Source organism: Eutrigla gurnardus (genome assembly GCF_963514095.1).
Source record: "Eutrigla gurnardus genome assembly, chromosome: 15".
NCBI lineage: Eukaryota > Metazoa > Chordata > Actinopteri > Perciformes > Triglidae > Eutrigla > Eutrigla gurnardus.
In genome coordinates this window covers 5,311,401-5,455,579 of record NC_139938.1, presented here as the reverse complement: position 1 = coordinate 5,455,579, position 144,179 = coordinate 5,311,401, and the positions used below count along the sequence as shown (strand labels likewise).

Here is a 144,179-nt window from a genome sequence, read left to right as displayed (position 1 = left end):
ATTATAAAAATGTCAAGCAACAAAGAAAAGAAACACACAAAGCCTCACTTTGTTGTTTATTATGACAAAGCCATTCGTTATCTCTATTATTAGAGGACTAATAGCATCATCAATATATTTCAGGTTTGATGGTATGGAGACGTAATACATGGCTAACGAAATTAAGCAAATAAATCACACTTGATTATGTTAATAGTCATTAAAATATATAAATTTGAGAAATGCTGGGGGCTACGGGTTTAAGACCATGAAAAAACATCCCCTGATCACGACTGGCCAGGTTTCTCTCTCCCTCCCTCCCTCTTCCCTTCATTTCCTGTCCACTCTCTACTACATGCTATCTAATAAAAGAAGCCCCCCCCCCCTCCCAAAAAAAATACCTTAACAAATTTGGATTGTAAATCCACTTCTTCAACATATAGATTTTTTTCTGCAGGACAGCTACTATATAACAGAGGTAATGATCAATAGTATTAAAAAGGAAAGGTTTCACAACAAAGCCCCGAGTGACTTGCCAATTAGGTAAGGACAGATGTGTAACAAGTGGAGGGAGCTTTGCTGTGGCTTTGCACTGAGGCCACAATTCAGAGAAAATGATGATTGGATGTCAGACCTTAAAATGTCACTGCTCAGTTCTCAGGGTGAAGCACTGTCAGATCTGAAGAGTGTGACATAAGTCTGTCAAATATGACCTACAGCCTACAATACGGGTGATACAATTGTTTACGTACGCATCTGTAGCTGCAAAACTTTACGTCTCTTTCTCTGGATGTGAAACAAAGGTGGCCCGCGGTCTCAAAATGGCCATTTTACGTCCCAGATTTTGCATTGCATTAAATATGCTTCAGAAGAGCAAGAGAAGCCTGTGTTTTAACTCCATACGAGATAAGAATATAGACCGAGAACATAAGCTGCAGGCGAAAGCTTGGTAACGTTAATACAAGAAAAATGTATCAAAGACATTTTTCTTATGGGTGAAAAAACTATTTTACAATCAATAAGACAGTTGCAACATGGACGCAGCGGTGGTTTGAGACGGTGAGCATGGGGTCATCAAGTCAAATCCAATAAATATCTTCATCGAATCATTTCAATTGCACAAGGAATTTAACCGATTCCTGCTGCCACTACCCTCAAAGTAGTGCCTTTGGGCAAGGCATAGGCAAAAGAATGGGGCTGTTAAGGACAACTCCAAGGTGCTCTCTGCCCAACGCCTGCAGTGCCGTTAGTCATACGTATTGGTCCTTTCCTGCCTTGTCCTTGTCTTTTCCTGCCTGGTCCTTGTCTTCTCGATTCACCGATTTAACAACAGAGGGATCGCTGCACATCACCTTCATTCCCATAAGACGTAGGAACACTAAAGCACAACTACAGCAAAACTACAGCACAACTACAGCACAGCTACAGCACAGAGTTTGAGCGAGACACTGACCCTCACTAAGACTTTGAATAACACAACAGGAAGGATCTGATGGGTCGGAGGAAGGGGAAACAAATTACCAAATGCGTGCCCACCATCTGTTTGCCCCATGGTGTATTCTAACATGGTGTTATCAATCATTTTGTAAAGGTATGTAGGTAAATAACTCATTTTTAGAACAGTAGAAATACTAAACCCATAAGTCCGTGTGGAGAAGTAAAGCCTCCATCACTGAGCTGTTCTGAAAACTGGCCAAACGACTCAGAGCTCCCTAAAAAAAAAATTAAAAATGAGCAGCCACATTACTGGGAACTTTGCAGTTGAAAGTACTGGAAGCAGAAATAAAGTAAGGTCCACTGAACAGAAAGCTTTTTTAGCACTGTGCCAATCACACTTGAGCTGGAGGACATTATAAGAATAGACAACAAATCTTAACACGACTCGCCATTTCCCACAAAGATTTTCAGAGTGTCCTTAAGAACAATCCCCTTTTGTCTTTTAAAATCCTGAAAATATTCCTCCGTCTTCAGCCGAGGATGCACACGCGGAATGTTTCCTCAACACGCACTATTCCATTTCCAAAAACTATGCTGGCAGATGTGGATATTACCACCTACCGAGCAGAAATCCCAGACAAATACAATTTCAGCTGAACCCTGTCTAATCCATCGCTACAGACATCTCTCAAAAATGACTAGCATCTTTAATTATTCATACTGACTTCTACTGACAAATTTCAAAAAGGGTAAGAAGAATCCACAATACTTCAAAGTTTTCCATGGGTGGATGTATGTGCATGTCTGCGGATCCATTGGCTTATTTATGCAAATCAATTCATGCGATTCTTTCTAAACTGAACTTACATTTATAATAGTCATAGTTTATATAATTAATTCGTTTTACATTACAGTAATCCACTAGATTGTAAAACACTTTGTTGTTTCAACATTTTTTTATAATTCTTCTTTAGTTTACCCACAAATACAGAACTCCTGTTTTTGACATCAGGGTAATAATTCTTGGGGGAGGGGGTTCAAACTGACTTTGCACACTTACAGTATCAGTGCAATCGGGCGTGAAACAACGCAATATCTGCTGGGTCAAACAGTAGCAGGCAGCGGGCCTGAGACAGCACGCCCTTCTGTGTAACATGAGATATGTGCACACTGCACATGTGGCTGCAGCGAAGAAGGGGGTGTGTCAGCCCCATTCATCCGCAGAAGTGAAAGTGAACACACACAATATAATATCGGTGTTTTATGGCTAATCTTAGCGGTGACGGGACCATCGTACATTTAGCCTTTTATACATGACCTTAATCCGCACAGCCCGTTAACCAAAGAGGTGTACACCCACAAGGCCTTTAGGCAGGAACCAAGTGACACAGTTGTGACATGGGAGGGGGGGAGGGGGGGGGGTCTCCTCTGACAGAACAGCGCAAACATTAAACAGGAAATAAACACTTAATACATGTGGAGATAAAATTAACTCACCGTCTTTGAGTCTAATTCGTGGTGTTGTTGAGCTAAGACTTTATCTACACTGGCAGCATCTGTAAACGTAACAAACCCAAATCCTCTGCAAAACAAAGACCAACAAAAAAAAACAATGTTAAAAATGCACACCGACAAAATTACAATAAATGCATACAATTTCATGCAAAGACAAAGATATGTATATATATTGTGATTTGCCATTCTAAACATAACATTCCTATGACCTTATTATCGATACAGTATTTCTGTGTAAATGGATGTGAAATCCACAGCATGGACGTCCTGGAGCAGATGTGCAACGCGAGCGGAGGACACCGCTGCTCAGCGTTCGCTCCGTTACAATGCGAGACGACAGTACACCAACATTGCGGTGCAGTCACAAAGTCAATGTCAAATTGCATTCGGCTGCAGCTTTACAGCAGCGAGCATTTAAGCTTATCTGGCTCGCTGTGAAACCACACGCAGGCGCGCGCGCGCACACGGGGACACACACACACACGCACACACGAGCGAACACAAGCGCGCGCGGACACAGAAACACACATACACACGCGCCGGATTAATACGGAACACGGACAAAAGTAAGCGATATCGTAACATGCGGGTGGAAAGGAAAAGTAGAAGAGCCGTGGGTTTACCTTGAGCGTTTTGTCGTGGGGTCTCTCATCACCATACATTCTCTTATTTCTCCGAATTTACTAAAATAGTCTCTAAGGCTGTCTGTGGAATAGAAGGAGAATGTGTCGGGTCATTTGACAGAGATATGTAGTCATGCATGTTGTCACTGCATTTTCACACACACAAAAAAAAAAAAAAAAAAAAAAAAAACACCCCGCGATGCGCATAGGGGTCGAATAGAGGACTTCAGATGGACGGAGATCAAAAAATAACATCGTGCGCACACACTAGTGAGATATCCCATACAGTACACTGCTGCACGGTGCACACTCGCACATACACCACCGGCAGCCACAGACGAGCACTCGGCCACAGCGACAAAAACAACAAGAAATACTGGACAACGGCGTAAAAGAGAATAACAGTCTCACCTGGTGAGGTTTGCCAGCTGAGGCCACCGATAAACATTTTACTGTAAGGGGAAAACACAACAGAAGTGAGTCCAGATGTCAGTTCGGCCATTTTGACGACTAACTACTTCTAAAAGCGACCTTAAAGGATAAAGGAAGACTATGAAAACACATTCGCGCTTCGTAATTACAGTCTATCTACATAAAAGGGGGCAGACCAGCTCTCGCTACAAAGCGGAGGTCTGGAAACTGAATGTGGAAACGGACCCGTGCACGGTTTAAGTGCGTACTGTGGAGGGGGGGTGGGGGGGACGGGGACGAATCCAGCACGGCAGTCGAAGTCCTCTCTAAGATGTTGTAACACGAAGAAGAAGAAGAACAAATCGTACCTTAGCGTTGCATTTAGGGAAAAAGATTCTTACCCCGGGTCATGTTGTGAATCGTTTAGGCTTCCGGATGTGGCTTGACTCCCGTCTCCTTCCATATCTATTTCAAACTATAGGCTGGGACTACAGTAACAGTGACAGACACACACAGATACGGCAGGAGATATGCAAAGCCCCGCTATGAGAATATTACTGAGCCGGGAATGAAAGCGTCACACGTGGGATCAGCTCAGCCCCCTGCTCCCTCCTCCCTCTCGCAGCACGCTCTACCTTGGCCCACAGGGGGCGGAGCCTGCCTCTGTCACCTAACCAATCCAATTGACGTCAATTCAGGCAATCTGCAAACCAATCCTCCGATTTGTCATTTAATTAAGCACTAAGCCACTGGAGGTGAAAGTGGCTTATTGCTCAGTGGACACATACCGTTAAAAACAAAAACAAAAAAAATCTTTGTCCGAGAAATGTTCCTCTTAATTAGCAATGTTTTCATATGATTATCCAACGGACAAGTTAGCTTTATAAAGGGCGTGATGCTTTTTTTTTTTATATACCAATTAAAAAGCCTTGTTATTCTTCCGCCAGGTCATATAGTCCCTCTGAGTATATAAACAATAATGGCACGATTCCTTTTTGCATGTTAATATTTAAATGATCCTGATTATTATGGCTCTCAAGTGTTTTATCAAAACACTTTGCAGAGTTTCATTCAGCTAAAAGTTGCATACAATGAACAAAATATTAATACATTAATACTAACATATTATTTTATTAAAATGAATGAATTAATATTTTATCCCTAGAAATACTGTATAGTGGGATTTTTTCAATGGTGGCTCACAATATCATCACAGTGATAGACCTACAGCCTACCTCATACATTTTTCCAATTAAGAGACTATTTTTAGCAACAGTATAAATTCTAGGAGCACATTTAATGAGCATTCCAGCGTTGAACATGACCTGTGCATTCATGCTATAGTACCAACACTGCCATGTTATAATGTAAATATTTGACTAAAACACGTTACACGTATGATATTTACAGATACAGCACAGCATACACAGATGATTTGATTTTTAAATGTACTGAAAGGTGTCCAACTCTAGGCGGTGAGGTTGGCTGATTATCAGAGAACGTCTCCCGAGCCATGCAAGCTGTGTTCAAGCAGGTTCAGATCCTGTGGAAAAGGTCCCTGAACACAATACCGAATCTCTGTAGCTGACCCCAAGTCTGACCTTTAACTGCTATATTCATTATGGAAGCCAACAAAGAATATCCTATGGGGATCAATAAAGGATGGTATCCATACATGCGGTGGAGTAATTATGAATCCTATCATGTAGATGACCTGTAATGGGCTGCTAGCCCTGCCCCCTGCACAGCGTACATGGAGATAAACTGCCTCTGACCGCTCGTGACCCCGAAGAAGGAGGAGAAGAAGCAGGGGAAGAAATGAATGAATAAATGAACATACACAACATTCTAGGTGGGAAAAAAATATGTTTTTGATGCATATTCTTTGCAAGGTATGCTATCAATAGAACGCAACAAAAAGGAAATCTCATGTACGAATTATGCTTTTAAATTATGTATCGCACATTTGTTCATATCCATGCCACATTACTGCTCACAGAAGGCATACAATAAATTCCCTATAAATGCAGTTTTCATTAATCTTGGCATGAGAATAATTACGACAAAACATTCCGGGCATTCTGCTTGAAACGTGACTCGCGATCCTATTTCATTATTCACATTCAGAAGTTCTTTCTTGAATAGGCCCGCCTGTGCTGACTGTTCAGGGCACCACCAGAGGGAATTTCTTATCTAGCCAGGCAGCATGTTTTTGAAACAATGACTTAGATAAAACCCAAATAACAAGACTTTTTGACAGTTAAACAGCTAAAACCCTGTCATTAGTTAGGGGACACTCGCGACTGTCTGTATCTCTGAAAACAAAGGTACAGAGGCTAATGGTGGAAATTCCTTGCATAACAAATGTGTCAAAGAAAATGGAAATATGACACCTTGTGTGAAACGCCATTATTTTATTTTACCTTCTGTGTGCTATTGTTCTGTCCCATGCCATTTGGTGATACGTTAAAGGTTATTTTAGTATCGCATGTTCTGTAAGTTGTCACATTTGTGACATTACCCTACAGCATATGCTTAAAATGGGAATGGGAATGTAGAAAAATAAAAAAAACAATGCATCCACTCATGCACCTGCAGAGAGAAAGAGCAAAGAGGGGGTTATAAATTGATGCAGAATACGAGCTCTGAGGAGCAGCGATCACAAGGTGTGCAAAAATCACAGTGGATTTAACACATGAAGAGCGACTTGTTTTTATAGTCAAATATAAATGCTGGGGTCCCGGGTTTCGCAGTGTGGTTGTGAATTATTCTGCTTTTTCAACATTGTTCGCTGAGAGAGTAACGTGGCAGAAAAGTTACATCAGGTGTGACGTTTCACAATATCTGAAGTGTTGTGAACCAAGGTTTGAACCCGAAATGGCATAAAGCTATTTAAAATCTAAGTCAAGTTAACATATTATATTAAACAAAACAACCCTACATGGGCAACGGCTCACGGTTCGGCTCTGTAGATCTTTTACACTGATTGAAGGAGAAAAAAAGTATAGATTTGTAAATAGAACGTTGTTCTCCTTTAATCTGAGGCACCGCCGCCGCCTGATGAAAGTGCCTAAAATGTTTATCCTTCCTTAAGCAAGTTTAGGCTTTCAGAGCTGAGAGTCGAGTGAGGAGGAAAGAGAAGGAATATATATATTTTCCCACAAAGTATGTGCCAACAAATCCCCTTGAAATTGCTGCTGATCACACAGCAACATCATCACGGCTTGGTAGCATTTATAAAGGTGGCAGCTGTTGCAGACGTGCTGATTAATGAGGAGGATGGAGAATTTCAAGGAATAGACACCTTTCTCTTTTCTTTTCTTTTCTTTTTTTTACATCCTGCCTGCTTTGAACTCGTCTCTGTGTTGAATCATAATTCACCATTCACTTTAGAATCGAGGACAATGCAAAGATTTCTGAAATCATACGGCGCAATTGTGGCTCATATTCAGCGCTGAAAGATGATCGGCTCCTCAATAGACAGGAAACTCAGCATGCAAAGAGAGAGAGAGAGAGAGAGAAGAAAAAAAAAGCTCGTAACTAACCGAGCCTTTGCATGAAGACCGGAGGATTTGGGGATTGAGAGAGAAGTAAAATTGATAGTGTGTGAAAGAGCTGAGGGGGGAAAAGAAAGTGAGAGAAGCAATAGACTCGCTGACAGTGTTATGAGATGCTGTTTTGAGAAGAGGCATCCTGTTTCCTGTTGCAGTAATCATTTTATACCCTCAGAATCCTCACTTGACCTTGGAAAAATGTTCTTGGATCACGAACAACCCTTTTTTCCTCCACACAGATTCTTACATATAAACTTATCTATGAATCACAAATTATTGTTAAACCTTTAAATGTCTGGAGACGTAAATACGGCTTTTAGAAGTTTACAGAGGTTTTCCCACATCATTTGCATGACTCACATAAATGGGGCTTACTATGTGTTTTAAGCAGGTCCTGGATCCCATATGTATATTAATCCACCACTTAAAGGTAGCTCAAGCTAAATAGCATCTATCGCTCACATGAATGTGTGAGGAATATTCCTCAAACGCTCCTGAGATGTTGTTAATTTAATTCTTCGGATTTTGTGAATGATTTCATGTTGATCTCGGCGGATTGAGTGATCTCGGCTTTCCTCTGGAGGGCCTATTACAGTGAACTTCAGAATCCAGAGGAAAAGCTGTTGAGAAGGCAGCAGATGTGAACAAATTGTCTCCCTCTAGTGTCCTCTCCTTCCTGCTTCCTCGTTGCTGAGCTAAAGCACCTCTCAGACTGCAGGGAGGGAGAGAGAGAGAGACAGAGAGAGAGAGAGCCCGACCGAAACATGCATAATTGACAGTCCTATTTCAGGAATTAGCCACCCACCAAACTGCACCCTTCATCTCGCCTCAGAATAGCTTGGCATCTCGGAAGAAAAGTATATTCCAGCTCTATTTAATAGTAATAGTGAAATTTAAAAAATGGCATTCCCGGCCTTGTGGTGGATTTGTGTGCACACACACACACACACACACACACACACACACACACACACACACAGACATGATGATGCGTGAGGATCACTGGGACTGTGTACAATTGTTCCCGGCATAGAGAGGCTGTTTGAAGTCAGATCAGTGGGGAAGATTGTTCTTGCGTTGACTGATTTCTCTCCCCCCATTATGCCCTCTGTTACTAAGCAGATGAGTTAATTAAGCTGCGCCAGAGGCTACGCACTAGCATTCCAGGTAGATGAACTGAAGATATTCAGACATCCGTATTATTACAAAAACTGTTATATCGACTTTAGAATGATCTAAAAATACATAAGGCTCCGGAAAGCCTGCAGACTATCCTCGCAAGCATTGGAAAAATGCAGCGTTCCCTTGTAGCAAGTGCCCAGAAGCACCCCGAGGCACCACATAATAGCCTGTAACACCGCGGAGAATCACAGTTCACCACAGAACACTCTAACTACACCCAGTTTTTTTTGTTGCAACGATACCGGCCGAGCAGGCCTGCATGTTTTTTGACCTCAGTATTAAGAGAACATTTGCATTCGTGGGGCTCTTTAGACCTATCAGGCTCCCAACACAAGTGGATGATGACGACATCATTTACCTGCTCCACTGGGCTGGGAGATAAGCTCGTGCCCCCGCTGCTCCCCGGAATGTTCCGGCTGCTGTTTTGTGCGACTCCGGAGAGAGCTGTGTGTTACGGATGATGACGAGTGGCATTAAAGCGCCGCGAGGAGCCATCCTATCACCTGTACAGTCAGCAGAGCGGAGAAAGATGTGCATGTTGGCCTTTTGGAGAGCTTTGTCAAGACAAGAGGAAGAGGCAGGCCCCTCCCCCACACAGAGACCCCGGTGGTGTAAGTTATAGCGATGTTTGGCTGAATTGTGAATCCAACACTGTTGATTTTGAAGCTCTCTGAATTGAATTTTCCCCCCTTCCCTCCATTTTTTGGTGGAAGTAAATGAGAGCCTGTTTCGTCGAAACCCGTCTCAGGACAGCTGTGCGGTGCGCCACGCTCGCCGGCTCACCATGCAAATTCCCAGCACACAAGATTTCCTCTTCACAACGGCGTTAAGACACACTCATGCATGCGCACAGCTGCATTTGCCGTTGCTATAGGGACAAAGTGACACACAAGGATCCTACAGATTTCTCGCCTGAAGAACTTACACCCAATTTGATTCACTGTGGCTGGGTTGGTTTAATACGAGTGCGTGTGCCGGTTTCTTTTTGAAATCTTCCAGAGGCTCAGAATGGCACAGTAAGCAGGCCTCTCTGGACGCAACCAGCTAAGTGGTGCTTTCTCTCCTCTAGCTCATTCTACATGTTTTTCCACCAGCCTTTTTCTTTCCTTTTGTTTAGTTTTTTTGTTGCTTTATTTACTTTTCCCTAACTGGCTGCCACCATATATTCTCACAGTTGCCAACCACTTCCTATTCTGCAACCACCGACCTTAGCACTGACCTTGTCTGTGCCAGTGAGACGAGAGTGAGAGATACCATACCCCCCCCCCCCCCCTTGCTATGCTGCAGGGTTTGAATTTTTTGCCTGTCTCATCAGTCTTCCGGCTGCTGGAGTACGCCTTGTTATTTCTTCCAAATTCCTACACGTTTCGCCTTTCAGCCAATCAGTGCCCGGACTAGGGGAAACATCGCTCTTGGCTCGAGGAGACGGCAAGCGTAGGCCTATAGACCCGAGCTGTCGATACAGATTAGCTTTATCGGATAAACTTTATCTGCAAACGCTTGAGCGTCCTTTGGTTTGGGTACCGGCCTAATTCTGGTGCACAAGTGATATTGTGATGCGGGCTCTGTGGAGGTTGAAATTGGCAGCCATTGTTTTAGCCGTAAGCGAGCTGCAGTAGCCTTTTCCAACATGGTCTTTGGTTTATCATGACGGTCTACAGTTGTTACAAGTACATGCATTTCCTTCAAATCAGCAACATTAATTGCACGTTTGGTGCGTTTAATTATGAAGCTCCGTCACTGCAGTGAACTCATGTGTTGCTGGGTAGAAAAAAAGGTGTGTTTTTTTTGTCTCTGTCTTTTTGTCACTGTGTCTACAATGTCAGAATGGTCCCTGGCTCTAATGTTTTGGTGTAAACATACATTTCTGTCCCACCACCACAAGAGGGCACTTAGAGCACATGTAATCATAACAGCAGCTGATGTCATTAGTGTGTCTATGAGCTGGCGTGGCCTCGGAGGTGACTCGTCTCTTGTTCCTTTAAGGAGTGGTGAGTCCTCACTGGCACAGCGAGGATCCCCGCCCACAGCAGCCCTGTGGCTTCTCACTCTGAAAGGGGCAAGAAGGTAGGACTTCCACAGGCTGCTGTAAGGGGAACAGCTAAAACAGTGTGCTGGATTCTGGACGTTATTTCTGTATGTCCAGAAAAAAAGGTTCAGTTCAAACAAACTTCAATAGCTAGGTGGTGAGCCATGCGGCTTTCAGCAGAACACACATTTTCACACACTGACACACATTTTTGTTTGTAGAGCTGCTTTTAATGTGTGACTCATGTTTTTGGTCTATTGATTGCCTGTTTGTTTCTATTTTAACTGTATTTTAAAGGCAGACTAGGTCATTTGGAAAAACCACAAAGATTTTGACTTTGAACGCATCGCCGTAAGGAAAAAGCCCCGCCCCCCTTTGTTCAGACCTCATAGCCGCTCTCCCAGAACGCTAAACGAGTCCTCGAGATCAGCTGAGTGTGCACAATCATGAAGTAAACATCGACAGACAGGCGGACCGTCCAATTATTATCAGACAGAGCATTTCATGTCTTCATTGCTATCGGTATGTTAGGAGGATTCCAAGTAATATGACAGAAAGTGTTTCAGAATAGAATCACCTACTCAACCTTTAACTGTAAAGCAACTATGAGTGCTATGATTAGTGTTCTATCAATAAAGATGCATTAATATTATTATTATTATTGCCTGCATGAAGAGTGAATACACTTTAGCCCTTTGTAGATTCCATGGCGTGAATACGGCGCTTCATGAAGCTGATGGAGACGTGGATGTGTGAGAGCACTAGAGGTCAGCGGGGTTGCCGGGTACAAAGAAGCACATCGGGTGTGAGTCTTATCGAGTGTGGCTGAAAGGGAGAAGGCAGCTCACTCAAAACAAGCCCGGGCGGAGAGATGAAGAGGGGAGGCATGGCAGCGGTAAATGATGCTAGCCTTCGACACCTTGTCAGCTATTAGGAAGAGCCAGAAGAGAAATCTGACATTATTTTGTGTTGTCCACAGAGGAAATAATTGGCCAAGCAGGCCTGCTGACTGGCACCTACAGTACTTTGAAGAGATGTTCAAAAGTTCTGCAGTGAAAGGAAGGTGGAAAGTTAAGAAATGTATCATGTATCTGTTCAGGAAGTATGAAAGCTAAAACCAAAGCAAGCAAGCAGTGATTTAGTGGTTGTGCTGTTTGTCCTTAATTAAAAACAATCAAAATAACTTCCTCTTAATTCTCCTTTCTTCTATTGGTGGACAAAATGGGAGAATCTCAGTTGTAGCTCAGTCTCCTCGCGTTCTCGTGTCATGTCCCATAAACTAGGCCCACAGTGGAAAACTGGCTGCTGAATAGTGCTTTACACTGGTGTTATTCATTCGGAGGATACGTTGGTGCGATACTGAGACTTGAGGGGAGAAATGAAAGTGAACTTTTTGCAAGCGTTGCATCATGCTTATAAATACACACCGGCCACAAGTTCCTTTCTGCCCTCGCTTCTGTGTCTCGACTATAAATACACCGAATTTATTCAGCAGGTGTTTGTTTTGTTTTCAGAAGGAAGGATGGCGTGCAGATAAAATGATCAGTTGTTTTGTCGTTCACTCCGTCTGACTTCTATTATGGTGCGTTTAGTCGGTAAATCTTAAAAATTATATCTGTTTATCCAGTCGCAAAGCATATTTTTTGCGTGAGTGTCAGTAAGAAGGGAATGTATTTTCAATTTCTATTCATCCCCTTTTTTTTCAGCGAGATATTCAGTCATGATTCATGGCCCGACTGGCAGAACATCAGATGTTTATCATTCACCGTGTGTGTGTGTGTGTGTGTGTGTGTGTATGTGTGTGTGTGTGTGTGTGTGTGTGTGTGTGTGTGTGTGTGTGTGTGTGTGTGTGTGTGTGTGTGTGTGTGTGAGTGTGTGTGGGGGGTGCTAGTGACTCCATGTTCTTCTAGGCTGAACCACTGGGTCACCGGCTCACCAGGCTCGCCCCGGTTTCTCTCTCACAGCTGTTCCCGTATGTGCGGTTTCTCACTTCTCTCCAGGAAATTAATAAAGATCACATAGGGAGAACGTCTGCTCTCATCTCGCATAAAGTAGCTGAATCTTTTTCACTGGTCTTTTTAAAAAACAAATGATATTTCAGAGGGATTACCCAATGACCTCCAGATAAGACTGTTTGTTCTGTGAAGCAAGGTCTGTCTGGAATATGTGTGCTCAGTTAAAGTTCCCTCAATGAATGCACTCACAGTCACATCGCTGCCTTGCAGTCGGATCTGAGTAGCTGTTTGATGAGTTTGATCATCATGAGCTTATTTGTTTCAGCCCCTCCCCCCTGAGGTTTGTCAAAGACCCATGGGAGATGTAGTTGTTGATTACAAAGAAAACAATGCCGTTTGTCTGCGCTCTCCCATGAGACACTATCCGTGAAAACAGTTTGAAATGATAAATATCAGACTTGCAGTGTCAAATGAAGAAAAGTGTGATATTAAACAATCAGCACAAGGTGTAAATATCTCATCGGTTTTATTGAACTTTACAGAAATGGCACCGTCGTCTTCCTAAGGTCATCAAACGCAGCCCGATGTACTCGATGTGATGCACGTCCTACTGTTTTTCGGCCTCTCCTCGGTAACATATGCAAAGGTATTTCTAAAACGGAAGAACCCGTCGGCCGGCAACGCCGCTTAACGCAAACAAGATTGGAATATCTTATCATTTCATATAAATAAGCTGAAGAACGTCTGTGCTTTAATGCTCTGCAGCAAGATAGCAGTATAGGTTAGCATTCCTGGAACGTTCAGTCACCATGCAGATCATTTTCACGAGCGTCACTGAATCATGAAGGACACTTAAGTTGGAGATGTGATCAAAATACAGAAGCAGTAGGCTACTTGGCACTCGGAGTTTTGTTAAAGACAGTGATGCGACATTGTCCGTTTGTCTTGCGTGTGGCACGACTGGTATCTCACACACAGAACGGACCACTCCTCATATGGCTTCTTACACGAATCAAAGACATCTATTAAAATTGGCAGAAAGAGTCAAAATGAGTCCATCTCGAGTGTCGTATCTTTTTTTGAAATCCGGTGCAATCAAATCAAAATCAAAAGATTTGATCACGGTAAGCAACATCAGCCAATAATTGTAAAAAAAATAAATTAAAATAAAAAATGTAAAGATAAATAATCATTTTTAGGTCATAATGTGTCCTGGAAAGCATGGAAATGGGTAGACTGTAGTTGCAGCAGAGCACCAGGCCACATTCAGTTACATAATAAACTAGTACCTGAATGTATAGTGCCATCATGTGCTTAGCTGTATTCATTACAATGCTATTTTTTCATTTTGAGTGGAGGCTTGTAAAAAGTGTTATAAGAAAAGGTAATCTGGGCTTTTTACGTGGCTATTTCTTATAAAGTCTGTGTAGAATTTCATCAGCATAGAAGGGATTGTTAAAATGTGTATTGTGAATGACCAGAAAGCGGGTAATATAGAAACATGACAGCCTTGTGCGTGCTGTGTTTGTGCTGTAAATTCAGTGTTTTTGTCTTTCAGAGGACGTGTGGTAGAATTAGAGACAGGAGCCCCAGGCTGTGGAGGAAGGAGTGCGAGGAGCAGGTAGTAAGAGTTGGGCCGCCGTTGCCGTTAGGGAGGGGCTGGTTCTTCCTCCTCACGCTCCTGACGCGAAGAGTGGTCGTCCTCTTTGTCTGGATGGTGGGGCTCTCCGTTGTAAAGAATCGGTCCGTGGCCAGCGTCACGTCGGCCCTGAAGCTCGGGTCAAGAAAAGAGGAGCTGCCGGACGTGAGGTGGGACTCGGTGGGGAGCGTGTGCTCTGCGGCAGCTGGGCTGGCAGATGCAGAGAGGTGATTAATACCCAGGTGTGTGCCCGTGCTTCTGGGACGCAGGGTGGAGATGCCGATGGGTGTGGATGTGACGAGGTGTTGCTGTGTGTGGGTCTCCTGGGGGGTACGCGGGGTGCTCTGCGGAGCGGAAACAGACAAGTACCACCACCCGGTGACGCTGGCGTCAGGCGGCGCGGAGCTCAGGTCCTGGGCACTGGCTGCGAGGGGGGGCAGGTTGTAGGAGGCAAAGTGCCACCCTCCGGTCCTGCCAGGGCGCACCCCTCCGCAGACGGGCTGGGTGTGGCAGGGGCAGCCCAGGACGCGGGCCGGGGTGTGCTGAGTCCAGGAGAGCAAGTAGGCGATGTCGGCGTAAAGGTGGCAGGCCCAAGGGTTGTCACCCAGAGTGATGACTCTGATCGATGTCATCCTGTCGAACACTCCAAGCGGCAGCGTGGAGAAGCGGTTAGCGTGCAGGTAGAAGTGAGTCAGTCTGTGGAGCCGGTCCAGAGATCCCGGCAGCACCTTCACCAGCAGGTTGTGGGACATGTCAATATTCTCCACGTGCGCGGGCAGGTTGGTGGGCAGAGTCCAGAAGTGATTGTGGCTCAAGTTGAGCGTGCACAGATTGGTCAGCGTGTTGTTGATGAAGATGGCCCGCTCCAGCTTGTTGTCGGAGAGGTCGAGCACCCGCAGGTTCCACTGGTGGACCGTGTCGTTCTTGTCCAGCAGCCGGAGGCGGTTGGAGGCGGCGGTCAGCTCCCAGAGGGAGCGAGGCAGGCCGGCGGGCAGGTGGACGAGCCGGTTGTGGGACAAGTCGAGGGAGCGCAGGTGGGTGTACCCGGTGAGCTGGCCGTCCAGGTTTTGAAAGCGGTTGTGGGACAAGTTGAGGGAGCGCGTGTTGTGCTGCAGACCACCGGGCAGCTGCCTCAGACCCCTCCACGAGCAGTCCACCTCCCTGTGGCTGCGGTCGCAGGAGCACGTGGCGGGGCACACGGCGAGGATGTGTGGCCCCAGCAGCAACACCAGCAGGAGCTCCAGAAGGGCCTCGTTAGGGGAGAGCTTCGGCAGCACATGCCCGCTGAAAGACAGGGAGACAGGAGGGGAGAATGTTAGGGGTCGTCTAACACGGACATACCCCTTTACCTCCAGGAGGCACACTGGGAAACGATGTCCGCAGAGCTCTTGGACAGAGAACACAGGGAATGTGCTGTGCATTCGCTATCTGTAGGGGAAGCACAGCGACTGCAGAGGGCTGCGCCGAATTCAACTTGTTTCATGGTGTCTGTAAAGCTCCACCCTCCACACAATCTCTCACATAGGCAAACACACATATCTCTAATGTATACTGTACATACGCATGCAGGCTGCTCACTGCATTGCCTTGCAGACACTCACATTCACATTACATGCCATAACGACTCCCCCTAACCACAGGAATGGGATTTCTTTTATAAGGGATGCCGTAGCCGTGTCATTTTGGAGAAACGCTCATATAGATCAGGTTGAAAACGCGTCTCATTTCCTGTAACTGCTAAACATTCGACTTGATCTGCAAGAGGATGTTTCCAGTTCCGTTCGAGAGCGCCGTTCATCACAAAAGGATGAAAAATCCCCGTAGTCATTTTCCCTGGCATCAGTTTGCGTGTTCAGTCATCAGTGGCTGTCAGAGCAGTCAGTCCCTTGCTCCCAGAGGAGGAGAACTAGCTCAATAGATGGGCTGTATTAATGACTCCACAGAGAACTCATGCATCAGCTGGTGCAAAGGCAGGCAAAAGACACAGGCAGGAGCTCCACGCTGCTGAAACGACACTCTACTGTACGTGAGCCAGGGTGTGGCAGATTGTGTGTGTGTGTGTGAAAAGAGTATAAATTTGTCCATAACTCACCTTCTCATCTTATCATTCCAGTCACTTTTCTCTGCTCCTTTTTTTTTTGCCGTCCAGCCCCCTTTTTCCCACTCTCTGCTTTCAAGCTCGGGACCAGCTGCTGCTCTGCCAAATGTGATTTTTTTTTGCCTTCCTAAAGTTTGACCCTTGCTCTCTTGTCCAGTTTTTTTGAGGTCGCCCTCACTGCCTCGCCGTTTGTTCCTTTTGTCCTCTCCGAAGAGCCGGGAGTTTTGATATTGCCTGTATGGATCTTTGAGTTAGTGCGGTCAGGCACTGCAGACTCGGGATTTACTCTGTGCAGTGGAAGTGAGCGGGGAGGGGTGGGGTGCTGGGGAGTATTAGGAGGAGGGGGGGGGGGGGGGGGTAACTTAGGAGAAATGGAGCGCATAACAGAGGGGTCCCTGCATACACGGCTGCTGCTGCAAAGAAAAACTCCTCAAGCCCTTATCTGGCAGCTTTCAGGATTTACTACTGCATTGAAAGAGACAGCCATTGTTGTGGTTAGATTAATTGGCTGATTTCAGTCCAGTTTGTTCTCTAAATAAATTAGACTGCTATCGGTTATCACCTCAATCAATATTACCCCCCCTACTAAAGCACCCCCTTTATAAAGTAACCCTGCGCTGTAATTGGTTGTTATCCCCCTGTGTAAATTTAGACACTGCCACAAAAACCTTCAAGATTTATTGCAGAGGACTCCGAGTCCACTGCAGCTTCCTACCTGTCATCAGCAATACAGGCAACTCTTCATTCTGCACTGCATTGCTGCACTTCCACCAGCCATCATTCCAGACATCAGAGTTTAAAAGGGGAAACATTCAACAAAATAACGTTGCATCATTCCTGGTTCATGTGACCACAACAGCCGAGTCATTGTTCTTGTTTGTATTCCTTTTGTCTTTGCTCAGTCGTCATGTAAACGCCACGTACCTATGTGTATTTCTTTTTACAATGCATTTGTTTCTTCCTCATACTTCTCTCTCTCTGTGCTTTTCCCTCTCGCCTGCCAGTAGCTACCTGCACCGACCGAGTATCCTGTCATTGCCACTTACAGCAAGCCTTCAAAGTCAAACCCTCATTTCCACTGTCAGACGCTACAGAACATGCTCTGCTGCCAATTTGAGCTGTTAGCACACAGCAGCAGTAGGGGGGGGGTCACCCAAATCTCTCAATTCCAAGCTTTACCTTATTCACTTTGAATGCCTGATGTCCAATCAGAGAACATGGCTTCCACTGCATCCCATCACCCAGAGCTACCGCAACCCCTCCCCGCTATGGAGTTGAGATGGAGTTGAAGCAGGGGCAAGCACTGAGAAGGGACAAACTATTCCGAATTTTAATGAAGGCTGCACATCCATCATGACGTCACGAGTAAACAGATGAGCAAATATCTGCACAAGACGACGGAAATAACGACATATTGGGCCTTTGAAAAGGTCTTTTGTCCGGCTTTGTCAGCGCTGGGTTGGGTGGCAGTGCTCGGAGGAGGCACATTCTCTGCTTGCTAATCAAGCAGTCCTCTCTCTCTCTCTCTCTCTCTCTCACACACACACACACACACACACACACACACACACACACACACACAAATACACACACACACACACACACACACACACACACACACAAATACACATCCCCCCCCTTATTTACATAATACACATTTCCTAGCCCCTTACCCTAACCTTTAATATGACAACTAAATACTTAATCCCAATCCTTATCCTAACCCTAACCAAAAATGAGTCTAACTTGAACCTTGAAAACCAAGACTTAGGCTGAAGGAGTGAGGACCAGACAAAAATGTCCTCATTTTTAAAAATGTTCTCAAAAATGTTTTGGTCCTTACTAGTAAGTACAATAACACATTCTCACACACACACACACACACACACACACACACACACACACACACACACACACACACACACACACACACACACACACACACACACACACACACACACACACACATTCAAACAACTAAATTGTGAGTAGCCACAAAGTAATACATATTACAAATTTTTATTCTCATAAATGTCATAAATGCATGTACATCTCAAGTACAGTATCAACACATCCAGTGCCCGATTGAACAGACATGGCAGCACACACAGTTGTTTGACTTATTGTTAAGAAAAAGCTGCTGAAAAAAGTATTTACCGTCGAAGGGTTTGTAAAGCTAAGCGAAAGCAGCTGCATGGGAAACGCTTTTGCAAACACACACGGCTCTACACCACATCCTTTGGGTCTCCTGTGCCCTGACAGGTGGGAGCCGCTTCGTCTTGGGTGGGATGACCATCAGTGGCCTCCTCTTGTGCTTTTTGGACGATGGCTACAGATGACACGTCCTCACTCTTGTCTCCCACCTCCTTCTTGTCCTCCTCTCCCATTTGTCCACCTTCGTTTGCCTTCACCCCTGCTTCCTTGGCGGTACCATTGCTCGCGTCCTCCTGTGTGGGAGTGATGTCAGACATTAACACAGTGGTCTCTTTGGCTTCTGTCGCTGACGTGTTTCTGTCCTTCTTGGCCGTTCCCATCCAGTATTCAGTGGTGCTGATCATGTCAGTGTTGGCGCTCAGAAACTTGATGTGTCTGCTCAAGCGGCACACCTTGCACGTCAGCAACAGAGTAGACATGAGCAGAATGGTACAGGCTATGATCAGTCCGCCGGCCACCATCAACACTTGAAGACATTCCTTCTTGTAAAACATGTTGAAAAGTGTGGCAGCGGGTGTTGTGGTGGGCTGTGGGAGTGATGTACGCAAGCTGCTGTGGCTTTTGGAGGCCTGGGAGGCTGTTGAAGGAAAATGACTGACAGCCACGCTGCTGGCAACATTGGCGTGACCAGCTTCAGTTTGAGAAGCTGGAAAAGTGGAGTTTGTATTGTCCTCTTGTCCAGGTGTGGCAGGATGTTGACTCATGGTTAAAGGGCGTTGGGTGGTTAGAGCGCCACAAAATAGTGTGCCCAGGATTTCTATGCAGAACAGCAGGAAGAGGAGGCCCTTCATGTTGGGATCTAAGAAGATAGATTTTTTCAAATGAGATTCAGAAAACAAATTTAATACATTGGAATTAGGAAAAAGCCCAGACACAGTAGTAACATACTATATTATCTAAGGGGGCTGGGCGGCCACAATAACAGCAAAACTATGTTTTATTGAGTGTTTGAGCAATAAACAATGTAGTAGTTCAAGTATTGTACCTATGTACAATTTTGAAGTACAATTTAGAGTTTTTTTTTAATTATTCCTACTTCACTACATTTTGGAGAATATACATATATACACACATGCAACACTTTACTTTATATTATATATATATATATATATATATATATATATATATATATATATATATATATATATATATATATTTCATAACGAACAAAGCTGTCTTTAAAGCGGCCAAACAAATATATCACTTTTTTCCATCAGGAATTAGGACAGAACCATAAAACAACACTTACTTAAATACTATAAAGACAAATGTTAGCATGCCTTCACTGAAATGAATAGTGTCAAAAATAAAAGTATATATATTAATTTCTGTCACTTACAATGTTGGTGATCTTGATATAGTTCCAAGAAGAATGAGGCTTTGTGTATTCAAATACGCGAAATGCAGCAAATAAAGAGAGATGAGCGATGTGAACAGGAGCGACTGACAATGTCGAATGATGGTGATCTAAGTCAATGACACATTCATCTGGCTGTCTTGTTCTTACTTCTCCATTTGGATTATAATAAGAAAAGGAAGTGGTTTTTGTGCTCTGATCACGCCGACATCTGTGTGGTAGCAGACTCTAAAAAAGTGCTAAATGTTCAGCGAGTAAACCGAATAAAAAAAGTGATTGTTGAAGTATTTGATTCATGAGCCATTTTTGGCTTCACTTCTGTGATAAAAACAAACATTTACTGAATTCAGAACAACAATACAAGCCACAATCTGCATAAAACCAAAAGGTAGAAACTGCATGAGTTTGAAACAAAAGTGGTAATGCTCTTTATTTATGGCAACGTCTTAAAGGCCTGTGAACGGTCTCTCGTCCTCTCTTGCTTAGCTTAGAATAACTTCTCACTTGTGCCCACGGAACATTTTACGTGACTGCATCTCATCTATTTATTGTTGTCCAAGCCACAATTGCTCACAGATGACTTTAATTATGGTCCATGTTAGCACATCGTTTAATGTCACGTACCAATGACACAAGGCCTTTTGACTCCGCAGTCAGTTAATACCTCATGTAGTGGAAAATGTTGCAGCACAACTCTCGAGGCATGAGAGTCAGACGCAGATATGTAAAAGGAGCCCTATTCAACATCGGTTCACTGAGCCAAATACAAAAGGAAATGCAAGTTTAAGCAACATTTGACAGAACTCGCTAATTTCAAAAAGCTTGTTTTTTTTTAACCAAAGTTTAACACTTCTAATGCTTTGGTAACATGCCCAATGTTACATTTAAACTGTTGTGATGACATTTCTTAAACAAATGTATATACATCTGTCTTTTAAAATGGTCACAGAAAAGCCAACGTGACATCTCCATTTAGCTGATTCAATTATTTTGATTTGATATATTTTCTGTTGCTGAATTCGAAGCATTGAAACAAATAGAAAAAGTTAAATGAATTAAATGATTGATAAAATGTATTTTACTAGTCGCAGGAAAAATGGGTCTGTGTTCTCATGGACTAAATTTGCATTGACTGTTGTTTAAAAAAAGAAAAAAAAAGTTCCCCTTCTTGGTTCCTCTGTGATTTCTGGTAATTGCTGCTGTGTGCACCTGCACTTGTAACTTTTACAGTGAAATGCTTGATTTGGCAAGTTGTCATTCCTGCAGTTGACATAAACACCATGCAAGAAAGGAGCGAGCACTTATTTCACTAATTTCATCAACGAACACACTGCATGAAGAGCTGAAGACCCTGAAATGTCAACCTGCTGTACTGCTGTCATCAAATATCAGCCTAGACAATCTCATCAAAAGGCCCTCAGACGGAACTGATAGTTAAACTTATACGGAGGCGAGGTTACAATTGTAGCCTCATGTCATAACAGTGCTACTATGTTACTGTGGTGACCTCTAAATTGCAACAAGTTGATATGTGGGGCCCACATAGATAACTTTGAGTTTAAAGGTGCTATTGAGAACATTGATAACATCCAGCCACTAGATGTCGCACTCACACTCCCTCCTCCCATCGCATTCACGTCACAACAAAGCTGTTGCTCGAAGCGCATGCGCCTTCAATGGGTTGCCAGTGTTCGTGTTAGCTAAAAGATAGCTTTAATGGTCCCCTATTACACAGATTGTCATCAATTCCACACAGCTGTCAGAGGTCCAATAACACTGTATTCGATATGCATTGCCCCAAACCCATCCGTGGTCCTGAATTTCAGCTGTCTAAAAGTTGCTCAAATGAGCTCTGCTGAGAACAGGCTGTTTCTGTGTCTGCACCTTTAAATGCTAATGAGCTCCGTCTGTCATCACCTACTTGGAGAGAGACGGAGATGATGCCGCTTACGCTAGCGGTAGCATGCGCCAATGTTTACGTGGATGTATCGCTATGGCTCGCCTATGTGGCTCAGTTGAAGTTGCTGGGTCCAGATCGGGACAGATCCTTTTACGAGGGTCAGTGTCGAGGCAAAGCCAGCTTTGTACTGACCCTCGTTACTGAAGCAGTCGGATGTGAAGTAGTTAGCACACACATACAAGCTAACATGGACCATAGCCGGCACATTGTCATTAAAAATGAAATGCAACCACGGTCTCTTCTCTTCTTCTGTAGCTAGGACAGAATATAAGCACTTATGTTGATTTGTACAACCAACAACAGAGCAATCTGCGTGTCTCTGAGTGATGACATTGTGAAACACTGCTACCTCACTGCTGTCTCACCGCAGGACACACCAAACTTCACCTTGGTGATGAACGCCCCCTCTTAGATGTCTCCTATCATCAGAGGAGTTCGGCCTGTGCTAATGACTCCCTTCGTTACGTAACAACAGGAGCTGAATCTGAACAGCCTGTAGGAGCACCGTTGTACCAGTGGGGGGGCTGCAGAGACCATGCAGGAGCCGCTTGTTTTCCTCATCCTGGGAGTTGGCAGCCTCAGGGAGGACCAGTTTATAGGTGTAGAGACCAGAGAAAAACAGTTTTTCATAAAATGGGACCTTAAACGATATCTTACCGGTCCAGAAGAAGAGTATTCATCTCGCCGTGGCATTTCAGTCGTTGAAACTCCTTCAGCTGACTCCACCGATCAAACGCTGAATCGGTGTTCACTCTGGTCTCGCTCCTCTTCTTAGCACTTGGGACTGGTACCGAAATGCCGCCCGCATACCGTCAATCTCAGCCATTTTTCCGTTAATTTTTTTCCACACTAACTGGCAACCCCAAAGACTCTTGACCCCTGACTACACAGATACACCACTTGATACCAACGCCGTTATTCTATTGGCTCACAAGCCTTGCTGGAAGTGCAGCCGCACGTCACACATCTAGAGGTAAACAAATCATTAATGACGGACCAACATTTTTTTAAATGATTAATTCACAATCAAAACATTGTTTTCATGAGGAGTGATACTTTTGATTCTGCACCTTTCTAAAAGCTCTGTGGATGTTTTTTTTGCTGTGAGGCGCCAGTGCTGCCCACTACACCACCGGGAAGCCCCCATTTTTGCCTGATGACAACAACAAATAAAGTCCCTACCCCAGCTCTAATAAAGCTTACCATGCTTATTTCATTGATGAATCAGAAATCGGGCTTGTTGAAGAGGAAGTGAGATTAGAACATATGCAGATGACTTCATCTCAAAAGCCCCACACATCTTCCCCCTGAGTAATGGAAAGTCTAGATTTCCGGATTCTGGTTTAGTCACACCGAGGCTGGTGTCAGGGTGCATCATCTTGGGCCTGGCCAATGAGCCATGACCATCTGCCCTGAGAAGGTGCTTGCGACCCCAGAACAGATTGGATTTATCAATATAATTGATCCCCTTCTGAAGGCATGCTGAGCCATGTGTTGAGTCCTGAAGGCTGCTGAACTTGTTGATCTGTTGACGGATTGTTCTGGTCCACCAATACAAGACCGGGTCTCCGGTTTGTCCCGGCGATTAAACAGCTCGACTGGAATCCTGCTTTAACACTTCGGATTGCCTCTCTACAGATGTCACCGGCCCTCACACACAGATTCATATTTATTCATCAGTTGAAGAATTCTCTCTTGAAGTCGGCTGAACTTAATCCATAAATGTTCCCCTCTGTGGGAGTATAGATTTATCCCGAGGTTTAGCGCTCCTATTTTCCCAGCTGGAAATCCTATTCACAGCACGTGACCGATTCAGTAAGATTTCGGTAAGTTACGGTGTCATTTGGAGGGCTGCATTTAAATCTCAAGTTGAATACTGATGAGCTAAATCTCGCCGGCAGAAGACATTGGCAGTGTTGTGGAGTTCAAATAAAAAATAAATAAATTCTCCAGTTTGAATATCCTCATCTCGAGCGCTGCAATCTTCTGCAACAATTCATGACAGTCTGTGCACTTCATCCATTCTGATGAGCAGAGAGGCTCAGTTCAGTCTGTCAGCCACCGTGTTCCTGTTCAGCTCGTTAACATTGTGGGATGCAGAAGGCACTCAAAAGTTGACATAAATGATTTAATTGTTAGAGGAAACTTTCTTAAATGTGTTGCAGTAAGAGATGAAAAAGTATGCAGTGCTTCTGCACACATCCTCACTGGTGAATCATCGGGCCCAGAACGCAGCTCATAACACTAAACAAACAAACGGCTAATTGTTATTTGCTTTGATTTCCACGCAGAAGAAGAAAGGACATTCTTTGTCCGGCCTCCCAATGAAGGGAACCGTCCTCCCCGCCTCACCAAATGCTGGTCATGTGATCCAGTACCAGTTGGAGTCGAAGAGCTTTTGCTAGTGCATCGTGAGCCAGGATACAAGGTCCTTTTTTGTCCCTGGATTGACACCAATACGCGGAAATCAATCCATCACTCTTACTCCTCGCAGCCGGATGCGTCTTCACCGATGGCAGGTTTCAAGGACTGAACGCGAGCAGTATTTATCATTTTACCGACAACTCCCAAGGCTTTGTATTCAAAACTTTTAATAGTCATCAGATAAAAGCTGCGTAAGCACAAATGTGGGCGAAAAAACATGACCTGCATTTTATTTATGAAGCGTATAAAAGCGCTTCCTATGCCAACAGTCCACACTGTTCTGCTAGATTACAAATATGGATGGAAGTGGATCAATGAAATAGATTTGGGCACTGTAGATGCAAGCAGGACTTAACCATACTGGTACGTCAGTTTTGAACCATTTGAACCACACTGCATAACACATAATGCATACAAGCCACACAAATATGTATAACCATAATGTCACATGTGTGGCTGTATTTAAAAATCGTTTACTTTATGTTGGGTCTTTATGCCACCTACAGGCAAACTGGGATTTTGAAGATTAATAAACTTCTACAAGCTTATTTATGTACAGTATAGTCTTTAAACAGAAGAGTTTCCAAGGCATCGTTTGGAAGCAAAACAATTAAAAGTCATCCTATGAACACAGCTGTTAGACTGCATTAACTGCATTGCAACGATAAAATAACTGCATCCACTCTATTGTTACATGACAAGCCTCATTTATTGTCTTTCATGGATGAAAACAGAAACCGCGTGTACAGAATGGTAGTCACATGCAATACAAAAATATGAATTTTTACAATAACATAAAAAAACATGTATTGGCCCATTCTAAAAAAATGTACAGCTTTTATACAGGATTTTTATACATGAAAAAAATATAAATATATATATACACGCACACACATCTGTTATAGTCATAGCAGTACCTATTCAAAAATGTTGTGATGTATTTTTTTTTTACATATAAAATGTTTATACAAATATTAGAAGAATCATGTTCCTTTGCTATACATTAAATAATGTATGTACATTACATACCATTGGATTTGCAACACGACATTTACTGCGGTTTTTCACGAAAACCAACCCTACGTATTCCAACACGGTACGCTCACCTCAGTCGCACGTCGCAAACACACACACACACACACACCACATAAATACAAGCACACCAACTGAAGCCAGCAATCACAAACAGTTTACACAAGCGCGCACAAGAGGTAATGTTTTAGGAAGATATAGGACACTTTTTGCGCCAGGTTCCTGATTTAACACGCACATACACTATATTGCCAAAAGTATTCACTCTCCTGCATTGACTCGCATATGAATTTAAGTGACATCCCATTCTTAATCCATAGGGTTTAATATAACGTTTGTCCACCCTTTGCAGCTATAACAGCTTCAACTCTTCTGGAAGGCTTTCCACAACGTTTAGGAGTGTGTTTATGGGACTTTTTGACCATTCTTCCAGAAGTGTATTTGTGAGGTCACACACTGATGTTGGACGGGAAGGCCTAGCTCTCAGTCTCCACTCTAATTCATCCCAAAGGTGTTCTATCGGGTTGAGGTCAGGACTCTGTGCAGGCCAGTCCAGTTCATCCACACCAAACTCTCTCATCCATGTCTTTATAGACCTTGCTTTGTATAGAAACAGTCTGCATGCCTAGGTGTTTGCTTTTATACACCTGTGGCCATGGAGGTGACTGGAACACCTGATTTCAATTATTTGGATGGGTGAGTGAATACTTTTGGCAATATAGTGTATGAATGTGTGTGTATATATAGAGCATAAATAAAATTTTGCGCAGAGAATGAAAATCACTCGGCTTCTTGACCGAAGGATCTCTCTCTAAATAACTGATATTCTTATAAGGTGCACTTTACACTTCAAAAGGATGGATGAAATAGCCAGCATTATTGAATTCCCATGTGGATTGTGAAAGATGAAGGGAATGTTTCACCGGTGTCTTTCATTTCCAGCTGTCGTTTAGCAAACAGAAGTCTTCACCAGTGCCCCGTTTCCAAATGCGTCAAATAAAAACAGTGAATCGACCAGGTTATACTCCGAAAAGACAACACACAAGTGAGCATAATCACACTGTTCAAGCCTCTGAGACCCTCCTGAAGAAATATTAAAAAAAGAGAAAACACTGCAAATATGACTATTCAAAACCAAACTAAACAACAAAAAGAGTTCATGATGCCCCCCGTTGACAAAGTGCATATTGTGTCTAGACATGGGCTGGTGACCGTTTCAGCACATGCCATCACACAACTATTAAAAAACAGAGAGAGGAACAGAGAGGCAGTTTGTTTGAGTACATCACTCAGCCTGCTAAATGTGTGTAAACCCCCCCGAGGAAAACGGATAAATGAAGTGGTCCATTTGGTAGGACGTTCCATTTTATGTCCAGCAATGTTTCAGAAGAGGAGGAAAAAAGAGCCGTGCGGTGGTCAGGGGGCCCCAGCGAGAACCACCACATCACAGCAGCACAGAGAAGGTGAGTGGGGCCCGGGGACGGGGCCGAGGACGGGGCAGGGCGGCCCTCAGCGGGCACAGACCACAGCACGCCAGTCACTCTCAAGGGTCAGTGATTCACACACCTCGGCGTCGCCCAGAACAAACATCACAGAACAAGAAGCAAAAAAAAGGAAGGCAAAGAGATGTTTGACGAAAGGAGGGAAAGCGTGAAGGACGACAGCTGTGTCCCAACCCCCCTCCTCCCCCCTCCCTCCCTCCCCGCCGTCACACCTCGCTCCACCGATCCTCTCTTCCCGACAACAAAAACGCAACGGTTAGACATGGAAGATCAGACTGTGGATTAGTGGAAGCAGTGTCTGTTTCAGGCAGAGGCAACGCTTTGATCAATCCTGCAAGAGTTAAGGATACAAGAGCATGCAAGGCAGACCCAGGCTTTGTTTTGCATTGCTTATGTTTCAGAGTGACTGCTACAACCTACATTAGAAAAGAGAAAAAGGAAGGGGGGGAAAAAAGAGAGAAAAGAGCAAAAGAAAAAGACAAACGTTAGACGGTTAGTGAAAGTTTCACAGTGAAGAAACTACATTTGAAAAGCAGCAAGATTCTTCATAAGCACAGATTAGTTCAAAGCACATTCAGGACATTAAAACGGCTCAGGCTGTGTGAGTTCAATCAAAAAATCGTTAACATTATTGTCATCATTTGAACTCTTTCAGTGTTTTTGTTTCCTTTTAAAGAAAACAAGCTTACACCCATCGCCAATGTTTCTAATAATGTCTATAGGAATGATAGTGAAGCCCTTCCACTGCTTTTAAGATAAATAAATATAACATAATAATGAAATGGTAGCTTGGAGTCAAACAAGAGTTTGTGAAAAAGCGGATCAAAAAAAAAAAAGCAGCGGGAAGCGAGTGGGACGGCGTGGTAAGGAAGTTGTGCTGCAGCAGGAAGTGAGACGTCTGGCCGGGGTCGAGGCGATATTCTCGTTACCACATACATGTGGCTGCTTCACGGCCAGACACTTACGCTCAACTTAAGATGACATTTATATGATATTTATAGCAGATAGTGAGAACAAAAATTAATTAACCGACACTGCTTCCGTCTGCTGTTTCTCACGTAACTACAGTTGTTTCACGCAGGACAGGAAGGAATACAAATACACATTTTTGTACTTTATATCCTGATGGATCCAAACTTGTCCTGCCAGCCTCTTAAGAACCTGGAAATGATCCGATCAGACATGAAAAGTATTGCCCTGTGATGTTTTTCCTTCAAAAATGTGCCAGTGTTGTGCGACGACGTATAAATTAAAATTCACATGTAGAAAAAGTTCACATTTGATTAGAGAGCACGCAAACAGCAGAGCTGATGGGAGCTTTGATGTTTTAGTCAAAGCTCATCAAACAATATAAAGAAGACTTTGTCGCCCCCAACCTTTCAAGGCATATAGTTTGTAGAGCTCGGTGTCGATGACTGACAGGCCACTGGACCACAAGGAACCAGAAGATGTACAATAAGAACTAAGGGATGGGATCTTCCAGTGTCTTTCACAACGTCCCACATCTCTGGATACCTACTCTGCAGACTTCCAGAAGTGTCCGGGGTGGGAAAGCCTGCGGTTGAGTTTGGGCAGCTTCTCCAGCATGTCGGCCAGCTGCGTGAAGGTGGGCCTCTCCCTCAGGTCGTACGCCCAGCAGGCGGAGAGGATCTCCTGAGACGACAAACCACGTTCATCCGTCTAAATCGCCTCACAAAATCTCTGCGTCGCACCTTTTATACAACACTCATGACTTCTTCTTCTACTCACCGTGACCTCCTTGCCAAGGCTGATCTCCGCCAAGACCTTCTTAATGCCTTCTCCGCTCCCCACCTGCCAGATGGTAGCTTCCACGTGCTGGTTGGTGATTGGCCAGTCCCTAGCTTGAAGCTCATACCAAATGGTGCTTAAAAAAAAGAAAGTGTAATTACCGGTGAACTCTTTTGGTAAAGAAAGCCCCCTTTTTCGTGAGAAACAGGTGTGACAGAGCAGTTAAGATAAGTGTGCATGACTCACCCAAAGGCGTACACATCTGCTGCGGTGGAAAAAGGAAGGCGGTCCTCGTTGTTACCTGGACTCATCCTGCGCACGATCTCCGGTGCCAGATAACAAATCCACCCATGTGGAAGTTTGAGTTTGTTCTCACGCCTGGAATAGAAAAATAAAAACCCATACACGTCAGTAACAAATCAAATGGAGTGGACAATTCAACTAATTGTTTTCCATCACGAAGCCACACAAACACAGACGGGAGGGTGGAATTAGCAACGGGTGTGTTCAAAATATGCTTCACAAAACAAAGGTGGTGCTGGGAAGTACTTGGATTTTACAATCAGGAGACTTCAGGTCTCTTTGCAGAAAATACCGGCCGACAAAAGGAAACGCCTGCAGGACATCGGCCATTATTAGAAATCTCTGGCCCTCTGCAGGTAGTAGCAGTGTGGTGTGAAGAGCACGTTTCTCACCTCCCCTCCTGAACAACTCCAGAGATCCCAAACAGCCCGAAGTCGGTGATTATGACTTTATTGGTATCGTGAAAAACGTTCTTGGACTTCAAGTCTTTGTGAACGATGCCTTTAGCGTGCAGGTAGCCCATTCCCTGTTTGGAGAGACACAGTGGGGTTAGCGGTTACGGCCTATTTGAGTCTTTTTGCTGTCTAGTAGGCTTCTCATGCACATAAAGAACAGCACTGAACTGGCAACATGCTGCCAGAACATTGTTTGATCCCAAAGAGGAACATAAAATGAAAAAAAAAAAAGAAAAGAATACACTTCATCTTTAATATTTGTAATATTCATCATGTCTTTGAATGAAGATATTTATGAAATGAAACGTGGCTTCAACACAACTTCTAAGTGCTTAAATCATTACAAATGAGCGGTTTCAAGATAAATCAAAGAATACCTTTACAATCTCCTGAGCGATTTGTCTCGTCTTATTAATATCCAGCGTGTTTTTAGTGTCCCGAACAACTGAATACAGCGTCCTCCCTTTGCAGAAACTGTGGGGAGAGAAAAGAGAGGTTCAGTTGAAGATGGAACAAAATCAAGCGTGATTGAGTGTTTGGTATTTCTGCTCTCACCTGGTGATGATGGCGAGGTGGGGTGGAGCCATGCAGGCCCCCATGAAGAGGACCACGTTCTCGTGCCTGGTCTGCCTGTAGTTCATCACCTCCTTCTTAAAGAGCTTCAGATGGTCCTGATTGTTCCCGTCGATCTCCAGGAGCCGGATAGCGACCTCGCCGTGCCACCGCCCCTTATGCACTTTGCCCCAGCGGCCCTGTGTGAACGCACAACAACTTCAGCCAAAGTGCCTTTTTCCCCCCAAACACGATAGGCTGTCTACGTGGAGGTCGGGTCCCTCACCTTTCCTATGAGTTCTCCGAGGTCCAGCTGCTCATAAGGGATGTCCCACTCCTGCAGGTAGACGCTGGTCTGACTGGGCTTGCGGGAGATGGGGCCCTTCCACTGGTTCCCCCGCGAGCTGGGCAGATCATCCAGCTCATCGCACTCGCCGTCCGAGCCCACGTTCATCCTCATGTCCTCCTCGTCATCCTCGTCTTCGTCCTCATCCTCTTCTTCCTCATAGTCCTCCGCTTCTTCATCTTCAACCTCAATTTCCTCCTCCCCTTCCTGCAAGAGTAAAGGGATGCCATTATTTTCTATTGCCAATTCTATTTTCTATTCCAAATTACAAAAATATTACTTTAAATTGTATACGGAGCATCTTCATCTCCCTATTGGACGGTTGTATATTTAGTCTTTCGGAGTATTAATCAATATATTCGGTGTATGAGCAGTGACTTTCTCTGCTTCTCCTTCAGCTCCGGCTTTGTGCTGCCATCTCCGTTGTATAATAATGATATTTACATGTCAGCATCTCCTGGTGAAATTAATAACAGCACAGCTCCGGCATCAGCACATTCAAAGAGGTCAAACCTGGTTCCACTAAACAAATGTCAGAGGAGCTATTGGTTTTGATGAATGCATTTATTTACAAGAAAATTGCAATCTGGCAATTTTAATGAAAAAAAAAAAAAAAGTGCCATCACATCACTTCAAATATGACCAGGGAGAACCTGAAGGTAGACGACAGATCCAAGTCCACTACCTCTTTGAGAGAAACGTCTCTCTGCTTTGACAGCCCATTTTCAAAACTCACCTCTTGTGTCATAACAAACATACGTTCAGCCGTTCCTGTCAGGACCATCTGGTTCACCATTTTCAACTTTGTCTAAAAGGTTAACAGACTATCAGAGTCTGTCAACTCGGCTTACTTCTTTCTGCCAATGTTGAAAGATGACAATATCTGTCTCCAGAACAAAACGTAACGGCTCCGGACCACCACGTTACACCGACATTAAAAACATGCAAAATTACCTCTTCGTCTTCATCTTCGACCAGCTCAGCGTGTATGTCATCCGCCGACTGCTCTATCTCGCTGCTGCGACACACAGAAATGCTATCAGTGGGGTCAAATCTGACAATAATTAAACTATCGCATCATCACAAAGTGAACTTTTAATACAGATGTCTTACACGGTGTCTTGGAGGACATCAGGGTGCAAGTGTGCAGGACTGGAGACATCTGTGGAGAAGATACCATGGTTTAGATAGGTCTCTTTTATGGTTCCCCCCTTTTTCCATTAGCCTCATGGCCCACCACACAGAGAACATGCAATTCCCCACTAGCACCAGCAGATGGTGTCAAAACGGCGTCAACATGCGATCCTAGTGCTGGCACAAAAGACACAGTAACTGCCACAACCCTAAAAGCAAACATGCAGAGATGGTGGTTTGGAGAGTGGAATGATGGGAGAATAAACAATGCAGAATGACAATTTGGGACAGTCAACTCACCGGGGAAGATAAACTGCTGTCTATGCTGAAAGTAACAGGCAGCTTTTGAAAGAAAAAGACCAACAAGGACGGCAGGGAGAGAGACTGTTAGTTAGAGAAGCTTTGAATGAACAGATCTGGTTCTTCAGTGTTAATGACAGAGAAGGGAAGAGTTTGTTGCCTCTACTATTAAATACTGTTAAACTAGAAGAGTGATGCAAGGAGAAATCAAGAGCACAACGTTAGCGTGCACATTTCAGTGTGTCTGATTTGATCGTGTTTGGCCTTGGCCATCTCTACGTGTGGATTTGGGAGGCTCACCGGGGAAGTTGAAGCGGTTGTCCCGGTGGCCTTTGGGTGAGGGGTTGGGTGGCGGCGTGGCGCTGGGGGGGTTGCTCTGCTGGAAGGGCGCGGGGGAGGAAGGCGTGGACGAGGTGGTGGAGGACGGATTGCTGCTGGAGTCCAGCTGATTCAGCACCGGAGGATGATCCTGGGTGGGGACACAAACAACACAAAGTCAGAGCTGGTATGTAACAGGACTTCTGCAGCCTCCACACTTTTTCACCATGTTTTACTTAATTTTACGTTTTAGCAGCCGATGTGATCTTTTGTCTGGCTGTCTGGTCCAGCAGAGTGCACTGAGGTCCTGACCGATGCAGACTGCTAACTGGCATGACGCTGGCTCCACCTGCCCGCTGTGTGACCGCTTAACTACTGCTTTTTGGTCTAAGGCAACATGTTGGGATGGATCCATCTCAGCGTGGCTGTGCCTGCTGTCATGGACTACTGCTGTTGATACTATGATAATACTACCACTACTGTTAATGCTAGGGATGCACCGAATATTCGGCCACTGGAAATTTTCTGAATTTTCAGAATGATGCAAACAAAAACCGCGGCCAGCACACGCTTGTCTGGATAAGCGCCAACATGTCTGCGGTGTGGACGTTTGGCTGAGATCTAGTCGGATCCTCTGCACTTCCTCAGGACTGTGCTTGATTCACGTTATAAAGATCATTACTTGGATGTGGGATTAAAGCAGCGCGCACGAGAAATGATCCAGGCGCGATGGATGCAGGGACCCCGCTTGGAGACGGAGAAGCACAGGAGAAGGAGGGCTGAGCGCAGAAAAACTTGTCTCTCTGCGCCAGATTGTTGTCTGATATGTTCCATGAGACATAAAACAGTTTATTTTTATTATATACTCTGTATTGTTGTAATGTCGGTGCTAAATACATATTTTCATACTTTTGTAATTGATTTATTCTTTGAATTGCAAAGCCTTGATTTTTGTGAGGTTAGTACACAATCATAGCCATAAATGCAATGGTACTAATAATTGGAATATGAATTGCTTTCGGTTTTCGGCCTTGGTTTCCTCATTTTCGGTTTCGGCCAAGAATTTTCATTTCGGTGCATCCCTAGTAAATGCTACTCCTTCTATACTACTACCAACACCAAATGCAGTCGGAACCCAAGGGCCTGGGCTGCACAAGATTTCTGCCTAAAGGCCTATTAAGGCAGTTTTGAAAATGTATTAACTCTGAAAATCATGAGCGTATTCTAGTCCTGCTCAGTGTGTTAAGTGTCCTGAGATAACTTCTGTTGTGATATGACCCTATAAATAAAATTGAATTGAATTTTGCTGGATTAAGTTATGGCAGAAATGAGGATTGCCTGATGGCAAAAAAAATAAATGAGGAGAGCTCCACTCATCTTTACAATGTTTGGAAAGGGCAAAAACAAAAAGTATAATGGGATTGGAGCGGTCACTCTGGGATTCTGGCTCAACAGATACATTTTCAGAGACAAAACTCTGGTCTGGCATTCTATATAACGTACACAGTTCATATGAGGGGGTCACGCTCTGTAACGTCACAATGATTCAGGACTGCGATCCGTTGTGCTGTGAGCCATGTTTTACCTTTTTTGTAAGGGCCTTTGGTAGCGTGCCAAACTGCGGTGCCTCTGGCGGCCGGTCAACAGGGTTGTTTATGTCAGACGGAACAGACTCGGTCCTCCGGATTTTGGCGACTAGAAGAGAAATGGGAAATGTCACGAACCACACGCGCAACACGACCGCAGACCGAGGACAGAACAGAGCTTACTGGGTAGAAAGGAGATTCTGCAGGATGGGGCTTCCTTGGTGCATTTGTTGTGGCATTTTAACCTGCACAGATAGAAAGTAGGCAGAACATCAATACATGGCACCTAAAACACTCTTCGAGTCCAACTCCGTACGCTCACGCGGCCGGCGATTGAACCCTTTCGGGCCTTCCTCATCCCGCGCTCTAACACGCCCCCGTTCTACAGTCTCAGTCAGTAAAAGAAAACACTTTAAACAGAAAGCGCTGAACTCACCGACAGTGTTTGCACTTCACCCCGAACATCATGTTCTTCTGGCACACCTGACATGTCTGGGACAGCCAGGACTTGGTTGAAAACCTATATTAACACAAGCTGTCAGGTTTCACTCTTCCTTATTTTATCATTAACATATCTAGCATTAGATTTATTATGACGATATATGGAAGAGGAAACCTACCTGTGTGTGACTGCCAGGCCGATGTCCCTCCTCACTGCTTGTGGGGAGCTGCGATGCACTGCTACGTTATCTACCGGGGGGGCAGAGAGATGGAAGGGCAGGAAACAAACGGAGGATTAGGTTGTGTTGAGGAACTTTTGTGATACCGTAGCGATTCTCAGAAACATTACTCATTTTTAAATCAATAGTTTACATGTAAATATTGTGCACATTGTACATGCACTGTGATGAATGCAAATCCCACTGTACCAATTGCATAAAAAAGTAAATATCACACTACGTGACCTTGATCAGAGTATTGGCATGGATCATATCGCCACATTCTTGCATACAAGGCCATAATAAACATGCATATTCATAAAATCTGCATGACTCACTCTTAATGGTGCCGTGCTCCTCCAGGAGGGTGGGCGTGCCGGGCAGGGTGTAGGACGCTGTGGTGGCGGCCGGGGCGGCTCCAGGGGTGCGTGCAGACATGACGGGGTAACGAGACGGCGAGTCCTCACATCCGTTCCCGTTTACTTGCATATTCAGTAACAACTTCTTGTTCTTCACACACCTGGGCGGAGAGGAAATCCAAACAGAAGGAGAATAGGAGAGTGCGGTGGTAAAAAAGCACACTGGTCTGCAGCGTCGCCTGAACACCAGACTGTGCACGGCGGGTTATGTAAGGGCTAGAGACGAGCACGTTGGAGCACCTAAATAGCATTGGCACGGGATGGATAGGGTGACATCCTTAACACCCAGGCTGAAGTCACAAGGACCGAGGCGGCGAGCACTGCCAGATCTTTGGCTTATACACATGCACAGACGCACGTGGGAAATCCGAGTTGGAAAAACAGTCAATTTGTCTCCGTTTATCTTGCTGTTCAATCGGCCATCAGTCCTGCGGCCTGTAATATACCTAATGTGTACAAAGCCAGGATAAACTAACAGGATTGTCTGTGTGTACATTAGATGCTTTGGATCTATGTCAGCTGTATTTACTTCTGCCTTTTTGTTTTTTGTTCACTAAAGCTTTCCATAAACAGACAGGATATTATGGATAAACATGTGGCTTGTTTGTGTATGTGCATCCAATCACAATAGTGTGTGTGTGTGTGTGTGTGTGTGTGTGTGTGTGTGTGTGTGTGTGTGTGTGTGTGTGTGTGTGTGTGTGTGTGTGTGTGTGACGCCACCTCTGAGCATTAGTCCGAGGAAATGCTTCCTGTTTTGACATGAGTCATAATCTCTGGGAATCTGTGTGGGGATTAGCTCCACTCTTACAGCCGGAGCAAAGGAGCAACAGGCAGGATGTAAAAGGATGTGAGAGAGGGAGAGAGAGAACGTGAGTGTGTCCGAGGGAGAAAGCTCTGCTCGTGTGTCCTGACGTAAACCTGGAGGTGGGAACGAGACGCTGGACAGATGCTTTCAGGAGAACCGGACCGGCTCGCTGAGCAGCTAGGTGATAGGAACCGGAATACTACCACCTTTATATACACACGCATATAATTGTATATTGACCTATGTGCCTTAATAAATGGATAACCTTTGACAGGTTTACAGTTTAGCTGACAAACCACCAAAAAGCTAAACAGAAATGTTGATAAATACGTCTAATCCCTGATTAAAACTGGAATCATGATGTGAGACCAAGCAGCTCCCTGAGCACCTACTTGTTGGTGGGGGGGTCCTCGATGCGGTTGCCCAGCTGGGACTCGTGGCTTTTGCTGCGCGTCAGGGTGATGTTGGGAAGCAGATGCAGCACTTTGCGGGACGGCGGTGGAGGGGTGCACGGGGGCTTTAGTCGGTGGCGCCTCTTTGAGGGCGGGGTTATGGGCGGGGTGGACGTGTGTCCGTGGAGACGAGCCGCGTGGGCCAAGGACATCGGGAACGGGTCTGTGAGGGGGCTGTCACTGTGGCCGTAAGAGGCCAGGGCCTCGGGCGTGGGCACCGCCGACACCGAGCCCGAGCGGGGATGCGGGAAGATGGCGCAGGGGGTGGAGGGCGTGGACTTGGTGGCAGATGGGCGGGCGAGAGGCGAGGGGCTGTGAGAGCGGAGCGGAGTCCCCAGGCCGGTCAGCTGGTCTGCAGTCAGCAGAGAGCCACTGTCCCTCCTCGCGGGCTCAGACAGCCAGGGGCCGCCGTCTTCCCTCAGTTCGCCTCCTGGACGGCAGACGACACCATCAACAGAGAACAAGACCAACACAACGGGATGCATGTTGATCACAGAGGCTCGACACAAACCTGATTCAGTGGCACTCTTCAGACAGGAGAGGGCGGCGCTGAGCCTGGCACATTCTTCTGAACTGGACCCGAGTCTTCGCATTGTATCCCTCACCTGAGCGCCCGACATCTGCAGCAAGGCATCCAGGGACAACTTTGCTTCCACTGCCTGCAGATGAAGCAAAACAGGAAGAGAGACAAAATATGCATTTAGACCTTCTCCTGGATTTAGATAACATTGTCAAAAATGAGAGTTGTTTATAGGCCTCAATAAGAAAGGTATGTGGTGAATCTAAAAACAGCAGTGGATTCAACAGTAGGATGAAAGTCAGCATTAAAGAGGGCTGGATGTTACAGTATTAAATGGGTCACACAACCTCTGAATTGCTCTGTTCCTGGAAATCGGTGGTAATCCTGTACGTTAGAGGCATTCATCATGCGGCTGCTTCCACTTATCTGGCTGTGCACATTATTCTTAACTGTACTACAAACATGGTTTAATGCCCGGATCAGTAGATAGTAGCAAAAAGCTTTAGACAGGACCTGGAGCCAAAATGGTTTGGGTCTAGGCCGAGACCTTTTAAGATCCAACTTGATATACGATTCAATCGGTGGTCCACGTAATACTGGTTATTCTACTCTTTGAGTCATTTTGTTCAATCAGATTCACTCAGGGTTTCCCATCAGGCACATCTATGCAAACGGATGACGTGAAGTGCAGTCTTAGATAGTGTGATCACGATACAGATGTGGAGGAAACAGGATGACAAAAGATGTCAAAAAACAAAACAAAAGATAACACATTGCTCAAGTAGAGGTTTACATACGGACAGAGAAATGAAGAAAATGACAGCAAGACAAAAGGTACATGGCTGAATGCAATGCATTCAATGCAACCTGGTTCAATTTGCAGTCACTTTCCCACGATTTTAGAGGATACAAACGGCTCCAGATTATGTCATTGTCAACATGTCAAATTAGATTTATAATACTCAACTATTTTATCCCACAATGAAGGGACAGCAAAATGCAGCTCTCCTGAGAGAGTGCACTGGATGAGGAAAAAAAATCAACAATGAGATTAGATTAATAAAACAAGCGTTGGCCCTTGCCCCCACCAGTGAAACAACAGATTCATGGTGGGGAAGAACATTTACAACAACTTCAAAGACGCTCAACAGTGTGAATGTGGATCTTTACTAGTAAATTATAGTTTATTTTCAGTCATTTGGATTATGACGTCACAGCTGGCGTGCCACCATATTTAAGATGGATTTAAAAAGGTACTGAACAATTACAAGCTGTAAAGTAAATACTATGGCTGTAAGTCATCAAAGCTGGTGTTCATACTGGCATTTCTTGTCTAATTTATAAATAATATAATGTCAATGCGGATAGTGGTAGTGGGCCGATTAATGGCATTTTGAGATGATGGATATCGGCCAATGCCTGCGCTCACAAGGCCGATAAACAAAAACGCCTGCAGACACGTATGTCATTGTGCTCGACTGGCTAGTTGGCTAGCTAGCGTTAGCGTGCTAATTCCACCATGCTTTAATGCTACACTGGTTACAGCAGCGGTATTGTGGCGTCCCTGCTAGGTGCTAGGGTTTGCACCGATATAGATTGTTTCCAAACTACTGCAGCTGTCATATTTGTTGCATCATACAAGTGGGCGTGGTTTCATCTCTCAGCCTCTTTTTTTCTGGTCGCACTTTTTAAACTTGTGCAGTGAGTGGACTTACACTTAAGATCTTACATGCTCGATCATCATTTAGGTTAAATAGTAGCTTGAACATCAAGCAGGGCCCTTTAATAAAAACGATCCTTCGCTAATATGCTGTACATGTAGTAACAATAATAAAAACTATTATCTCCGTTTCCTCTTATTTCCACCACTTAAAATAGACCACAATCAGACTATAGAATGTGAACAGAATATAAAACAATAGTGAGGACCAGGGGGAGGTTTAAGACAGAGACTAAAGTGGTATGTAAAGGTATTTAATGCTCATTTAAAGTTCAGTTACTGAGACAATAGGCTAAATGAGAGCATAAACTGTTAGTAGATCCCAGGAGGAAATAGGAGATAGTCCAGTGAGTTTAGGATGTTTTTCTGACATGGGAAGGATGCAGTTTGCTTATCAGTCAGGTTGAACCCTTGCTCTGAGAGGGTAAACACTAATCAGAAAACTAGGGCAACCTCCCCACTCATGTGTACACTGTAAGCAAAAAAGGAAGCACAAACACACACACATGCACAAACACACAAGGGTGAGTGATGTGATCTTTAAAAGTGGCTCCCCTCCCACCTACTCACTCATAACAATTACAATCTTAGCACCGGGAACAGCCACGCTTGCATATGTGGCTGCTGTACTGCACCCTCCTCGACACCGCCGTCGGTCAGAACAGCCACCGCGTGTGTCACGGCACTTAACTCGTTTATTGGCGTCTACACTTTAAGTCAAGTGGGTTTTATTTCATATGAGCCTCAAATATAATACTCATGTATTAGACACAGAGCTGAAAATTAACGCACCTCCAAAAAGGTGTTCATCCGTGTTAAATATGGCCATTTTAACCCTTTTAAAACATTTTTAAATGTCTAGTCTCACATCAAAATGCATTGGCAACCCTTTTCTTGTAAATGAATCCAGATACAATAAGGTCGTTTAGCAAAACCACAGACAACATTAATGAGCTCACAGAGATGCACACGGCCATTTAAGAAGCCTGCCAACATGGCATCCACATGCTACATTACGCAATACATCGCTGTCAGTTGCAGCATGGAAGCAACAACAACATACAATCATTGCAATGTTTTTAGACCAGCCCCTCACAGTATAGAGAAAAACCCCTCAAATTCTTTGAAGGGGAGGTGGTGGGGTTAAAACTGAAAAGCAAACAAGAGCACTGAGCAGGGACAGATATGACTAAAGAGTCAATAGAAGACAAATAATCAGATGTGGAATGACGAGGCGGTTCAAACCAAAACAAAAAGTGTGCATGAGCTCTGGATATATTAAAGAATAACGAGCGTGGAATGATTTAAAAATAAGCAGGTTACTGTGAACAAAGTCGAGCAGACAAGAGCAACGCAAACAAACAGCAGAGGGGAGGGTTTAAAAGAGTTCACAGTAACGGGAACCGGTGGAAGGAGAGGAAATTAATGTGGTGGAATGAATATCACACTAAAACTTGCGAAATAGGGAACTGCATTGCATTTGATGTGTTTTTGTCGGGTGTGAATAAGCGGTGGGGTGCTGGTGGAAGGAGAAGTGGTCATCCAGAAGACTAAACAGTCAGTCACGCAAAGGCACCAGCATCTCTTGTGCAATGCAATAATGGCTTTCATAGTGGATCTGGAACCAGCTGTTATCTCATAAATCAGAGCAAGACAAATAAAAAGAGAATGGGAGTTATTGCCACATGATTAGAAGTAAACTCTTATTTAGCAGCAAATAGTGAGGAATGTTCAAATGTAACGTATTGATGAAAGAAATGTGTCTGTCGGGGCCATTGCTCCTCAACAAAGAGGTCAGAGAGGCTGATGGGGAGTCAGTCTCCTGCTCAGGGACCAACACAATCTCAAAGTCACCTCTTACAAGGCCACCAAAGGGCAACTCTGCCACCGTGATGCATTTTAAATGCTGCTTTTCGGTGTTCTTCATCATACAATGTGTTGATTTCGACTGTAAGCTGAGCTGAACTAATACGACGACTCGTGCTCCAAGTAAACGGTACCGGCACATTTCGGCGCCTCATATGCAGGATGAACATAACAATGTGGCGAGCATCTGGACGAGCCAACGGACGGCTCGGCGTGGAGGAGGGGAGGTGAGAATGAGGATGCAGGAATTTATATGTAAACAAATAGAATTAATGAAATATTACATAAAAGGTTTTTGTCATGAATCTGCTCCTTTGGTTTACAGAATATGATTTTTAAAAAAATAATTAAATGTTCAGACCAAGGCTGTATAAATAATACAATCATTTATCAACTATAGCAAGTTTATCTATGAGCTTGATGATGTAACATTTCATAGAGTCAAACCTTTACATTTTCTTGGAGGAGGACCCCAAATCCCAATATCTCAGAGAATAATGTATTCACGGCAGTAATGTATTGTGTGTCCATTTACCTGCTGCATGTTATGAACGAGCATCCAACTGCTCCTAAAACCTGAATGAACAGTTCACATCCTGTCTGGCTGGCAGGATGGAGGCATCCTATTATATATTATAGAGCGATACTATAGCCCACAAATTACACAGGAAGGCACTTTAGTATTAACACTATGCGTAAATATGCAAGCGCACCAATTATTATTATCCTATAATGTTTCAGTTGGAAGATTATTGGAGTATTATAGGCCTACTATAGAAGAGGCAAAGCCAGTAGAGAGACTTCATTATGCAGAAAATATAAGGGGCCATTAAAACAGAGGCTTAGAAAATAAAAGCAAAGTTGCATTTTAATAGATTGAGCCAAACATTTGGAAGGGTTTGTGAATTAAAAGACGCCATTATATTTTCTTCAATGTGCATGCAAATGTCTCTACTTAAACCAAAAATGATTAGGGTAAAGTCCTTTCTTAAAATACATGCAAGACAAATATACAAATATTTATGGACAAATGGAGAAATTCCTCACACACACACAAAAAAGGCACTTGTTTCACTAACAAGACACATATGGAGATATAAACAGTAGGCTGGGAAATTGTTTTTAGCAAGTTCATCTTGTCTAATTGACAAAAAAAACAAGTTCAGATTTGTTACCACTGTTTGCAGCTTGAATATTCCGATCACAAAATTAACAGAGCTCTTTTTTTTAGAAAGACGTTCTGATGGTCAAGTATTCCTCACATGCATGCATGTGATGGAGGAGCGAGTACTCACACTGAAAGCCACATAAATGTGAAACTAACCCACTGTCCACACAGAAAGCCTACCTCAATGAGCTCCGGCCGCAGGTTGATGGTGCGTAGCCAGTCCCGTAAGTGCGGGTAGCTGTCCAGGGCCTCGGGCCTCTCCGTCTCCGGCACTTTCTGCTTGCACTGCAGCTGTTTACAGATGTATTTCATCAGCTTCACCTGCAGGGAGCAATAGAGAACACAGCGCAGACGGGAGGGGCGGGTTAGAGGGGAGACTCGCAGCGTGCTACGAGCTACAGCTAAAGCAGCAGGCCTTCGCCGTCACACCTCTGTGTTGCCAGTGCATTTGTGGGTTTTCTTGGTGAGATGATACAGAAACGATGCGGTATGGGTGCCCTTACTTAGCTGCTTCTACATAAGTGTCATACAGATCACAAATACATCTCACATTCATCGCCTCAGCTGACAAACCACTATAGATTTCCCATCTACAGATGCTTCTTCAACAGAAAACAGCTCAACCTGATGCATTAATTGCTTTTTTCCCCCCCAATGTGAACTAAATGTACCTGCAGCAACGACTCCAGTGCAAAACAATTTCCCAGAAACCCCCCCCGGTGCACAAGAGAGTTAATTAGATATAAACAGCTATTATCATACAGGGGAACAACGAGCCGGTCATCTAATAAGGGCATCTGCGGAGCTGGCAAAGCAAACGAGTGTGTTTGGCACAAGGAAGCTCAGTGACATAATGGTGGAAGAAAGTGCAATATGACCAGTCAGTTTTCCAGTTCCTTTCAGAGGCACGGTGCTCTCTTTTTACATCACCCTTCAGAAAACGCAGGATTGCCACATACACTTTTGTCACATGTATATGCATCTATTCTTTAAAAATGACACAAAAAATGACTATGTGAGCCTTCCTTCCACTCCTCTCTCCTCATCCCCTCCAAAGAGCATCCCCATTGTCTTCACACATCCTGGTGGTGTTGATGAAGAGGAGAGAAGAGGGACGAATGCCTGCGTGTCCCTCAGGTTCGTAGCTCACACACATCACCCCCCCCTTACGATCTTCCTCCCGAGGCTTGCATCTGCTAATCAGCACATTAATGACTAAAGCCCCGGTGAAGACCTTTGCCGGAGTGTCTGATGACGCAACAGCCAACGTTACCAGAAACGGAACAACCAAACTCAGCTGCGCTTGGAAAGCCAGACCCGCAACCGTCTCAATAACACTCATATTCAAACGCCATATGAAAGCAGTGAGACACTACACCGCCGCCTTCTAAGCCAATGTCAAGTGCAGTGGTCCCTGTGAGTAAGTATCACAATGAACACCGCGGTATTGGTTTGCAGCCGGCCGCGTTGTGCAGCTCGCCGCGGCCGTATAGTGTGTCTCCTTATCTGGCGGTCTATCTGCGAGGGTCCATTACAGCAGGCAGCACCTTCGGATGAGCCGCACGACACCAGCCGGCACCTCTCGAGGGCCTGAGCGACAATGAGGGCCGCGCGTCTTTTCTCCGCTCATTCAACCTCCCCCTGTGACACATCAGCTCGTCGAACTCACAGAAACTCATACAGCTGCTCTCAGGAAAGTGTGGCCTTGGGATGTAAAAAAAAAAAAGAAGAAAAAAGGCTGCTTGGTGGCAGCTAACCAAAGCCTCTCCACTGAAGGCCACAGAGATGAAAGAGGATGGAAAGGGAGTAAATGCGATCCCTGTCAACTCCGACTGCAGCTCTTCAGCTCCCCAATTACTCAGCTATATCAGATGCACTTATGAAATAATAAAAATGACATGCATTATTGAATGTCAACTGATTTTAAAAAAAACATGTTTTTAAAGTTTACGGCAAGATCCTCGTCATAAAGCGGAAACACACACACACACACACACGTATGTGTAGATACACATTTATGAGCACACATGCAAACACACTGGCAGACATGCTCATGCATCAACCAGATAAGAGACTGAACAATGTGACTCTGTGTCATATTTTCTATCCATTCCAAACAATCCGAGTTACTGAGCCTCAGATTATTCACACAGAAAAGTGTCTGAATGTGCGTTTCTGGAGACGAGCATGGCCAGCAGTGAGAGGCTTTTACTCGATGTGGCCAATGAGCTAGCTTCCCGTTTTACCCAGCTACACACCAGTGCAGTCCTGTGACGTAAGGTTGCCTAGCAACCCCTCTTCTGAGTCGTCAGCAACATTTCACTGGGATTTTCCCCCATACATGCAAAACACGGCAGACACAGTGCATCTGAACGTACAAATGTCACTGTGACACACACACACACACACACGCACACGCACATGCACACACACGCACATGCACACGATCCCCGTAATGTGTGTTGAACGCTCAGCCAGGCACATCAACAAGCCGAGAGATAATGACAGACCCCTGGAATATATTTTTGGTGCAGAGCGGAGAAGGCAGTGTTTGCCGTGTGGCCTGGAGGTGGGATGGGGGGGGGGGGGGGGGGATGGCGTCAGAGCCTACCTGTCAGCAGAGCTAAACAACACCATGGCAACGGCCTAATGCTGCGAGGAGGTGAGTGACAGCCAGTGTGTGAGCCACCAGAGAGGGGGAGGAGTCCCAGCAGCGGGCCGCCTGACACAGCAGACGATCCCCACTGCTCCGCTCCTCTCCTCAAGGCTCGTGCTGACGCAGCCACTTGCTGCACCTGCCAGGGAGAGTACCTGAGAAGTGAGCCACAGCGCTCCATCCCAGAAAATGATATTTGCACAGGAAGGTCAGCTCATTTCCCTCAGAGTGGAAAAATGCTCACGTTTCTTGTCGAGCAGGCTCGGTGAGGCATTTCTTCGCCTCGTGTCATTTAGCAATCGATTATCAAAAAGGCCAGAGCAGAGTCCAGTCATTCTTTGACAGACATCTGCTTAGCAGTATGATCTCGGAGTTGGAGCAAACCACATCTGTACACAATATTAGCAACTACAATTAGGGACTATTTTTGCTTGCAGCCTGTAGGCTCCTCCGTCTCCGGTCAAAGTCATCATGGAATGAATGAAGCTGGAGCTGCAAATGTCATACTTCAGATGATGCAAGGAAACTGTGGTGAGTTGACTGATGTTTTACAGCCGATGAGCAGATTTCATCCTCACATGAAAAAAGATGAAAATGTCAAAAGACATAAGCGCAATGGAAGCAGGCAGACCTAGTTATGCACAGGCCGGGTCACATGGACTTCTGGGGAGGGGAGGGAGATGGGGGGGGGGGGGGGGGTCGTACATGGTTGACAGTCCCAGACAATGGCCTGCAGCCCCTCCTCCTTCATTGTTACCACCAGTGCAAGTTGACCCCTACGTCAGGCTGGGGGGGAGGTGAGGAGTCGAAGGAGTGGCCTCCGACTCTCTGTACGCTTGTGCAAGGTTAGACTACGCTGTTTACTGTGGCGTTTCTGACAGGACATCATGTGGTCAGTGGAGCCATTTTATTACATCTCGAAAAACCCAACGCGAGGACAAACATGCACGCGTACAGAACATACGTGCGAACTTCCTCATGTGAGCAAATTGCCCGTTTCCCACAAAAGAAGTAGAGCAGACCTCAAAATTACAGGATGTAATGCAACTCATCCTGAGTCGGGTTAAGAATAGCATGAGGCCTGCCTACACTCTTCTACATCCTCATTTCCACAGCTCACGCAGCTCATGCTTATGGACTACACCACACAAAAAAAAGAAAAAAAGGAAACAGAGACAGGGCCGCCGTTGCTACAGTCGCTGGAGTTGTGTTTCCTCTATACCCTCATGTGAGCGACATTCTCCATTGTCTTCTCCTCGGACACACACACACACACACACACACACACACACACACACACACACACACACAAACAACGGTTGTCATGTCACAAGCAGCAGCCCAGCCGATTGGCTTTGATTCTCCCCTCCCCTTTCCTCCCTGCTCTCCCCCTCTTACACGGGCTCTTTGCGCGTCATTTGATTTTCTTATTTAACAACCAACCCTGAAAATGCGTAGGAAGAAAGATGTCTAAATATAGACGCAGCCACAACAGCTCACACCACGAGCACGCAGCAAACTCTCTCCAACACCATGAGGAGACAAAACAGCTTTTTTGCCGTTTGCCGATCCTTACCGAGAGCAGTGATTACAAAAAGATAAAAGACGGCAAAATGTAGAGCAATGAATAAAAATGTCTTGCCCACTTGCTTTAAGGTGAGGGGGGGCACAGTGTCTGGCTCACGTAGACGGATTTGAACCTGCTATGGAGGCAGTGCAAGAGGCTGTGGTGAAGCACAGATTCGGGAAAGCCACGAAGAGCTCCAGTAGAAGTAACACAGAGGCAGCATGGGAGGCTGAGTGGGATTAACATGTGAAAAGTGAAGTACCAGTTAGCACTCTATTTGAGAGGCCAGTATCATTATCCTCTCACTGGCAAGGCAGGAGAGGAAAAAAAAAAAAAAAAAAAAAAAGACACGGTTCAAGTGGAATAATAAAGCTCTCTCAATGAGAGTATAAAGTGAGTTCAAGCCTCTCTTGATGGCCCTCCAGCGGAATATGGGAGCGATGCCCGCTCGCACCTCGAGTGTGACAACCGCTTTGACCCCGCGGCGCTTAAAGCTGCACTCGTAATGACATCGATCACGTCTGGCTGCTACACAATACTTTACATGCGATCACCTGGACGCTGTGGGAGGATCTCAAGGTGGTTGTTCATCGAGGTTCAAGGGTCAGACGCGAGGTGATTTCTCCTGTGATGTCATATTGGTATTTGTAACCGCAGAGTCAGCCTGAATCTATGATTAACTCCAGATTCTGCTGACTATTTGAGGCATGTGGCGAATGAGATCTCGAGGCTGGCTGAAGCAAGAAGTGAAAGTGCACAATTATGGCAAGATGTGGTTTCAAAATAGTGTGCCAGTAAAGACGTAGGAAGTAGGACTGCTGAGAACAGGATGCTTAGCAGTGACGAGGGGGAACATTTGTCAGCTCAAACTCCTCTGGACCAGTTTTAAGCAATATAATGACAAACTGGAGGAAAAGTAAAAAGAGCTTTTTATGTGTTTGAATGTAGGTTACATGCTCGCCCAGTAAACTGGTGCATCGTCTTAATAACTGTTTACTTCATGTGAATAAACTGCAACTATAATGCCGGCTGGCAGACGTGACCACATTTTTCAAACTTGTGTTTCAAATGTCACATGGCTTTGAAAAAAAAAAAAAAAAAAAAAAAAGTTGAGAATGCACATGACAATAGACAGCGACTGTACTGTCCTTAAATTTGCATGACAGTCTTCCCACGTTACTTCCTTCAACATCCAATTCTACCGTTTCAACAGTCGCGACAGTTTATGTGACGGGAAAGTCGTTTCCAAGAATTTGTTTGATGATCAAGAGTCGCAGAATCAATGAAAAGCATTCATCGCCATGTATCTATGGCGTGCGAGACGAGGAAAACAAGAAAAAGAGTGAAACGTGTTAGAATTACAAAATGAATCGCGACGCAACTGAAATAAAACATAAAACAGCTCCAGCTACAACTAAGGGGACGACCCGTGACACATTATTTACTCATTACGACGACAAGAGTGCAACTGGAACCAATAAAAGTCTGTCCGGCAACATCAAAAGAAATATGGTGTTAGACTTCTTCGCATGGAACAAACATTCCCGTTGATGGATATTGAAACCAACAGCAAATGATCAGTTTGGGCAAAGTTTCTAAACGTTTCCATACGTTTTAGTTTTGACCAAAGACAAATGACATAGTTGTCAAAAATGTTTTTAGTTGAGGACAGTCCTCGTCTCAGGAAAGCCGAGGACTTTTAAGTTCACGTTGGAGACTTTGGAACAGTCAAAAAGGTACAAGTTACATATACATACAGGTACTACCGAAATAAAAGGTCTGAATACTGACCACTGAGACAGAAGCACAGCTAAAGATCAGAGAGAACAACATGACATGAAAAACCTACAACTGAACCATATGCAGCTGTGCTGTAACCCAGACAGCACCGTACCTGTTTCCAGCGCAGCAGCTAAAAGCCTGTTTGCAGTCTGAGGCTCTCATCACTCCACTGCAGGAAGCGGTAGATTTCAAATCACGTTCCTATTGCAAGGATGCTAAACCTCAAGCCAGCAGAGCCAACTCCAAGTAACTGAACCGACTATTAGCACTTCTGCCTTTTCAGACACCCCCTCCCCTTCACGACGGCCTCCAACGACAGGAAAGAGGCCTCAGAGCCGTTTAAATAGCCTTTAAGAAACATGTGAAACCGGCGCGGCCTGCCCACCCATTGTCACTTAGAACAATGCCGGGGCAGAATGCATCTGAAGAGACACGGTGTACCTCAGGAAGCACTCTGCTAGATCACGTCCTGTTCTGCGCGGTGACGAAGGTACGCACGGGGGCGGAGGAGAGGAGCTGAAGCATGCAGAGCAGGACAGGCCGTGGAGTTGGCTTCGTTTGGGCACACTACACATGCAGACTGTTTTTTTCTCAAAATTTCAGATGGACAATTGATCTGGTCCGGTTTCTGCTTCAGACTGAATTTTTTGATTTTGTAGACATTGTGAAAATCTAATTTTAATTGATGTCACACAGCAAAGACCACAGTCCCCCTACATTGAACCCATCCTAGTATTAAGACCAGAGGGCTACTATGCAGTGTCCTGGGAGGGAGCAGTTTTTCAGGGTCCTATGCCTTGCCCAAGGTGCACCTCGGCAGTGCCAAGGAGGACAGCTTGCACCTCTCCAGCTTCCACATCACAAGTCGTGGTCTAAAGGCACAGGGTTTGAGCAGGGACTTGAACCCACGACCCTCTGGTTTCCAAGCCAAGTCCTAACGGACTGAGCTTTTGCCATGAAAACGGACCTGCACCTAAAAACCCAGGTTTCTTCCTTTGTTCCTTCGTTATGAGGTCTATCCCGTAGACTTTACTATACCAATCTCAAACACAAATTGATCTCTTCTGTGTTGCTGCCTGGCCTGCTGAGGCAGCTCCAGTCACTCTGTGACTACATCACGTTGCCTTTTGACCACTCTGAAGGTCACTTGAAATACCACTTCAGCCGGGCTAGTGCATCCCTGCGTGGCTGAAACTAAACGCTCGGAGCTTTCTGGAACATTAGTTTTTAGGGGCGACGGCACAATTGTTCACGGGGTGTTCAGTTATACAGAAATAAAACAGACATGGATAATTGATAGCCTGTAGCCAATCAGGAGTGAATATTCCTTTTATCCGAGGTATAAGGCTTGAATAAACCATGAGCCAGAAAACCCATTTGCCATCTATCATGTCTCTAGAATGTCAGTACGTCTGGAGCCTTTACCAAAGACACATTAGACTAACCTCCTCCAAGTACACATTCGTACGCATTAACCTTGTGCTATTCCGCTGTTATTCACAACTCCACGTCTCATCAAAATGAACTGATTCAGCCTTTTTATACCCCCCTCCCTCCTCTTCCCATCATCATCGTCCTCCTCGGCAGAAGCAGGGCACGTTGTCCCCTCACGGCATTGTTACCAACAACATGAAGCCGGACTTTCCATGACATGATTCCTTCAGTCATCTCGCAGCCCGAGAAAGATTACAAAAACAATATGTGACTGCAAACATCCCATGGGTGGAAACATGCAGGCCTGAGATAAAAATTTAAAAAAACTGACCCATCTGCAGCAACATCACTGAAAATTCACAAAAAAGTAGGAATGATAGAAACTATACCTTTTAAAAATGTCCATTTTACATAAAAACAAAGGCTAATGCTTATAGCTACTAAAAAAGCATTTTGCATGTGAATTTTATGGGTGCATTATTTTAATAAATATGCAAGGTAATGCTTGAAAGGCTGGAGAAATGAAAACGAGTGCACCCTGTGCTGATGCCTGCCGGGATATACGCTGAGGCCCGATGAGCCGTGGCTCTAGTTTGCGCAAAGCGGTGTCAAGTCATCCCTCCGCGACCGACCTGGATCTGCATTCCAGATGCGAGGTGGGGGAAACGGATAAAACACATGGAACGCGTCGTGCGTTTTTTTGGATTCGTCTCGGGCCACGCGCGCGCACACGGAACCCGCGTGCAGGGGAGGGGACAGAAACCGATAAACATAAATGCATATCTGGTGATTGAATGTGTGCCATTAGGCCGGGGGTGGATTCGGCTGCACGGCAAGGTGCACGAGCCGAGTGGACGGATATCCCCACGTAGAGAACGAGGTCATGCAAAATACCCGGATCCGGACTCACAGGCGCAGTGAAGGCAACACACACCCGCACCTGAACGCATCGACCCAGCAGTGGGCTGTGACCGCACGCGGCACAATGTGGCTCGGCTCGCCGCGATAGGGCGCCTCGGTCGCAGCTGATATTCCGCCTATATGAGGCGGACATGGTGTTAGGGCTTCATGACTCCGCAATTTAACTAGACCGCTCTCTCCGTTCCTCTGTGTGAGGAAGCGACATGTGTGAACAGCTCGTTACCTCCAGGGTGCGTATTTCTTGCTGTGTGAGGTCGTTGGACGCGGCGCATTTGGTCCGGAGCCCCTGCAAGCTGGAGATGGAGATTTCAATCATATTCTGGATGAGTTCGCATTGATGTAGTGCGGCCATCGCTGCGCCACCGCCGCCGCCGCCGCCGCTATCCCTCTCCGGCTGCTCATCACTCTCGACCATCTTCCCACCTTTAGCAGACACACTATCCATTCCTCAGCATCGGGCACGGCTGGAAGGGCTGGAGTTAAGCTGTTAAGCTCAAATGAAAAAATAAAAAATAAAATAAAAAACAACAACACATGCAGCAGTCCGGCGACGCAGCGACCTATTGTGGAAGTTAGCTGACAGCAAATGTCCCCCCACCAGCTCCCGACGAGGAAAAAAAAGAAAAGTCAGGATGCAAAGCGGAATATGTTGGGTTCAAACCCAGAAGCTCGACGGTAACCCGGCTGTCGAAGCGGTCCCAAGTCCGGCAGAGCTCGACTTGTATCTTCGGTCCGTGTAGGCTACCGACGACAGGCTACTCTCTTGCACCGACAGCTCTGGCAAAGGCTTTCACCGTCTGTCAGCTGTTGGGAACATCATGGGGCGCGGTGCAAGCTGGGAAATGAAGTCACACGGGCTGACAAAAAAAAGTGCAGTCCACGCTATATCAAGTCACCCCCCCCCCCCCCCCCCCCCCGCCCCTCGGGTCGCCGTGGGAATGCAAATGAGAATAAAAGGAACAGTAATTGTTCTCTATTATCTTTATCATCTTTCAAAAGAAAAGGTAATTTAAATTATTACAGGGAGGCGTTTAGAACCAGTATCTCCAATGCAGCAGGGAAGGCACAGGTGTAATTAATAACATTAGCCTAATTAGGGCTGCATTCCGTTTAGGTGCTCTGGTCAGGACGTCGACGTCGCCCTTTCTCACAGGAGTCATTTTGACATGTTATAGCAGGAAAGGAAGGAAGCAGTAAACTAAAAAAACTAAACTGAATAAAAGTCACACATGAAAACAAAGTTGAAAAACCATCTCTGAATTCCTTTTAGCTGCATTTACTTTTAATACCTGGCTGACCATGGGACACTTTTTAACATGCTTTGAGAAAGGAAATCTGCATTCCAATTCTGATTTTGGATGCTTCAATTGAAAAGCCACCAGAATGTATCAGTTCCACCTGTGATTTTCTGGCTGTAATAAGTCAAAGTAGGGCCTTGCTTGTTTTAGTTTGTCCTTTGGTGCCTCTCACGTTTTCAGAAATCTCCAGATTTGCTACAAATGAGTCGAAGTCAAATCAGTCGCATTAACCCTCCCACTCACGCTGTAATCATTTCCTCACCAAAAGCAATGCAGTCGGAGCAAAAGCACGCAGCCAAACATGAAGAAATAACAGCACGTTACAAATCCTGACAGCCATGGAACTTACTGCAACTTCAAGAGCAGCGTTCATGATAGGACGGTGCATATGATGAGCATGGTGGGTGGTAGGAGCGTGCAGGTTTCCACGACCGTGAAGCAACAGTACACATGGCTCATTGCTGCAATGAGGGTGTGATGTTCCTTCCTTTAATATACCCTGATTATACAATGGAACGTGACTCACTTCTCATGGAGCCCTGCGTTCCTCCTCTCCATCTGTCTGTCTCTTCTCGTCCCCTGATCGCAGAGGGAATTGTATTGAATCCCAGACATGAGCCGGTCCACATAGCGGCCTTGCAAGGTGACATAAAGAGACGAGGGTGTAAAACCAAACAAAGGAAGTAGAAACCTAGTAGAGTGTTTTTGGCACACCACAGAGTCGAACTCTGAATTCCCCCGAAATACCACGGAAATCTGCCACTGATTCAACATGAAATTGTAAAATCCACCTCACGTCATTTCAACGATAGAACAGTAAACTACTGAAGTGTGTTGTTGTGGTCGGTCCAGAATTGCTGTATTAACAGCCCAGATTTGATGGGGACACGCCAGCAGAACAGTCTGCCAATTTCAGCTCTTCTTTTCACAAAATGAAGACACCAAGTGGGAAAAAGTGGGATCCGACAAAAGGAAGGTATTTAATATTGGTTGCTTATGTTCACCTTTTTAGATATACTGAGTCAACCAGACAAAAGGTGAGGATCAGTGTTGCATTTTGTTCAATATGATGGCAGCTACTGCTGGAAACGTTGCTAATACAGGAACTAGTCTGTTAATCATAAAACCCTGCAATCAAAGGGAGATTTTCATGTTCAACCTCTCATATCTCATGTCTTTTGCATAGCTGCAATAATATCTGCACTGACCACTCAAAAATTCAGTTGATAGATCACAAAAAGGAAGCACAACCCCTATGAAAACAAGATTTATGTGCCTCACCGTTTCTTCCTCCTCCCCTCTGTTTTCTCTTTTAGCTGTGCTTCTGTCCGAGAGTTGCTTTTTCCCTATACTTGAGGATGACTGACCTTTGTTCAGTAATAATGTGCAACATGCAGGCAGCAAATAATAAAAACACCTGCAATATATATATTAAAAAAAAATCATTTGCATGAGCAATGTTCAGATAGGCACTTGACAGCTTGCTGACATGACTCACCCAGCCGAGGATAACATGATCCTTTCCCAGCCTGACCCTGTCCCTTAAGCCGTTTAAACTGTCGTACTATTGGACAGCCAAGGCACCACATGTAGCGTGGAGCTCACGGCTTCAGATTAAATTAGATTGTGGACTGTCTGATTCCATCTTCTTTGCGGGCCAGGATTTCCACGAGCCAACCCTTTAGCTCTGGAGCATTGGTCCCACAGTCAGCAAAAAAAAAAACACAGACACATTTTCATGTTGTCACTGCATAATTCAGATTAATAAGACCATTAGAAATGTGTGTACCTTGTTCTGCGTGGAGTGCAAATATATGCTTCGGTACAGACTTGTGTTGATTTACAAATCAAATGAGATAGCGCTCAGTTGCCTGCAGTATATTGTGGACATGTGGAGACAAATAAGTTTCGTTAAAATTTAAATTCTAAGCAAATATTTATTTCCATTTATATGGAATTTTTCTTAATATGCAAACTCACAGACAGCTGGGCAAAAAAACATGTTTACAAAACATATAAATGAGAAAACAAAATTATTCCAAGTATGGACATTTTTTAAGGAAATGTTTCACTGATCTGTATCTTGATTAATAGTGTGCTATGAAAGTTACCAAAAAAATCTCCATATCTGGACCTCCATTGTCAGTTTTGCATAGTCCAAACTATTCTTTTTAATTATATACAACCATGCTTTTTATTACTATAACACGTTGGTATATGAAGTCATGATGCAACCCTGACGCATCAGCCCTGAAGCACGCTATTGGCTGATTCGGTTCTTGAGGGAGGGCATTTTGGGTAGACATGATTGTAGTCCTTATTCCCAAACGTCGGCATCCCTGCAGTCCACAATTACATTTCACGCTTCCTAATGCTCAAAGTAGTAACTTTGTGCTTTTTAGATTTAAATTCTAGATTTTTTTGGACTTCACAAGTCCATTTTTAGGAACATTGTTATGATCATTTTCTATGTCCCTTTTTATACCCACTCCCACCAATCAAATGCAGGAAATTCTGTGTCAACTTCCGACTTCACCTTGTATTATCTTGAATAGGTGAACCAGCCATTTGGAAGAGATATACGTTTGATAAATCACAACTTTGTTTTATGCATGCATTACTGAAAACATATTAAATCAAACCAAATAAATACATTCGTTCTTTGGCTCTTTGGCTGACTGGATTGGAGTTATTCAAGGGGAGCTGGGTTTTGCTGACTGTACAGCTGTCTGCAGTGAGTACAAGTTTGTTCTGACAAGACGTGTTTGCTTTCAGCTTTGGTTCTCATGACTAGAGCAGAAACGTCAAGTTGTGTTTTGGTTTGGAGTGAAATTGATGTTGTTATTTAATCACAGAGAGTACCATCATGCTGGTATTACAGCATGGTATCATCATGTGGTATAATCACTGATATTTTTGAGTCTTCTGCACATCTTAAATGTATTTGACTTTATTTTTTATTAGACAGGTGAGGTAATTATTCCTTATTCATCCAACCAAAAAAAAGAACTCCAAATTAATGGTACATAATTGTCTTTGCACATTTATCTTTATCGCAAATTGATCCACCCCAGACGTATAGCTGGTCAACTCATCAAATATCCATTGTGTCTTTGAATGTCTTCCATTCTCTCACCACCGTTCTCTGTGAAATACAATATCCGGTTCAGGAAGAATACAATTCAAACTTTGCCATCAAGTAAGTAAAGTGGCTGCTATCACACAGGATAATGTAAATCAATAGGCCCACTCTGGGGACCAGTTGGAGGAACATGGGGTAGATAAAACTAGAGAGGACTCAAATGGCACCTCACAGTGAAATATGCATAGACACCGCCATCTGCTGGACAATTCTGTACTGCAACAGAAACACAAACAAACAAAAAGTCTCACAGTCATCTTCCAGACCTTCATTAGTGCAAAGATATGTCTCCAAATGTTTCTTTAATCTATGAAATTATTGAGTATAAGAGTTGATTTGAAACAGAGAACACATTCTCTTCTTAAAACATATTCAATAAAGTGGAACATCTTTGCATCACTGTAGCCTTCAGGGGACATTAAAAGGCTTCTATGGTGTGGTACATATTACAGTACAGCTACTGTTTGGTTGTGGACATGCAAGCAGCTTAAGAGCAGTAAGCAAGATGCATGACCCGAGTGACTGAATGTGGTGTGATTGTTTGTGTCGGATGTGGTGGCCCCGACCGTCTCAGAATCAGCTGTCCCTGAGGGATTTCCGTGCACTGGGATGTTTAGAAGTGACCAATGAGAGAAAGAAAGAGCTAACGGCAACGGCAAATAGAGCAGCGTGCAACAGCTGGTCTGGTTTGAATGTGTGGCCTTGGACGCAGTTCGTTTTGAGGCCTGAATGATTATCCCAGTGGCCCTGCAGTGAGCTGTTTCATATTCAACTGAATGATTGTTCTAAAATGTATAAAACCGCTCCGTACCCTTCTGACCGGGCACGTCTTTCTGAAAAAGGCCTGAACAGGTGCTGCACTAGTGTCATGTACCCCCCAATTTCTGAAAAACATGAACAATAGGTCCTGGAAAATGACATAAAAACAAACAAGGAATGATTTTATATAAATTTATGTATATAAATCAGATTTTGTTGTGTTTCTTGTGCTCGTAGAACTGTTTTTTTTTTTTAGAACTGTTTTGGTTAGGGCTTCATATTTTGATATTCATCCATATCAATTAATCATAAATAAAGTTGTCCCATTCACTGGGAGAAAAGGAAGATGGTGAGACGAATTGGGGATCTGGGAGGGTTGGAGGAAGGTGGAAGATAAGACCATGAGTAGACATCACATACCCGAGACCCTTAAAATTATGATTTACTAATATACCAGTTAAGTAAGCAGTGATACGTGCTGTTGGCTGTTTTGCACAAATAAACAAGAAAGGTAAGCACAATAAATGATTCCCTGTGCAGTACTATTTGAATGATATGGTGGAGTTGTGATCTTCACCCATGTACTCTTCTCACATGGAGTAGAAAGCGGCACACGAAGGCGAGACATCTTCTCACATTCCCATTATACCTTTCACTCTAACTGGAGCACGAGCTGTGGAGCACCGGAGAGCAACACTTGGCTCCCACAGGGGGGAAGCAGTGATGATTCTGTCTCGGGCCCATGGTCGTGGAAGGTCTTCATCACTGAAGAGTGGTGTCCATCGTCTTGGTTAATTCTCAGGAGCTACCATTTCTTTCACTCTTTATTTCTCCACCAACACTTCGGTTGGTGTTGCACGGACATAAAAAAGGAGAATGGCTTCCGCTCCAACCCCAGTATGGTGATTAACCACATTGATAATGGGAGTAGAGTGAAGACCCATTTCTTGTTTGTGTCCTACTTTTCCTAGAGTGGACCGGTATGATATACCAATTGCGGGAATGAAGTGGTGCTAACCTCCCGTTCCTCTCCACTCATTCATGCGGCCTCTCCGCGGTGCAACGGAGAGTGTTGCCCTGGAGGCAGCTTCCACTCTCCTTCCACCCTCAAAGACAAGCCTCTCAGCGACAGAGTTCTAACCCACATAGACGATTGGCTGATTCTCACTCCATCATTTCATGGAGCTCATGCAAGCACACAGCTCCAAATTCATTCTACATCATCACGTCTAGGCCTCATCTTCAGTCTCGTGCTCTACCTGGATTCATGCACTATGGTGGTTGTCACACAGCGTCTGTATTGTAGCTGCAACGAGTCGGGTGTTCGGTAGGGTCGCAGCCGAGATAGTCATGGTGGGCGTACAGAAGGGCTCGTTGGGTTTGTGTTACCGGAATTGCACCTGAACCTCGACAAAGGTTGCGACCTCCCCAGTGAAGACCCCTTTTGAAGACCACCTGGTTGTCTACGCAGGGCCATGCATGCTGCTTGTTGGACCGGGGCCAGAAGTCTGTGAGCTCAGCATCGGGGAGGTGGCCAGTCATCATCACATCAGATCAAGTAGTCACTAAAGCAATGCTGAGGTTGGACAACATCACTGAGTCCCCCAGCCTCCGCAGGAAGGCTGAAACTCCATGAGAGCCTGAAACCACATTCCAAGGTCTTCCAATGATGGGACCCTCCCTCTGGACAGTTACATCGATCTGGCAGTGTTTTTGCAGGCAGAAAAATTGTCACCCAACTCCTTCCTCATGGCACTGATACAAAAAGTGGTCTACTCATCCTGGAACAGGAAGGTTGGTTTGGCATCCGAGAGGGAGAAGCGGAGGTGCTCAGGTCTTTGACCTCAACTTCAGTCACCTGTACCTCCAATGAAACACATGAACCTCCTCCACTCCTCAGGAATACGTGACACTGGGTGTTAATGGGTTGGCGCAAGGACAACGGCATTGAACCATGTCCTTACCTCCTGCAGGACCTTGGGCCCACCTCCAGGTCTCGGAGCAGCCAGCGAGCCTTGCTGTATTTTTCACCTAGACAGAATTATTCCCCTTTCCACAGCTAGAGGACGAGGATCTCTGCCTTGTGTTCGCCCTCCACTACTGCCTGCATGTCAATGGGGATGAAGGGTGCAATGAAAATTAAAGACTTTCATTTGACTGCTAGGACGGTTTGCAGAACAGTTTTCCGAAACCTTGAGTTCATTTAAAGACACAAAGTTGGTGAACGAGTTCATGGACAGCTAACGTAGGTTGTTTGGAATAAAAATGATAAAACCGGTTCACTAAGGGTTGATTTTCATATTGCAGTGTAATAAATAGAAACCACAGACTGCAACTCAAACTAAAAACTAGCCACACATTTTGCATAAAGGTGGCATATTTAAAGTTAGCACAATGTGCAAATAACAGGCAAAACCACATATTTAAGACCGATATTCATGCTAGAAAATCTAATATAAGCACTCAAGTTGGTCTTGAGTTGATATCCTACAGATCCATTGCAGGTGTTGAGTGTTTAAGTGTTCAATGGTTAAATTCTTAATACCGAACATTACTCAATACATATAAACACATTTGATAGTTTTCTTTTATTTAGACAACCCAAATAAAAGGCACATAACATTGCGCATGTTTATGTAATAATTTGACAAACATACATTTAAAAAAAATGTAGGAATGTTTGACCTTTCTGCTAATCAGAAAGCCTAGCCTCTCATATATACAAAATTACCATTGTTAATGTTCTAATACAAAAGATTTATAAAAAAAAAAAAGGTTATCTTATCTTTCACATCTATTGTAACTACCATATCCTTGGAACTAAAATAGTTTTGTACAAAGATATACATTCAACTGCTTTCACAGGGGTCCTGGAATTTCCAATTATTTCTTTTCCTAAAAAATAAAGAGATGTTCAATTCCACCAGAAATGTTCAGTTCATCACATTATTATTGTATCAAATTTGGCAAACAGGCTATTCATAGTGTATCTACGTAAATTCATAAGAACAAAGAAAAAGCTACACTAACATTTGTTTAAAACAAAACTTGAGGAAAAATGACAAACATGCATATTGCATTTTTCAGTTTAAACTGAATTAACTCAGAGTTGCAACACTGTCGAGATAACAATCGCATTCATTAAAAAGAGTTCATGTTCAACAGCTACAGTGTTTGGGGTCATGCAACATCAATCTTGTCCCATTGTTTTTATGGACACAAACTTGTATTTGATCGAACGACTTCAGGTCTCGACCACGTGTCGATGCGGCCGAGACACCGAACTCACCTTCAAAAAGGAATTGTAAAAAAAAAAAAAAAAAAAAAAGTACAGCATGTATGCCATTGCACAGTAAATGATTATTTAAATGGACGGCTATGTTTAAAATGAATAGTTCTTGGGATTCCCTGATGGAAATCTTTTAACACAATAATGCCAAATTATATAGAAAAAAAAAAAAAAAAAAGTATAATCAAGATACATGGAAGATATACTTAAAAAAGGAACCAAGTTCACGTGTAATGGGCGTTTATGTGTGTTTCCTGAGTGAAGAGTCCTTAGTATCATTTTGGGGCGATCACAGATAAAATGATTTAAAAACAAAAACAGTGTAGAGAACAGTCAGAAATATAATGGGGCACCATTATGATGACAGTAACAGCCCGAAAAAAAAAAAGAAAAAAAAAACTTCACTACAAGGCCAGGCCTTTCCATGTTCAGCCATGAGATAGCCCTCAAGGTGCAGGCTGGCTTACCAAAACACTTAAGACTCCAATTTGATCTTTGATAATACTGCTGTTCACCTGTATGTAGGATATGCTTTCAGTGCAAGACTCATTCCATTCCGACTTCATGGACAAATGAACACTACAAATAGGCAAATAAGAACAAACTTTTGTGTTTCCATACCAATAGAAAACAAAAGTACAAATATTTCATTGTCAAGAGGACAGCATCGAGACATCCACTCGAATGAAAGCAAAAAATTAAAAAATGCCGACATGAAAATACATTACTATGTCAACTGTACAAGTTAGTCACTGTACCTCAAGAGCATACCTACTATCTGAGAAGAGAAAGAAAAGCTATAGCACTGTGAAAAAATATACTTCCATGCAAATGGAAGCTGCTGTCCCTTTTTCTAGACTCGTATCCTATAACATTAAATAGTGATTAGCAGGCTATAATAAAAAAAAAAAAAAAAAAAAAAAAACAACAACATACAAAGTAACAACCAGAGGCTTTGGGAGAGAACTTGTAAAAACATCCAAAACAGCAATTCATTGTTATTGCTTCAGTCCATTTCTCATCTCCCTTTTACAAAAGCACAGGTGTGTTTTCCTACGGAGTCCTCGGGGTGCTCGAGGATTCCTCTCCTCTCATCTGTCGTCATACAAATCACAGTTTCATCATCCTAACTTGACTACGCTAAGTCTTACGGTTGTCCTGATTTCACGATAAATCCTAGTCCATTTCTACTCAAGTGTTCTGTGTCTCCTGTCAGTTACTTAACATTAGTCGGGAAGCAGCTGTGACTTGGAGCCTCCTACCGGCTGCACAGCTCGTGGAAATGTTTACTTCGGGGTCAGTAAACACGGTTCGGGGGTCGAGAAAGGGCTGGGCTTGAGGTGCAAGTAATGAGGACAGGGGTCTCTTGTTTCACTTCATTTTTCCCTTTCTTTCTGGCCAGTTCAATGCTCCCTCTGCTTTTCTTTTCTTTTTTTACCAGGGTGGGGAAGAAGGCAAGACTTGGGACAGAAAAGGCATGCTATCCATTGACCTCATGGCGATGTTGAGGGGACCCATGTTCATAGGCATGGTGGTGGTGATAGCGACGGGGTGGGCAATATTCATGGACGCCGAGGTGGGGATGTTGACGGAAGCGATGTTGACGGGTCCGGTGATGGTGACTGGGTGCTGGAGGCTGATTGGAGATGTGATGTTCACCGTGTTGGTGCTAATGTTCATTTGTGCGGCGATGGTAATGGGGTTGTTGGAGTGGCCCCGGTTCATCGCCGTGGTGATGGGGGCAGAAATGGTCACAGGTGTAGCTGAGGAAGACAAACACCCGAGATTAGAGCAGGGTGATGGGATTGGACACGTTTATGACACGAATAGTTTGTGATTAAAGAGTTTTCAGGAATTCTCTCTTAACTGGCGAACCCCGTACCGTTGTGATGTTTAGGTGTGTGCGTTTCACACATACCTTTGTTACAGGAGTTGAAGTTGGTCTGTCCGTGAGTCTTCAAATGGCTGGTGATGTAGGCCGCGCTGAGCATCTTCCCACAGATGCTACAGGTGACCTTGCCTTCATGCCTGATCATGTGGGAACGGAGTCGGTCTTTGGTGGCGAAAGCAGAGGTACAGGCCTGTGGGTGCAAAAGCAGACGGGGGTCAAAGGTCAGCGGCGTGCAACAACAACAACAGCGTTCTAAATAATTATCTGGGAGCAGACAGTAATGGCTCTTACCGTGACTTGACATTTAAATGGTCTTTCTGAGGAATGCACATGTTTCACATGGCAGCTCAAGTGGTCGGGCCTAGATTTAATGAAACAGAAAAAGAAAACACGTTTAATCTCTGGACAGTGATGAGTTGTAGACGAGTAACACGATATGCTGTTTTGATTCCATCGTCATTCCTCTCTTAAAAGCACAGAACGTCTCGTCAACAGTGTTTTCATTTCTAGAAAAGCTGAAACGCTACACTCCTTCGCTAATTGCGATTCTTAGATTATATTGATTCATATTTGAATTGCCTTGAACTGTAAACCAAACTACATATTTTTAAAGAACAAAGAACAAAGTGAGCAACCCTCAATTTTAAGAAAATAGTATGTTGCTGCTACAGATGCCTAACTAGTGTGATAATCACAAATCTTAGAGAGACTATATCTAATGTGTTTTCATTGCAACTATTCAATTACTTTAAGAAAAAAATACAGGTGGTTCAAAAGCTTACATTCACATGTATCATACTGACAAGGAGCACCACATGTAAGTGCACAAGCACAATGTGAAAAGCCACAACTTTGAAAAACAATGGCAGTTAATTCTCCGTGATCAATCGTGCATGAATTAGTTTGACCTACTTTCAAAAACGAACCACACAGTTTGTCAATTTGTTCATCTTTCCACTTGTTTACCACCACCGTTTAGCATCACACAACACTGATTCAGAGTATTTTCGTGCAGCCTCAGCTTTAATTACAGAAATATGAAGGGGAAGAGTTTCCAGGAATTTGGTTGCTCGTTTCCTCCAGTCCTAGACTGGGGATTCAGAAGACACCAAGTAGGTCACAAAGTTCATTCAACTTCATTAATGCAATGGTGGGCAGGGGTGTGTTGTATTTCTGACAGCAGTCCACAACTGCGAGAAAGTATATAATGTGTACTCATACACACTAAAATGGATGGCTGAAATATTGCTGTTAAGCGGAAGGTTACAAGAAAAACCCACACAGTTCTGTTCGCTGCATTTCAGCAGTTGCAAGAAAACAGCGCTTTGCCTCTTGACCTTTACAGAGAAACTCCAGCGTTCACAAATTCTTTTTGGCACTGATCCTCCTCCGTCAGCTTGTTAGTTCCAGTGAGGCTATGAGCTGAATCATGTTAGAAGTGCCATAATGGAGTGAGTAAGGGCTACAGCATTGGCAGCTGCTCCCAAACCGGAATGTTTTTATGCTGCCGGATTTTTTTTTTCTTCAAAAGTAATGAATGTGGAATCTTCTCAGCAGCGCCATGAAGCAGACTCAGCCCCCCACCCCCCCTTCTTTCTTTTTTTGTCCCACTGACAAGGAGAGCAGACTCCAGACAGTGCGTGCCTACATATCAGGCTGAGTGGCAGTGACTCAGTGCCCTGTTATTCAGTCCCCATTCTCACTTTCCAGTATGCTGATGAATCCCTAACCCGACGTCACCGCGCTCAGAGGCATGCCTGAAACGGCCCCGCACAGCACAGTGCTAATGTTACAGCTCCACCGGAGTACACGCTTGATGTTGTTTTGTTCCACTTGCGTCGCAACACAGAACTCTCCTGCTGTTATCAATAATCTCTGATTTGCATCAGCTATGCTAAAATATGTTTCTTTTTTTGTTGATGAATATAAAAAGACACAATTAGACCTCGTTAAACTACATATTTATTCACTACGTAGGGAAGTTGTTGACCTGGACATTACCGCATGGTTCAATAAATTCCCAGGGGAAAGAGAGCCTGTGACATGCTGGCGGGAACCACAAAGTGACAAGTGACGCCTCCCCCTCCCCCTGATAATCTACCACTGGTGCGCTCCCATGTGCGACTGTTTAAAACATGTGGATGAGGTGGCGTTGGGGTCAATAGAAGTACAAATCTAAAGTGCTTAGCTGGTACATTTATAAATATGAAAACAGCCACTGGGAAGCTTCGGTGACAGTTCATAGGCCATACAATCATCCCTCTATACGGAATCACGGTGTGACGGAGTAATCCAAACAGAACTGGCTGGATTTCTCGAAAAACAAGTCATGTGTGGCTTCAAGCAATAGCGTGAACAGTGAACTTTTGGAGAAGCAAATATGTAGCACCTGGAAATTGCATTCTTTGACTAAATAAATACTTTCTTTGTAATCACTGCCAAAAACATTCAAAAGGATGGTCATTTTAAGTTAGTTAAAAATTGTATTTTTAAATTCCATGCAGACAAGGCAAGACTTTTAGACACTTGCACTTTAGCAAGTTCCCAAAGAAACAAAATGGCTAATGCAGTGACGAGGACATGATGCCCAGCTGTCCTCCCACTGGAGACCACTTCCTGTTAAGTTTCTGGGAGTCCCAGGCTGCACTGGGCTCGTCTCAAGAAGCAGATTTACTGACTTAGTTGGAAGTCTGCAGTTCAGGCTCAGCATTTGAAAAGAAGTTGTCTATTAAGTAATCTACTTTGCTAAACAGTCCCTGAATAGAAAAAATATTCTCACAGCTATTCATTCATTTAGTGGAAATTTAAGACATTTTACATCCGCTTCAAATGGCTGCCGATGTTCTTTTTACCATTATGCTGCTAGTCTAAGAGGGGACGCAACAACTTATTACACCACCTCAAGAGCTATACGAGGAATGTACAGAGACATTTGAAACGGGTAATGCTATCTCCCCCATGAAATCTGTTGCCAGCACTTAACCGCCATCCATTGCTCAGGGTCTGTCAGTCTGACTCCCTTTGACAAGTCTGTCTGGCAGCATGAAGAAATAATTTCACCCTTTTCTCCAGATTTTCTACTAACAGCTCAAATGTGGAAGGTTCATCATCGGGTAGGACTAGCATTGAAGAACTATTGAATAATTAAATTGTGGAAGAGTACTTTTCTATCATGATTATAAAACACTTTGAACACAATGTAACGCAAAACAAATACCAGTGGTGCTTTCCATTACTACTACCTATACAAAATATTGCAAGTGACCATTGTTCCCATTCAAGAAACGCTATTTCACTTGAGTAACCTTTATAGGATTATAGGAAGTCAAAAAGGCAACATTTTGGACAACCTCTCAAAAAAGGTCCTTACCTGGAAAAGCCTTTCCCACACACGGAACAGACATAGGGCTTGTGGACTCCCCCGTCATGAGAGCGAACATGGTAGGTCATCCGGTCCTTCCGTTTAAAGCGTTGCTGGCAGATGGGGCACTCAAAAGGCTTCTCGTCTGAATGGGACAGCTTGTGGCGATTCAGGTGGTAGACGTCGCGAAAAGCCTTGCCGCACATCTCACACCCGTGGTTTTTCTTGACAGGCTTGGCGGGCTTCTTGGGGACGTTTTGCTGCGGCACATTGCCCATCGCGGACGACGTCATGATACTTGCGCCTGAGGAAACCGAGGTGGTGGCCGTGGAGAGGATGCCTGCCACCGTGGAGATATAGGAAGGGTTGCCGTTGTTGTCGCGCTGCATGCTGGAGATCATTGGGACCATGGTGGGGGCTGTCTGGGCGGTCTTCTTTGGCCTTGACACCATCTTGATGCCGGTGTGGCTGGACTCGTGGCGCCGCAGGTGGTAGCTATCACGGAAGGCCTTGTTGCAGTAGTCGCAGATGAACGGCGTTTTGCCTTTGTGTTCCTTCTTTATCACAGGCACTGGTGGCCGTACGCCTCCTCCACTGGCCACATTGTCTTTGAGGAGATCGGCGGCGCTGGTAGGGGGCTTCTGGTCTATGTGGATGGGCAGGATAGGCTTCTGGTCAATTTGTTCAGCTCCTGCATTAAGGAGTGGCAGCAGGCTGTTCTGGGCCACATGGTGCTGGTGCTGGTGGTGGAGGGCTTCATTGGCCTGCTGATGAAACAAACACACAGAGATAAATATTAGGTCAAGCCTTTAGTATTTCCGGACATTCGTTAGCAAAATTGTATGAGCAGCTAATGGGGAGGGGAGGTTGTTTATTAACAAATTGTAAAGTGAATCCAGAACGTTTAAGTGTCATTTTAAGCGTTTTAAGCACATTTTGATGATTATCAGGAAATTATTGGAAATTTTATGTCAGGATTATCCTGACATAAAATTCAACCATCCCATGTCTAGCTGCAAATGATACTGAGGGAAGAATATTTATTGTAACACAAAATCGTATACTATACTCTTTATGTGTCTATAAAATACACATCCATATTGTGATTGTAGTTTCAAAAAGTTGGATTGCCCCACTGCATCATTGCTTTTCAAAGTCTGCATAAGAATTGGCCTTATTAATAATAATAATAATAATAATAATAATAATAATAATAATAATAATAATAGGGGTTATAGACAGTTATACCACCACTGCAAGTTTGTCAGGAGTCGGCTTTGACAAGTTTATGAAAACAACTGGGTAAGTAAGATGTTACAGAACACAAAATGGGCACTGGATGTGTCGTTAACGAGGCTGACGCAGCATGCCACCAGTGTAAAAGAATCCAAATATACTGGATGAAAAATGATCCCATCATAACTGTGCTGATCACGTGACTGCAAAGCGAGCATACCAAATTAGAGGCAAAGCAGAGTCCGGTGCCCTCGAGAGCAGGCCATTAGCTTAGCGAAGGAGCTCAGTTAGAGGGCATGGGGAAATACACACACACACACCACAGAAAAACACACTCAACTTGACAAAACAACACAGATCACAGCAGCACAACCCAAACCAAATGCACTGGAAATTAACAATCCTTCATCTTTGATGCTAAATTTCTAACTTTAGCATCAAAGACGGCATTTTTCCCCACCACAGTTAACGCCGTTTTGGTAAATGGACACAGTCAAGACAACCGTGTTGTGAAACACCGGCAAGAAAGGGCAAGGTGAAATGCTTGACCTTTCCCTTTGAGGTTCAATCATCCATCGCAGAAAGGCCAGCCAAGAAAAGGAGTTGCAAAAGAGGAGGCAGGGGACAGAAAAGAAAAATGAACCACACAGTGTCCTCCTTATGTCATCCAGCCCATTGTGAGAGACACAAATCTGAGCAGTGATGCCTCAGCAGGGGATCTTTGTGTGCTCATCTTCATTGATTTGGCTCATCTATTCATGAGACGGGGACATTGTTTATCCACACACACACAACTCCACCAAACTCGCCATCGTTCCCTCGTACGCAGTGGGACCTGGGAACTTGTGGAGAATGCCACCCAGCCCACCCATCCATTTGTCCCAAGCACCTGCTCACACTTGCCACCTTCCAGGATTAGTCATCATCATGCCAATGCTAACCCGTCTGCTGGCACACCAGGGGTGGGCCTGGGGGGGAGCTTAATGTCGGGGAGGGGGGATACCAGCCGGGAACCCTCTTTGTGAAGCTTGTGAACGGCAGACATAGCCACTGCAGACGGCCTGCCTCTATACAGAGGTGCAGGGCCTGTAAGCTGCTGTGCCTTCATGCAGCTCTGACCATTTTGACACAAATGCGCTCTGACAACTGGGGCTGCTCCCTCATAAATAACATCAAAATGGAGGGAGTGTCCTGATGGCTCCACGGGCCACTGTAGACTCATGGTCTGAGTCAGATTACGTCTTTCTTCAAGCTTTTGTCACACTCTACAGCTGCTTGCCAAAATCTATTTTTTTTTCTAAATAAACAAAAACTATAACTCATGAATAAAAATGTCATGAAGCGAACCTGTTTTCTCCTCTCTTGGTACACCTAGAGCCTTCAAGTTTATGAGTTTGTTCTCGGTTGTTCTTCACTTGTTTACACCTTCTGAAATCTTTGGCTGCTACCCAGTATTGCCCAGTTGACATGTTCTTACAAAACATCACTTTTGTAATGTTTGTAATCCGCCCTGGATTTTTTTCATAGTTTATGAAACGATAAGAATGCTGCAGGGATTCTGTGCATAGCTTGCTGGTGTTGTTTGCTGCAAGTAGAGGCATTACAAATCTGCAGGGAGTGAGCAGAATGTTTCAGAGGTTTCGATATAATAATTCTTTCTTGGACTGCATCATGTAAGAGGATGATACAGGTCATTTCTAGGCAGCTCACCATGTCAACCTTCTCCCAAAACATTGATAGCAAACCATACTTGCCATGCAGTAAGTCGCTCACATTGTTATCAGCTTTGAATGGTTAGAAGCCTCATTACCACATTTTTGAAAAGTTAATAGAACATTTTCAAAGCAGACATTTTGGCTTATCAAAGCAGTAAAAACACAGGTGTTTCTGCTAACTGATTAAAAACATTCCATTTAGGTGAGCTTGTTCCAGAGTGCTGGTGCTGTACATGTTGGCTCACAGACTGCTTAAACCACGTCAAAATGTCTGCCTCAAAAAGATCGATTGTTAAAAACATGCAAGTACAAGTCAAATGAGTGGAACTATATAAAACTGATGAAGTATGTCTCGCTTGCACTATGAAGCTTCAATTTCACAAAAGGCTGCAGTGTCTTTTTTTTATTTTATTAAGTCTATAAAATACCTCAACACTGCTTTACCACTGAGGCTAAAGCTCAATTCATTAATAGATTTTTGTATTAACAGGTAATAAAAGCACTTTGTGTAACTTCTCAGGGGCTGTTTGTCGTAATGGACTTGTTTCAAGCAAATAAGCTCTAATTTGATTTTTGAGTAGGCAATTATTTGGTATCACGTTAGCCGTAGCAACTTAGAGATTAGCGCATCTGTCAGCTTGGCTTAATGTGTTTCTGCTCCTAATGGAAAACTGATTAATGCAATTTGAAATGAAATTGGAAGCCTTTTCTGACACCAACTTGAACTGTCACTGTACAGAATGTGAATATCATAAATGTAATTTTACACCCAAATAGATTAGCAAGTTGATTCCTGCATTAAGAAAGAGATCTATGACAACAAATCAACAAAATGGCTTCCAAATGCAAAGTGCAACAGCTATTTTTAAACTATGTTTACATGTCTTGCAGTGTCCTCTAATGGAAATATTATTCATTTAAGATGAGTAAACCAGTTTGAATTGTCAGTAAAGTGTCCCACCTGTTGAATGTCATTTGGAAAATTGTCAGGCAGAAAACAATAGATGTCTAGCACTTTTTTAAATTTTACTTTCTGTTATTATAATACAGTTTTTGTTCTTGTTCTTAGTGGCATCACCGTTTCCGCAGAAAGCCAGGATGGAGTTTCAGGCGCAGGCGGAAGGATTGAACTATGACTCTCGCTTTGGGGTGCTCTTTACCATTTTTCTGCTACTTTGCAGCATTACTGTTGTCATTGTGCATCTTAAGCCAAACTGGTCTGAACAACATGCTTCTTTAACTGCAGCCCAACAAATACCGGATTTTCAATATAGGCTATTGCACGGCACATTAATCAAAAAATAGGGGGAGAGGCAGCTGTACTTATAGTATTATTCCAGCTCATTTACACAACAATGCAGATCATTTAAAACGCCTGACAAAATATTTGAACATGAATATGTTAATCATTATCTTTTAACGTACACATCTGAAAAAAAAGCCCTTTCTTTAAAACGGTAAAACGGTGGAGTACTTTAAAACTAAAAACACCGAACAGCGTGTCGACTGGTACCTGAATGAAACATGTCCCCCCCCCCTTACGTCATGCACCCCGAGTGATAACGTGCACGCAGATTTACATGAGATTGACGGCGTAACAGTGTGCAGTGCATAATACATGCAGGGCGTCTGGCGGGATGCCAGACACTACACAACAAGCCACACCGCCCATCTGCCCTTTTCATCAGGAAGAAGTAAGTGCTCAAAAGATGCAAGTAAGTAATCGGTCTCTGAGAGCAGAGCCTAGTGTTACGACTGGTGCCACAAAGACATGACGTATCCAAAAGGCTGTGAAACAAAATCTAAATATGATAGGAACAGGCCACGGTGCACTATTCATACTATTTATTTGCCTAATCTTAGTATTGGTATCGTTAACTTTGGCTTGTGTGGCAGGAAACTTAGCAACATCTTAAAAAAGAAAAAAGAAAGTCCTCTGAGGTAGTGATGATAGTTCAAGTTCCCCTGATGTAATAAGCTCTTTTGATTTGACGTTCATCTATGCCATATTCCATCAGTTAAGCACACATTTATTAACCTGCTTCACCTGGTTAGTTAATTAGAGGATGGCGAGCAGTACACAGTGATCTTGTTTCTATTAAAGTTGAACATTTGTTAAAGAATAAATCCAGACATTTTATTGGCGGGCATCAGCCTCAGGCATATAACTGTGCTACCAACAAGAATCAGGATCTATACCGGATCCTGCTCTCAATTCCACACACAGTGAAGCTGCAGCAAAAATACAGTTTGCAGTCAGCAATTCTGTCCTGAATATTTCATTTGAGGATACGGATTTGACAGGTTTCTATTAAATACATAAATATACAAGAGCTTAAAAAATAGGTTTGGAAATGATAAGTTCAATGAGGAGGCTTTTCCCATGAGGAGTTTGTCACACCCACTAAAACACACCGGTGTATAACTTAATAGATAATACACTGACTTGGATACACATTAGACAGCAGGGTAGCGATACGAGATATGGGTTCATAATGCATTAATAAAAAAAGGAAAACATTTTGCGCGGCAAAACGTTTAAGCGTTTGAAATATACCCTTTTCCAGGGGGTAAAATCTTGCGTCCTGACGTTCTTCCCGTCCTCACTTAGGCTTAATTATTTTAAGCTAATGAGGCCACGTGAATAAAAAACATTTCATTCATTTTATTCAACAATAGCCTTCCGTCTTTGTACGTCACACAGCGGAAAAAACCGCTAAACCGCGGCACGTATATCAGCCTCGACAGCAGCAGCTCACTTTCTGGCTGAAGCGTGATTTATACATTGCGTAATGTCGCTTGCTAATTTCAAATCTGCTCCTTCGCTGCTAGTTAGCCGATGTTGTGGGCATAGTTTGAATTCCTTTTCCGCCGCGGTCTCTGAGAACAAATAGCCGGTAAATAAACAAGAGAGCTCCACGGCGCTGCCCATCAAGCCGTGTTAACATTAGTTTTTGTGAGACCATTGCGACAGCCTCGCCCAAATTAAGCTAACGTTGAAATTAGCCGGTCGGCTTGATGAAAGCCAGCCTAAAACATCGTTAGCTAACTTGGCTAGTTACGGTCGACCCGGCTGAGGCGAGCGGAAAGTTCACCGCGGACTTGCGAATCACCGTTGGTGCATCTGAACGGCCGACAACCGAACTAAAACTTCCACTTATTCAACGTTTAGTAGCGTCCACCACTTTGTATCAAACTATCTGCGGTATTATGCGCGTTACAATGGGGAATCTTCGCCGGCATTACACCTCATTATCCCGCTGCGTCCGATCGAAGCCCCCAGTCACAGGGAGAGGGAAAAAACAGGTCTGTCTCGATTGTAACGGTGCAGTGGCGTCTCCAGCCTCACTTCAAATTATCCCGCATGTTTTCGCTGTCTTCGACTTGGAAAACAAACTTACACGACCGCGAACACTGTCGAGTTATTCGACATCAACAATCTAAGTGATCGTACGGTAGAAAAAACAAGCCATATTTTTCAAACGCACGTTGAGGAGAATTGATTTTTTGTTCTAGCGTCATTCCCAAGCCTCACAGCTGGACGCCTGGATTCATATACCATTGTTTTGCTTGGTTACTTGATCTTGGCATTCCTCGTTTAAAAACTGGTTTTACCGGTACGATATCAAGTGCTTGCATTTTCTCGGGATGTTTCGCGTGCTATCCCAGTTTCCCTCCGGAAGAGTCAACTTACTTGAAAAAGAAACGTACTCCAGCTCGGCTCCATTTCCACACTTACTAATTCTGTAGGAAACCTTGTAGAAGCCTACAACAAAGCAACCAAACATGGCAGCTGAAACAACTTCCGGTAACCTCAAGGGCTGAACCATTTTTCGTACTATCAAGGGGGGTGTTGCGTTTATGCATGTTAGAAAATCATTTTTGCAGTTAATACAACATACATACATCAATAAAAACTGCCAAATTAAAATGCTTTCGGATCCATACACGATCGACACTAGTCGCTTCACTCCTATCAGGTAACTCATTTGCTGGAGTTGGATTTGTAAACACCCCTCCGGGTTTTCGCTGATTCTGCGAGGGACATTTGTTATAGTCGACTGCTGTCGCATGTGGTTGGGAAGTGAATGTGTTTCAGTAACGCTAAATTCGTTTTTACAAGAAAACGTTTTAGAAAGCGGTTTGTTTCGCATTATAAACATTTGGCTTCACTTGTTTACCGTAAGGAGACGCGTTTGAGTTTAAACGGACCAAGTAAATATCCACGTGCTCAGCAGTTTATTTTCATTCATGGGATGGGGATGAATGAAAACGACAGAAGCCATAAATTAGTTGAATTTGCCTCCAGTGGACCAAGAACACATGCAGTCTACTCCTTGATGACGAATACGCCACCTTTATTGAATAAACCACCATTAAAAATGTTCGTTTTGATTATAAGGAATGTTTTCTCAATCGAATTTTGTGTGAAAATTAAATCACATGGATCAATAAGTAGTTTATGAGATGTGTATTAAGATTCTTGCCACACGATTTTTTTTGGCTTACATTCAAAGGCTGATGATTTGTTAAAAGTGTTAGTTGAGTGTGTGGAAATTGACTGTTTCTTTGTGACTCAAGCCATATCAGCATTCTTCATCAGTCTTCTTTAAACCAAACGCACATCTGTCCTGCACTGTGTTACATCATATATCATCACACTGTGATCATTACTCAACCCTCAGAGAGAGTGGAAACTGATGTGACCACACCAGAAATTAATCAGAACCAGTATCGCCCTGATGATTTTTGCACCGTCTCAAAGACGTTACTTTAAGATAATAATTTGATAGACGGGAACATGTGATATATTACTGTGAAACAGCAATACATAACTGGTATCTCTGTTGTAATTAGTAGATGCAGGCAGACAATATGAGAAAATTAGGATGACTGTCAGTGGTCCAATGACACATTCAGGCTGGTTGACAGCCAAGAAAAAAGTACAGAGCATCTGGGGTTACAAGAACAATATGGTAATAGTTTTCATAAGAACCAATTACTGTCCTGGAAGCTCAGATAACTAAGACACATGATTGTCTATCATTCCAACATCCTTAATTTATATCCAGCTACTGCAAGCCTAAGATATAACTCCCATCCTCCTTTTCTCATTCCTCATTTGCTGTATAATATTTTAATAAACAATAAAAAAAGAACCTTCCTATTCAGCTAATGATTGGCCTGTGGGTTTAATAATTAGGTTCAAGGCAGCAAACAAGTCCTGTTCAAAAGCTAATGGGTGTCACCACAGCAACAGGGCTCAGATTGCAATGTTGTGAATGTCGCTAATCTTTTCAATTATCAAATCAAATTCCTCCCAACATTATGTCCCGCCCACCTATCACTCAGAAATACTTACGGAAGATAGATACCCTTAAAATGGCTGTTTCAGGACTTTAATTCTTCTAAACTTAATGGCAGCCAAAGAAAAAACAAACTACGACCAATGAATGAAATTCAAATCTGAGCAAAACATTTACAGTTTAACAACCTTTAACTGAACAAAGCTCCAGCCATGATATACCCCGTATGTGTCCGTGTGTATTTGACACCTTTTCAGTAGACAGTGAGAAAAAAGTGCTCACATTTATGAATACGATTTGAGGAGCATTCAACTAAAAGTTGTGAAAAGCTGCTGATTTCTTACAACTTGTATCATCATGTGAAAACGGTAGTGATTTGTCACTCTTCCACTAAAAAACGAGGATTTCAGCTCTGAAACGAGAGTGGACACAGACCAATGCGTGAATCAGCATTGTGCACACCCCTTTCCAGTACGTTCTTTGAACTCTCCGCTCGTCCCTGAATGGCTGGTCAGTAAAGGTGCCCCCATTGTACATTTCCATCTTTGTCCCACTGTACATTGAAAGCCTTTATTCACATACAGTGCAACGAATGTTTCAGTTAGAGTTAGGGAATATGTGTGGTCAGCCCGTTCTCCTCTCATCCAGCTCAAAAGACACCATAACGTCCAGCAACAGGCTTCACTTGAAAATTCAGTTATGCAGATTGCCTCTGATATTTTTCCAGCTTTGGATAAGAAAAAGGTAAGCAACTCCAGAACAGGACAACAGAATGAATATGATTGTTTTAGCTTGGCTTTCTCTTTTTACGAGTAGATGGTGTACACCACTTTAGGAATTAAAACCCATTGATTTTAAATAACACATTTCTGTTACAGGAAATGATGTCTCATTGAATGTAATGAAACTCTTTTGTGATAATGAGAAACTGCGGGTAATTTACAGCTTAAAGGGAGAGACTTCTGGTGAATTATGTAAACAATGTAACTGATAGATATCACTATGAAACGTCCACAAGTGATTACTTACATTAAGACAATTGTTTTTTTTAATTCCAAGTTTCCTGAAATGTTCAAATGATGCATTTTCTTAGAGTCAAAGGTTTCACAGTGGAATTTGGGGTATGTGTTTGTATGACTCCATTAATCTTGAAATACTATCAATAGCCATGTGTAATATATATTTCTAGGAACAAAATGTTTTATAAATCAGTCTATTAATCATATTTGCACAAACCCATCAGTAAAAATGGAATGGGACTATGTTTGCTGTATCTAACTGTAATTTATGGAAGCAAGTATCTCCCCTTAATGCACTACTCACTCTTATGTAGTATCATGTAAGATACACATGATGATGATATGAAATATTTCTCTATTAACTCAAGCAGATACTCTTGAATATATTCATTGTGAAAAATTGCACTGAATATCATGTGGCTTGCCAAATCTACTACCAAAATCTTGTGTACTAACATGAGGCGATGACTCACCAAAAAAGCTATTTTATGATTTCTGTGTCAATATTTAAATATAGATAATATTTGAAAGCCTTACATGCACAAATATATCAGGTTTCACTCACCTGCTTTTAAAGATTAAGTCTATATTTAGGGCAATTTTTCTCCAGTTTCACTATTCAGTTATTGACACATTCTGCCTGACTGCATCATATTCTAACTTTTGTGTTTTCCACAGAAATGGGGGACTGGTCCATTCTTGGCCGCTTCCTAACGGAAGTTCAAAACCATTCGACAGTCATCGGCAAGATATGGCTGACGATGCTGCTCATCTTCCGCATCCTGCTCGTGGCCCTGGTGGGCGATGCTGTCTACAGCGACGAGCAGTCCAAGTTTACCTGCAACACCCTGCAGCCTGGATGCAATAACGTCTGCTATGACACGTTTGCTCCTGTCTCACACTTGCGCTTTTGGGTCTTTCAGATTGTTCTAGTCTCCACACCTTCCATCTTCTACATCGTCTATGTCTTGCAAAAAATCACCAAGAATGAAAAGCCGGAGGATAAGAAGGTTGAAGTGGTACCCAGGTCCTCGCCTTCCCTCGAAAGGGACAAACACATGGGAGGAGACAGGGAGACGACGCTGGAAGCAGGCCGCCCTTATAACACAACCTATTACAACGAGGACTGGAGCTCACGGGAAGGTGAATGCGAGGGGAAGGGCCAGCTGGAGGACGATGCCAAAGAGGTAGGGAAGGACCCAACCCAGCTCTCCAGCCAAGTACTACTTATCTACATCATCCATGTGATGCTGCGCTCCATCATGGAGATAATATTCCTCATTGGACAGTATTACCTATTTGGATTTGAAGTCCCGCATCTTTTCCGCTGTGAGACCTACCCTTGTCCGAACCGGACTGACTGCTTTGTGTCTCGAGCAACAGAGAAGACCATCTTCCTCAACTTCATGTTCAGCGTCAGTCTAGGCTGTTTCATCTTGAACATTGTGGAGCTGCATTATTTAGGCTGGATTTATATTTTCAGAGTATTGTTCTCCGCATGCTGTACATGCTGCGTGTCAGATAGGAACTCTGGGCAGAAGGTGGATTTATACTCCGACAACAACCCGCTGCTGCTGGAGCTCAAACACTCTCTGCATGGCAGGGTCGTCCTGCAGACCACGTCCTCCGTGTCCCGCGACAAGAGCAGCGGCATCCCAAACCAAGGGCCGGCCATCTCGTTTGAGACGGACTCCACACTGGAATGCACCTCGAAGAGAAATCCAGAGGAGAAGGAGCGCAGCAAGACTAGACTGCTCAACATGGCAAAAATAGGAAGAGGGAAAAAGTCATGGTTGTGAATTAGTTCAAAACACATTATTTTTAAATTTCAGGATGGATCATGTGTGAAGTTAATGTTCAGTAAAACGATTCAGACGACTTAAGGGAGAAACTGTGATTGATCTGGTGTATATGTTTCTCGTCACAGAAAATCTCACCAGTGCAACAGTACTTAACATTTATAATGTGGAATTTTGGAATGATTTGGAGATGTTTTATCATTCTTGGTTCAGGTGTACTGTAGGGAAGCACTGATATTAATGTAGTGCAGACTTATATGATTTTTATTTCTGTAATTATAGTCAAATCAATGTATTTGCTGTGATTTATTCATACCTCCTCTTGCTCCCAAACTTACACTACCCTTGTTGAAGAAACAAGGACCTCAAAGGATCCTTTGCAAAGAGACAGATGACACATTTTAAATTCAGCAACTTAATTCTTGGATGGGCTCTAAAGCAGCAATGCAAAAGGGCTCTAATCTATTTTAGAAGGCTATTCTATTCTAATTCTCATCACATTGTCTTTCTGCCAAAAGCCAAATTTAAGCAATGTCAAGGGACAACAGGCTGGATTTGCCTTGACCAGATATATTTGAAAATTGTTGCTGTTGTGCATGGCAATATAATATAATAAAAAATAATATCATAGAAAAAAGATTTTGGGCTGAAAAGTAATCATAGATGCAAAAGTCTCAAATGTATAAACTAGGCCTAGAATCACACACATTAAAACATTTAAAACAACATGTGTGTATTCTGTATTATCAAATCTCAAATCAACATAGTTTAAAATATGTCCATCAAACTAAGATCTTTAAGTCCTGGTCCTGACAAGCACAACTACCTGGTATTTCCCCGTACAGGTATACCGTACTGTATACCTGCACAATCAGTGTTCCAGTAAGCAAACAGACCAGGAGATGTCACTGCTGTCCGGTTTACACTCGTGCTGCCTTTATGTTCCGTTGGAATTACTGAAACCTTTGGAACAGTCTATTCATTGACGACCCGAATGCGATGACACAAAGCTGGATGTGGCACAATTTGTAGGCTACTTGTGTAACATAAAAATATGGATTGCATGAAAACAGCATAAGTAAAATGTGGTAAAAGTATCCCTTGAATAATTAATCATTGATTGTAGTGTGGTGGTCTTCTATGCACATAATTCAAGTTCCAAATTCCCCTTTTTATATGTAATACGCAACATAACGCAACGTTTTTTTTAACACACGCACGCACGCACAAACACGCAACCACACACACACACACACACACACACACACACACACACACACACACACACACACACACACACACACACACACACACACACACACGAGCGAGATTAATTGTGTCACCATACTGGTGTTAAATCGGATTTTACGACCAGCACTTGAAGGCATCACAAGCTACACGTCTCGCACCTACTGTCAATTCCAAAATGCTGAAAACTTCAAAGAACAAAACAACGCGGGCAATTACAGGTAGGTCGGCGCCATATCTGCCAATGGCGTTAACTCATACCTGTGTTATTTTATATTAATGACATATGCGCACTTTCTACTAAAAGCGTTCCCTAAGGCCACCGGGGCTAGAGAATGAGGGCAAAGCAGCTTAAAGGAGAGCATTACGGCCAAGCTCTGGACTGGTCGCAGCGAAAGCCAAGCTAGGCTATAGCATGTGTACAGTAATTTCAGTAAAAGCTAAATATCAAGTGTGTTTTCTCATTTCATGTGAAAAGTCAGTATTGTGAAGTGCTGTAAAGTGAGTGTAGGCGGTTGCCATTTCATAGCATCTCTGACCTCAGTAGGTGTGATTAAGTGTGGATTAAGTGCGAATGTACTGTCTATGGGTTCACCCGGTCTGCCGCATGTATGCGCGAGGCATTCAGGTTCGATGGAGAGCCTCGTGCACAAATGTGCAAAAGACCTGCGTCACTTTTAGTGGTGATGCTGGAGATTCGACAGCAAGACAGATGAGGTTTGTATGTAGGCCAACGTCAAACGTGTAGAGGACTGAGAGAATAAACCCCAAATCTAGACTATATTAATGTTTCTTGTCATTTATTTTGCTGAGGCTGTTTCCACAGTGGATAAAAGGGGCTGATTACAATGATACAAAACTGCAAGAAGAGTTATGACATGATATGCAATACAGTGTTTTGAGAACATGTTTTGACGTGTTGCAACAATTAGATGAAGAATGTTATTAGATTGCCACAAGCACATGGCAAATATAACGAACATTTCATAAAGTTGAAGTTAAAAATTGTTTACAAACCAACAAAAAAACCATCATATGCAGAATTGACTGTATGCATTTGTTTTGCACATCTCTTATATCATATCATATATATGCCATTACAGATGAGCATGATTAAATAATATGGGCTAAGCTCTCAGTGAATATTTTTTCTTAATGTTTTTTCTTTCCTTTCTTACAGATGATATTGCAGGTCTGTAGCTACTGTAGATGCTCTCTCTCTCATCATCATTTTATGTCGCCGTAAACATTTCAAACTAGCATAAGACTACAGCAAAGCTCAAGCATGTTTCACCTAATCAAGAAAGACAAGGAGAAGGAGAAGGAGAAGGAGAAGGACTTGGGTAAGAAGGAGAAGAAAGAGAAGAAAGAGCGTATGTCCCAGGCAGAGTTAAAGAGCCTGGAAGAGATGAGCATTCGTAGGGGCTTCTTCCACCTCAACCGAGGGAGTGCTAAGAGGGACTCCAGGGGCAAGTTGGAGATCTCTAGTCCTATCCCAATTAAGGTAGCTACCAGCATGGAGCTCAGCCTGACAGACCTGGAGGCTGAGCGCCTTCACAACACCCTGGGGCAGGATATCTCCAGTGAAGACGTGAAGGGAAATCAACTGCATCATCGCAACTCTGTGAAGGAGCGAGCAGCTAAGTTTGGGGAATTGGCCAGGTTGAATTCTGTGGTAGGCAAGAGGCACGTGTCTTTTTCCCAGAAGAGCAACAAGGACGATGATTTGGAGGCTTCAGATCTTCCTGGGCAGGTATGGACTACATCTGTGAGGTCCTACTTTAACGCAAAAGTCACCAACATTCCTGAGATGGTGGAAAAGACCTTCCCTGGTGCAGACCTACAGTTGCCTACGCTTGTTGCTCCACCAATACCAGATCCAAGAGAGCTGGAGCTACAGCGGCGCAACACTGGGGATTTTGGCTTCTCTTTGAGGAGGACCACCATGCTCGACAGGCAGCCTGACGGAGGAGTGTGTCGGCGAATGGTACACTTTGCCGAACCAGGTGCCGGGACCAAGGACCGGGCTCTGGGATTGGTGCCAGGAGACAGGCTTGTGGAAATCAATGGGATCAATGTGGAGAACAAGAGCAGGGATGAGATTGTGGAGATGATCCGCCAGTCTGGAGAGTCGGTCCGACTGAAGGTGCAGCCGATTTTGGAGCTGAGTGAGTTGAACCGCAGCTGGCTGAGGACAACTGGAGGCCTGCACAAAGACATTTTTGATGTAAGTAGTACTATTGAATAATTTTCAGTCCACCAAGTGAACAAATTCTAACTTGCACACATTTCACATTTACTGATTCGGTTTGGCTTCAATGCCATTGCATCATTTCATACCTGTAAGTGCTTATATCTCAAAATGCTGCTTTTTTGTTGGCCAGGAATTCTGTTGTCGAAATTTCAGGAAATTATTATTTTATTTGCATTGCACTGAGAAACAGCGTTTCTGTTGTTCCGGTGCTGGTGCTCCTGTTGGAGCTGTGCTATATGGGTTTTAAATATATACCTGGGGTAAAACTTACTAAAATGACTGCCTGCAATTACTGTATATGCCAGCTTTTTTTTTCTCATGTTGGTATTTCTTTCTCCTAAGTATGGTGGAACCGTAATGACACTGGTAATGTGCTTTTGTGCTTGTATGTATGGGGGAGTGTGTGTTGTGAAAGAGAGAATGTGTTGTGTGTATATATAATCCCCCCACCCCCTCCCAGTCCTTTGACACCAAACAATAGGACGCTGAAGGAAACAACGGCCCTAACGCCGACACAGACCATGGCCATATGGTCTTGCAAGATGATGCTGACAGGCCATTCAGTTCTTTTCACTCAGATAATCATGAACAACAAGTAGGGATGCATCAAGTTAAACTCTCTATTAGCTGGCACAACAAACAGGAATTCAGGCATTCTTACATTTTTAAGACATTTGATAAGATTACTTTGGATCAGGTTAGGGCTGTGCAATGTACTGTTATTTGAGGTTCCTACCATGCTTTTGTAATTTTATAAACTTTTATTCTGTAGAAAAAAACACAAAAGCCAGTCTTTATTAAAAGCCCCAATATATTGGTTACACTATAATGATGTAAATAGATTACATTCAGATACATTCTGAAAGATCTCTGTTTTGTTCTCTTTGGCGGCACCGTTGGTGATTAACGGCAATCGCATGTGTGTTTTTGGATCTCTCTTCCCAGCGATCCATACAGTTCCACATCTTGTGATTATTGTGAATGTCAGCACAGACACCCAGTTTGCAAGGGCTGTCATGAGTGGAATATAGGCTCGATCACCATTGTGTTACCCCATTAAGTATTTGATGGTGACAAACATTTCTGTGCCCTATTTTGTTATTGATTTCATAATAGGTGAGGCTATTGTAAGCCACTATGGGTTCATGCCTCTCCTTTTTCTAGTGTGCCATATTCATTTTAATACATACAGACAGATGTTTTAATCGGCAAAATAAATTCCATTTGACAGCACAACATTGGGCAAATTGTCAGGTACAGATTGATTCAGAATCACGCTGTACGAGAATGATAAATACACTGATGGAGTAATTCATAATATTATGTGTAATGAAAGAGATGATCTAGAATTATTTTCAGAGCACATCAGGGTTGAGAGCTGGGTCAGATTTGCACAGATTGGTGTGAAAGTTCAGTGCTTACATCATACTGTGGGGCCACACTTGGATTTTTGTTCTTGCACATAAATAAGATGTAGAAGGTGCACTGTACAAGGCTGGTGTGTAGCAATCTAATACATCACCACAGTGACAACAGAGACCCAACAGCCATCACTGATCAAATATTAAGTCAAACAGAAATGGTGTATCACATGTAAGTGAAGTGCACTACACAACAGCAGGGACTTGATATGTACTATCCGTTTGCACGTATCACATTGTCTCACTCTTCCATCCAGTGTTTTTTACTAATGTTACATCATTTTAAATCACATGGGACTATACCTCTGTGGGAATTAATCAAACAATTAATGTGCTTTTTTTGTCCTACATTCACCTGATCTTGATGATCATCACAAGACAGGCCGTTTTAAAATGCATGAAATGCGTATGTGAGCGTGACCTAGAACCAACTAGACTATTTATAGGTGGTTATAATAAGATCTGGATTCTGGATCTAGAGCTCTGCACAGTTCCACGGAACCATATGGGTCGCAGGAGCACATTTTTGCTTTGACATCATGGGAAATATGCTTAATTCTTGAGGAGTACAAGGTGAGAAGTTTCATACCACTCACACCCCTGTCTGCTAAAAATTAAAACAGCCAGGAGACTGTTAGCATAGCTTAGCAGAAACACCGGAAACAACGAGGAAACAGCTAGCCGGGCTCTGTCCATAAGTAAACTGCACATACACCTCTAAAACGTATAAAAAAAATGTAGTCTAAAAGTATCTATTTATTCATCATCTATTTCTATTTCTAGAGCTATTGAAGAAAATCTCATGGTTGGTTTTACTTGAACACCCGCTCTACCTCTGTCTCGTGTCTTTTTCTATCGTCATTATTTCATTATCATTAGGCCACCTGGTTTCGGATCAGCCAGTAACATCAGACAGATTGCTTTAGGCTGCATAATACACCCTTCACCTTTTCACACAAAAAGGAATCTCCTCGCCACTATTACTGTTTCTGGCGGGAATAATTCATATCTCAAACATTTGCTTATTTGCTCTTAAAAAGGTCAGTAGTCGATCCTTTATCAAGAGAAAGAAACTTGAAATGTTCCCCTGACTTTATAATGGACTAAATACAATGCATCATGGCGAGGCCAAGTATGCACAGCTGAGCACATGCACCTTTTGTCCATTGGGTGGCAGCCATTGTCCACACTACATGAGGCCAGAACACTGATCCTTCGTTTTTGTCCCTTCTGTTTTATTTCCAGAGCTTCCAGTGTCTTTCCTGATTCACTGTTAGCTTCATCATAATGAGTTTTAAACCACGAAGGCCAGTGGACATACCATTGCTGACTCAGATCACCATTATATGAAGTCACATTCATAGTTGGTAAACATGAAATGAAATGTAAAATAGCTTTGAACTATTTTTTCTTTTGAAAAGGTTAAACCGGATTTGGACCTTTAATGGTCCCATATTGTAGAAAGTTAGATTTGTTTTATTATTATAAAGCACATCTAGGTGCTATACTGTGAATGTATCAATGTGCAATCCACAAGACATGCACACAGCCTGTATTCACAAAACAGGTCTGTAAACGAGCTGCCAGGACTTCTATGATGTCACCACTATACAATCACCGGTAGAAGTGAAGCTAAACTCGGTGTAGCTGAAGAACACACAGTGAGTCAGTGGCTGCAATAACGCTTTTAACATTTTTTTTTTTAATATTAAAGCATGTAAACATGTTCTAGAAACTCCAAATAGAAATATGAACCTGAAAAGGACCATGATGCATCTCCTTTTTTAAAACAAAGGTGTGAGTGTTTTTAATGATGATACTCTTAAGGTATGCCATACGAACATTTAACCTCAGCATTTTATTCATATTTGCCCTTGCTCTTAACTTTTTTTAAAACTGGGATTTCTGTCTTAGGTTTTAACAGTAGAAAGATAAGAAGAATTAAAAAAATAAAAAAAGCTCATAATTACCTAAACCAGTCCTGGCGGGAACTAAAGGAGGATCGACTACTGTGTCTAAGCAAGGTGCATAATGAGTTCTCATGCCACGCTTCTGTTCAGTTTGTATAAGTGAATCCTGTTGCATTGCATGTGTGCAGGTTTGCAGTGTGTATGTGGGACGGTGATGTGTTTTCTATTTGTTGCCTCAGAGACATTCGGAAGGGAGGGGCACTGTTGGACAATTTTCCGGCTGTTCGAGGTGAATCAGTTGGTCAGAGGCATTATGAAAGCGATGTGAGATGGCTTTTTTGCAGGAGGCACACACCATGTCAGTGGTGTCAGAAAAGGGCTCGCGGCATCCCAGATGACACCTTTCAGGAGCTAATTTGAGCTGTTTACAATTATTCGTGCTGGATTCCAGGATGGCTCATGGCTGACCTGGTGTTCCCAGATAGTCATCTAATTTCCCCTACATTACTTATCTCTCATCCCATATATTTCCTGTCTCTCTGCAGCCCAGACACAGTTTTATAATTAGGAAATTAGCAAATAGTGTAATGTCCTCCCCGAGCTTCCCGTTTAAATCACATCATCATCCCCCTGTCCTGTGCAGCGATGCTTTGGCAGAAGAGAGTATTAGCACAGGTGTGGATTAGAAAGAGGTGAGGCTTCCAAGAATAAAGCTGTTTGGTTTATGTTCCAAACAGCTAGTATACCATAGTCAGACATACTTGTCTATGACTGAAACCATGACTGTCAGTCGGTGGGACATAGAGACTTGTCAGACTCACCCTTGTCCTGTCAGTCATAAGAGAGAATTGTTTCAATTGAGCCTCATTTTGTAAAACTTATACTAGTGTCACTACAGGCAGATATAATGTATGCATCCCTGTTTTATTGAGATTATGAATGTGTGGTGTTCAGTGTAAGTATTAAGTTTAAGTCTTTCTCATCCAAAAATCCAGCACATATCCATACTGTCTTTCGCTATTACATGAGTTCATTTTTTATTTCTATTGCCTCCTAAACACCAGAGTCACAGGTTTGAACCAGAGTTTAAATGTGCGGCTCCCTACATCGTGCCCATGCAGCCTACTTTCAGAGAACTAGTTCTGATTTTCAGGCCTACTATTACTGAGAAAAATCTGGGTCACATCATGCTGTTTGAGGACTGCAGATTGTGATATCCCTCAATTCATTTCTGCTAGATTCTGGTCAAACATGATTTATGCCGGCTTTACGTGGATTGCACTGAATGGAGAGTTAAATCCGAAATGATCAGCGTTATCAAGAAATATAATACTATTATTTCAGGGATTTTGTCATTCTGTCTCCATGTTGTCATAGATTTTCTATAATTTGTGTCTTTTTGGTCAGATCTAACAGGGACTACAACCCACATTATAAGGGTTTGCTAAATAAAGAAATAGCAGATTTAATGTTAGTGGAGGATTCAACTGGGTCAGATTCAACACTGTATCGAGTCCTTAATCTTTGGTCTGCAGTAACCGTGTGTAGACAAACAACCGACATGACACCGTGTCCGAGTAACTGACTCTGGGGATTAGCTAACTGTGCTAGATAGTAAGGTTAGGCTGGGTATTTGGCTGGGTCCTGCTGAGTGCTAATATGAGCTTTTGGTTTCACCATGAGGAAGAAATGCTTTATAGCAGCTTATAGGGTTTGTTTGTTCATCTTTAGCAGGAAGGCTCTATTAACTGATTATTATTTCATTACAATTAAAATGAAAAGTTTTGCTTCCCACCATTCTGAATTGATTACTTCAACAAACATCCAACTGAGACTCTATAATGTATACATAAGCGCTGGATATTTGATAAATTAAATTGTTAATGAGTTTATGAAGAGGAAATGTGCATGCCAAGATTGGATTAGCTCATCCCCGCCCGGCCAGGCCTGTTGTACATTCCTGTGTATTCCTTGTTTGGCTACACTACATGGCAATGAGCTGAAAATCTATCTGTTTTCTACCCAACTGGTCTTACAACAATGCAGTATTGACAGCTTCCTCTACACCGTGTAGAGCAGTGTAGTTGTAAAATAATATGTGGTCTGTTTCTCATGTTTAAATGTTGAGTCCTGATTACATTTTAGTAGAGGAGTGTTTGTTAAATATCTGGACTCGGGTCCTGCGACCACTGCTTTGAGCCTAATCCTTATTATTTTTTGTCACTAAACAATACAATATCTCTTTATTTAGGTCAGTAGAGTGCTGGAGCAGACCTCTCTGTGAAACACAAATGAATATATTAGCTTATAGCTCCCTCTTGTGGTTAAAAAAGCATGGTGAGGAACATGCCACAAATATTCCAGCCATGGTGTAGCCTTAGATGATTGGCCTATACTTTAGTCGGTCGCATATGTTTACACGTTTATCTATGTGTGAATTTCTGTCGCTGCAGAGAGAGAAAGGTTTCTTATCTTACAGCGACTGGAGAGGATTCTTGTTTGATGTGCTGATAATGGTGTACATGCTTCACCCTGAGACAAATGCCTTACTCAACCTGTTATTGTGGAGGGAGATGGAAGTTTAAACAAGCTTTCATTCAACATTCAGTCTGTTTGGAGAAGGACATTGTACTGAACCACAGATCTCTTAATTGCTTTATTGTAGCTTTTGTGTTCCCCTCGAATTGAAAGGGCATATCAAAGTTTGTCTATCACCTGATGAGGCAGACCACCTCATTATTCCCTGTCACCGAGGGGAAGAGAGTTGCAGTGAAAAGTGTTAATTGATGTGCTTCTGCAAATGCTATTTCTAGCCCCTGTGTATTTCAGCAGCTGTCCCTCTTCTATCTCCCTGCCCAGCTCCTCTCACATTACCCCCCCCCAGCCCACTCCTCAGGCCACAGCTTTACTGTGCTGTGCTGACTGTGACCCCGCCCTTGACGTTGCCCTCCCACTCCCTCAGGACTAGTGAGTGTAAGCTCGTTGCAGACCCAGGTCCTACCCTGCCTCGGCCCTGACTGCACTGCTCCAGTGACAGAGTGAAGATTGGAAGGTTAACCAGGCCTAAAGAGAAGGTAATGGGCGGGGGCCTCTGGTGTACTGTGTCTGTGGCGAGCGGTGTGATCTGCTCAGGGTCTACATGCTCTGCTTAGCAGTTCCATTTGGGCTCGATGGCGTCCCAGAAATGGCCTCCTTTTGCTCCTGAAACTATTTATAGGAGTGGACTCTGATGAAAGCAGGGCTAGAGATAGTGAAACATGTTGCTGTGCAACTCGCTTTTGCTCTGCACTTTTTAGTCTTCACTGTTAATGAAGAGTTGTGATCGGCATGTTTGCCTGGTTATTGAGTATAGATGTAGGTGTGAAAATCGCAAGTATGTTTGATCTTTTTGTTAATTGATCATTAATATTGTTGGCTTTAATGTGTTTTGCTATCAGTAACACTTGTTGTGTTGTGTGTTACATGTGCCACATGTTTGATTGAATTTTGAAATGACCAACATGTAATAATTTTAGTGTGCTGACTCAGTTTGCGAGTGAGGCCCACATATATTAATAGCACCACTGCGAGTGTAAACAGACTTTTAGTTCTGTTTACAGTGTGTAAAGATCTTGCTCGATCTTACTGATGTCTCCCACGTGTCACAGTGGGGGAAGCCATCATTAAACTATCCTTTTCATGTGTTCTGTCCTCAGAGCTGCAGGGTCTCACTGCCCCGTTGTGTTCAGAAATCAAGTTCACAGTATCCCACCTCTCACCCCTAAACCCCCATTCTTCATCGCTACATCCTCCTCACTTCGACTGTCTCTTTTTCATTTTCTCTCATCATCTCTTCATTCCATTTCTTCTCCATGTCACCCAGCTTGTTCCATGACTTCTGACTTATCTACATGGCATACAAATCACGCTTTTCATTCTGGGAGAAAAAGGGAAGTCTCGCTTTTCTGTGTTTTCTGTTTGCCTTTCAGTTCATATTTGCATGCTGTTGCTTGTTGAATCTTTTGAAATGCGTCTCTGTGTTGCTGGAGGAATTCTTTGGTCTGAATGTGTGGTTTCATCTTATTCGTGTTGCTTCCTCTTGTGTAGGTTAACGTTGAAAGCAAGCCAGATGTAAGTGTTTTTTTCTTTCACCTGCATGCTTTTGGGCAATAATTCATGCACTGAAAACAGTTTTGTGTGCTGTGGTACAAGATAGCACTATTGCTCACTAATCATGATCACGACATTCTGCTAGCTATAGTCAGGTGACTTTACAGTGGTCCTGGGAAGTTAACAAGCAATATTTTGAGTTTAGGTGAAATTTTGATTATCAGTTTTGTCAATCTAGTCTAACTAAAATATATATTGTGTGCGTGAATGGGTGAATGTCAGTCATTACTGTAAAATGCTTTGGATAAAAGTGCTATATAAATGAGGACCATTTACCTTCAGTATAGTGAAACAATTCCTGCTTGCAATGTTACTACACTACTACTACACTACTTTACCGTTACTGGCTTGTCAACAGCACCATTAGCACTGATGTAGCTAATTCACTTATGATATTTTATATGCTGTAAAAGCTGTTTCAGGACTTTGAGAATGGTACACAAAAAATGCAATGTGATCTATGATCAATGAGTACGGTTAAGCTATACAACACAGCCTGCATAATAGGGGCTTTTCGCCGTGGTTAACTTGGCTCTTAGCTTAAATGACAAACAACCTTATCTTATGACCAAGACATTAACTTTCCTCAATTTTGGGGTGGTTGGCCTTAATATGTCTCTTCAGGTTAGTGGTATTTTTTCCGGAAGGTTTTTATGTATTGAAGTACATTCTAGTCTCATCAGAGATGCGCTCAACACTATCGGCCCCTACCGGCAACCACAAGTGGACCTTGAGCATGCAGCAATAACTGGCCATCCAAAATTGTGGTCTGCAGTTATGCAGTTTGAGATTAGCTGTAAACAGACACAGAGGTGCACACTCTCTCACTCACTCACTCTCACTAAACAAAAGCTAAATGCATCGTGTGTGACATCCAAGTGTGACAAATGTTTTGAGTACATTTCTGACAGTTTGTGGTCTCCAAAGATAGAAATGAATGAATCCGTTGAATGTAGAATTTTTGAATAAGCCCTGCGGTTGAAATCTTTGACAGTTTATCTGTGTCGGCCATGGGCATAATCTGCACTATTGTCTGCCTTGCTCTGTTTGTATCCAGTCTGATGGAGATAGTAGTCAGCCTCAGGCAGTCACTAAACCTGGGCTAGACACAGGAAGTGGTCCACAGTCAACCGCATCATCAGCTGAAGAGTCAAACAGTAACATTGCCATGGGCGGCTCAGACAGTCCGGGGGAGGAGCAGAGTTCAAGTGGTAAAAAAGTGGTGAGGGTTGTGAGAAGAGTTGTTAGACGTGTGGTTCCTGCTATGCCAGTTGAGCAGAACCAGCCCGCTGTTTCTGAGTCTGCAAGGGCTGCCTCTGCTGCAGACCTCCATACCCGCAAAACCACCAAAGTTGCTGGGCAGGACAAGGATGACATCTCCATGGGCCTGGCGAGCCTAATGGGCAGAGGTAGAACCAAGGAACACCGGCCTCGCACCCGCAACCAAGATCGCAAAGAGGACACGAAAGAAGAAGCAGAGGAGAAAGGAGAGGTGGAGGAAAAACCTACTGTGGAAATAACAGAAGAGGCCACATCCACATCTGTACCCACTACTACAGCACCAAACCCTGCACCACCAAAATTGAACCCCCTTACCCCTCCAGCTGGATTCATCCCCGCACCCAAGTCAAACCCTTTGGCCCCGCCTGCTGGTTTCATCCCGCTCCCCAAACAGAATCTGTTGACTCCTCCACCTGGTTTCATCCCTGCCAGAAGATCCAGTCCCGTGCCCCCAAAACAGAGTCCCCTGGCACGACCTCCGGGATTCATCCCTGTCCCAAAGACAGACCCGCTGGCTCCTCCTGCAGGGTTCATCCCAAAGCCTCGTCTGGTTGCTGTAAAGAAACCAGAGGTACCGAGTGAAAGAAATGCATGTGTGCTTCTTAACCTCTGGATGCTATGTGATAGAAACACAGACATGACTGTGCATAAACATGCCACCTCCTCAGTATTTACCCTGAAAGACATCTTCAGCTTGAGCAGATTTGGTCATGGATCATCATTTCTTACAACTAGCATTATAACACTGTATGTCATCTTCATGATTAACGCAATCACTTTTGTTACATTTTCCGCAGTAGAAGCTCTTGATTTCAGACCTTGATATAATGAAGCCACTCTGAATAAGTGAAGGGAAGCAGGGTGCATGTGCCAGCCCATGATCAGGCTTCATCAGTGGGTATGAGTGTGCACTCATGGCCTGCACTCTGGTAGTCTGGTCAGTTAGAGTTATCTGCGAGCACTGAGCCGTGTCTCATTACTGTCAATTTCTGCAGGCAGAGCTTTGAACTTGTACTGACCACTGAGGCTGGGGCTTCAATGAGCTTTTGGGATGCTTAAAATAAACAGGAATCACAATAAAAAATGAAACGATTTTCTCATATAGTAAACAAATGGGTAGCTCTTGCCAATTAAACAGCCCAAAACTGTTCCCAGATCCCAGTTGGATCATGCATCACCGTGTGCGGCTCGGAGGTGCTACTTGGATTATCAAATTCAGCTCCTGCTAACCTTTTATGTCTGGACATTAATTGTGCAGCTGTCCTCAGTTTTAAACTTCACAGACTCTCTTTCAATTTGTACCTCAGACAAGGTTATGTTTCTGTCCTGTTATTTAGTGTCTTTGGCATTTTGTCTGCCAGCAGGCCGTCTGAAAATGTGATCAACAGATGTCCATAAAATCTGGCGAACAGTTGGGTATTCAGGGAATTCATTTTGAAGATATGCACCTGGTATTTTTGCTAATGGATATTGTGATTTTGACCGCACTAGGGAGAGATTTAGGTTTCTTATATTCTGGGGAGGATCATGATGTGAAATTAAATTTGTGTGTGGACTTTGTGCTGTCTAGTGGTTTTACTGTTCTGCTCTCACTGGAGCCACATGTCAACATGGCATTTTGTTGACGTCAGTCTTTACCATAAGATATAATTATCATCAAAAGACAACAATCTATCAGAAGTAATGATTTTTATCATGATTAAAACATTTTTTTAGCAGCACAACCTCAACTTGAATATAATTCATATATAAACAGCAGCAGATGTGAGAGGAACAAATAATTATTGATGCGTACAGTTGGACCAAATGGGATGATTTAATTTCAGGTGCTCCTAATAGACTCATTGGATGTTGTTGCAGTTGTAAGATAGGTCAGCTGAGGCTATGCTAATTTATTTAAATTATTTAAAGAACACCAGCTTGTTACTTAAGTAAGCATTTACAAACACAAGCCCTAATCCCTTTACTTTTAATGATCCAATTTCCTTTTAATAGTCATGTTCCCTTACTCATTACCTGATTGAATTAACTGGAAAATTAAATTCGGGGGAACAACATCCCTCGATATTGGTTGTAACTCTGGATGTGTTAAATTGAATACAGAATTAAAAGAAAATACACCAAGCTAAAAAATGAAATGCCATCCTCATCGTCATCTTCCCATGTTATTTCCATCTGTGTGTGTGCACATTTGTCCGTCAAATTGTGTGTTTGTGGATATTTGCGTATATTGTGTGAAGGGAAAGGAGACATCTTGTCCTCCTGTGGCCCCCGATGGTAAGCCGTCCCCTGTTGCGTCGCCTCAGGCTCAGTCCACACCGACTGAACAGCTGTGTGTTCGTCCTGCTGCAAAGGTACACGTAAAAGTGTGTGTTTTGCATTCAAAAGCATTCTTTTTAAACATGGCATAATTCAATGTCCCCACTCAGTTTTCAGTCGGTTTCTATTTTGGTGGACAATCATAGTAATTTCCTCTGCATCGTTGATTTTACTTCCTGGCTGCCCAATTGCAATCGCTGGTCCTGCTATCCAACTGTAGGTCCCAGAGCTGGTTCCCTCAGAGGAGGATTACAACCGCATGAGGAGGATCTTCGCCGTCAATGAATATGATGTAACTTCTATCCTTGTTTGGTTTGCACCTGCCATGCTTTACCAAGGCTTCCCCTGTTATCAGCCTGAGTCAACTGCCTGCTTCCCCACATTAAAATACCCAGGTCCACGGCTGTCCCAAGCTGTCTGCCCGTAGGGTTCCAGTTACAGGGGTCTTTGTTGGCCACTTGGTGTGAAATCTGAAACTTTGGGAGTAAAGGGATATTTTCTGTCAGTTATGGAAATGACTTCAGACTGATGGTGAAGCCTTTCTTGGAAATGTGAGCTGAACTTGTGTTCCCTGAATGTTAATGTTACTATACTGTAGAGAAAAATATCCTGTGGAAACAAACTGCAAATCTTCAGTATTGGATCCTTAAATGCTATGTAAACGGGCATGCTGTGTGATTGATTGGTAACATGTTTGTTTCAGAAAAGACAACAGTTTTTGTTCTCTTTAAGGTCACTTGCACACCTTTGATAATGAATATAACATCTTTAGCTCTGTGTTTCTCTTGCTCAGTGACTTCCCCTCTTTTATTCTGTAGTATTAACTGCTTTGTTATCAGGTCCAGAGGAACACCTTGTACTGTGTGACTGTACGTTGCCCATTGTGATTGTTTTGGCCGTGCTTGATGATATGTCAGCGTGTGGGGACGTCTTTTTATTCCTTCTCCTATTGTCTTAAATTGTGTCTCATGTCTCTATTTTTGCTTCTCTGTGGGTCATCGGATGCTGACTTGTTGCTGTCCTCTTTGCTGTTTGCATGGCTAGCGAGCCAGGGGCCGCAAATCCTCTCAGGTACTGCCAGCTCGACGGTGGGCTGTAGAGTGCAGGAGTCTGAGCTTGTTCTCCTCTACTGACCCCTCGATGCCCTACTTTGTCTGTGCCTGCTCGTCTTTGTCCTCACGTTGCTCTCTTCGGTTCATTCAGGTTTTATGCGTGGGCACTGAATGTTGTAATGTGACAGTGGCTACTGGACTTTGGCAAAGGTTCCTGACAAGATTTTGAATAGTTACATTTTCAATGTGTTCAGTTTACAATAAACACAGCATGCAGCTGTGTATCAGTTTTGCTGCTTTTGCTCCTACACCCACATATAGATACTGAGGTTATACTGTAGTCACATGCAACTACAAGAAGTTTCTCAGATACTTTATACTGAAAAAGTTTTTATCAAATAGGGTGAAATGTGACTTAAAAAACTCCCTGAATTTGTTTGCAGTGATACATTATTTTTAAATATAACAATATATCCTCGTGTTTTTGCATTACAATACCATCTTTATAGCTAAGTTCTTGACTGTTTCATTATTTTATAGCTGGCTGCATGGTTCCCTGCATTTACCGTGTACATCTGATCTCAACTGTGACTGCTAATATGACAGAACATTCATTTTGTTCACAAGTCCCCGTAGACCCACACACTCCTCTTCAATGCACCTGTAATCCCTGCTCATTAATGCATTAATGTTGTAATTTGGTGAATTCATTTAATGACTCACTTATTCTGCCACCGTTGCTTGGCTTACTATTACTGTTGAACTGCTGATGGTCGTGTTTTGTATTGTTTTTCTACTCCTAATAATTTGTGACGACTGTGCAATTTCCCCCCTGCATCGTATTTTGCATTGTTTGGATCATGCACTTGGAGATCGCGATTGAATGTGATGATTAGCAGCTGAAAATATTGACTTCCCCGCTCTCCCTTCTACTCCTTCCCTTCTCCAGCCCAAGCTTGTTGAGGACCCTGTGGCCATCCTTCAGGCAGCACACTCAGCTGCAGCTAAGGTCTGACCATCGCTACAACTGATTGTAGTTCTGGTTGCACCCCCCCGTGTTTCAGAGTGATGTGTGTTTTGTGTTTTTTTTTCCTGTGTGATGAACGAGTAAAGGGGAGTGGGTGGGAGGACAGCTCAGTAGCTAGCGAGGCAATCCCATGACCGGGAAAGCCCAGGTTTCATCTTCCCTAAAGCCTTAGCCGTTGAAATATCACTGAGGGAGAAACCACAAACACTATGCAGTCTTATCCCATATCCAGTTTGTTAGCTCGATTGCAGGTGTGTATGCAGGACTCCATGCATGACTCACTCCAAACCCTTTTTGGCTGTTTGTTGTTGTATTTGTTTTTTTCCTGTGCAGTGTCCCTAACCTAATGTATTTTGCTGATGTGATGTACTTAGTTACACCTCTGCTTCACCCTCACTTAGATTTCTTTTCAGTGACACATTAAATGCACTCTCAATGAGTTCAGTGGGAGCTCTGAAGGGTGCTTTTTAGGTGGGGGGGGGGGGGGGATACTATGGAGGGCTGATATGTAATGGACATTAAAGCTAGAGGTTAAATATGTTAACAAACCATCTCACGTTGAAAGAAGCCCTCCTAATGCATGCAGTTCCCCACACATGTCTCACGTGAATGTGAAATGTGTGTTAGTCCGTGCTCGTGAAAGTTCCCTTTGTAGGAACCTTGTGAAGGTCCATTATGCAGTCGTCCATTTGATCATTCATCTATTATTTTTATTTTACTCCTTCATCTTGTAATGTTCAATTATCGATGATATAAGTGATTCTCATCCCGAGTGTTAACCTGTTTCTAACAGGGAAAGAGCGAGGAGCAGATAACAGCAGAGAGAGTGTGGTATAACACAGACAAAGTATGGCTTGTCCACAAGGATGGATTTTCCATGGGTGAGTAAAATATTCCACGTTTAAGTGTCAGTATCCACGTGTAATTCCTCCACATTAAAAGCAAATCCTCAGCTTCCTATCCTGTCAGTGTTGATGCCTCTGTTTCTGGGTGATTGTTGGACTGTAGAGGTGGGTGATTGACGCTTATAAAATGCTTTTGATATTTTAATGTTAAAAATAGGGCACCGCACTAGACTAGACCGCCGGTCGTATGTAATTAGACTGAGCATGTTGCGTGTTCAGTTTTAATGAAGCCCATACATTATTAAAAGAGATACAACTGCCACGCATTATCAGACATGTAAGATAAGGTGAAGCTATTGCACTCAGCTCGAGATCATATGTCGTGATGAATTAACTCCACACTTTGTGGTGATGTAGCAACTCTGCTGAAGACGGAGGCAGGCAGTCTGCCAGAGGGGAAGGTGAAAATCCGCCTGGAGAGTGATGGATCTTTATTGGATGTGGATGAAGACGATGTGGAGAAGGTATTTAATCATCAAATCAACTTTGAACCACATCAATTACAGATGACATTGGTGCGAGTACGTGACCGTTTTGACTTTGAACTCCAGGCAAACCCTCCGATGTTTGACCGAGTGGAGGACCTGGCTTCTCTGCAGTATTTGAATGAGTCGAGCGTGATGCACTCCCTGAGGCAGCGGTACGGCGGTAACCTGGTGCACACCCATGCTGGGTCCAACATTGTGGTCATTAACCCCATTAGCGCCCCTTCGATGTACTCTGAGAAGGTAGGCTGCAGCCTGTGCATATGATGACGCATCTCTTATGGAGTAGCAGAATACGAGTGTGTGATCAGAATGAAATAAACGTACAAATACATTAACTCTCTGTGATCTCTTTATATTCTTTCCAGGTGATGCAAATGTTCAAGGGCTGCAGAAGGGAGGACACTGCCCCTCACATTTACAGCATGGCCCAGGCTGCCTATAGGAACCTCCTGACCACTCGCCAGGATCAGTCCATTGTCTTGCTGGGCAAGAGTGGTAGTGGCAAGACCACCAACTGTCAACACATCATCCAATACCTGGTCACCATTGCTGGCAGCACCAATAAAACATTCTCCAGTAGGTTGGAAAGGAACTCCAAATAAAAGAATACTAAATATTATATGAGCAACAACATGCACTAAATTATTAAGACCCTCTCCCCCTTATTTGACTCCTTGTTGTCTGTAGCAGAGAAATGGCAGGCGGTCTATACAGTTTTGGAGGCATTTGGGAATGCCTCTACCTGTATGAATGGGAATGCAAGTCGCTTCTCCCATGTTGTTTCCTTGGACTTTGACCAGGCAGGTCTGGTGACCTCAGCCTCTATCCAGGTACAAATACACATATCTCTTTATTTATTCCTTTATTTATTCGTTCATGCTTTCTAGAACTGCCTCCTCTTAGTGGATAAGTCAACAAATTGTTCTTTTGTTGATTTTTTCATTCTTTTTTCATGCTGAACACTTATGAGTACATTACTGGTAAACATTTAAAGATTTAAAGTGAACAGATCTGTGGATTAAATAAACTAATCGATGGATTAGTTGACATAATTGTATTGTATTTGAGTGTTAGTCAACTAAGAATTTCTTAATTCATTCATTCATTCATTTTTCCTTCTCATGCATATCTGCTATGATCTCAGACTATTTGTCATATACTAGTATATATTTTCACCAAACCTCAGCAGGCTTTGTTATTCTGCTTACTTTCACTGTAATAAATGTTATATTCTGTCATGCTTATATCCTGTTCTGCTGTGGCGTTTCAGACCATGCTTCTGGAGAAGACGAGGGTGACAAGAAGACCAGGGGGAGAGTCCACTTTTAATGTCTTTTACTACGTGATGGCGGGAGTAGACAGCGCTCTTAGGTCAGGGCACAATGCACCATAGTTCTGCACTGGATTAATATGCTGATGCGTTGCAATGATGTATTACTGCTTCCCTAACATGTATTGTGTAGACATTAGTAGAGATAAGAGATGTTGATATCTTTTGTGTTCTCATTTCTTTATCAGAACTGAGCTGCACCTTAACCACTTTGCTGAAAACAATGCCTTTGGAATCATGCCCCAGACCAAGGTAATGCTATTTATTAATGGGAGGCTGACCTATATCGGAACAACCAGAAAGAAAAAAAAGAAAGAAAACAAAATATGACTTTTACCAGCTGAATATTTTAGTGCAGCTTTATCTGACTGGCTCAACAACTTCTCCTGTCACACAGTAGGATGTGATGACGCATTACAGGAATGAACAACATACCAAGAACCCCTGTTTATTTATATTAATAAATAAACAGTATGTGGTGGCTCAGCACAGACAATTCATACTGAACATTTTCCCAATAGAACAGCTGTCAGACTAATCACCGATATCCGTCAATAACAACGCTGAACTTTTGCAGATGCAATCACTTTAGTTCATCCTATTTTAACTTGTAAATTGACATCTAGCCAACCTCCCAGCATTTCTTCAAGACACGTTATAGAAGATTTTTTTTATAGTTAATAGTTCTAAAAATGATTTTAATGATTAAATTATCTTTTCATTTGCAATCTGCCAGACTGAGGATAAGCAGCGGGCCATCCAGCTGTTTTCCAAGCTGCAAGCAGCCATGAAGGTTCTGGGGATCAGTGGTGATGAACAGAAGGCCTTCTGGCTCGTCCTCGGGGCCATCTACCATCTCGGGTCTGCAGGAGCTACTAAGGGTAAGCATCACTTATTCGTATGCATAATGTTAATAATGTTACAGTAACAGAGGTGCAAAGGATCATCACTGTGGATGAAAAAGCCACAATGGCCCAAAATGACCCTTTTCAGCTGAAATTGTTTTATTAACACTTTGAGTAAACTCAATAATGTTGAGTCTGCTGTATCTCGCTGTAGGTAACACATTCGGTGTGATGCAAGAGAGCTGTAATCCAGATAACCGAATTGTGCGTCTGCAATTTTAAAAATGTAAAAAGTGAGGCAGGACGAATTTGTATCAGGACCCAGAATAAGTCCCTGGATACTGAACAGGTCCTGCTTTGAACTGATAGCACTTCCATATGAAAACGAACGGACACTATCGGAGATACAGCTTTGTCCTGCTGCTTCTGGTCTTCATAGTTTGGGCTGTTTTTAATGCTCACATAGAGCAGGAAATGGAATGCATTGTATTTTTCTCATCTTCAACTACTCTGTCAGGTTGACACTATTAATCCTTACTGAATTATCATATGAAAGCACAGCCAAAACGGCTGGCTGGAGCGTCATTGTCATGAAGCGGGAAACACTCAAGGACAGAAAAACACAATTCTGATTTTGGCCGTAAGTCTTGACAAACATTTTATCCTGTCATAACAATGCATTAGAGCTCTAATTAGAGCTCTATTGGGAACAGCAGTCTTCTTAAACATGATGATTTGTTCCCGCCTTTGAAGCTATTTGTATGATGAAACCTAATGTAAGAGAGTTTCTTTTGCTCTTAATTAGTAGATCTGCCTCCCACAGCATCTGACTTTCATTTTAAAATTAGATACCTGCTGATGCTGTCAAAAAGATTTTTATGATTGTTGTGCTTACCAGTATTTATTTTGCAGCTACTCAAGTATGAAAGATGAGTTAGAGAAGGTTGTTGAACGTATGGAATTATACTGTGTTTTGCAATGCAAATGTAATTATAATACATATCAATTAACTTTCTTAATTAACTTTGACTTTCGTGTTATGGAATCAGTTCACAAACACACATCAGAATCATAAACATACATATCCCAAGGAATATAGTAGTATATAATATATAGCAGTGCCCAGGTGTCAAAAGTACCTATACTCCAGTAGAAGTACAGATACTTGTGCTCAAAAAGACTCTGTTAAAAATACTGTTTATCCTTGGTTACTCAAGTGAAAGTGAAAAAATATTAAGTAAAAAGTATCACCTTGAAGAACAAATATGTACTCAAATAAAAAAGGAGGATATTTCTACTGACTGTTTTTCTAGTGAGGCTGAATCTCATTTCATATTAATGAGAAAAAAATATCAATAATTGGCCTCAAATGCATTAAACCCAAAGTAACAAGCCTGTTTTGAAAATGTATGGAGAAAAAAGTACAAATGTTTGTTTTAACATGTAGGGAGTAAAAGTTAAAAGTTGTCAGAAAAATAAATACTTGAATAAAGTACCGATACCTCAATATTATACTTAAGTACAGTAACAAAGTATTTGCACTTTTTTACTGTACTTTAGTATAATTTTCCCATGTCTGGCAGCGCCCGTTTATTTTGTGCTTTTGACGTGTTTGTTCACTTTGTTCACCTTCTGCCTGCACTGTAATTGCCAGTCACTTGTGCCGAATGGCTTGCCAAATTATTTTCAGCGATCCCTTCCAGCTGGCTGCCAATCTTTCTGATGGCAGTACAACACCATCCAGGAGCAGTGTTAAAATGTTCAGTAATTATTATTGTCCCATAACACGGACATTAAACAACTTGTAATCTGCAAATGACTGGGTGATTTATGGATGAGGACTTCTGTCTCCACGTTAAACAGCGGTTCTCATGAAGGAACAATGCATGATGGGATAAAACTTATGCCCAGAGTCCAAACACTGATGACAATTAGATTGTGTCTCCACGTCAAAGACAAAATTAAATTCATTCATGAAAATAATCTAACCATATATTATCTATTATTTTTTTCTTTTTTGCCCTGGCTTTATTTGTCATTGACTATCACAAACAATATTAAATGTTATTAATGTTTAGTGCAGTACCCCAGTTTAACACAAGAGGACAGCACTGGTCTCTAATTCACCAAAACTAATTAAAGGGACCACCTGAAGTGAACCTGTATACAGACCTGTCAATATTTGTATCTAACAGAGAAAAATCACACAGTGACTCTGGATCCTTTTAGGGGCAAATATACATATGTATGTATTTTTATCTTTAAGAGTGGATGTTTGATTCAGCAATATCCAGGTATTTTGTCAACCCCAATTTCATCTCTTTGATGTTTTAGTGGAATTCAAAAAACTGTGGTGGCAAATGTCTATGAAAGCAAATATTTAAATAGCTGTACTTGTCTTGACAGCCGTCCTGCTTATCATCATGAAAAGTATGCATGGCTTCGGCGGTGCTGATGAAACAGATAGAGCCCACTGCTCTCTGTGTGAAATTCCCCCACTTCCTCTCTCAAGTCTTAGAAGATACCACTTCATGGTGGATTAAAACTGAAGTTTGCACTCGTATCTGCATGTAGCCATCACTCAGCCACCAGATTAAAAGAGGAACTTGTGTTTCCCAACAGAGGTCTTTATGTAAATAAATTAATTGTGTCCCGTAATTATAAGTTTTGCTTCTATTCTTGAGATAATAAAAAAGGACAATTATCATTTCAACTTCATAGGCTTTTTTTGAACATGAAACGGTTGTTTTTCAAGGAAGTGGATATTTTGCTTTTTTCCTCACAACGGTGGCTAAATGTGTTCACTCACACTTTGAGCATGCTTTTAGTGCATGTTCTCGCCAACTGTGTCAGTGTCAGCTTGACCGGAGACGTAATTCTGTCAGAGACGGCCTTGTCACAAAGCTACCAGGCTAGCCATGTGCCTGGGGTAGTTGGCAAAAGAGCTAATGGAGGTTTTCATGCACGTGTCTCAGCTGGCAGGAAACAATTTGCACGTCATGAGTGGGCCCAGAAGGCAGCCTACCTGCTGGGCTGCACCCTGGAGGAGCTCTCCTCCTCCATCTTCAAGCACCAGGCCAATGGCACCCTGCCCAGAGCCAGCTCCGTTCGCCAGGCTTCTGACGAAAATGGCCCGGCAGATGCAGGTACTCCACAGACATTTACAAACAAGACTCTTTCCTCTTCACTCCTCACGGACCCCCTCACACTCCCCTCTTTCTCTTTGTCACACACTTTCTCCACATACACATGCACACACGTATGCCCGTGCTCATCACTGGAGGGACATTGAATGCTCTGGAGAAAGTAAAGCTTATCTTAGTAATGAATACCACAGCTTTACAATGGCTATTGACAGATAAGTACACACAGACTGTCGGGACAAGCAATTTTGGATCTGCTCTTCATTCATTGTCCTTGAAATCATAATTGCCTCACATTGATTTTTCACATGTGCGGCTCCTCTGACTTCCATGAAGGGCACCAGGATTCGGTTAAAAGTTTCTCACAGAAGGGATGCACACAATTGACCCATGTTTCACCTTTCCTGTGTCGCCCCCCTTTGTACAATAACATACAGTCATTTACACATGAAAATATCCCTCAGGCAACATAAACACGCTATTTTGTGTGATAGTGGAGTGAATTAGGAGTCTAACAGGTGGCCATTGCCCCTAGGCACAGACATGAGTGGCGCCGTTTGATCTGACCAATTCAGAAACACCTGAGCCCTAAATGACGCTGCTTTACAGAGACTATTTGAAACCCAATTTAAAAACTTTAGGTGTGCCTTTGGGTCTAATATTCACAAATATGATGCTCTTGTACATCATTTAAAAACAAATGTTATGCCCATAGATGTAGTCTACCTTTTACAGCTCAAAACACAGACATGTCTTCTTCTAATTCCACTGCTTGTCATGTTATTTGTCCATGGAGGTGTTTTTTTAACTACTCCTGATGCGTTCTTTGTGTTCCTCCTCAGCAGGATCCAAGGCTACGGCCTTGGAGTGTTTAGAGGCCATGGCAGCGGGGCTTTACTCTGAACTCTTCACTATCCTTATTTCTTTAATAAACAGGTTAGTACTGATCCACTTCTTTTCTGAGTCAAATTGAATATGGCATGTTTTTGCCTGAACTGCCGTATGATGGAAGCATATAATTCTGCTTGACAAATTTGATATTTCAAATTGGTTTGTGATTCTTGGCATCTTGAATATATTCTTAAATAAATGTAGTTTTGGATGTTACGCTATGCCTGGATGCCTTTAATGGATACTCTAGGAGCATAAGGTGGCATTTTAACTTTGGGGCTTGGGTTTAGCATTTAGCATAGAACTAGGATTATGTTTAGTGAAGGTTAGGGATGTGGCGGAGAGAGCTAAGGTTAAAGCAAGGGGTTATATGCAGTGAATGTAATCAATAAAATGTGGTCTCAAGTATCTCAGTGTACATGTGTGTTTGCCCTGTGTGCTTCAGGGGCTTGAAATCCAGCCAGCACTCCCTGTGCTCTCTGCTCATCGTGGACACACCGGGCCTTCAAAACCCCAGGCTGGCGAAGCGCGAGTGTGGCGCCACCTTTGAGGACCTGTGCCACAACTACACTCAAGAGCGTCTGCATTCCCTCTTCTATCAGCGTACCTTCGTTCAGGAGCTGGAGAGATACAAAGAGGTAAGGACATGGAGTATTATGCGCCGTGCATTCACACAGCCTCAATCTGGCTATCTCTTTCTTCCTCCTACCCATTTCTGTCTCTCTCTCCCTTTGTCTGCTGCCTTTTTCTCAGATATATCAACTCCAATAGTGTTTGCGTTCTCACATCTGATAGACTATCCCTCCCACCTGTCACAAGCTGTGACAAGCCAACGCAGTTCATGTGGGCCTTCTCATTAGCGATGCCAGTCTTCACCTCTTCTGCCGAGATCAAAGCAGAGTCACTCACAAGCGCCTCTGGGAGACACGCCCAGCTGCACAGCAGTGTTTTAGCTATTCTTTTTCTGTCCTGCTTTGAGTTCTGCCTGGAACTTCTGGACCACTAGGACGTGGGCAGTCATTCCTAAGAAATTATGGTATTTAACTATAATCCTCAGAGATTTAGTTTTCTTTAATCACTGACATAATTGTATCCATCCATGAATGCCGTCCCCATTCTAATCTCAGAAATATCCTTCTTATTCAGAATTTGGCCGATAGCACACTGAAGTTAAGCAGAAATCTTCATAACCTTACTTTTAACACTGTGAACGAGGATCCTGGGATTTCCCACCCACATTCCCACCCACACCCTCTGCCTGGGAGAAAGGGATTTGGAGCGAAATGAAGTATCGCATGAATCTTTGTGTAGTGTAATTCTCTCTTGTCAGTGCATCTTGAAAATATGAGAAGCTGTGAAACCGTCATTGAAAACTGGGTCAAACTCATTTAACACAACACGCAGTATCAACAACAGTGACAGACAGGTTAAATTGTGGGAAACGCAACAGTCACATGCTTTATATTTTCTTTATGTTTTAAATGCTGCTGAGTGTATGTCCACAAAAATGATTTAGTCCCCCTCACACACACTGTCAACTGGAACACTGGCATCTGTCACGGCCACACTATTAGCACGGCCAACATTTCCCCACATTTCTTGTGCCGCTTGCACTTTGTCACTGCGAGCTGCTCCATGCCTGTTTTGCTCTGGTGAAGGTAATTTACTGTATTTATTTCCACTTCTATCCCTGAAATGTTATTATGTGCAGCAGTAATGAAATATTTTAGAGTTTCCATTTACCTATAGGAAAAACAGCCTCAATAAATGTCAAATGTTCTTGTTATTATAATAGATTTGTTGTGGCTTTTAGGTTTCTTACATCTAATATGCCATTGTTTTTTTTGTTTTTTTTCCCATTTCAATATCCATAAAAATCTCGGGAATTATTATGACTGACTGCACCTTCACGAGGTGCGGGGCCCAGCCGCCCCAACAAGATGAAGGAGATTCAGGATTTGAAATGACTTGCATGATTGGCACCTGTGTGTATAGTTTAGACAGCATTGGTGTCTATTGTCTGATCGAGAGTCTGGTGCGTTGGACCAGGCTTCAACGGATGATGTTTTTTTTTTATTTCATTTAATCTGATTATTCTTTTTTCATTTAATCGTCTATTAAATGTAAAATGTATTGAAACATTGCCATTATAATTTCCCACAGTCCAAGTAGAGGTGTTCAAATGTCTTTCGTCAGACCAATTCATATCATAAACATAAAATAAATCACGTCACAATTGAACAACATTTTGCTTGAAAAGTGACTGAAACATTTATGAATTCTCAAAATAATTGCCAATTATTTTTCTCTTGATCGACTTATTTATTAATCATCGAAGCGCTACCAGGGACTTCCTGTAGTGGAGTCCCCGGGCTCATGGCAGGATGCGATCAGGGTTTTTGTGGAGCATCAGCAATGTTGAGTCCTGCAAACTCCACAGTTTGTGAGTAATGTGAAACTACTAACTCAACACCAGGATTATTTCAGGGTCAAAACAGAGTTTCTTTTGGTCAAACTGTGGCTCCATAGTTTCCTGGTCCTGTGTTTAAAAGGGAACAGTAGGCACATCACTCAGAAAAACTGCACAGAAGAACAGTCTTACTACTATCACCATGTCATGACCATCACGTCTCTTTTGATTAAACATATTTGTATAGAAATGCATTAACGCACAACAGCCCAGCATGCTAAAATATAGGTCAATCACTGAATTACTTTTTAATTATTATTCCCCAAAAATACTCCCAGCTGATTTAGTTTGTCAGTTTCTTTATTATGCACGCCCCAAAATATTACACAAAATCCCAACTCTATTTACATCTCCCTCTTCTTTTATTTAGCATCATCACAAGTCGTTAAAGAGTCTGTCAATCTGCCTGTCTTCCTGCAGGAGAACATTGAGCTGGCTTTAGATGACACAGAGCCCAGCACCTCCCTGTCTGTAGCCGTGGTAGATCAAGCCTCAAGCCAAGCGCTGGTAAGTTGTCATGTGTCAGTTGTCTTCATTTCTAGCTCAAATTTCTCACATTTAAAATTTTTTTCATGCATAAATCTGCCATAGAAAGCGCCTAAGAGACTCGCATCTCTTTCATGCTCTGTTTTCACATGGTAATGTGAATCTCTGGGCACCCCTTTCTTTATTCAACAATAAATATCCTCTATGTTAGCATCAGAAGTTTTCCTTGTGTGAGTTTTTAAATATTGAAAGGTGTTTGGCAGAGGCTCAAATGAGAGAGTGGGAGCAGGAAAAGAAAGGTTACAGAATTGACTTCAAGAAAGAAAATCGATGTTCGGCCTCTGCAGCCTGTGATCTGCACCATGGAAACAGAAATGGCAGAGTTTAGAGAGTCATAGATCACTTTGTTATGATTCCAATGCGTTTGCTTTGAGTACTTTACTTTTAAAGGGTCCACACTAATGGGAATGTCATCAGAAGCAGTGAACTGTAGTACATCACACTGAAAACCAAAGGGGAAAAACACTGATCATTCAAAGTCATTCCTAAAGCCAACTCTAAAGATCTGCTTCTTAGAATGAAAAGACACATGATCCTAGATTCTTTTCCCACTCACAGATATATCCTTCTCCTCTCGTAGCTCAGACGTACGTTATCTCAAACAGCCTTAATGCTCAACTCATTGCAAGCCTCATAGTTGTCATATGTCTCCTCCAGACTGATACTCTGTGTCGTATTTGAAGTCAGCGTAGTGTGCACTGCTGATAACGATGTCTCCAGTGTAACTTCCCGCTAGCTGCTAAAAACAGGTTTTGGTTGTGTGAGTTCGGTTCACTGGCTCCCCGGGTGGAATCAGGCATCGGCCTTGCAAACCAAGCTGGCCACCTCAGCTCATTGTCATCCACGAAACAATAGTGGCGTATCATTTTAGGACTCTGGCAAAAGAGGAAAAGAAAAACAAAGTGTGCTTTTTTAATTTAATAAAAGTGTTTGAAAATAAAGCTGTAGTCTCCAATAAAGCCACAGTCAGTTGTTTTTTATCATACACACCCAAGACAGACACTTATTCCATGACCATCAATGCTGTAGTGGGTTTTATTTTCTCTGTGTTCACACTAATTGTATTACTTTTTAATCCCTTTTCCTTCCCGCCACTCTCCGTATTTAATGAGCTTTTTTTTTTTTTGTTTCCATTTCGATTAAGAGGTAAAGCTAAATTGATAATGGCATTATCGCTGCAAATGCTGGAGGGTGCAGAGACCGACAATTCTTTTGATTTTTTTAATTTCTGATGCTATACTATCAAGCCTACAATTGTCTCGTACTGAGAAAATATACAAGGCAGCACACTTCATTACACACTAGAAAAAGTGAATATTTAAGGAAACGCTGACTATAAGATGCCATCAATTAGAATGGCTCGGATTCATTAGTGCATCCCCATTAAATAGCTAAAGCAATCTAAATGTCTTTGTGGCAAGGCGGTTTGTTACTTGTGGGGGGAACTGAACAATCACCAAAAAGGTCAAATGCTAATGTAAATGTAAGTTTGGCGAGTCTTTTTCTACTCGTGCTGCTGTTCCCGAATGTAAAACCGAACATTTTGCGTCCACTCCACGATTGCACTAAGCTATAACATTTGCACGTGTGCATCTGTGTGCGTATACGTGGTCTTTGCCAGGTGCGGACTGTGCGGACAGATGAGGCGCGGGGCCTGCTGTGGCTGATGGAGGAGGAGGCGCTGCAGCCTGGGGGGTCAGAGGAAACCCTGTTGGGACGTCTCTTTAGCTACTATGGACCCGCTGAGGGCGAGAGTAAAGGCAAGGAGAGGACAAACACACAAACACATGCATAAATACATAAACTTAGACTTGAAGCTAATAAAACACCAGGCAAGCATTCTAGTTGATGGCCTTTACTGTAAAAAAAAAAGAAGCAAATCCAAATCTAATTGACGTGACATTAAAATTTATGATGTTGTCAAACCCATAACAGGGTTTAAATACACACACTTGGTGTGAACTTTCATCGCAGTTGTTGTGGCATGAAATATTATGTTCAATTTGTCAGAGCAGAATCTAGATAAGGGCATATCCCCATACATTTTTAACAACTTCCGAGACTTCTTCCACTGAAGACTCCCTTTTGTGTCATCAACTGTACTGTATCATGGATAGAAAATATGGTTAAAGAACTCAGAAGTAAAAGTGTTGTCCAAAACAACAGCTGAATGCTTCTCATTCATACTCTTTACATCGGCCAGATTTGAGCTTCTCTATCTAGTTGATCACCCGTATCTTTTTGATAGTCTACCATATGAATAACTAGTTAGGGAACAGATTGTCTTCTTTTTTTATCACTGCATCAGGAAAGTTTATGTAGGTTTGTGACAGCCTGTGCATACCAGAGTAATCAAGACAAGATGAATCTTGGCTCAATCCTTCATGCAGACTGTATGAACACTTCCCTAAACTCCTGACGTTACCTCCTACATTTACACCAGGTCACACTTTCCTCTTGAAGAGTGAAAAGGATCGTCACTTCCTGCTGGGCCACAGTCACGGCACCGACTGGGTGGAGTACGATGCCTGCGGGTGGCTGAACTATGCCAAGCAGAATCCTGCATCGACCAATGCTACAAGCCTGCTGCAGGACTCCCAGAAGTAAGCAGGGGAGGGGGTTATCGCAAAAAGTATTGCATTAGTGGGGTTTCACCAAACTTGAGGCTGAAGTGGTGCATCTCTTGCAGGAAGATCATCAGCGCGTTGTTCATGAGCCGAGCGGCTGGAGCCACCGTTCTGTCCGGCTCCATTGCAGGCCTCGAAGGTGTTTCCCAGCTGTCCTTGCGACGGGCCACGAGTATGAGGAAGACCTTCACCACAGGAGTGGCTGCTATCAAGAAGAAGTCCTTATGCATCCAAATAAAGCTTCAAGTGGTGAGAGGAGAGGATGGAACATATTAGTCAGGTTTCCCCACTGTCACTCCAGGATTCAAAACATTATGTGCCTGTACTGTCAAGGACACCGAGAGCCAACGTCCCAGGGTGCACCTTTTTTTCCTGAATCTGTTCCTGTCTGGTTACAGATGGGAGCATGACAGCTTGATGTGTTGTGTAAATCAAGGCTCATCGTTGTGCATTGATATTGTTGTGTAGATTGGACTCTGTAGTCGTCAAACATCACTCAACGCTGCTTTAAATCCAATGTGATGGGATGAAGGCCAGTGTTTGGGTTGCACCTAGAGACAGATTTGAAAATTATATTTGGCCTGATGTTGTTGTGATATGAGAACGGCTCTCTCTCTCTGTAGTTTTCAACCCTTCAGCGTGATGTGAAAGATTCTGCAAAACCCTGGATTATGATCACAGAAAATGCTCAAATCCAATAGCATGCAGTTTTTGGAAATCCTTGCTTCAATATCTAACCATGGCATTGTAACGGCATATAAATGAAGGTTAAGATATGTTGAGGGATCTTGCTGCGAAGTGTGAACGTATCCAGTACAATAATAGTTGGCTGTGTGCTCCCCAAACGTGGTACTTTATTATTATTATATATTACTATATTATTATTGTAGCAACAACCAGGTGAAAGGAAATGTAAAACAGAACGTTGTGGTAACAAAATGGATTAAATAACCAAAACTCCAACAAACCACTGAATAGCATTCATAGAAGCATTAAAGAGCCTGACTGATAAAGGATTTTGAAGGCCGATACCGATACAAATGTTTGTTGATTTAAAAATCAGATATTCCGATATATCGGCCGATATTTTTTTTTTTTTATTTCAGAAATGCGTAACAAAGCATGAACAGATTTCCCTAACATTAGTTATTTGTAGTTATTTATGAGTCTTCACAAAAATAATATGATAATGCAGTTTAAAAATAAACTTGTTTATTTTATTGTCACAACGGAACAGAGGGACATCAAAATGTATTAAAGTTCTGATAAATAAAATGTATAAAAATACAAACTTAAGATTTAAAACTTACAGTCCTTTGAACAAAAACACAATAACAACAACAACCAAACACAAAGTTACCAGTATTAAAAGACTTGGTAAGCTTCATAAATATAACTCTGATCAAGACTGGAGACAAATTCTGTTAAGTTCTATGAGGATGTTTCGTATTAATTTATCGGCCATTATAAATGCCGATAAATGCAAATACCGATAGTTTGGAAAATGCCTAATATTGGCCGATAATATCGGCCCGCCGATATATCGGTCAGGGTCTTAAGCATTATTAATAAATCATACCAGCATGTAGCTATGGATCATTACCACGTCCAGACCCTGTTTACATGAATTAAAAACTCCCAACAGGAAAGAAACACACATTCACTTAAAGTTGGGCTTTACAAATGATGATAAAAGCAAATAATTAATCATTTTCTTCCAGTATTGTCATATAGTTACTGAATGCTAAAGTGGCTGCTACATGTAATATATGTGAGATGTCAGAACCAGTATGAACATGATTTGGTTGCTTTATGCAAAGATGCTGTAGATAAGTCTGTGGAAGACATTACATCAGCCAGCCCAGAGTCCCTAACCCTGCTCTGTATTTTCTAGGATGCTCTGCTTGACATGGTGCGGAGGTCCAGGATTCACTTTGTTCACTGCATATTGCCCAAGGCAGATGCCCTCAAGGCTCTGAGTGGATCCCTGTTCAAAGGAGGGGAATGTGAGGCTCAAGGGGAGACTGGAGATTCCGGCTTAATGCAGCTAGATGTAGCTTTGCTCCGTGCTCAACTGCGCGGCTCCAAGCTGCTGGATGCTCTCCGGATCTACAGACAAGGTAAGGTGGCTGCCTAACTCGCATACAGGCATAGAAATACAGATCTCTCCTTTTTTTTGCCATGGCATCCCTCCCAAAATATCTGTTACACCCCACAAGCACAAACAAACTCTGATGTTGTTACACGATACGACCTTCACAGGTTACCCCGATCACATGGTGTTCTCTGAGTTTCGTCGACGCTTCGATGTGCTGGCGCCGCACCTCACCAAGAAGCATGGGAGGAATTACATCGTGAAGGACGAGAAGAGAGTAAGTCAATCACCGAGAAAGGGGGAATGTACAGCTCCGCCAGTGGCCAAACACAGTGAAGATTGATGTTGTGAAGAGGCAGCTTCATTACATCTGCCCCTGATTTGTCAGCAGTCAACTGACAGAAATAAACCCACATTCATCAGAGCCATTGAGATGATCTAATCAACTTAACCTTATCGGCATCATGCCTGTTTAAAGAGGCAGGTCAGTTGTGGGCTTCACTGTGTTCAAAGCTACAAAATACTATGTAATATACTGTATATATATATATATATATATATATTTAAATATGTGCATTGGGACCTGGCTGCCAAGGTTTTCCCTGTTTTTCAAAGTACTGATGCGTTAACACAATTCTTTTGCTTTTGTTTTATATTTATGAATATTGATCGGGCATTGGTCGTGTGCAGGAGAAGCCCTGGTTGAAGTGCAGTGGGGAGAAAATAAATACAAAAGATGGTTTCTAGAGAGAGAGAGAGAGAGAGAGAGAGAGAGAGAGAGAGAGAGAGAGAGAGAGAAAATGGGGTTAAGGGAGAGAAAAGCTTTTTTCCCCTGTGTCCATGTTTTGTGGCTGAGTTTCTGTGGAAACGCTGGCAAACAAAAGCCCCTCAGTGCTCGTGGCAAACCTCTCCTGGTGTAATCTAGATGTGGTCTTTCAGGCTGGGGCTCAAGTAGAGAGAGGCTGCTGAGACAACAATACACCTACAGTATACAGGCTGCTAGATGGACAACAGGAGGCTCCAGGCTGTCTGATGGTGTACCTCTGCTTCGGCTCTATGTGTTCAAAGCTGCAAGAGGGCCAAGACCATCAGGGGGGGTCGTGAGGAATATGCCAGGAGCAGGTGGATTATGGACTAGTTGTAATTGGTTTGTGGTTGGGAGGAGCCAAACTTTCCCCTTGCTTACTCACTTACTTTCAAAACAAAATCCAGCCGGGAATGGATGTGAGAGAAGAGGGGGAAAGTGCACTGTACCATTAGTTCAGCATGGCAACTTAAGGGAAACGTGGACTACTGAAGTGTTGCTGTGTCAGTAGAAGATCCCAGTGGATCCAGCAGTTGAAAGACTAAGTGTGTGCGTTTGTCTGTGTACATGTGTGCCTTTACCCAGGCTGTGGAGGAGCTACTGGAGTCCTTGGACTTGGAGAAGAGCAGCTACCACATGGGTCTCAGTAGGGTGAGTAATGCCACCACATCCCGTACAACTAAACAGCTTCATCATGATTGAATAAACCTTTGCTGTGAATCACTGCCAGTTTCAAGCCCCTTAAAAATCCAAGCACACAGCTGCAGTACAAAGGATCTTTTTTATCCTTGAATTTTTTTTTTTTTTTTTACTAAAAAAGTGAGTCTTTCACGTCTGTCCCTCCTTGAGATTTGTTTGTCATCCTTTTTTGGAAAGTCGCCAAGCCTGGCCCCTCCTTCCAGTCGTGAAGCCCAGAGGCATTTCTCTACCCTGCCTGACCGCAATTCTCTCTTTTTCAGGTCATTAGAGCAAATTCTCACTACTGATGGCCATCTTTGTTTTTTCCCCATGACCGTTGTAAAGTAATCACAGTAAACACTTCCTGGCACACTGCGGTCTAATCCTATCAGCTGGAAAGTGGCCATCAGCCAAGGAGGAAATCAAAGCAATAATGTAGAAAACAGCGGAACTTGTGCTCCCCGTTATGTGCGCGGTGCAGGTTTCTTTTAAGACACATGAAGAATGGTTCGGTGGCGGCTTCGCATGGAGCCACACTTTGGAGTGTGAAATGGGCTCAGACGTAGACACAGTCGGCCGTTCCGCAAAGCATTCCAGTGGCATCCTAGCAACCTGTCTCACTTGCATGCAAACTACACCAACCCCATGCAACCTTACAGCAGTGGAATCACGGCTTTTGATAGCTATTAGAGATAGCCGCACATCTAAAAACGGCACGTCTATAGACATTGTAGAAATATGCCTCTGATGATGACAAATAGCTTCCGCTCAAACCCCACGGAGTAATATTCACTGATTTCATTGAATGCATCACTCCTCCCTACTGGTTTGCAGATCCTCCTCCTAAAGCTGCTCCATCATTTCTACCTTGTGCTCTGTTACCAAATCACATATGGATTTGGTAATCTTTAAAACATTGGGACTTGCTTAGAGAGATCTTGGATGGAGACAGTCCATCATCCATCTATTTTAATAGCTTGCTGCCATCATATCTGCCTAATCCCTCTGAGCCATAGACAGGCCGTGACGTGATCTGCTTTATTGTATGTTTACCTGTGTTTTACCTTTGACCTAGATTAGAAACAGACAAGGCTGATTGTCCGAGATAATAACTTAATTCAGCTTTCTCACTTAGATAAGACTCACTTGTCCATGGATTACATTACCTCGTATTGATTTACTGCTTCAGTGCACTTCATCACTTTTAAACTCAGTTCTGTTTAGATTTCGCTTTGAAACACTGCCTCTTAATCGAATTTCCCCCCCTGGCTAAAATAAGCATTACATTATCTCTCAATAATTGTATCTGTTGCTTATAAGTCTGTTTGATTTTATGTGTGTGTTTCTAGTTGTTTTTCAGAGCTGGCACCTTGGCTAAGCTGGAGGAACAGAGGGATGAGCAGACCAAGCGTAATCTCACCTTGTTCCAAGCTTCCTGTAGGGGCTACCTGGCACGGCAAGGCTTCAAGAAGAGGAAGGTAGGCGAGGCGTCACTTGTGTCACCTAGACTGAATCATCCGTCACGTGTTTCATCCGGATGAGAGAAAAACAAAAGTATTTACCTTAATTTATGGCAAGTCACAAATGCAAAAATAAATGTAATACTTGCAAAAGAGGACAAAGTAATAGTCAGGGTTAATTTAGCTGCTAAGCTCTGTGGCCTTGATAGAGAGGCCTTGTTCCCTAGGACTCCACCAGGGGTTGAAAGCTCTTTGAGTAGATTCAACCTGCCTTGCTGTAAATCAACACATTACAGATGTGTTCTTGAAATCTATTGCCCTTACCCCCTTTATCTCGTTTTCTGTAATCCATCCAAGCCCCTCTCCCAATGGGATATTTGATAGTGACATGTCCATTTGTGTTGGATTTGATCAAACTACTCCCCTTAAATTCAGCCTTATCAAACAAACCGCTGACTCACACACCCATCTACTCCACCCATCTTCCATTTTTCTCCCAGTATGTGATGGGTCCATCTCTCTGGACCTCATACATGTCCTCTTGTGATGTATGGAGCCCTGGAGTGCTTCTCTCTCTCTGTGATTACTATTTAAGTGAATGTGCTGCTTCAGCTGGCTAGTGATGAACCAGCAGAAACAGAATCAACATTGCTGTTCTCCATCCAGTGTGACATGCTGTTAGTGAGTCAATATCTTGTATATGATGCCGGTACAACTATGAAATTTTCACGTTTGCTATATGGTAAATCAATATGACCTTTTTATATCACTGCATATCCAGCTCGTTTGTTTTAAGTAAAAAGACTAATGGATGTTGGTTGAAAATTGGGGAACTGAGAGAGGCCAATGTATTTTCTTTATTAAGTTCATAGGTCATTATTCACAGAGTGAAGCAGGCTAAGAGCCTGGTGCTTCATAATCTGGGAGAACTTGAAGTAAATCAACAGCGAGGAACCATTTACAATTGCTAGGCAACTGTGCAATTACAACAGTCATTAACAAAGAGACAGTTTTCCCCCATGTGTTCCCTATCCCCTGCAAATGCATCTATAATGGAAAGATAGGTTCATTTTATCTTGTTATTTTACTGCTCTTAAACTCAAAGCAGGTTGGCTAGGTAGTAGGGCTGGGAATCGATCCGAATTTCCTGGATCGATCCGATTCCGATTCATAAGGTCACGATCCGATTCGATCCACGATTCGATCCGATTCGATTCGATATCGATCTATTTACAGACATAATGCAAATAAATACTGTCCCATAGACAAAACAGCTCCATGTGTTTGTGATTGTATCTGTGTACGTGTAAGAGGGACACAGAGAGAGAAGAGTCAAGAATCAAGTATTTATTTTAGACAAAAATCCAAGTATTATTTGAAATTTAAGTAACATATCCATGGCAGAATTAAAACAATGACCTGAACTAAACAACAATGACCAAATAAAATATAAATAAATTAAAATCAAGTGGCCCTCTATATTAGAAAACTACAAGAACCCCTGTACCCAGTCTTTGACAACCAGAGACTTGTGAAATGCCAGAGAGAGAGAGAGAGAGAGAGAGAGAGAGAGAGAGAGAGAGAGAGAGAGAGAGAGAGAGCTTTCTCTTCGCTTGAACTTAAGTTTTGGTGGACCCGGACTGGCAGAGCGCAGCCGCTCAGTCCGGCTCCGCGCGTCAACACCGCCGCCGCATGAATGACGGCGCACTTGACCGACGCAGAGGAAACACTTCGCCGCTTCACGGGATCGGAGTCAGCGGAGCCTTCATTCCAGAAGGTGATTTTAGTGGTGCTGCTTCAGCCATCTCGCTAGCTTAAGTTTCGGTTTCGTTTAGCCGGCACTCGCTTTTTATAGTGCGCCTTGCGCGGCAAAGAAAATAGTGCCTTTAGTCACCTGGAAAAGATCGATCCAGACATTTTTGGATCGATATCGTGCTTTTTGAGCGTGAATCGATATCGGATCGCGGATCGATTTTTTGAACACAGCCCTACTAGGTAGCATTCAATTATGAATGTGAGTGAATGTGACCGCAGATTCTATCGTAGTCAGAGCTATATGATAGCTGATCTAGTCTAGAGACTTATTTACTCTATGCACGTAACGTTCATGGTCATACCTAGTTTTTTCAAGTCAATTCTTATGTATATTATTTTACAGAGAATCAGATGATGCCCCATTGTCATGTCTGTATGATACATATGAAGCTACGTTAGCACAAACACAGTGAGGAAAACAATTAGCCAGGTTGTGTCCAAAGGTAATAAAGTCACGTAAAGATTGGGTTTTTGTTTAGCTTCAGCAAACAAGATGTAACTTGTTTACAAGTGACCATTAGAAGTACTAGTTGGTGTATTTTATTACCTTTGGACATACTCAGCATTTATAACTAAGGATACTAATTTACAATGTAGTTAAATTAGTCTTTCAGGCTGATATATGTCTTATGCTTCTAATCATAAGGAAACCTCCCGGCCTGAAAAGTGAAGCAAATTCTGCCGTGAACGTGCATTTCCTCTACTGGCCATCAGGGGGTGACTGTATAGAGTCTGATTGTATAGAAGTCTATGAGAATACCCTACTTCTCATTTAATTTATTATCTCAGTGAATCTGAGTTTCAGTCACTAGTTTTAAGTTTTCTTCAATAGAGGATAAAGAAGGTTATGTTTTAGGGCATGGCTAGCTTTTGGTTGACAGGTCGTTACTACAGCGTTGTTAGATTTGGGAGTTATCTTGGTTTTCGTCTTATTTTAACTCGTTCACAGTGATTTCAGTCAATAATAGTTAATTGTAACATATTGGTTACCTATAAATGTCTTATCCAACATTCACTTGTACTAAGCTTCGTCCCTCTTTTGTGCCTTTGAGCCCAAAACTAATATAGCCACGGCAAAAATGCCATACATAAGGATTCATAGTGGCAGTCCAGAAACCAATGGGTGACGTCATGTTGTATAAAATCTCTGTTCTACATATACAGTATGTAGCCCAATCTGATTCAGTATCGGGTGCAGCTTATTGCTGGTATTCAGTGCATTGGAATAGTCCAATCATGCATTCTTAAATCCCGGCTTTCTAATAATAGAATGATTTGACAAGTCATATAGAGCCCTTTAAAAATGTAAATCTAGGCTTTTGCCATTATTAGGTTGGTATCTGCGGTCAAGTGTCAGGCTGAGATGTAATGAAATCAGAAATGAGGAGCAGTGCCAAGTCTAGTTTGATTCCCTTAGCTTTCCCCATATCAATTGTTATATTATGTGGTATACCATCTCTTCTTGCAATGACTTCCCGAAGGAATCTCACTCTGTTTATATTGATTAAATTAGTCGACGCCAGAAAAATGGAACTGAAGCAGGACTGTGGAGTGATTTTATCCCTTCTCAATGATTTACAGACTGTGTTTCTGTTCATCCATCCATCCATTGTTTGTAACAGCTTATCCTATTCAGGGTCGCGGGGGAGCTGATCCCAGCTGACATACAGCGAAGGCACGGTTCACCCCGACACACAACTATTCACGCTCACATTCACACCTACGGGGCAATTAAGTTTCAACAAAACCTGCATGTTTTTTTTTTCGGACTGTGGGAGGAAGCCGGAGAACCCGGAGAACACCCACGCCGTCATGAGGAGAACATGCAAACCCGGCACCTTCTTGCTGTGAGGTGACCACATGCTGTTCAATCTTAGAATAATCATCACATAATATCGTCCATTCTTGCCTTTGGCGTTATGCTGTTATCCCTTTGTGAATATTGATAGGGCTCCATTGCCTCTTGCACGGTTTGAAGTATCCAGTTTTAGCAGTACAGTTGATGATACTTTGCCTCTGGAACAGTGCGGACGAGTTCTGGGGAAGCCTCATCGACACTTGCTGGTTGATGTATATGGATGTGACAGACAGTCACAAGCTCCCTTGATTGATGTTTCCTGGCATGTTAACCTTGTGAAGCTGTGCCAAGCCCATGTGACATTAAATGACAAAACCATAATTTTTCTTGTTTTTTTCCCCCCTCTTTCAACTGTCAGCTGCTTCCTCAAGGGGACAACCTGACATTTTAAAAGTCTGTTATTTTGCCTCAGCAGGCACTCACTGCACTCAGAGGTTTGTCCTTCAGGTACCCTACAATTTTGTTGTACGTTATTTGCATTGAAATCAATGTAAAGCAGCAATCATAAACTGGCTTTAGCCTAATATCATGTTTATATATACTACTTTGTATACAGTGCTCATAGAAATATATGTAGATTTATCAGACGGGGATACGGGTTATCTCTTTCATTTGAAACATGCAAACCCACAGTTCCGTACGAGAGAAACATGATTACCTCCGACTGCAGAGACTTGGATATGCTCTGCATCCATATTTGTAGTGTGTAGACATTACATATTTTAGTAACCAGCTAGTAATATACCCAGGAATTCAAAAGGTTGGAATCACTTGTTATGTTTTTTCCTTTTTTCTTTAATCAATGTGATTTTAACAGAGATAAAAAAGGGATTCTTTACATTCACACTCCAGAGTTTTACCAAGAAAACCACCACATTTTGTATGATTCGGCCCCCTTCCCAACAAGCTGGCATGACATGGAATTAATGGCTTCGTTGGGCCGTCTAGGTTCATATGATACCATTATAATCCCTTTAGCTTTAAGACTTAGATGGCTACAGCAACTAAAGACAGTAAAGTTGTCAGGTCTCACAGGGTCAGCAAGGCATTATTTCATGTTGAAGAAATCCTCAAAAACTGAGCATAGAAGTGTTTGCTTTAGAAGTGGGATCAAAATGACATCAGGCGGTGCTGCAGTAATATATCGCAGCGCTCAGTGCAGACATGCCTGCTTTCATACACATGCACACACACTACCACACATTTTTAACTCCAATGGAAATGTAGAACATTGAGGAAGAAAATGGAAACACGCTTTATTCCTAATCTTGGCTCACAACCCTAATTCCGATCAAACCGTCTCACAGCTGTCACACCCTCCTAATGTGATGTGAATACCAACACGTTTATCCACGGGGTTCATGTAGTATAATCTTTTGTTTGTGTTCTATTCACTTTAAACTAAATATGACAAGTGAGACCTGTTTAAATTTTCTGTCAGACATTCGCTGCATTTTTCTCCACGTTAAGGCTTTCACTGTGTGACAAATCCTAATTGGTCATAGAGAGTACCTTCAGGGCAAAATGTACCTGATGCCGAGAATTGCGTTGCTCTAATTGGGTTTGCCCATAATCTGCTGCTGCTGGAGAGCCTCATGCATAAGCAGCATGGAAATCGTGTAATACTTGGAATTAGCTGCCAACATGTTTGATTTAATTAATCAAAAAATTGCTTCCAGCCTTGGAACACAGAAACTCTCCAGAGAAGGATGGCAAGTTCTGGTTTAGCTGCGAGAACCGAGACATAAGAACGAGGAGTGAAATACTTTTCAAATATTGTTGGCGAGGATGATGGCAACGGTAGATGAGCTCTGTAAAACATTTATTCCAGTGAGTGATTAAGATTTGCCCTATTTTCTGGCATTGTTTCATGTGTCATTTTGATTGCTGTGCATGACATTATGTCTTTCGGCATTTAACACCATGTACTGAACACAGTGCAGGAGGAAAACTATTATTATCACGATGATAATATGACTTCAATGATAAGTTAAGTTGGAATGTCACCACACATTGATTACTCGGATGCAGTGACAGGAAACAAATCAGTTTCTGGAAATGAAAAAGTGATGTGGGAGACGACCATCACCTTTAAAAGCTTCAAAGCATGTGGCGAGGAAATATGACCCCCGAATACATTAAATCTGGATTCCTAATGGCAGAGAGTGATGGGTGAGGGTAAGCACTTATATAGTTAATTTGATCATCGTGGCTGACATAGACATAACACATATTTACATCCCGGTTGATTATTTCTCCCTCTTTCTGTCATGTTATGTTTTTTTCCATGGTATTACTCAGAATTTGTTTTTGGGCCTGAAGTTACAAATGGTTGAGAATCTTTTTCACTAAAACAAGCACTTGTTTCCCCGGATGCGTTCCTCTCTGGTGACTGCTTTTCACTGTGTGTGTTTTAGATTCAGGATCTAGCAATCCGTTGCCTCCAGAAAAACATCAAGAAGAACCGCGGCGTGAAGGACTGGCAATGGTGGAAGCTCTTCACCACAGTGCAGCCCCTCATTAAGGTCCAGCTCACCGAGGAGCAGATGCGAGGCAAAGACGTGAGGAGGCTTTTCTGTGTGCTGCACCCCGACCAATAGATCCCCACTAGTCCACTTCAAAGAGGCACAACGTGCCACTGCAGCATGACCCTTGCTGTTATTCACTTTTGATGTTTCTTGTAATGCATAATATTCAGAGTTTTACCTGTTGCATTACACATAACCCATATATGCTCCATTCCGTGCTCTAGGAGGAGATACAGCAGCAGAAATCGAAGCTCGAGAGGGTGGAGAAAGAGCGGAATGAGCTGAGACTGAACACAGATCGATTGGAGAGCAGGGTGGGTCCCTTCGCCTGTGGCAATGCATGCTGGGTGGATGGTGTTTAAAATCGGCAGTGGAGTTAAACTCTTTCATTTCTCACTTGTACAACAACGGTGGTGAGTATTTTGTAGTTTTGTTTAACACCCTGTCTGTGTGTGTGTGTGTGTGTGTGTGTGTTTACATCCAGATCTCAGACTTGTCGGCAGAACTGGCTGACGAGAGAAGCACCAGCGAGTCAGCAACCCAATTGCTGGAAAGTGAAACGTCAGAGAGACTCCGCCTGCAGAAGGAAATGAAGGATCTACAGGCACATACAAACTGACACACATTGTAGTATTGAAAAAACAAACAATGTCAGTGTGACAAATCAGCTCATCTTTTTTGATTGGTGTGCAAATGTGTGCATTGCAGGCTAAGTTTGAGGCCATGAAGAAACAATTTGAATCCCAGGAGATGGAGGTGATGGAAGCTCGGCTCATGAAAACATCAGAGCTCAACGGGGAGATGGACGATGACGACGATGCCGGTAAGTTGAGCAACAAACTGCTGGCTGTCATTGAACATTTTTTTCTCTCTCTTTGGAATCACAATCTCGGTCATCAGTTTTCAATTCCCTAATGAATTGTCCCGTGTGATATTTGCAGCAGCGTGCCAAGGCCTGCCTAATGGGCATGTCAGCTCAGGGCAGAAGCATCATTCTCTGAACACTCACACCAGCATTATGTGCACAGTTTTAAAAACCTCCCTTGTAACTATTAATTAATAGTAATTGTAGCTGCGGGAATTAGCGGCTTTGTTCGGCAGGAGACATGGCAGTGAAACTTGGTCACATCTTGCATAATGCTATTAAGAGTATTTCCCAAGTTTGGGATTTACCGCTAGGGGATTACGATGTTCGCTCCCAGGCATACAACTCATGCCTGTTGCTGATTGGTCTCCACCTGCTGGGGGAGAGAGCTTTACTCGGGGAGCATATTGTCCATTTGTCTCTGTGCTCCAACCCCCCTTCATCCCACCTCAGCAGACAAGCCATTATAGAGCATATCAGAATTCTTAGATGAATGAGAAAATAATCGTTGGGATCAGAGCCGGTGGCCCTGCAAGTTGTCATTATGCTATATATATGCTAATGAGCCGCACTGATGGAGGAGCCGGTGTTGGTACGTGAAGGAGAAATGGACAGCCTCTAAAATGATAAAGCTTGGAAATGAACCTGAACCTGAATATCTGACTGGCCGCTGTTATAGTTCCGATAGCCTCTGACAGCTCCAGAAATAGGGTCGGCTAAGAACTGTGGAAAGTGCCACTTAGACGTGTCCTTCTCTAACTACTATTGTGGTGTGCTTTGAATTCTTACCTTGGGTTTATCCAAGATTAGAGCTGAAAAGCAAAGTCTGCTTTGTAGTTTCCTGTCAAAAGTTTTTGCCCTTTTAAGGTCGGGATTGGATGAAAGGCGTTTTATATCCTGAAAGATTATTTTATTTTGGTTCTTGAGTCTGATAAGGATCTCAGCCAGTACAGTGCGGTCCATAATCCACAGCATCCATCATTTCTGAGCTTTTGAACCTTTCCATCTGTATGCCCTGCGAGACCTGATTAAAGGCAGGAGACACCCAAATGTCAGACAGACATTTTAGGAATTGTTTGTGTTTCCTCCAGGAGGCGAGTGGCGGATAAAATACAACCGAGCCATTCGTGAAATGGACTTCACTAAAAAGAAACTCCAGCAGGAGTTTGATGAGAAGCTGGAGACGGAGCAGCAGAGCAAAAGACATCTTGAGAGAAGGGCAAGACACCTTTGTTATAATCACAAATCATTAAAGTAATCAAGTCTATTATAATGTTTGGTTATTACTCGGTTGTCGCCACTTATGTTTATGTAATATTTATAAATATCAGCATCGGACTGTCAGAAAAGAATAATACAAATGTTGTGTGTTTGTTTGCATGGTTTGTGTGTGTGTGTGTGTGTGTGTGTGTGTGTGCACGCTGCAGCTGGCTGAGTTGCAGAAAGATAATGAGGATGTGCAGCGCTCTGTGCAGCTGCTGAAGAAGAAGTGCCAGAAACTGACGGCGGAGCTGCAGGACACCAAGCTTCACCTGGAGGGCCTGCACAGCCGCAACCATGATCTGGAGAAGAAACAGAGGAGGTCAGTTTCTTGGTTTTACCTATTTTATCCATCTGTCCTCGTTTCTTTCATGAACACAAATTACAGACAACATATCGCTCCTTTATCCTTGAGAAACCAGAAGACACTCAGACCAACACGGCAGAACACTAACATTTTCTTTCATTTGACTGAGATGTTCTGTAATCTGTGGAATTGCATTAGCTGAGAAAATGACTCAGACTTTAAGCACTTGAGAAGCTATCGCTGTGGCAGAATGTGATCTCTCCCCTGTGGCTAATTGAAGATGCTCTGCGGGTGAAATTATTTTCAGCTGCGCTTCAGAGAGAAAAACAGGGAATTACAACGAGCTGACAGCATGAAACACTTAGCTGTTAAGTTCACTAACCATAAGTGTTTCTGCCCCAGACAATTGAAGAAAGCATTTTGCACATTATTACAAGCCAATTTTAAATTGATGGCTAATGGAAGGAGATAACAGCTGAGGCTAAAATAAAGGTAATGCTGAACGGATTCTGTGTCCAGGGCAGAATAAGTATCGGGATTTAGTGTTAGATATTGAGTTAGATGACTCATTATTTCAGAATGTTCATACGCAGCTATTTATGATCACAATGATGAACAAGTTTTATCCACTACATCTCTGTTAGCCGTCAGCGAATCGGCACCATGTAAATACTGTAAGAAGTTGGCTTAGTCACTGTTACTTCACCCATTGGTTGGAGGACTGCAGTTCATGAGCCCCGAGCTGCAACTGGAAGTGACAAAAGATAGATTAGTACAACCAAATGCTGAATAAGAGACATTTGTAGGTGAACAAAATATTATTACTTTCATGAACTGGAAACACACTGAAAGAGTGAAACTTCCAGACCCTAAATATACCCTTCTTTATCATCTATTGTACTCTAAATGGGACCATGATGTATTATCTGAACATAGAGATTGAGACCATAAACTCATGTTTCCAACTTTTACTAACATTTTGCCACCTGATTTGTGCTTATTGTGTAATTGCAAAAATACAGGTTGCTATGTTGCTCAACTGTTAACCCTAGAGAACCCGAATCTCGTGATCAATCAACATTTTACTGAGCTGCGTGTTTGTATGTGGGTTCCAGGTTTGACCTGGAGCAGAACCAGGCTCAGGCTGAGGTACAAAGAGAAAGGAGCCAGAGGGAGAAGCTGGCTCGAGAGAAAGACTTAATGACTGGTGAGATCTTTAACCTCCGCCAGCAGCTGCAGGTAAGCCATTTTACACGGCACTACACACTTCAAACGTACCCTGATATCCTCTCTCAGGGACTACGCGTCTGGTCTCTCTGCTCTCTACTTGACATAACTGGGCTGGTCCAGATGTGCGCTTTACTGTATCTCTTCTGCCTGCAGGACAAGGACATTGAAATGTGCACCGCAAATATGAAGGTGCAGCAGCTGGAGGCAGAGCTACAGGATCTGTCCTCCCAGGAGTCGAAGGATGAAGCCTCACTGTCCAAGATCAAGAAGCAGCTTCGCGACCTCGAGGCCAAGGTGAAAGACCAGGAGGAGGAGCTGGATGAACAGGCTGGAACCATCCAGATGCTGGAGCAGGTATGGCGTGGTGAAATATTTGAGATTTTGCTTCTTAAAGCTGCATGTCAAGCTATTCAGGGTTTCAAGCGCCAAATTGTAAGTATTTAAGTCCTATTACTCAACAAAAAACTGAGTTTGAACATAATATCATTCAAAAGTACCATCATGCTTGTTCAAGAAATGATTTCGTCTGCCTCTCAAAAATGAGGGGCAGACAAAGATGGTAGAAATCTAATTTTGGAACAAACCCAAGATTCTAGTTTTTGCCTTTTTTTCTTTCCCTGTTCTGTGTGTGTCCTCATCTACACTCAGGCTAAGCTGAGACTTGAGATGGAGATGGAGAGGCAGCGGCAGAGCCACTCCAAAGATATTGAGAGTAAGGATGAAGAGGTAGAGGAGATCCGACATTCGTGCAGTAAGAAGGTGGGTGCCGCTCTCTATCTTGAACAGCAAATTGATCAGACCTGGTCAAGGCAGCACTGAGAAACAAACACTATTCACAATTTTAATTAATTTTACTTTACTAAAGATCCATGCAACTTATTTCATGTTCACATTTGCTGTCCCTCGTTTTAAAGAAATAGGGAGTATTCATCATTTTAAAGCACAGCGTAAGCTAAAAATCTTACATCCACCTAATGCAGTACATGCATATTAATAACAAAATATCAGATACAATCATAGCACTTGTATCTGTATGAAAAATCTAAACTGAAATATCAGATTTTCAAATCTATGCTGACGGAGTCTGGCAGAGGCTAGTGGATCTGCTCAGGGGGGGACCCATTTGTCTTTGACGTGTGAGAGCAGCCGCGTCAAACAGGATGGTCGATGGTGTGTTACGTCTGACTTTGTTTATCACTGATCATCTGTTGTGCGGGCTGACACGCTGTTCGCGTGTCCTGCAGCTCAAACAGATGGAGGTGCAGCTGGAGGAGGAGTATGAAGACAAGCAGAAAGTGTTGCGCGAGAGAAGAGAGCTGGAGTCCAAACTGCTGAACGCTCAGGACCAGGTAATTCCATCTACTCCGCCTCTGGTCTCTGTCAGCGCCGTTAAGTGTGTGCAATTTAGTGTGCACCACCGCTTTCTGCAACTGCCTTTGAGTCTGGAGAGGTGCTGGGGGACTTTGAAGGGGGGATAAAAAGGGAGTGTAACAATGCTGGTTAGAAAGGTGTGTTTTGTGATTCAGGTGAGCCAGAGGGATGTGGAGACTGAGAAGAGGTTGAAGAAAGACCTGAAGAGAACCAAAGTCCTTCTGGCTGATGCACAGATTATGCTGGACCACCTGAAGAGTAACGCACCCAGCAAGAGGGAGATCGCCCAGCTCAAAAATCAAGTATGCCCCCCTGTTGAACACCGCTTAAAAAAACACACACACACTTTTTGAACGTGTCTGGTCTCAGAGTATAATTATACAGGTTGATTAATCCACATTCTGCTACATATCTGGGCTAGATCCTTGATCTTGGCCTACTAATGTTTGTTCCTCACCTCCTCCCCGGTACTTTTCCATCCTCCTGTTTCTCACAGCTGGAGGAGTCAGAGTTCACTTCCGCGGCAGCAGTTAAAGCTCGAAAGGGCATGGAGATTGAAATAGAGGACTTGCATATCCAAATGGAAGATGTGGTCAAAGCTAAGATGTCGGTGAGTTTTCACATCCTGTGGGTGCAACTTACTAGTAAAGTTGAACTGCACTATTTGGGTTCCAATTATTCCCTCGAGTAGACCTGAATGGCAATCAGTTCTGCCACTGTTCCTAACATAGTATGTGTGAATATTTTAACACATTTAGAGAAAGGGAAATACACCTAACCTTTTCAGCTCACAAAGAGGAAACAGATTTTGTGATTAAAATGGAATAGTTTATGTAAATGTTTCTATACCGTTCTTTTGAGGAGCAAAACAACAAACAATGTTAATTAATGGAGGACTTTGCCTCTCAAGCTTCCACTCTTAAAAATGCAGAAGGGCTTTAACATTAATATGCACGCATCATCAATCCGTGGAAGGATATTAAAATAATGAATGCCCTTTGGCATATATCTGATTTCAACATTTTTGCACTAATGGATAAATAAGCTTTGTTGAATGTTTTTTTTTTTTTCCTCTCTCCATCTGCTCATTAATGGCTGTCTCATGAGAGTACTGCCTGCATGTCAGAATCGTAGACTGAGGATGTTTGTGTCTCTGGGGATAACACACAGAGTGCTGTGTGCCTGTGCGTTGCTTGTTAATTGCTGCATTTATGGCAGGGAAAGGTCTGGTAAATGTCTCAGATTAGAGAATGCATATCGAGTCCCCCTCCCCTTCCACCTTGCGAACACAGAGGATGAACTCTAAACAGGACATCTCCAGTATGCTGCACTGGCTGCACTTTTCCCTGCCTAAATGAGCCAATTGATTATCTCCAATTGGTCTCATCCTTCAGCCAGAGCCCCCGATCCAGATTGTGTTTCATCGCCGTCAGATGACATTCCAGGACTGCCACGGCCTGGCCAGCTAATGACCATTTATCATATTCAATAGCTCATGAATATACCCTGTCATCCTATACTAAAATGTGTGTGGTTCCTTCTCCTCGTTTCGTCCTTTAGTTGGAGGAGCAGCTCAGCCGTCTGCAGAGAGAGAAGAATGACCTGCAGTCTCGTATGGAAGAGGATCAGGAGGACATGAATGAGCTGATGAAGAAACACAAAGCTGCAGTTGCCCAGGTAACCCAACATGCCGAACACCTTGGTGAGCAGTACAAAAGCCTTGAAAATGAATGAATTCCTTTGTAATCAATGCTCCGACCAAGATCAGACAAAAAGAGTGTGTGTGTGTTTAGTTTGAGAAGTTGTGGTGTACCATCTATAACATTGACATTAACATTCTGTTCTTTCCTGCATGTTTAAGTAGAGTGGCTTTGAGGTTTGGAGGACATATTCCCCTCTAAACGCAGTGTGCGCTCTGCAATCAGGGAGATGCAAGCTGTTCTGCACCAGATCACATGACAAATGATTTGGCACTGAAATATTATGTTCATTAACCATTTACATTTCAGGGAATGTTTTCATTTCAGATGATTGAAACATACATGGACACTTCCTCTCTCTCACACACACCGTACCCTAATTCTCTGAATATTGACTCTCTGTATGTGTGTGTGTGTGTGTGTGTGTGTGTGTGTGTGTGTGCACGTACATTAGTCTGCCAGAGACTTGACTCAGATCAGTGACCTGCAGGCCCAGCTGGAAGAAGCCACAAAGGAGAAGCAGGAGATCCAGGAAAAGGTACAAGGAAGTATTCAAAAGCAGCCGCCTGCCAGGAACCTGCTCGCCGCCACTTCTCTCTGATTATTGCGACAAAAAAAAAAAAATGCTCTGTTTCCGTGGCAGCTTTCTTCTCAATATTGCAATGCAATTTGCATTTAAATAGTAAGAATCAGTAAAGATTTAGATTGAAGGAGAGGTATTGTTCTCAGTACTCACACTTAAGCGAAGGGTCATAAACTCAGCAGATTGTTTACATGGTTTAACCAATTAGATAAAATGAAAGCACTCATTCGGGTCCTTTCAACGATTATCCATCAAATTGATGCAGCAGCTCTTCTCTCTCTGTGATTTCTCTCACTCTTCTGTGTGATTTGTTTCAAATGCCAGTGCATCATTTCATTTTTTGACATCAGAAGATTCTGAGGGAAATTAAAGGGAATAATCGGATGATTCAACTATTGACTGTGATGGTCATAAAAGCAAAAACTTGTCACTGCACCCACATAGAAAATAAAAAACACCAGAAGATGCCATTTTACCCTCAGCCATTAAAAAGACCTTCACAACAGTCATAAATGAAACGTCAAACTCTTGCTATGTGACTTGCTGTCTTGCACACCCACTATGTACTATGTACTATTCATCGGTGTGCCTTTTTCATGGGATTCCAAGTACAAGGACTTACTTATATGAACATGTAATAGGCATCCATACATTTGATAATGCTTGTCCATATGGAGTTTGTGCTGTATGTATCTCGTATGTTGCATTGTGCTCCAAGGCGCTCCAGCATGAGTAATGGCTCTAGCTGTGTATTGACAAACAAGGCGAGGACTGATTTCTGTTGTTGTTGAGTGTTTCTTCATACAAAGAACTGATGTCAACATATAGGTCACCTTTTGTAGGCTTGCCAGTCCATGCATGGCCTCTAGATGGAGTTTGACATTTGTGGTTTGGAGTGAAATATCTCAACAACAACTAATTAGGTAAGATTGCCATATTCATGTAACTGTAACTGTGAGTCAAAGTTTTTATTCGTCCGACAACTTGATTGATTCCTGTCTGTCTCACCTGCACTTTGTGTTTCGTGCTGATTAGCAAATGTTAGCATGCTAACTTGTAAAGCATCAGCATGTTCATTGTGAGTATGTTATCCTACAACTGGCTTACAACTCACTCATTTAAAGATTTGATTTGAATGACTGTCAGCATGTTTCTGGGCTAATCGGTTCAGTTGCTGCTGTATACTGTGCTGGAGTTGTCATCCAAATGATTGAGGCTCCGCATAAAATGTGGATTCATGTGGTGACAAGGTTAATGCATCGGATGGGGCCTATTGAAAATAATGCTTTTATACTAATAGTGCTTTCATGATAATAGCGTTATTGTGATGTGGCATAATTATTCAGAGGATAACCTCGAACATGTCATGTGTGTCATGTATTAATGCATGCTCATTTTCTTTGTTGATGCATTTGATTGCAGAATGAATCTCCTCCGGGCTATTAGAGCTGAATTTATATACTATATGGCTAATCTAGTGCATAGTTTGCACGCACATTACACACACTCAGGTTTGGAGTAACAGGACTTCAGGGGGCGTCTTCCTTTAAATGTTGACATATAGTTACTAAACAGATAAAACCACCTGCCTTGAACAGGAGGTGTGTATATATAATTCAACTAAGGGAAATAATTGAGCTAACAGCTGTTTCTATTAGATTAAGCTCTATGTGTGCCAAAGCCATTGTCCACTTAGTTATATGCAGAGCCCACCCATCAGAATATTTTTGGCTACACTAGAGACACACAGCAGGCTGTAAGGCATTGTTAAAACCTGCCGGAGAAAGCAGTGATAGCCATCTAAAGCATCTGACCTTGAAGTGGTTATCTTATCCCCAGTAGGAGGGAAATCGAGCTTCTTTAGTAATATCAAAGGGAAGCTCCAAATCCTCCGTGTCTCAGATGCAAAGTCCCCCATTAGGTACCATGCTGCCTTTTGGGCCGCTTTTGTTGTGACGTATCTCTCTTCCTTTTATCAGTCATGAGAAAGCGGTTCAGGTGGAACGTGCTTTGCATGTAGCTGTGCTCTTTCCCAAAGACTGCGAAATTACAGCGACTCTGTGTTACTCAGCCCGAACCACAAGCTCTTCTGTTGACCATTCGTGGAAGATTGGGGGCTTATCTAGAGCTCATTATTCAGGCTGGATGCACAATATTTACATGTACCCCCATGGATTAAATTAAAAGTGAACATTAATTGTATTTGAATACATACACATAACTCCAGTTAGTCCTCTAGTCCTTACTAGAGGAAGTGGAAAAGTGGAGATCAAGAAGCAGGTGCAAAGTCAGCACTGCTCTTTAGGGAGGGATCCTTTGTGTTTACATGAACGTGTGTGTGTGTGTGTGTCCCACCTCTAGCTTCATTCGCTGCAGAGCCAGCTAGAGTTTCAAGAGCAGTCCATGGTGGAAAAGTCTCTGGTGTGCCGTCAGGAGGCCAAGATCCGTGAGCTGGAGACCAAGCTGGAGTACGAGAGGACACAGGTCAAACGCTTGGAGGTGAGAGAATCCTGTCTCTCATAGATGAGAAAGATATGATTTGTGACCCTATAGATGCAAGACATTTTATTTTGTCTTCATTAAAAGGTAAAGATGATATAAAATTAGGGTATGGTGTCCCTTATATAGCTTCATATCTTGGAGTTGCTGGTTAAGAAAAGCATCCACTCGGGAATAAATGTTTTGATTCATAATTGGGCAAAGTTCCGTCCTCACAATGTTTGTGTTTTTAAGCCTCATCCAACCATGCAAATTAACTGTTACTTTCCTAAAATCATATTAATCTTTGTTTTTTGTTTTTTCCCATGATAATTACACAAATACGTATGCTTTGAGGAGACATAAGTTAGCATTTTGCTATGATGTTCCTTTCTCACAGCAGTTTATTCCCTGTATGTTAAATATGTCGGTAGGATGAGGGCAGAGAGCAAACATTTAAGGCTGAAAACAGAGCAAAGGCGACGATCTCTGTTGACGTGTCCACTTTTGTGACCGTTCTAAGAGTAAGTTCACTCAGTTCACCTCGAATCCCCCCCAGAGCCTGGTGGGTCGTCTGAAGGAGAACCTGGAAAAGTTGACAGAGGAGAAAAGCCAACGCATTGCTGCAGAAAACAGGGAGAAGGAGCAGAATAAGCGAATGCAGAGGCAGATAAGGGACATGAAAGAAGAAATGGGAGAGCTGTCCAAGAAGGAGGCCGAGGCGAGCCGAAAGAAGCACGAATTGGTAAGGCTTTGGGTGCGACTTGATAAAATTCACCGGAGTTTTCACGAGCGGAGGTAACCTTACTTCCTTTGTGCTGCGATCCATTCACCAGGAAATGGACATTGAGAGCTTAGAGGCGGCAAATCAGAGTTTACAAGTGGACCTTAAGCTGGCCTTCAAGAGGATAGGTGACCTGCAGGCTGCCATAGAGGACGAGATGGAGAGCGATGACAATGACGACTTAATCAACAGGTACACCCCGGCTTTAACCTGCTAAAATAGAAGATACAAATACCGTTGCTCCAGCAGATCTGTAACGTTTGCTCGGTACATCGGGGGATACCACGCGATAGCTAGAGACCTGAGAACCAGCACAAGTCATCTTGCTGCAAGAAAGTTGAAAAATGAGAACTGCTGTTTTTTTAATAGCCTGTCAATCACAACTATTGTTTCATTCTTTCTCCCAACTCTTGCTACACCAATTCCTGTCTAACCTCTTAAGTACTCTGTGAGCCAGACTACACTCCGTCTGTTCTGCAAATACTTCTCTACCGGGTTCATTCGGCTCCCCGCGTCTGTACTCTTGTCTCTTTCCCCGTTTGGTTCCTCCTCCCCTCCTTGCAGCGGGGTTGAGGGTTATGCTAGTTCGGAGCCCACTGAGGTAAACACTGACTGCAGTAATACAGACCTCAAAAAAAGGATGGCATGACATACACCAGCTCTGTGTGAGAAGGAGGCCGAGTCTCTACTTTACAGAAGGAGAGTTATTTTCTGTGCTCGTGTAAGTGTAAAACTCTGTATTTGCTGTTATCTCAGTTGGTCGTCTCTGTGCACTGTTGTTTTTGTATCTCACCTTCTCTTTTTTCCCTTTGCCCCCCTTTCGGTGTTTTCCACACTTCTGGCAGTTTGCAAGACATGGTGACAAAATATCAGAAAAGAAAGAACAAAACGTGAGAATGGAAAATGCCTCCTTTGTTTTCCGTCGTATTGGTTGTTTGCAAGTTTTTTGTTGTTGTTTTTGTTTTTGTTTTTCTCACCCGTTTCAACCACAAGAGAGAATTATGCAGTATTCCTTATCCTCACAGTTTGTGTTGTTCACACCTTGAGGAGAAGTCACTTTAAATAGAATGGAAAGCTGTGTCTGTGGTGTACATCTCTGATAAAAGCTACGCTCAAAGGATGGCCCCGGCGTTTCATTTACTTTAGTTTTATTTTTGTGCCGAGTGTCCGGAGGTGTCTTTACGCAGACGGCCTCGGTGGAGATTTCAGGGCTTGTTTTTCTACCTTCAAAGTTCTGTGAAATATCTGATGGCACCCAGAACACTTTGCAGAATGTTAGAGGAAATGTGAACTGGAACGGTAAATAGTCTACAACTCTAAATGACACCAGCATTCTCCTTGAAGCCAGTCTCAGTGCTGTAGAAAACATGACCCCGATGAGTAACAGCAAAGTGTTACAGACTTGAGGTAATACTGCATCATTGTCTCCGTGAATGTTTTTCTATCTGACACTTGCATCCTTTCTCATGCGCTGGTTTGGATTTGTACCCGTCTATTGCTCCTCTGTGGGTTTCCCAAAGCTCATGCAACAAGTCTACATCTCACTTTGAAATAACAGTTGTTTGACATCTTGGATGAAAACATTTAGTTGAATTGATTTCATCTTGTTTCCTTGCCTTTTAGCCAGAATATTACCTCCGTTTTGCAGTCAATTGTTCTGCCTCTGTACATTCGTATGTCGTTTCTATTTGTTTACAGATAAGAAATCACAATAATATGGATCAATATTTTGCTGTTACAGTACAGCCTGAAACCAAACAAGAAAATATGCATTTAGACTAATTTGGACTATATGGTTTTGCACAAAGAAATAGAACAAAACAGATGTAGCATCACTGGTAGTTACATGAATGAGGGATTTTAGTGTGGCTCTCTGGCACACAAAAATAATGTTGAATGGAAAATTGGCTCAGATGGCAGAAGTCCGTGTATGAAAGATGGTGGTTTTATTAACAGAAACAAAAAAGATTAATTTTAGTCTCGCTGAAATTAACAAAGCATATAAGCTGGAAAAATGAACTGAAATAACACAGCTGCACCTCCAGCTGCTGCCAACAACATCTCTCCCAAAGCCAATCCCCAAGTGGCTTCTTATACCCCTCCTGGCTCCCCCCTAATTGGACTAAACCACTGCATGGGGGTTACCTAATTGGATTGAACCACTGCATGGGGTTAAGGTAAACCAGCAGGTGGAATTCTCACTGAAACCTGTAACCGTAACAGCAACACATTTGAATGTTAGCAATATTTAAAGGAGAGCAACTATTAATACTCTCTTCCCCCGCGATGAATTTAATGCTCTCCCACCCTAACCTAACTTACAATGTCAAATTAAAAAGGAGACTACCCCCTCCTCCTCTCAGCCAGTGACCACAATGACACCAGTAAGAAAAAAAGGACAATCCCAATTAGAAAATGTCACCAAGATTAACACAAGCTGCACAGAAAAGCACATTAAGGAAAACGTATTTCATTTCATATCCTGGTGATTATCTTAGAAATAAATCAACTAATTGCTGGCTAGAGCCTTTTTTTTGCACAATGGAGCTTCTAGACCTCCGTGGCAAGGTGCTGTGCCATTTCCACAGACCGGTAACAGCGGGAGTAACTTGCATGTGCTCTGGAAGACCTGAAGCGTGACTGTGTGAGCGACGCTTGTGAAATGATTGCAGCACGGCTGTCTGTCCGCGGCTGCACAGTCAGCAAACGTTACAAGACAGCGATGGCACAGCGCGACTGAAATGTGTTCACTCAACAAAGCGCCGCTGTTGATTTCCAGCCTCGCAATCCAACACTCAACTAATTCAATCTCGTTTCGCAGTGCCGCGATACATTTAACTTTAAATACAAACGTTCACCTTGTCCTGCTTGTGTGTGGTTTTTGAATGTGAATGTTAATTATGTTCTTTTGACAGACTGAATCCCATTTTCTTTTTCATACAGTGAAAGGAATCTTTGCTGCATGTTAGATAATTTAAACCTTCATCAGAGCGTAGTAAAGAAATTTAGTCTTCAGTTTGTATCGGATATGCCCATCCATAATTTCCCGCTTTAACCTCTGATTGCTTCTTCACCGAGACGTGGCATTGCACTCTTTATGTGCTATTTTCTTTGTCATCCATTTTTCTATCAGACAACCTACATGTATCAGCGCTCTTCTTTTCTCTTTGTGCACGTCGAGGGAAGGAGCAGCAATTCTTTCCCCGTGTTATTTAATTGCATTTTTCCCCTCATTCGACATCATTGCATTAGCAGCATGGGTGAATAATAATGGAGGAGGAGATTTATTTTCCCTTCTAATTATGAAGTGGATTTTCCAGATGATTTACATTACTATTCAATATTTTTGTACTGAGGTAACAATAGCTGGCTTATTATTATTATTATTATTATAATTATAGCTGGGAGATAATATAAGTTCCCCTTACACACTGCAGCAGGCTATGTCAAAGTACAGGGGCTACATATATTATAGGACTGTGCAGTGTAAATGCTGTAATCTGTGTGAATTGGCTGGAATAGTTGCAGTTTTTCAACTTTGGTCCTAATTTCCCTTCTGATATATGAGATACCTTACATCACAGAGTGTGTGCACACTGTTTTATTTACATAAATGGATGCCCTTTGCTCTCTTTCTGTTAAAATATAATTAGCTGACGTTGAACGGATACCTTAAAAACATGGTGTCGGTACCACGAGTGCTAAACTGATAGAACTGAGCCATACGAGATTTGATGCTGAGTGTGAGTATTTGTGACATAGATTTACAACCAGTGCAGGCCAATTGTCAGAAGCTATTAATGTTCACTTCTAAATTCTTGGGGCTTGTTTGTATCTACGAGCCTCAGGACTGGTTAGCTAGTAGTGTCGGGCCAAGGACAAATCGTTTGTGACACCATTTGCACAGCACTCAATTGCAAGCCACCTTTTATTTTGTGTGTGTGTGGAATGAGGGAAATGATGTTGCTGTGGGCTGGTTTCAGTATTTTGTGGTGTGATGTATCATGTTTAAAAAAGTCACAGTATCACAGTGATGACAAATGGGCAGCAGGTGTAATCAACTTTCTGGTATTAATGAACCTATTATCTTGTTTTTGTGGGCGTTCATCACTTGAATTCAGCATGCGGTAGAGAAGACAGGCAGAGGAAAACAAAGGGGTGATATAATAGGGGAACTCGGACCCACAATTTAAGCCTCCTGCCGCTTGAAGCGCCACTCAAACTCTCAAATTAACAGGTTTTCCTGTAGAAAATAATATAATCAGGCCATTAAGTCTCTCTGGGAATCATCATTACCGTCCCCACCAGAAAGTGTGGCCCGTGATGTCGCCGATGAGAAAGTAAAATGTGTTAATGGTCTTAGAAATCTTGAAAGCCTGAATACCATTCAGTCCAAGAATCTGAGGCCTCTTTATGTTTGTGCTCACTCCCTCATAATGCTCACACACCACTGGCACCGCCACCATCTCTCTAGTGTGAGAAAAAAACCCTAGCTTTTAGGCAGACCACGGAGAAAGTAGAAGGGAGCAGAGAGGACACTTTGTTCTCTGAGGAAACATCCCTGAATGTGCGACACAAAGCTTGGTGACAAAGGAAATGGCGTGCTGTTTGCGGGGAGACCTACATAGACGGATATGTGGACAAATGATAGAGCTCCGCAGTCTGGCTGTCATCTAATAAGTCTTTGAATAGTGTATTTGCTCCTGAGAAGCATTTTTCCAACATTCAGCAGCATGTCTGAAGGCTCAGACAGATAAAGTTGTCTGAAAATGAAGATTTGGTATTGAAAATGGGAGGATCCTCTACAACAGCACATGTTGTCCTTGCTGCATTGTGTTTCTTCTTTTTCCCTGCTCGAAAACCAAAAACTACAGAAGAGAAAATGTAATTTTCACACATAGTTTTTGCCGTCTGAACATATGCGTCGCTGTGTCATTTTACACGTCTCTGTGAATGTGAAAATTCATTTTCACACATCTTGTAGCCAAGGAAGATGGTGCATCTAGCACTGCAGCTAGGAGCAGCGCGTCAACAAACAATTGGAGAAGTCTTCATGTAAGGCATCCTCCGAAAACATTTAGACCATCACAGCGGTATTGACTTAGTGTTACGGTTTTAGCAGAGTCAAATGGTAAAGGACCCAAACGCAAGCAACAAGGTGAATGAAACAAAGAGTCCAAACATAGGGAGGCCACGAGGACAACAAACGGCAGAATTAGCAGAATGAGACAACCGAAGACAAAAGACAGGGTAAGGCAGGAACACTAGTGTGACGCACCATCAACACCAGGATTACAAATGAACCAGCAATCAGACAGGGCAAACACACAGGCTATACACCAGGTGGCAGGGAGCTAACGAGGCACATTAGGGCAGGTAGGTAATCAACACAAGAGGGTGGTGGAGTCATGACACCAGATACGACAAGGACCAGGAAGTACAAAACATATCATATCATGACACTTAGAGCTAATGACACTCTACCTTCCTCTTCCTCAGCATTTGCTGTAACGTTAACGCTCTAGGAAAAGGGGGTGTATAATTCAGAAAATGCACAGTCGATTTGGAGTGAATGAGGATTGACCTCATCCAGGTGGGATGTACCTGCCTTCATCGGGATCCACCGGTCTCTGTATGTTTGTTGACAGGTGACATGCTACAGAGATGCTAGCAGCCCAGAACGAGCCAAACAAGTTAATCATGCCTCCAACAGCTTCATCTACATTCTGCCCAGATCACTCATCCACGTCTGTGGAACATTCTGTCGAAACCCCTCCCCCTTGATTATGTTATTACTGTAGCACATAATCATGCTTACCCATGGCTTGTAATGTCTTGCATCATACTGTCCTTTGAATATTGTAATGGAAGCAATATAACTGTAACATTACTAACAAAAAGCTTGTGATACTGTGAAACTAACCATTACTTTGTGATGTTCCACAGAATAGAATATTCACATAACAAGTCATTTAGTCTAATTTCTGCACAGGGCAGATTAAATCAGTTCATTTCCATTCCATCCTTTGTTTAGGCAAGAATGTAAAAACGATAGTTCAGTTTTTGTTTTGCTGTGTTTGAGTCGAACTCGAGCTGATCCTGTTTTCTTGGCAGTGGGGATGAGACAGAAACAGATTCCGAGGTGGAGGACCGCGTGGACGGAGTTAAGTCTTGGCTGTCGAAGAACAAAGGCTCCACCAAGACCCCGTCAGACGAGTGCAGTCTGAAGAGCACCAGGTTAGTGCCCGCATCCTCGCGCATCATGACAGATATCTATGTTCATCCCCGCAGTGACGCAGTGATAAAACGTACCCACACTGCCAGGCCTTAAAAAGGCCCAGGATTGCCAGGGGCCGTTTGCAACAGAAGGATGGGTATTTCATGTGATTAGGTGTCATCTCTCTCTCCCAGTAATCTGTCTAATGACAGGAGGTGGAACGGGAAAGCGACTGCTGTCAAATTTATTGAAGTGGCCCGTGGCCAGTTGGCACGCCTGCTTAATGACGCCCCTGCCAGAGTTAGATAGATCTCCTCACCAGTTGATTGCCTCACTTTCTACAGTGTATACTGTACATAACAGCTATAGACTCATGACTGGTCCCAAGGACAAAATGAAAATGACAAATGGAATATCCTGTCAAGGTACCAAAAGTCTCAGTACCACATAAAGCAAGTTGCATAAGACTGAAAATGGAAGCAATGTAGAATATTTGAATGTGAAGATCTGATTTTTTTTCTTTCTTTTTGTGTTCCGTTGGTTGTCTCTGGTGTAAATTTGATTACATAACCCTTTAGATATTCAGCAAATGCAGACACCAAGGAGGGGAAAGAGGTTAAGGAGAAGATGAATGACGGAAGTAAAGAGGGGAAAGAGGGAGAGCAGAACAGATCAGTGTCTGTCATGAGTTCCTTGAGCTACAGGAAGCGTTCCAACCTGAAAGACTCCATAGGGGGGACGGGAGATGACAGCTCCTTGTTTAGCACTCTCAAAGAACAGCCTGACACACCAGACCAGGCCTCCCTTCGCAAAGCCAAGTCTAAGTCTGGAGTGCTTCCGGAGGATTGGAAGAAGAGCCAGGCACAGGAAGACTTAGACGACAAAGCCTCCGTCATCTCTCTGGCCTATTCTGAAGCCACCAGCCGAGCCAGGAAGGGCCTGGAGTCCCGCTGGACCTCCCGTAGCAGCCCTGAATTTGATAAAGACTCCGTGGTGTCCTCTGTGGCTCCGAGCAGGATGTCCACCAAAAGAGGCATGATGGACATGGACGACGACAATAAGTCGACCATCAGCAGCGTGAGCCGCTCCAGCCCACGATCGCTGCATCGCAGCAGCTCTTGGAAAGACGACAGACGCGCTAGCTCACGCCTGTCCCTCGCCCACAGCTGTGGCCTCAGTGAATTCGGCCTGCGTGTAGATGATGACGACGATGATGGCCGTAGCGTGGCCTTTACTGAAGGGACAACATCATCATTCAGTCCCCGCTCCGCCAGTCGCAGCTATTCTACCCCGGCCCAACCTCGCTCCTCAGACGGCAATCTGCCAGATACCTCTGACATCAAGACGGTCACCCACCGCAACTACTTGGACCCTGACTTGGAGGCCGCCATCAATGAGGTGTTGAGCTTCAAACCCATTAAGTTCAAGCGCAGCAATCTTGACGAGTCTAGTGGCGGGGAAGAGGATGAGGGGAAGGCGCCAGGGAGCGAGGAGAGTAGGAAGAGGGGAGACGACGAGGGGTTCGGCACATCCAGCCTGCTTCGCTCTGCATCAGGCTCTGCTCTGGACTACGGCAATCGGCCATCCAGCACCCTGAGCACCAGCAGCTCCCGTAGTCGGAAAGATAAGAAAAGCAAACTTTCTCTGTCGTCCTCCTCCTCCTCCTCCTCAAGCTCAGACGACCGTCACAGCAGAAAGAGCTCAAAGGGGAAGAAGGGAAAGAAGTCCAAGAAGAGATCTAAGAAGAAGCAAAGTGAGTCTGAGGATTCCTCTTCCTCCTCAAAGTCGTCAGAGTCTGAGTCCTCTTCCTCCAACTCCACCATCTCCTACCGCAGCTCCAGAAGCGTTAAAAGGGCCCCGAAACAACCGTCGGATGATGACGAGCAGGAGGCCGCGGGTCGTGGGTCATCGAGCAAGAAGAACACCAAGAAGTCGCAGAAGAAGATAGACAGCTTGGTGATGAAGTATCGCTACAGGGCTGACAGTGACTGAGGCCCACAGTGGAAGGTGATGCCCGGTGTGATAATAACCGGGGAGTCCAGCATAACCCAAACTGATCCGGGTTCTTTCACTGACCGTACTAACTTGGGTTGCTGTGTGTGAATGTTTTGTTTGTTCCGACTCAGATATACTAATGCTGACTACATTTTCCAACAGTCACATTGACCAATTAACGCATGCCACCGTTTGTTTTTCTTTGCTCCTGCCAAGTACCTGTATTCAGTACTTACTCGTCCATCAGCGCTGCTGGTTGTAGAACAGTGATTCTTTCCTGCTTCCAGTTTGCAAAGATGGATGGCGGTGTTTCCCTTGATGTGGCGTTTGATGCTGCGGTGTCGAGAGGGTCGTCTGGCTGTGGCTGTTCTTCAAGCACAAACAGATGTTGGCAATTAGGCAAAAACTAAATGACACCTTTTTGTTGTTTTGCTTTAACATGTTAACTGAGAAGAGTTTAAAGAGGTGTGACACAGCTGCCGACATCTCTTCATGTGAATATGGTGCGTCATAATCATAACGCTATGTTTAGCTCTAAGCTTGAAAAGCCAATCTATTTTGAGAGTATTTGTCGTGATAGTTTGAGCATCTCTGCCTACTCTGGGAATAAAAATAAAAAATCAAGACAGTGCTTGAGTTTTTTGACTGTTGTTGTTTTAATTGCCTTGGACGTGCTGGCCTCTCTAGTTAAATACTGGCTCTTTGTGTATTTAATCACCGTGGAGTGAACTAAGACAGGTTGAGTGGACTGAAGATGGCACATACTGTATGTGGTCATATCAACTATCATAGCAGTAAATGACTCAGTTTGGAGTCACAGTTTATTTTTCCGAGTGTGTTCAAGATGTAATGCCTAACACCACTAGAGAGCTTCGACGCGACCCGTTTGCCAAGCGCTCTAGTTACAAGGCAACAACAAGCAAAGCAGGGAAAATGAAAACAGCTCCTTTGAACAAAGTGTCACTTTCACTGCAGATAAACACAGCGCTCGTTCTAGCGCCTCACTGTGGGATACTTGATGCCCGTCTGGACTAACGTACACAACGTCTTACAACACCGACATGCAGCGGTTTGTGTGGCAGGACTGGAACGCAGGGCACTTAAGCCCCTTTCAAACATCCAATACATCAGAAATACAAAGGTTGTGGATAATTACAAGTTTAATGAAGACAGTTCAGGATTGCTCTTTGCGGGTGTCATTTGGCTGACAGGACGTGTTTCAGTTGTGTGTTTTTCTCGTTGTTGTTTTTGCTTATTGTCCCCCGGGTGTGTATTAAAGGGCAGTGGTCATGTCAGGTTGGATGTATGTTGGTATTCTGGTAATGCACTGAGTGCTTGTCACGCCATGTGTTGTCATGACAACATAATCTAAGGATGTAAAGCCCTGGTATGAAATGACCTTTAATGTGTGTGGTAGGTAGAAACAGATACAGGACACAGAGTTTTTGAGCTCATCAATGCTGATGCCTGACATTTACCTTTAACTGCACAAACTATTTACTAATATGTAAACATTGTGCCGCATCGCTCATGCGTGGCTATCCTGTAGGTGTCATGGACGACCGTGGACCAAGAATATTAGCATGCCCTTTTCCTATATACAAATTACATATATCAAATAAATAATAATAATAATAATAATAATAACAGCCAGGGTGACATTGAGCACATAACGCATACTTCAGGAGGATGTGTTGTTTACTGCCTGGTGAATGCAATCTTACAGCCTAAATTGCTTGTGTTTTCCCACGCCATAGTTTTATGATAAGCTTTTCTTTCTGCTGTAAGTAGCCGAGTAATGATATAATGCTGTGTCTGCGTGTGTGTTGACCCCTACAGTCCTCCAGTGTGCCGCAGACACCTGAGTCTTGGCCGGTCTGATGAAGACGACAAGGTTGACAGAGACTCCAGCAGGCAGTCGCCGAGGCAGAGCAGCAGCGAAGGCACACTGGCGGAGAGCGCGTCGTAACCCCGACTCACCAGGGTCACTCCATGCTTTCACTGATACCGGACACCGCACAAGTCTGTTCCTGCAACTTCTCAGCCAGCAAGAGAGGCCAGCTGTTTCCAGAGGCATGGACAGAAGAGGCAAGCTGTTTTCAGATAGCTTAGCTTTTTTGTTGTTGTTTTTTTTAATAATTTAACATATTTCACTTATTATAGCACACTCATTCACATCATGACGTGATGTTGCTTCTCTAGTTAATACGTGCTTTAGTTAATACAGAGCAGGGAAGTTATATCAGAGGAACTTCCTGCCACTACTTTATTTATAAGAGCTGCTTTTCAGGCAAATTTGAGCTCTCCTCTGCACTCGCTGACTTCTTCTTCAGATAGCTCTGCCAAGAGGATTTAGATAAGCCTGCTCTGCTGGCTGCATGTCTCCAAGAAGGTCTGACCAGCCATTCAGACTGTTCCCGCTCCTCCTCATTAATGTGGACTACTGAGTTGGGAGGAATTAACCTACTTTCAATTAAATATCTCACACTAAGTTTACATGTGGCACTTGTTCCATGGTGAGATTTCCATCCGTTTGAGCAAAGTGGTGCTTGCTCGTGACATCAAAGTAAAAATAATTTTACTAACTAAGCTGTTAGATGTGATACTTATATTTGAAATGGATTGGAAGTCATGTCTAAATATGTATATATATATAGTATACATAGATATATCATTTGTGCAATCAAAGTCTTTGTATGAACATGATATTCAAAGGAATTAAGATGTTTTTAAGCAAGTGAGAGACATATTTTATTAAGATAAGGTTTATGACGTATCCCTGATTTATTCTTATCTTTTAGAGGAGTTCATGCCGTAACACTTTTGTGACTCAGCTACAATTTAGTCCACTTGTGTCATATTTTTTAAGGTTCAAGAGGAATGTATTTGTTTGCGATTAGAAATGAGCGTTCTTTACTTAAATACCCTGCAGAAGCAGAGATGTGTGCTGTTCCGTTTTAAGATGCACAGACACGGGATTTCTGCTGTATAACATAAATTCAAGCTCCTTTTCGTGTTTAATCCTACAGATTACGATATAATGAAGTCCATTTCGATGTTGCATATTTCAGTGACTTGTTACATCTTCACAGAGCAGATTGTACTGAGATGAGCAGTAAAATAATGACATCCCTTTCAGCACAACGTGGTCCTCCCATTTGAAGGTGCCAAAGACAATGTTCATTCATTAAACTGGTGATATTTTGCATGTGAAAAAATGTGAGATTTTAGAGGTTATTTGTCAGCGACCGTCACTGAGCAGCACTCATATTGTAATAGTGAGTGATTCCTCTTGTGTTTTGGGAGGGTTCTCCATGTTAAGACTGTATTTGTACTCCATTAGCCATCTGTCTACTCTGGTGATTTGGTTCTGTCCAGATCCACATAAAACTGGCTGGTGATTTCTCTATTTGGCCTTACAGATGATTGTGACCTTGTGAATTTTCAGCTATTTAAATGACGTGTTGGTAGATTTGAATAAAAAAGCGTACGGAATATGTGCATGTGGACTGTCTGCTTGCATGCAAAGAGGTGTCTGGCTTGCCATTTGCATATCTTCTCAGAAGAGGCTAATCTGCATTTCAAGTCTTATTTTCTTTGCTTTTTTTCTTTGCTTCCCACATAAATATTAATGTGGAACACAGAAAACTTTGATGTCAGTGATTCAGAATAGACTTGTTAAATGGGATTTTTTTTATTTTTTAAGTCTCATCACCTCTAAGTTGGAGTTGCTGGCATTACACATCATGTTTAAATGAGTTTGTACACGTCATGTCTTTTTAAAAGGCTTGTCTATTTTAATTATCCAACAGATCATTTGTGATGTGAGTGACAATTGAGGGTTATTTTAGTAAATAAATCAAATTATTTGTTTATAGAATTAATATTGGCTCGCTGTAACAGCATAGAGCAGAATTTGGATGCAATTTTTGTTTCAAAATCACTGCCGTCAGAAAACAGTCTGTGAAACGGAGGTTAGAAAGGAGGCAGGATGTTTTTTGTTTGTTTTCTTTAGCAAAACAAGCCATTGATGTATTTGATTAATTTTAGCTCATCCACCCCAGAGTAACTTCTCATCATACCCATTCACTTTTCCCAGGAGACTACAGAGGAAACAAACAATTCATTGAAATGATTAATTCCGAGCCGTTGGAAGATAGAATTGTTACCTTGCAACACATGGGTTGTTAAAAAAAACAAAAAACGAGTGCCGCACGCCTACACGGTTCAAAAGGGAGCTGGGGGCGAATCGAGGAAGATCAAAAACCGAGAGCAAGCGCAGTCTTCCTCCCTCCATCAATCTCTATTCTACATGGTGAAGCTTACCTACGTTCAAAGGGATTGATGGTTTTAGATTCCCACCTTGGTTGACATTCACACTCGCCGTGTTTTCCTTTAAAGAACGCCCCTATTTATCCAACCAATCTGCAGCCCTGCTCGTCCCTAAACACAACCTGCTCTGGTGCTTTAGGTGCCAGGGAGCTTTTTCTGCAGTCATTTCACTACACTTGCGTGCACCCTCTGGGTGGCTGCATGTTTCTGCTTAAAGGCTTTCCATTGAGTGACAGATTAAATTCTGCTCCCGATTTTACTTATTTTGGCTCGAACACTGTTTCACAGGCCACTGGAGCAGGAAGCCATTAGCTCAACAAAGCCAAGCAAGTCTGTGTTTACTGTGCCACCCTCCCTGTTATTTAGACAGAATGGGTTGGCTACAGACATTTGCTGCACTGGAAGTCTAATGCTGTGCCTCTATGGACGAGGCTGCCCTATGCGATGCCAGTCGTCTTAACGTTACTGCACGCGGCTCATTTGTTTATTGAGAAGAGCTCATTTCCTCATATCTTTGACATTTCTTCAGGGATTTGTCCCAAATCATGTTCTTTTCTTGATATAATTTGGAAACCACTTGTCTCCTACAACAAAGATGATGTGCCAGTAAGACAGAGATGCACCATTTCAAATTACAATACAGATGGAAAGCAGCCAAACGGAGTCAGAAAATAAAATTAAAAAATAAATAAAACAGACATTTTTTTTTCCTTCTGCTTTGCACAAGCTGCTCTGTTCACAAAGCTCCACATTTGACCTTGGTTGGAGGCTACCCTGCTGGGCAGTAAAATGTGTGTGGGTGGGGGAACAGTGATAGGGAGAACGTGTTTATCAGGCATCATCTTCTACTATGAGCACTCCCAGTTTTTTTTCCGCAGGATTCCTGCTGTCAATAAAGCTCTGATTGGAGGCACTGGGACAGTGCCTGCAGGGACCAGGTGAGGAGGCTGCATGCATTTGCAATGCTGAGATGTAAAGGCACAGCAGTGTGCTGCTCGGGAGCCTCGCTTTTGTTTGCACATATCATTTCCACTCTAATGAACACTGCACAGTGGTTGGCCCGTGTAACAAGGATCAAAGGTAGGCTTAAACATTGTTTACATTTTGCATAGGTCTATGCTGGGACCCGGGGAACAAAAACAATATATATGTTTTTTTCCGTCTTCCCGTTTCCATAAAAGCGGATCCACAGCCGTGGGGAAATCTTTGATTTATTTTGTTGTTTGCCACTCCTCATACTTAAGCGCAGTTTAAACCTTGAAAGCAAATTGCTGGAATCCTTGGAGTGGAAAAAGAAGGAAATGTCAGAGTGTCTATCACCAATTTCAGTGTTGGATTTGTCCCTCTATCTCCACACCACAGTATGCAGGTGGCCGAAGTCTCCTGCTGTGCTCAGGGCTGTTCAGTGCTTAGTGTTCCTGCCAAAGGAGAGTTGCTGCCCCTGTCGCTGGTGTGTGTGTGTGTGTGTGTATATGTGTGTGTGTGTGTGTGTGTGTGTGTGGCCAAGGGGGAAATGAAGACTTCGGATGTACTCTACAGCAGTCCACTACATCTGAGGGATTTGAAAGTGGCGCAAATGGCCCTTTCCTCCCAGCCTCTCTCAGTGGGGAAGTGTTAGAAAGATCATTTACCTGTTTCACAAATGCCTGGAGCACTTGCTTCTGCACTGTGGTGTGATTTAATTTCTTATGTATTTAGCCTTCCATTGCTATTATGTTGTTAGAACCTGTAAACTCAAAGTAACCTGTGAAAATATAGACTCCACTCTTGAAGTTCAGTGTTTTCAGACCTTAAAACCACATCGTTCTTTTGTCTTATCTGTCCTGGCAGCCTCTGCTGAACATCCAGTAAATTGGAGTTGGTCAAATAAAAACAATCTAAAAGACTCCCACATATAGCCATACAGTTCAAAGTCTGACTTCCACTTCTAGTGGTGACAAATACCCTGCAGTCCCTACATTCAGAGGGGGGAGTGTGCTGTACTCATTTGAAAGGGGAAGGCATTTTTCACTGCACAAAATCTACAATGTACTTGCTTTGTGCACATGATAGATGATCATTAGTGATGCTTCACCATGTGCAGAGATTTATGGCTTTGGAAACGACACCAACCTACCTGTTAGAATTAGAAAATCCTCCTACGATTTGGCCTACTTTTGTGTTTTGTTACAGACTTGTGCAGGAGGCTGCTTCGAGCTGCGCTTCCCCACTTACGCTCATCAATGGGAGTGATCGATGGACGCTGAGTAGCCCTTTAACTCTCCAGACAACGGGGGGCAGCGACAGAATGTTCCTATTTGCAGGAGATCGTTGTACCGCTCCCTAACTTCTCTGCAGCTATACATTCACGTGTTAAGGTCTGTTTCTAATGACCCTTGATCCTCCAGATCCTGCTTCCAACCGGGAGGTCGCGCTGCATCCCGAGAGCTGCTGCCAAGCTGTTCCACTCCATGCTCATCTCACAGAAGCTTGTCCCAGTCCCCGAAGATACCTCAAGTGGCCGTTGCTAATTATGTCAGACATTGTCCTGGCAATCTGCAAGAATACGATGAATCAAATTCCTCCTTATGAATGCTGAGGTATATAATCAGCAAGAAAATAGGCGTGGAAACATACATACATACAGCACGGGGACTTCACCCGGCACTCCATTCCTCTGCTCTGTCACTGCACGAGTCATTGCGCCGAGAGATAAAATGTTCTCGACTCGGTGCCAAGCGCTTGACAGCTTGGTTGGTTTTTGCCACCAAACTCACGAGCTATAAACGGGTAGATAGCGGGGAATTAACTATGCATCTAATTGCGGAATTTACAAGCATAACTCACTGAGCACAGATGGAAGTCATTGGTGTGTTTGGAGTCACTTTATTCAAACCCAGAGATATTGCAACGCATCAAAGTCCAAGGGAGCATATTCCTCTCCAAAGTGGGATTTATTTAAACCAACACAGAAGCCTGGTGGCCATTTGGCTCCTGACTGGGTTTTTGTGTCTTTGAGTCTTGGCATGTGTAGAGGGAAAGTGACACGGCTATGCTGGAATCGATACCAGATCTGGATCAGGCTGTGATAGCCCATATGCATATCACTGTTGTCAGGTGGTGGAGACATCTTCACCCAGTGGACTGTGAAGTATAATCCTGCATAACTGATATTTGACATATAATATGTTCCTGGTAATGAAGTTAATTGCGTCAGATATTTTTTCTTTCAGTGAGCAGTGACTTCATCGGATCCTCGCATCACTGAAAATGATTAATTGTGACAAAATATTCAAGCGAAAATTGTAAAATAACTACATCTGTTTCTCGATGATGTCGGATGTGTGTAATGATGTTTTCCAAAGGTTTAACTTGGATCAGATGCCTGAATCCAAGACGTACTTTCTTTTCCATTTTGACTTAACCCCCACTGAAATTGGAGAAAGCAATTTGAAGCCACAGCCAACTGGAAGACCTTAAACGCTTATTCAAGGGGGAAAGCCAATCAGCAACCAGCGGCGAGGTATTGAATGGGGGATAATCAGGCGCTGAATAGAAATTTGGAAATGCATAAAGTGGTAAAGTAGCGCCTCAAACGCACCCGGAGATTGACAGTCAGACACTGAGTGAGTCAGACAGGATACTAATGTCCGTCCTGTCACTCGCTCTTCCCTTTTAGCGGGCTCCATCGCACTGCCCATGTGGGACTGAGTCTGAGTGACAAGCCGCTGACATTTACAATCCCTCAGCCTCAAAGTGTGGGCATGCATGTCTGTGGCAAAAAAAAAAAAAAAAAAACAGATGCAATGCCAGTGGATGGTCATCATTAGTGGATATACTATGCACATACATTATTATACTACTGCCTCTTCATCATCATTGTCTGTCGATCGTGAGTGCATTCTCTTTTGGATCTGTTGTCCTATCCGCTTTCAGCAGAGCGAGATATTTCTCCCTCCAGCTGAATGTCATCATTCCCGTCACATATTTATGGTTATTTCCAGTGTTTGACCCTGCGAGCGTACCCAGCAAAGCCCATCTATGTTGGAGAAAAGAAATGTTCTTATATGTGGAATCCACATCACCTTTTAAGCTATTCTTAGAATACCGGTCCATTACAGACGTACATAACGTGCTTAAATTATAGGCTCCGGTGTGTGTCGGCTATGCTGTATGGTTATGTTTATTGTGCAGCGCTACATGCAGTCAGAAGTGTTCCTGTGACAAAACATCTACCAGAAGTCTAGAAATGTTGCTATAGGATCCTTTATGTCCAGGCAAATGGTAGACTAATAGGCGCTGAATTATTCAGCATGGGTACTTGAGGTGATGCTGTTAAGAAAGGTTATTTCAGCATGAAAGGCCTTTTTTTTCTCTCCTCTTCCCGAGACCTTTGCAGGCTTGAAAATAGGCTGCATCACTGGAAGTTCAGGTGGATCCATTTGTGTATAATATTTCCTCCCATTAATCCTTTGCGGTGCTCATTGAAGGGCATGCATTCGGAGGGGCTCCTCTGCTCTCTCTTTTCCAGACCGCTGCTCGAGCTCCCGTGCACGGAGCCTTCGCCATGCCAATGGCACAAATTAATCTACACCGCCTGTCCACCTGCAGCAGACCTCATACAGTATAAGGGCACATGCATTTATTTCACTTCTTCCTACGGGGCCAAATATACAGAGACATATAATTTAGACCTGTCGTCTCCTGCTACAATATCTGCTGTTTTTCTGGCTAAGCGATATAGAATTCAATGCGAAGGAAGCACTCGCCTATATTAGTTCCGCCTTACCTGGAAGAAAAAAGACATGAGAAATGTGACTGTAAATCTCCAGCCTTAGAAAAAAAATAATTGCAAACCTCCTATTGATGTCTGTGGCAGGAGCTGTATATATAAAGTGCTTTAGTACAACTCTTAGAGGGGAATATTGTATGTTGGTTGTGAGGCAGCACTCGCTGCTATTTCTGTAACTTGGAACTAAAAGAACATTTTAACAATTATAAGGAAAGTAAGAGCAGATTGCAGATTTGTTGAGAAATACGGGCTTCTTTGATGGTTCAGTCTGTAAGTCAGCACATATACAGTACATAAGTGGTGTATTTGTTGGAGAGGTGGGGTCAGAAGGTAGTCCTAGCAATAGAGCTAAAACACTTGATTGCACCTCTCCACTTTGCTTTTATCTTCCTGCACTTCCATCATTAGATCAGTAACAAACATGCATCTCACCGTCCACAACTCAGACCAACAGCATCCTTGATTTACTTCAAAATGATCAGACAAATCTCATGAAAGGACATATATATATAAAGTCTGAACATATTTTATTTGTGTTTTTTTTGATGATTTTATAGTGATTTTGAAAGGTGTGGTGTATTGAAGCGAATATTAGCCCTTTTTCTGTGAAAGATAGTGAACATGTTGTGTATGTGGTGTTCAAAATGGCTTCTTATGGCTGCATGTTGACTAAATCATCACCATCACCATTTTGACTTTGACA

General features: G+C 43.1%; 6 protein-coding genes and 1 pseudogene across 34 annotated transcripts in view; 2 read left to right on the top strand and 5 right to left on the bottom strand.

Moving 5' to 3' along the window:
• The window catches only part of LOC311026318 (RNA-binding protein Musashi homolog 2), a 227,110-nt gene extending 222,522 nt beyond the window's left edge, over positions 1 to 4,588 (bottom strand). For 5 of the 10 annotated variants that reach the window (XM_084029810.1, XM_084029814.1, XM_084029811.1 and 2 more), the window contains exons 1-4: positions 4,367 to 4,587; positions 3,966 to 4,006; positions 3,555 to 3,636; positions 2,914 to 2,998 (exon numbers count right to left, since the gene is read on the bottom strand). In XM_084029810.1, the coding sequence (XP_083885936.1) occupies positions 2,914 to 2,998; positions 3,555 to 3,636; positions 3,966 to 4,006; positions 4,367 to 4,428 (270 nt within the window). In that variant the 5' untranslated portion in view covers positions 4,429 to 4,587. Of the gene's footprint in view, positions 1 to 2,913; positions 2,999 to 3,554; positions 3,637 to 3,965; positions 4,007 to 4,366 lie in introns of all 10 variants that reach the window. The other 5 variants (XM_084029806.1, XM_084029808.1, XM_084029809.1 and 2 more) reach the window with 2 other exon arrangements.
• An 8,622-nt stretch (positions 4,589 to 13,210) lies between these two features.
• On the bottom strand, positions 13,211 to 16,537 carry LOC311026368 (oligodendrocyte-myelin glycoprotein-like). The gene is made up of 2 exons (XM_084029889.1): positions 16,417 to 16,537; positions 13,211 to 15,608 (listed from the first exon to the last, which is right to left on the bottom strand). Exons 1-2 carry the CDS (start codon positions 16,422 to 16,424, stop codon positions 14,240 to 14,242), a joined length of 1,377 nt encoding a protein of 458 aa, XP_083886015.1. The 5' UTR covers positions 16,425 to 16,537; the 3' UTR covers positions 13,211 to 14,239.
• A 1,888-nt stretch (positions 16,538 to 18,425) lies between these two features.
• Positions 18,426 to 20,132, bottom strand: LOC311025603 (uncharacterized protein). Its single transcript, XM_084028576.1, has 2 exons — positions 19,976 to 20,132; positions 18,426 to 19,435 (listed from the first exon to the last, which is right to left on the bottom strand). Exon 2 carries the CDS (start codon positions 19,425 to 19,427, stop codon positions 18,648 to 18,650), a length of 780 nt encoding a protein of 259 aa, XP_083884702.1. The 5' UTR covers positions 19,428 to 19,435; positions 19,976 to 20,132; the 3' UTR covers positions 18,426 to 18,647.
• Positions 20,133 to 27,117: 6,985 nt separating this feature from the next.
• ksr1a (kinase suppressor of ras 1a) lies at positions 27,118 to 50,410 on the bottom strand. Of its 7 annotated transcripts, none has more exons than XM_084028783.1 (21): positions 49,847 to 50,410; positions 41,444 to 41,584; positions 36,501 to 36,648; positions 35,930 to 36,419; positions 34,652 to 34,833; positions 34,275 to 34,344; positions 34,091 to 34,174; positions 33,838 to 33,899; positions 33,654 to 33,763; positions 32,051 to 32,219; positions 31,751 to 31,792; positions 31,430 to 31,478; positions 31,271 to 31,352; positions 30,257 to 30,523; positions 29,974 to 30,170; positions 29,796 to 29,892; positions 29,356 to 29,489; positions 28,907 to 29,038; positions 28,661 to 28,796; positions 28,431 to 28,564; positions 27,118 to 27,327 (listed from the first exon to the last, which is right to left on the bottom strand). In XM_084028783.1, the coding sequence occupies exons 1-21, from the start codon at positions 50,066 to 50,068 to the stop codon at positions 27,321 to 27,323; spliced, it is 2,955 nt and encodes a 984-aa protein (XP_083884909.1). In that variant the 5' UTR covers positions 50,069 to 50,410; the 3' UTR covers positions 27,118 to 27,320. The 7 variants fall into 7 exon arrangements, with proteins under 7 accessions (XP_083884909.1, XP_083884911.1, XP_083884910.1 ...); XM_084028785.1 differs by having other exon boundaries at positions 31,271 to 31,331; XM_084028784.1 differs by having other exon boundaries at positions 31,271 to 31,334; positions 49,847 to 50,409.
• A 1,418-nt stretch (positions 50,411 to 51,828) lies between these two features.
• On the top strand, positions 51,829 to 74,438 carry LOC311026319 (gap junction delta-2 protein pseudogene; annotated as a pseudogene). The gene is made up of 2 exons (XR_014599336.1): positions 51,829 to 51,897; positions 73,318 to 74,438. The product of XR_014599336.1 is annotated as a gap junction delta-2 protein pseudogene (transcript).
• On the bottom strand, positions 57,392 to 70,124 carry vezf1a (vascular endothelial zinc finger 1a). The gene is made up of 5 exons (XM_084029805.1): positions 70,009 to 70,124; positions 63,373 to 64,130; positions 60,294 to 60,363; positions 60,030 to 60,192; positions 57,392 to 59,874 (listed from the first exon to the last, which is right to left on the bottom strand). The coding sequence occupies exons 1-5, from the start codon at positions 70,039 to 70,041 to the stop codon at positions 59,546 to 59,548; spliced, it is 1,353 nt and encodes a 450-aa protein (XP_083885931.1). The 5' UTR covers positions 70,042 to 70,124; the 3' UTR covers positions 57,392 to 59,545.
• Positions 74,439 to 75,834: 1,396 nt separating the features above from the next.
• On the top strand, positions 75,835 to 138,054 carry LOC311026336 (unconventional myosin-XVIIIa-like). Of its 13 annotated transcripts, none has more exons than XM_084029846.1 (47): positions 84,269 to 84,345; positions 85,358 to 85,381; positions 86,478 to 87,272; positions 88,942 to 89,055; positions 89,241 to 89,312; positions 90,065 to 90,091; positions 91,022 to 91,081; positions 91,893 to 91,980; positions 92,362 to 92,468; positions 92,556 to 92,732; positions 92,858 to 93,068; positions 93,180 to 93,322; positions 93,763 to 93,863; positions 94,011 to 94,074; positions 94,559 to 94,703; positions 97,643 to 97,813; positions 98,656 to 98,746; positions 99,147 to 99,339; positions 101,592 to 101,678; positions 103,339 to 103,477; positions 104,161 to 104,320; positions 104,407 to 104,593; positions 106,239 to 106,464; positions 106,607 to 106,716; positions 107,830 to 107,895; positions 109,272 to 109,400; positions 115,473 to 115,616; positions 115,808 to 115,897; positions 116,068 to 116,187; positions 116,292 to 116,406; positions 117,540 to 117,667; positions 117,876 to 118,030; positions 119,131 to 119,254; positions 119,399 to 119,599; positions 119,894 to 120,004; positions 120,490 to 120,594; positions 120,772 to 120,918; positions 121,113 to 121,226; positions 122,177 to 122,293; positions 122,771 to 122,854; positions 125,261 to 125,398; positions 125,937 to 126,122; positions 126,214 to 126,353; positions 127,007 to 127,051; positions 132,276 to 132,398; positions 132,957 to 134,385; positions 136,213 to 136,351. In XM_084029846.1, exons 3-46 carry the CDS (start codon positions 86,589 to 86,591, stop codon positions 134,368 to 134,370), a joined length of 7,353 nt encoding a protein of 2,450 aa, XP_083885972.1. In that variant the 5' UTR covers positions 84,269 to 84,345; positions 85,358 to 85,381; positions 86,478 to 86,588; the 3' UTR covers positions 134,371 to 134,385; positions 136,213 to 136,351. The 13 variants fall into 13 exon arrangements, with proteins under 13 accessions (XP_083885969.1, XP_083885968.1, XP_083885963.1 ...); XM_084029844.1 differs by having other exon boundaries at positions 98,653 to 98,746; XM_084029848.1 differs by lacking the exon at positions 89,241 to 89,312 and having other exon boundaries at positions 98,653 to 98,746.
• Positions 138,055 to 144,179: the final 6,125 nt, after the last annotated feature.

What these genes read in the sequence shown, in the direction of transcription:
- LOC311025603 (XM_084028576.1), bottom strand. Translation starts at nt 19,427, where the DNA reads ATGAAGGGCCTCCTCTTCCTGCTGTTCTGCATAGAAATCCTGGGCACA.
- ksr1a (XM_084028783.1), bottom strand. Translation starts at nt 50,068, where the DNA reads ATGGATAGTGTGTCTGCTAAAGGTGGGAAGATGGTCGAGAGTGATGAG. An exon ending in TGCGGCCGGAGCTCATTGAG is followed by an intron (nt 36,649 to 41,443) that starts GTAGGCTTTCTG and finishes CTTCATCTGCAG; the next exon opens with GCAGTGGAAGCAAAGTTGTC. An exon ending in GATGTCCTCCAAGACACCGT is followed by an intron (nt 31,353 to 31,429) that starts GTAAGACATCTG and finishes CCCCACTGATAG; the next exon opens with CATTTCTGTGTGTCGCAGCA.
- vezf1a (XM_084029805.1), bottom strand. Translation starts at nt 70,041, where the DNA reads ATGGAGCCGAGCTGGAGTACGTTTCTTTTTCAA. An exon ending in GGAGTACGTTTCTTTTTCAA is followed by an intron (nt 64,131 to 70,008) that starts GTAAGTTGACTC and finishes TTGTTTCATCAG; the next exon opens with CAGGCCAATGAAGCCCTCCA. An exon ending in CTTCAACTCCTGTAACAAAG is followed by an intron (nt 59,875 to 60,029) that starts GTATGTGTGAAA and finishes TGTCTTCCTCAG; the next exon opens with CTACACCTGTGACCATTTCT.
- LOC311026336 (XM_084029837.1), top strand. Translation starts at nt 76,972, where the DNA reads ATGTTTCACCTAATCAAGAAAGACAAGGAGAAGGAGAAGGAGAAGGAG. An exon ending in CGCTGAGGGCGAGAGTAAAG is followed by an intron (nt 103,478 to 104,160) that starts GCAAGGAGAGGA and finishes CATTTACACCAG; the next exon opens with GTCACACTTTCCTCTTGAAG. An exon ending in AGCAGATGCGAGGCAAAGAC is followed by an intron (nt 115,617 to 115,807) that starts GTGAGGAGGCTT and finishes TCCGTGCTCTAG; the next exon opens with GAGGAGATACAGCAGCAGAA.